The sequence below is a fragment of the Cynocephalus volans genome, chromosome 2, assembly GCF_027409185.1.
Source record: "Cynocephalus volans isolate mCynVol1 chromosome 2, mCynVol1.pri, whole genome shotgun sequence".
Lineage (NCBI taxonomy): Eukaryota > Metazoa > Chordata > Mammalia > Dermoptera > Cynocephalidae > Cynocephalus > Cynocephalus volans.
The window spans coordinates 132,630,594-132,762,643 of NC_084461.1; the positions used below are offsets into that span (position 1 = coordinate 132,630,594).

Sequence of the window (132,050 nt, forward strand, 5' to 3'; positions counted from 1 at the left end):
TAGAAATTCGAGTTTAAATAAATAAATAATGGAAAGTCAATATTTTATTGCAGGGGGCTGGCCGGTTAGCTCGGTTGGTTAAAGCACAGTGTTGTAACACCAGCGTCAAGGGTTCGTATCCCTGTACCAGCCAACTGCCAAAAAAAATCTTTTCTTATTGCAAAGATAATGTTTCATTTTAAGTGACCATTGCCCACAGCTCTTAGCCCATGTCCCCTAAAGAACAGATCTGTAATACTGGGGCTTGTGTTCTCCCTGAAACATCAATAACAGATCACTACCTAAATATTTGTAACAAGAATGACTTGTGCTCCTTCACCCTAGGTATAAGAGTCACATTTCTTTCCTTTCTCCAAATCAAATTTTAGAAGCTTTAAGCCCCCACCACACAGCTCTGGCAGGACATTCAATCCCGATAATTATCATGCCTGATGCCCCACCCTGGGGTTATGTGAAGGCCTGTTGGTCTAACTTAGTCCAGCTTCATAAAGGCCCTCTGGCCTTTAATCCACTCTGCTACTGCAAATACGTCCCTCATCCAAGCTGGTATGGTCCCTGAATGGCCAGCAGTTCTGCTCTTAGGTGGGGCTCAGGGGCCCTTGCTATGGCTAGGACCTCCTAACACCAGGCTCCAGCCTCTCTTTGGCACCAACAGCCATCCATGCAAGGAGACCCTCCCATCTCTCCAGGGCAGGGAGAGGCCCAAGTCCTTTTCACTTCAAGGATCCTGCAAAACCAAGTCTCAATCTTGGGAAAGGCTCTCAAAAATCTTGTTTTTTTCTAGACGACATGGCCCTCCATTCTCTACCCCTCTGGAACAATTCAGCCCAATTTCTCTCCAAAGCCAAAAGCAGAAATGGTTGCTTTCTTGAGCCTGAGAATGGTTGCCTTTTGTCCTGTCACACGGTGCCTTACCTCCCTGAGAGGCAGCCAAGCCCTCTCTAGGGACTGGGGGAGAGGTGACAGGAAATATAACTATAATCATTCAAAACACGATTTGTAATATTAAAAGAATAGAAACAACATAAATGTCCATCAATGCTTAAATAAATGACAATACATCCAAACAATGAAATACTATGCAGCTGCTGTAGCCAAAGACTGCCACCATATTTCCCATCCCATATATCCTTCTTACAATGTGACTGACACTTCTCCATTGGAACTTGAGGTCTATTCCCCTTCCATTGAAACCAGGCAGGCTTTTATGACTTTCAACCAACAGACTGCAGTAGAAGTGAGGCTGTGTGATATTTGAGCCTAGATCAAAAAAGGCTATACAGTGTCCCTTTTACTGCTGGGGCACTGGCGCATAAAACCTTCAGCTGCTAGATAGTTAAGCATAGACTGCCCTGTAATTTCAATGGTGTGAGGAAGCCCAAACTAACCCACACAGAAAAACACAAGGAGAGGCCCTGTGACTATAAGAAAATGTGAAAGAACTGTCCAGATCACCTTCAGCTGCTTCAGTCCCCATTCTGTCCCAACCATGCCCACTATGTAGAGTTACACTATAGCTCTATGAGAGACCCCAAGCCAGAAACACCCAGGCAAGCCCTTACCCAATTCCTGACACACAGAAACTGTGAGAAAAAAAGAAATGATTATTGTTGTTTTAAGCCACTAAGTTCTGGAGTGATTTACTCAGCAATAAGCAGCCAGAAATCCTGTGTCTATGCATTGATATGGAACAATTTTCAAGGCATAATATTATTTTTTAAAGTACAGAATAGTGTACATGTCCCTTTTGTTTAAAAATGTTTATATATACACATATGTATATAGTTGTATATGCATAGAATAGTGGTTTGCAACCCTAGGTGTGCTTAGAATCTCCTGGGGGGCTTTTAAAAAATATCAATGCCTAAGCTCATTATACACCAATTAAATTATAATATTTGGGAATAGCACATGAACAGTATCATCTTTTAAAAATTTCCCCAAGAGGGCCGGCCCGTGGCTCACTCGGTAGAGTGCGGTGCTGATAACACCAAGGCCCCGGGTTCGGATCCCATATATGGATGGCCGGTTCGCTCATTGGCTGAGCGTGGTGCTGACAACAAGTCAAGGGTTAAGATCCCCTTACCGGTCATCTTTTAAAAAAAAAATAAAAAAATAAAAAAATAAAAATAAAAATTTCCCCAAGAGATTCTAATGTGCAGCCAGAATTGAGAATTGCTCGTATTGAATAAACCTGGAAACCACCATGGAAAGGAGTGCTGTGTTTGCCTCTAGAAATATACACTGGGGTAAGATGGATAGGGTGCGAGGGAGATTTACTTTTCACTGTAAACTCTTTGACTCTTTGAATTTGTTTACTTTACTTTATTGTAAATGTTATCTATTTCCAAGAACAATCAAGTTAACTAAAAAAAAAAAAAAAAAAGCAAAACACCTATACCAGCAAAAACAAATCCCAAACAGCAAATCAAACAATGGTCCATTCAATAGAGGGAGTTAGTTCAAGGTACAGTGGGGCCTCAGAGGAAGTGACTTGTCCCACTTGAGAAGAGTGGGTGGTCAGGAAGTGCTGAGGAGGAGAATCCTGAAGTGGTCCCTAACCTGAAATGACTTTGCTGGCTGCAATGCCCTCAGTGAATACATCATTAATTACTCTTTGGAAAAGCTGTTTGGAACAGAGTAATGGCTATAATATGTGGCCCTCAGGTTGCCGGCCACCCCTATGAACCGTGGGACCAACAGAAGGGAAAATGCCCAGCTCAGACAGGAGGGGTAAATAAATAGATTTTGGTGCTGACTGTCTGGGCTGCTGACCTGCTGTAAAAGAAGAAAAGCAAATTATTAGTGAGCTCTCCATAGCTGGCATTTGGGTATTGTTTCCCCATTTAGATTCCAGCTGCAAAGCACTGGAGCATCAATGAAGGTAAGGTAAGGGACAGCCCAAAGTCAAGCTCCATCGGAACCTCGGGTATCTGCGTGTGTGTGGGGGGGGGCACTACAACATTAAAACAGCAGCCTAGGATGCTGAACTGGGAGGGAGAGGCACCAGTGGGTGACTTAAAGCTTCTTTTCTCTAACACCTTCCTGGCACTGGGGCATAGCCACATATTCTTCGGTTTTGACATTGGACAGCTTCCTGTTCGAAATCCACCTCTGTCCCAGCTCAAAATGCACTATTGCTGGCTGCATGACCTTGGTGAGTAACAGTATTCTGATCCTCAGTTTCTTCATCTGTAATGCAGAATAATATGCACTAAATAAAAGAAAGAAAATGATAGCCATTATTAAACTCGATGGTCTTTACTGGTGTCTATCACATGCAAGGATGGGGGTGGATTCTTACATTTGAATAGCAGAGTGTAGTGGTTAAGAGAGTGGGATTTACAGTCAAATGTGGGTTAAAACCATGCTACTGTGGAACCTTGGGCAAGGCACCTACCATCTGAGTCTCATTTCCTCGCCTATAAAAGGAGAATCATAATATAGCACCATCTCTAAAACTGTTGTGAAGATAAAAATCAAATAAAGAATGTGAAAAGGTCTATGTAGGCATACGATAAACATCCAGAAATTGGCAACTGTTGCTATTCTGCTTGTTGTGCCGTCTTCTTTACCGTCATTGTCTTACTTGACCCTCTCCAGGGCTCTGGGTGCCAAGTCATTAACTACCCTTTGAAAGGTGAGAACACTGAATGCCCACTGATGTGATTTGTCCTCCGCCGTAAGGGGCAGCATCGGGAGTAGAATCCAGGTGTTTTGATTCCTGATACGGCTTTGGGACTTTTGGAAACTCTGAATCTGGTGGGTGATAGAAACTTGGACCATCTCAAGATAAGAAAGGGAGTTCCTTAAATGACTGTGAAGAGGTTCGTTGGAAAGGGAAGAAAAGGAACTTAACCGTGCTTCCTTCACAGGTCTCCTTCACCCCCTTCTAGCGGGCCCACGAAAGCTACAAACAAGGTGAAGAATGTTCAAATTCTTTCCTATCCAGTATCAGATGGTCTCTAGTTCGGGACAGATAATTAAATCAAGACGACATAATAGGATGTGACTGGCTGGCTCCTTACGTATGGTAGTCAGGGACGGCCTGGCCGAGGAGAGGCTGAGACCTAAGAGACTAGAAGAACACAGGCGGCTGGAACCAGAGCGAGGGCCCAGAGCACTACGCAGGGCCTCCAGGGCACAGGGAGGGTTTGATTTTACCTGTAAATTTTATGGAAGCCACAGAAGTGTTTTACACAAGGATTGGAGTTACATTTTATATTTACTTTAACATTTTTATTTACATTTTAAAAAGAGACTGGTGGTAACTGGGATCTTTGGTGGAGAATGAGCTCCGTATGCTGGGACGAGGGCCTCTAACATTCTAGCAGAACGTTTCCCATTCAGGGCCTCAAGTTCCCCTTCTACACACGCGGGTGGGAGGAAACGGGGTCCTCAGGGTTCACGCATAAAGATAATGCCGCTCGCAGAGCCCTTCGCAGCTCCAGGAAGGGCGCTTCCGCATCTGTCGGACACTTCACCCGCTACATTCGCTGTGAAGGACAGGAACCCATAACCCTCCAGCTGCGCCAGCGACTCAACTTCATTGCCTGAGGGGGCGGGGGAGTAACCTCCCTAAGAATCCAGAGCGCTTGGGCCCTTCTGCCCTGAGCAGCCAATCGCGAGGAGAAGATTGGCCAGGGGGCGGTACCCTCTCAGGTCCGGGCCGAGTCATTGGCTGGCGGCCGCGTCGCTCTCCCTCAGAGCCACGTGAGTGCCACGGCCGCGGGCATTCGCGCGGTTTGCCTTCCGCACCTCTTGCCGGTGAGTCCTCGCCGCACCCCCTGGATCCCGGCCGGCCGCGCCCCGCCTCCTCCGGGGGCCGGGCGATGGGCGGGGAAGGAGACAGGCCGATATACCTCTGCCGGTGCCACCGTGTCCCCTCAGTCCGGCCACGGCGGAAGACGCGCAGAGGCGCATCGTCACGTTGAGCTGCCGGGACCCGAGAGGTGAGAAGAGGGGAGAAGACGGGGGAGAGAGAAAGAGGTGCTGTATGCCCCGCGCTCATCTTGGCCTGGGTCTCAGGCGTGGTAGGGGGAAGCCCAGACCAACGATTGCCGTGGGAGGTGGGCCTGCGTCAGGGTTATTCCTTGGGTGGGCGGGTGTCGGGGCAGGGCAAGTGGCACCCCACCCCGTCGTGATCTGGGCCGCGCTACACCCCACGCATCTTGCGGGGTGCCCTCGCACCTCTCAGATATGGAACTACTGTCGAGCCGCTTCGAATCCAGATATCTGGAATATGGACCAAGGAGATATGAGCCACCACAACCTTGGACAGGTGGGGAAACTGAGGCTTGGTGAGGCGCGAGGACTCGATTATCTGGGTTATTAAAATCACACACCTGAGGACTGGCCCGTGGCTCACTTGGGAGAGCGTGGTGCTTACAACACCAAGTCAGGGGTTAGGATCCCCTTACCGGTCATCTTTTATGTAGAAAAAAAAAAGAAGAAGAAAATCACACACCTGGTAAAGTACAAAATCAGGACCTGTACTTCTTTCAGACTTATGCACTAAGTTGGAATTCTTTCATTGGATGGATGGAGACACTGAGAAGACACAGAAAGGGCTAGGGCCTCACCTAAAATTACACAGCATTTGCAGATCTAGGACTTGTATCCATCTCTCTCAAACTCATAGAATATCAGACTGGGCCCCTTCCTTGTACAGATTGGGGACCACAGGTAGGAAGAAGCATTCAGAATTTAAACTCCTTTCTAACACCCATTTTGATACCTTTTTTCCCCTCCTTGTCCCATGGCTCTTTATGTGAAATCTAGAACTAACATGATATTCAACATTGGGTTAAGCAGAAATTCTTATTTTTAAACATTGAATCAATAAGAAATGGAGGGCCAAAGCTGTTGGAAAGAAATTAGTTCTTTTTTTTTTTCCCCCCCTTTCAGGGATCTCAAGGCAGGAGATGGCAAAGGACATAGACTGATAGCTATCATTTATTGAGTAAATGTTATATGCCAGGCCCTGTGGCTAGGTACTTAACTTGTGTTAACCTTACAACAACCCTGCAAGTTAGGTGATTTTACAGGGCAGAATGGAGGCTGAGTAAAATGTTTTCACCGAGTACCATACAGCTGCTGAACAGTGTAGCTGGGATCTGAATAAAGATCTGTCTGACTTCTGGAACACACCCAGTGATTCTCCAAATGTGGCCCTAAGCTCACTGGCTCAACATCACTCAGGATGCAGAGTCTTGGATATCTCATTCTTGGATTTGCAAAAGCGGGCCTAAGAATCTGCATTTTAACAGCTCTCTGTGTTCGAAAATCATTGTACTGTAATATGCTGCCCCCTAGGGGAAGATCTAGAGATGAACATAATCAGTGCTTCAGAGATCTCCAGACTGGATTTACTAGGGGTAATTTTTGAGACTAGACATCACACTTTTAGTGAGCATAACCCCCCAGACAGATGCTTGCCAAAGTGTAATTTCTTGACACCAGCTTGGCTGTGATATGTGGGGAAGAGGAGAGGGAGTTGGTGAGTTAGATAAGAATGGGGAGAGTAACTCCTTTTTCCTTACCACATAGCTGCTAAACTATTGTTATCCATTCATTCAGCAAATACTTAAGCACTTATTAGGTGCCGGTTATGGTTCAAGGCACTGGAGATGCAGCTTTAAATAAAACAGGGCAAGTCACTACCCTCATGGGAAAGACATACAACTAACAAAAAAGTAAATGTATAGTATGGGATGGTAAGAAGGGCCATGGAGGAAAATAAAGCTAAGCAAAGGGGATAAGAGTGCAAGACAGGATGGGCCCAGGAGGAAGAGATGAGGATGGCAGTGGTGTTATTTTATATATTGTATCTAGGAAGGAAATGGTTGGTAAGGTGTCGTTTGAGAACAAAACCTAAAAGAAGGGAGGGAGCAATCCATGAATATAGCTGGGGAGTAGCATTCTAGTTAGAGGGGCCAGCAAAAGTATGGAGGAGGGAAAAATTTGCTTGGCTTGTTTGACTCTTTTCTGGGATACTAATTATTCTAACCAAAATGTAGCTACCAGGGTAAATTTTATTTTGCTCCTAATAGAAAAAGAAAAAGAAAACTTACCAATGCATGTGTATAATATGAAATAAAAAAAATTTCAGCCTTGAACCTCTTACAAAACCTGCTTCGAGCAGTTTATTACCTTCACTTATTAAAATTACTAATAGGTTAGCTCAGTTGGTTAGAGTGCAACCTTCTTTTTTTTTTTCTGACCAGTAAGGGGATCACAGCCCTCGGCATGGTGTTGTCTGCACCACGCTCAACCAGTGAGCGCACTGGCCACCCCTATATAGGATCGGAACCCGCAGCCTCAGCGCTACCAGCGCTGCATAGAGTGCAGCCTTCTAACACCAAGGTCACGGGTTTGGATCCCCATACAGACCAGCTGCCAAAAATAAATAAATAAATAAATAAAACAAGATTACTAATAGACTCAGAAATGAGTTGAATACTTGGTCACAGATTAGCACTCTGAACTAGCTCCTAAGACTTCTTAGCAAGGAAGCAAATTTGGGGGCATTGTGGTATCATAGAAAGAGAGATAAACTTGGAAATTGAAAGATGAGGTTTGAGAATTTGGTCCTGCCAGTTGAACAAGTGGCTAAACCTTGATTTTTCTCATGGAGAATAAGAATTCATGAATTTCTCCTGGAGAATAATTCATACTCTGTTCAGATTTATTGCAAAGTCAAATTGGTGATGTATACAAATATGAAATCTTTTTGAAAACTGTGAATTACTGTGCAAGGAACTATTTAATTATTTGATTGTGGTTTTACATTATTATTTTGTACTATATTATTTTGTCTTAGATTGGGCTTAATACTAGAAACAATATGCCATAGTGCTTGTACTACTGATGTAATCCTCATGGTGATTCTTTTTGCATTACAGATATAAGTGAACATTGTTAATTGTTTGTGATAACTGGAAAATTAGGAAGGAAGTTTTTTTGTCTTTATTATATTTACTTGAAACTTCACATGTTTGTTCATTTCAGTAAACATACATATATACCAAGTGTGAGGCATTGTGTTAGGTGTTGGGTTATGTAGAAATTAGGATGACTTGGTGCCTGCTTGCAAATGTGCTGTAGCTTGAGAGACATGTTAACTTAAGTGCTAAATAATTATATGTAATGTGTTGGAGAAGCATAGCTTAAGTCCTCCGTATCTTATAGCATTTGAGATGGGCCTTATAGAATGAGAAAGAGGACCAGTATAGATGGAGATAGAAGGAAAAGTCATACCAGACTGAAGGCACAACATGAGCAAAGGCCCAGAGAAGCAAAGGCTGCTTAACATTTTCACGGACTGGTGATTGGAACACTGGTGCATGGAAACAAAAGAGGCAATTTCAGTTTCTAGGGAGAAGACTATACTAATGTTTTTAGCCTACGTTTCATGGGAGTTGGGGAGCAGATTTTTGAGGAGTATATCCTAGTGGTTGACATCATGTTGTTAATGAATGCTTCTTCTGAAAGAAGAGGCAGATAGTATAGTATTTAAAAAATGTAGGTAGGTTCAGTGAAGTGTATAAGGCTGAATATGCCTGCAACTTTCAAACAGTTCAGAAAAACAGACAAACCTGTATGTATGGAGAGAAGAGTGCAGAAGTGTAGGTGTAACAAAATGTTAACAATTGATGAATTGTTAAATTGTTAAATAGGTGAATCATGAGTGTACAGGTGTTCCATGTACCGATCTTTGAACTTTTCTGAAGATTTAAGGGAGTGTAGGTGTGAATCAGACAGGCTTGTGGTCAAGTCTTGGTTCTGCTGCTTACAGGCAGCATGACTGCTGGAAAACTTTTTCCAGACTACACAGTTAACACCTATTCCAGCCTAGATTAACTGAGATTTTTCCGTATTATAAGAGAGAAGACTCATTTTGGTAGACAACTTGTTCACATTAATATCGGGTTAATGTTAAGACTTCACGTTTCCACAAACTTTTTTTTTTAATTTTATTTTTTGGTACTGGCACATATAAGGATCCAAACCCTTGACCTTGGGGTTATAACATAGTGCTCTAACCAGCTGAGCTAACCGGCCAGACCTTCCACAAAGTTTAGATCTCTAGGCTATTTTGGGGTTGGGTTGACTCTAGTTTGCTTGTAATTATCTGATGGTATATACACATAGAGAGACTGGAATAGACCGCCTATTAGAGGAAAAAGGTTAGGAATCAAGATACTTGGGTTCTATCTAGCTCCAGCTGTGCCTTAAATTAGCAAATGATTTCACTATTCTGAACCTTCATTCCTTACCTAAAAGATATGGGGGTTGTCTAGCTCTAAAGATTATGGATCTCTGTCTAGCTCTAAAGTCCTTCAATCCAGGGAAACTCATTGTGTGAACTTTTTCAGTGAGAAATAGGCCCATGGTAGGGATAGAGATCTGTGGCTGCCTGGAATCGAGGGCTTCTGACAGACAGGTTGGTTTTTCTGTTGACCCTTACTGCATGTGGTTTTAGATTGTCTTATATATTAGAAGAAGTTACTTAAAAACATGCACACAAACATGCATACCACACAATTTTCACAATAGGATGTCAAGTTCAGTTTTAAATGGCTTAGCTTTCTAGGGCTGGCCGGTTAGTCCAGTTGGTTAGAGCATGGTGTTGATAACACCAAAGTCCGGTGTTTGAGCCCTATATAAATAGTCTAGCTTTCTTAGGAAAACCCCAGTATCTGACTGAAATATAAACTGTAATTGAGGGGGTGGAGAGGAATGGGCAAAGGGGCATGAAAATCAAGTACAATGTATTTTGAGAAATAAAATAAAATTAAATTAAATTTTAAAAAACCCAAAAAACAAAAAAAGAAAATGATTATGTAATAGGATGTAGTCAAGCTAGTCTTTTTACTTTCAGACAAAAATCAGATTTTTTTTATACCATTATTGTGGTGCAATTGACATACAATAAACTGTACATATTTAAAGTGTAGGATATATATATATATATATATATATATATATATATATATATTACCGTCACCACACGCAAGATACCAAACTTATCCATCACTCCCAAAAGTTTCCACATGCTCCTTTGTAATCCTCCCCTTCCATCCATCCCTATCCCCTATCCCGAAACAACCACTGATCTGCTTTCTGTCACTATGGATTAGTTTGCATTTTCCAGAGTTTTTTATAAGTGGAATTATACTGTATATACTCTTTTTTTCTGGTGTGGCTTTCAGTCAGCAAAATTATTTTGAGCTGATCAATACTGTTCTATCAATAGTTTCTTTCTATTGCTAAATAGTATTCCATGTGTGAATATACCATCTGGGTTGTTTCCAGTTTGGGGCTGTTACAAATAAAGCTCATTTCTCTTTTGATGTTGTCTTTGACACCTGCATTATTTAGAAGTGTGTTATTTGCTTTTCAAATATCATATTTGGGGATTTTAAAGATATTTTTCTTTTTCTTTTTTGGCTGCTGGCCAGTAAAGGGATCTGAACCCTTGACCTTGTAGATATTTTTCTGTTATTGATTTATAATTTAATTCCATTGACGTTAGAGAACATACTTGTATGAATTATATTCTTTTAACTTTATGGAGAATTTATGGTTTACCATGGTAAATGTTCCATATGCACTTGAGGAAAATGTGTTTTTTCTCTTGTTGGGTGAAATGTTGTATATAAGCCTGTTAGGTTCAGTTGATTATAATGTTGTTCAGGTCTTCTAAATTCTTACTGATTTTCTGTCTTCTATCATTATTGAGAGAAGGCCATTGAATTTTCTGATCTGATGATAGTTATGGATACCTTTATTTCTCCTTACAGTTCTATCAGTTTTTGTTTCATGTTTTTTGGAGCTCTGTTATTAGGTTCACAGACAATGATGATTGTTATTGTTAAGTTTTCTTGATGAATTGACTCCATTATCATTATGAAATTACTTTCTTTATTACTGGTAATATTCTTTCCCTCGAAGTCTTTCGTCTAATGTTATAGCCACTCCAGCTTTCTTTGGAAAGCATGCTATATCTTTTCTCATCCTTTTACTTTTAACCTGGTCTTTATACAGTTGATCCTTGAACAACTGGGTTTGAACTACATGGGTCCACTTATACAGAGATTTTTTTTCAACAAATATATTGGAAAACAAATGAACACATGATGTAACTAACCAAACAGTTACAGTAGGCTATTAGTAGTTAAATACTTAAGTACTTAAGTTACGCATTCATGACATAACCAAAAGTTTTTCCACTGTATTTACTGAAAAAAAATTGCGTATAAGTGGACCAGCACAGTTCTAACCTGTGTTGTTCAAGGGTCAGTTGTACTTTGATTTCTCCCATCTTGGTGTGTGCGTGTTAAAATATATGTAACATAAGAATGGCAATTTTAACTTTTTTGTTGTTGTCATTGGCAGCTGGCTGGTTTGGGGATCCAAATCCTTGACCTGGGTGTTACCAACACCACACTCTAACCAAGTGAGCTACCCAGCCAGCCTTATTTTAACGATTTTTTTAAGTTTACAATTCGGTGGCATTGTCTATTCACAATGTCATGTATCACAACTGTCATGTAACCATCATAACTATGTATTTCCAAAACTTGAAATAGAAATTCTGTAACCAATAACTCTCCATTCCCCCCAGCACCTGGTAATCTCTAATCTATTTTCTGTCTCTATGAATTTGACTATTCTAGATATTTCATGTAAGTGGAATAATACAATATTTGTCCTTTTGTGTATTTTTTCACTTATTTTCTTTCACTTAATAATGGTTTCAAGGTTCATCTGTGTTATAGTTGAAGAGTATTAGAACTTCATTCCTCTTTAATGGTCAAATAATATTCCATTGTATGCCTCTACCCCATTTTGTTGATCTCTTTATCTGTCTTTTAAAGATACAAAAGTCAAATTTTTCTCAAACAAAAGTCAAAATTAATTCTTTGTGAAGATTTCTTTTGTTAAAATAACTTTTTAAAATAAAAACCAGTCCATCCATCAAAAGTTATTTTTTAGGTGCCTACTGTATGCCCCGTTTTTTGCTAAGTATTATAAGAGTACACAAAAAGTATAAAACATCTCCTTGAATAATTTTAGCCTAGTTGGGAAGATCAAGCATATATTCAGCAAACATTTATTGAACAACTAAATAATGGAAATTCAGAGAAGAATGAGATACAATTTATGTTCTGATGGTTTATACAGTCTTCTCCCCACCCCATTTATTTTTCCAATTTTGACTTCTTTCCCGTACTGAACACCCCTGTATCTAATTGCCTACTGAGTATACAATTCGGACATTTTACAGAAATCTTAAATCTAAGAAACCTAAAGTCAAACTTTTTGCTGCCTCTTATCTTTCCATTTCCTCTTCCGTACTCCCATATACCATCCTTCTTTCTGTGTGGTCCACCTCAGAATTCGTCTTAGATTTGTCCATGTCCTTTAAGCACCACCTCTTATCTAAGTGTGCCACTGAAATGTAAAGCCTCCTCCATCCCGGCCCGGCCTTGGAATTTAGGCCTCTGTTAACTATAGATTACAGGATGCACTCTAGGCTTCTTGGTATTACATAAGAAACTGATCTTTCACTCGTCTTATCTCCAGTAACTTGGCATTCTCGTGAATTTTTCCTGGGTCTTATATTATACTGTGACCTTTCACTTGCCTGAGTATTCTTTTCCTTCTTATTAACATTGCAATTTCTTATTTTATATTGGTCTGCAGCATATTCTCCACTCTAAGAATATGTTAAATCTCTGTTATGGTACCTAGAATGTTATAATTTATCTGTTTACTCTGTCTTAATCTACTGGTTGTGGGTAGAAATTGTGTTCTTGTTCATTTTAGCAAGAATTTACTATCTACTAAGTGCTAAGCATTCTTTTTGATCATAGTAGTCAGAAGCTTCTGGTTTTATTTAGCACTGAATTTGTAGTATACATATTTAGATAGAGCAAAGCATGATTATGGAACTTTCTAGATTCAGACTTGTGGCCAAATTAATTTTACTTCTAGGACTGTTTCTGAGTGAATACCTAAGTTTCTGAGAACTAGAGATGGCCCGGGCCATGATTGTAGAGAAAGGGAGAGTTGGAGATACCTTTGTGGATATCACTGCTGGATCATTTTGAGTAGCAGATAGATGAAATTGGAATGTGTAAGGTAACTGAATTCTAAGGTGTTTAGAAGTATCTGAAATTGGAGAAGCTAATTATAAGGTGGTAGGAATAGTGTTATCTTTTTAAAAAGAGCTATTCTTGGAGTTCTAAAATATGGATTTTATTACCTGGTTCAGTCATTTATAATCTAAATAAATTGCTAAATTGGGTAAGATCTTTCACTTTTAACCTATGTCTTTATACTTAAAGTGGGTCAAAGCATTTAGTTGGGTCTTATTAATTTTATCCAATCTGACAGTCTCCATCTTTTAATTGGCATGTTTAGACCATGTATATTGAAGATGATTATTTATATGTTTGGATTAAACTCTACCATCTTGCTGGCAGTTTTCAATTTGTTCCATCTGGTTTTGGTCTTTTTTCCTCTTCTGCTTTCTTTTGGGTTGATAATTTTTTATGATTCTGTTTTATCTCCACTATTGACTTATTTATACCCTTAAAAATATATAGAGGTTACCCTTGGATTTACAGTGTATGTTTTTAACTAATCAGAGCCTATCTACAAATAATATTATACTGCTTCACACCTACTGTAAGACTTTACAATTCCTAATTTCCCCCTCCCATTCTTTGTGCTATTGTTGTCATACATTTATTTTGCATATGCTATAAACAAAATGCATTACAATTTTTTGGCTTAGACAGTTATCTTTTAGAACAATTAAAGATTTTTTTATGGGGCTTCTGGTCAAGATAGGGGAATAGATGGTCCCCAGCATCACTCTCGCCCACAAATCAACCAATTTACAACTATGAAAAAGCAACAACAGCCAATCTGGGGCCACTAGAGCTCAGGGGAAGAGGAGGAGAGACCTACAGAGTTCATCAAGATGGGGGAAGCCATGATGAGAGAAAGAAAAAACTGCTCAGAGTGTTTTGGGCTATGGCTGCTTTAAGGTGGGAGCTGCTGAGCACATGGAGCAGGAGCTGGCAGAAGCCGCAGCTGTGCCCTTTGGATGGAGTTGCTTGGAGGTGGCAGTGGAGAGAGGGGGCCTTGGTGGTCCTCACAACAGCAAGACCACTGATAGGGTTGCCATGGACCCACACAGGAGCGCAGAGCCACAACAACTGAAAAAGGGGAGCCATTCAGAGGCCAGTGAGCCATCTCAAGGGACCGATGCAGGGCCCATCCCATGGGAAGTGTTTGGAGCATGGGCAGTGGGGGAGATGGGCCCACCGAGGGAACAGTGGGATACAGCAAGGATAGCCGATCTGCCCCCCAATCAGCACAGGACCACTCAGAGGAGATTGGTCAGGAATATAGAATTGCACAGGGTGCAGTTTGATGAAAAGACTCAGGCCCAGATCAGAGTTTCTACACAACGCAGGTGCACTGGGTCTCTTGAGAGCCGGAAGTACCTATAAGGTCAACCATTAAAGCTTAGCTGCACAAAAAGCCTTCCCTAGGGAAGCAGCAGCAAAGCAGCAATTTAGTTCAACCACTTAGCTCAAGTACTAGTTCCCATAGGAAGCTCCCTCATTTTAGAAGTAAGCAAAGGATAAAAAATTAGTCCTGGCCCAGGCACACCAACAGTGCCTCGGGGCCCACCAAGGGACCTGAGGTATGGAGCCAGGGGACCGGACCCCCCCCCACAACCAGGCACACTGCCAGCACCTCAGGGCCTGCCCAGGGAACCGAGGCATGGAGGCGAGGTCTGGGTCCCCCCGAACAACCATGCACACTGCCAGCACCAAGGAGCATGCCAAAAACATCACCTCCATGTGGGTGACCCACCACAGCTACCACAATAACCATGGCTGCAGCAAAAGTGGCTAGACACCACAACCACTGTGCAGATGGTCCGCCAGCCACTGGAATGCATTGACACAAGGAGAGTCACCAGCAGAGACCAAAGAAAAGAAGAGGATGTCTCTCTCCACAAAGCCCATTGCAGAGTGACAGAAGAAGCATTTGCTCTAAGATAATATTGGGGACCTGACCACACCTCTCAGCATTGGACAGATCATCTAGGCAGCAAATCAACAGAGTAACCATTACTCTTTCAGAGGGAGAGAAGAAATCTAGGGTTATCAGAGGGGGGAGGGAGAGAGGGATGGGGAGAGATTGAACAAGAGGCATAAAGAATAAGTACAATTTGTAACAATATACATACTAGTAATATTGATTTGATCAACATATGTTAACATTGAACCCCCATATGTGTAATCAATTATGATTCAATAAAAATTAAAAGAAAAAAAGATTCTTTTATAATTGAAAAAATGAACTTTATTTTATCTTTATTCGTTCCATTTCCTGTACTTTATTTCTTTATGGTGTAGACCTGAGTTTCTGTCTGGGATATATTATTTTTGCTTAAAGAACCTCCCTGTAACTTTAAATACATATAGTGGTGGTCTGCTGGCAATAAATTCTCTCAGTGTTTATCTGAGAAACATTTTATTTCTCTTTCATTTTTTAAATGATTTTACCTGGGTAAAGAATTCTGGGCTGAAAGTTATATTACTGTGATAAAGATATCACTCCATCATCCATAGTTTCCAAAAGAAGTTGACTGTAATTCTTACCTTTGTTCCTATATAAGTAATGTGTTTTTTCTTTGACTGTCTTCAGAATTTTCTTTGTCTTTTGTTTTCAGTAGCTTGAATGTGATATGAATAGATGTGGGGGGTTTTTTTTGTTTTTATTATTATTATTGGTCTTTGCTGAGATTCTTGGATCTGTAGTTCAATGTTTGTCATTAATTTTGGAAAATTCTTGGCCATTATATCTTCAAATATTTCTTCTGCTCATTCTCTGTCACTTCTTTTGGGATTCTAATTATGCATATGTTATATAGTTTGATGTGTCTCACAGCTCTTGGATGTTCTATTATCTTGTTATTTGGGGTGTTTTTATTTGTTTCTTTTATTATTTAAATTCTGTTTTTGTGTTTTAGTTTAGTTAATTTCTGTTGATCTATCTTTGAGTTAATTGATTCTTTGGCTCTGTCAAGTCTACTGATGATCCTATCAAAGGCATTCTTCATCTCTGCTGTTGCTTTGTGTTGCTTTGCCCCCCACGATTTGTCACCTCACTTCCCCTGGGTGACAGAGAGGCGAAGGATTACTCAAAGTCCATCTCTTCTGAGCAGTGAGAGGCCCCGAAGTGGTTAATCACCTGGAACCCTCAAGGGATAGGCATTCCTTCCTTGGGAAATTAATGCCAAATTGGGGTTCCCTTCCTGCATTTATTTTCCAGACCAGGAAGTTACAGGTAGAGAACAAAGGTGGGGTTATAGTTTAAAAATATAGGCTGGTAACTTTCAGTGAAACAAGCCAGATGACATTCCAGTAAGGCAATTAAGTGGTCCTATCAACAACAGTTTGATCTTAGCAAACATTCCTTCCTATAGCAATTTCTCAGTATCTTTACATAACAATCAGTAACTAATCTGTCTTTGAGCCAGCAACCTGCTGTGCCACAATCCTTATCTTGCAACAGAGCTTATAGCCTGAGGGAAATTAACTGTCCTTGCAAGGTCAATATTTGAGACTGCAAGGCTTTGGAAAACCAGGCCCTGTAAGGTACGTATGCTTTTTAGTATATTCCACACTCTGCTATTGTGTTTGTCACTTCTAGCATTTCTACTTTATTCTTTCCAATAGTTTTCATCTTTCTGTCATAATTTCTAGTATTGGTTTTTAATTTTTCCTTCCAAGATAGCAGCCATAAAGGGCAAGATTTGGATTTGTTTTTTCTTATGCCTCTTTTGTATATCTTAGGTTGGGAAGAGCCTTTTGATCCAGAAATTACCAAGAGCTGCTCCAGTATGGGACATAAGTGCACTCAAGCTAGCTAAAGAAAACAGAAAGTGAGAAGAGAGTTACAGACCAGTTGCACTGAGAAACGAAGAGCTGCTGAGTGCATCCACCAATCTGATTGACTTGCTCAGGGTCAGTGGTCATCTTAATCTATTCTTTTTTCCTTATCTACTTCACAAAACCATCAAAATCTATAATTTTACTCATGTTCAGACTAAATAAAATGAATGTGGGTTACTTTTATGTATCTTGTGTTCTTGAATATTAGGTTTGTGGTGCCTTGGTAATATTAGGTTTATGGAACCTCTCAAGGGACCATTTTTCTGTCATTTCCAATACAGGAAACTTCCTGAGTCCGTCATCTTATATATTTTGTCTCTGTCTGGCCACAGTCACAAACTTGTTTATACATTTGTTCTTTCATTCAAACATTTTACTGTCTCAGAGTTACTACATTACATTTAATGATGATTACACAGATGAACAAGATATCCTTTCCTCCAGGAGCTGGAGAGACTCCTACTTAATGAATACAGGAGTGTGGTTCTTACTATAATGGAGGTGCAAAATGCTGTAGGACACAGAGGGTGTAGATGTATTTGGGCTAGGAGACATTGGTTAGTGCTTTGTAGAAAGGTAGCATTTTAACTGGGTTTTAAAAATAATTAGTCTTGACAGGTAGAGAGGTGGATGGCCATTCTAAGCTAAGCAAATAGCTTATGCAAAGGCACTAATTTGTGAAGTATTTGGCAAACAATTTACACTCTACTCCTTTGAGAGCCTGGTTCTTTTTCCTCTTCTTTTCCTCCATTATAAGACTTACTTTCTTATTTTCCTTTCTCTCTTTTTGGTAATTTTTACCTCCTTTGTTTTCCTGTAGTTCCTAGTGGTAGGTCTTATGGTACTAGTTCTGTAGTTTAGGACCCACAGATGTAGGATCACCTGTATACCCTGAATTCCACATAACTCATGAATGACAAGTAGGACCGTTAGTATATGTGAGCCCTGAGAATTGCTCTATGAGTTAACACTGGTATTTTCTCTGATGTAGGAAGCTGAACCATCTATCTCCAGAAATGTCTTTGAAAAGTAAAGAGCAACATGATGTTTCACACAGGGACTCAGCTGAAGGAAATGACAGTTCCCAGTCTGGGATCCATTTGGAGCAGCAAAAGGAATCCAGTACTAACTGCAAGCAATTTGATGCCAACGCTCAGTGCAGACCTTATCCTAGGATTCATATGGAGCCTCAAGAGAAATCAAATACTAACTTCAAGCAGTTTGTTATCAAAAAGCTACGGAAGAATTGCCAGTGCGGCCCAACCAAAGCCAAAAATATGATTTTTGGTTTCCTTCCTGTTTTGCAGTGGCTCCCAAAATATGATCTAAAGAAAAACATTTTAGGAGATATGATGTCTGGTTTGATTGTGGGCATCTTATTGGTGCCCCAGTCCATTGCTTATTCCCTCTTGGCTGGCCAAGAACCTATCTACGGTCTGTACACATCTTTTTTTGCCAGCATCATTTATTTCCTATTGGGTACCTCCCGTCACATCTCTGTGGGCATTTTTGGAGTACTGTGCCTTATGATTGGTGAGGTAGTTGACAGAGAACTGCACAAAGCTGGCTATGACACTGCCCGTATTGCTCCTGCTTTAGGAATGGTTTCAAATGGGAGCACGTTATTAAACCAGACAACAGACAGGATATGTGACAAAAGTTGCTATGCAATTATGGTTGGCAGCACTGTAACCTTTATGGCTGGAGTTTATCAGGTAAGAAACAGTGAAACAATTGGTTGTTTCTAGCAAAAGTAATCACTACACATGAAATCTTAGATCTGTAAAGGATCTTAGAGGTCTCAGTAAGTAAAGCTATCATGTATTGAGTACTCAGGTTATATGAAGGGTAGAGCCAAAATTCAAACCCTGGTCTGACTCCATGGTAAGAGAAGGCTGGTTCTCTTTCCTAACCTTAGGCTGCCTCTTAACCCATGAATTTCAGCCAGCCAGATTTTAATTATTTGGATGTAAAAATTTAGACCAGAAAGGTCCTTCAAACCACCTAAAACAAATCCTTAATTTTACATGTCAGGAAACATTGGGTATGCTTGAGATTATGTGTGGTTGTTTATTGGCACAGTCAGCATTAGCAGTCAGGCAAGAGGTTAACAGAATGGGGGTTGGGAGAGGAGAGTGCAGGAGTTTCTCAGATTATAGATGCCCCCTACTTTCCTTTAGAGTCACTGCTCTAGTACGTGACTCTTACTAAAGATAGTAGTTCTCTTGGATTGTTGGGGAGGGAGGGAAAAAGTCGAGGACCACAATTTCACATTATTAGCCAGGTGAAGGGATTAGAAATGAAATTTTTGGGTCTCCCATAGAATCTACTAGTCTGATATTATCATCATGCCCCTGCCTTTTGGCATCTAGGAATGAGTGCGAGAATTAAACCTATAGCAGATGTTCGGAACCAACAAGGGAAGGGAAAGAGTAGCTCACTGTATTTGGTGCTTGGATGAGGAGAGGAGAGAGAGGGAAGGTGATGTGCAGATGAGTGTGCTCCTCAGAGTCCACTTTTGCTTTTTAGTTAGGATGCCTCACCAAGAAGGAGGAAGATGTAATAGAATTCTGGGGAATTTTCGGGAAGAGGAAAAAATAAAGAAATAAAAAAGTTGTATCTTTGAAGATGTAGAATTATGAGTATTATTAATATTGGAGGCAGCATGGCATAAGCACATATACACTGGATGAGAACAATTTCTCAATACGAGGTTAGATTAAAGAGAGTTCTACAATAATTTTTAAAATGTGATTCTATTTTGATGTGAATCTGTTTTTTGTTTTATTAGTTAAAAACTTCACCATTACAGTAGTGATATGTAATTTAAATACATGGTTTCTTAATTAGAAGAATTTTCCCAGTTTGAGTTTTTATGTTTTCTGTGGACCCTTGAATTTTTTTCTTTTTGAAAGAGGTCTGAACCTTATTAAAGTTTTATTGTATGAGAAGGCAAAAGTCCTGAGTTTCTGTCTCAGCTGGGCTAATGAATAACAGTGTAACCTTGGGCAAGTTGCTTAGCCCTCTAAGCATTAGTTTCCTCTCTTTGTAAAATGAGAAGATTGATGTATGATTATGTTTATTCTAGTTCTGACATTCTGTGATGCTCTGGTGGTATGTCTCCATGCAAGAAATGCCATGGTAGTGCAAAATTTAAAAGCCCTTTTCCATTTATATTTAACACTTGTATATCTTTCCTTCCAGGTAGCAATGGGCTTCTTTCAAGTGGGCTTTGTTTCTGTCTACCTCTCAGATGCCTTGCTGAGTGGATTTGTCACTGGTGCCTCCTTCACTATTCTTACATCTCAGGTGAAGTATCTTCTTGGGCTCAGCCTTCCTCGGAGTAATGGCGTGGGCTCACTCATCACTACCTGGATACATATCTTCAGAAACATCCATAAGACCAATCTCTGTGATCTCATCACCAGCCTTTTGTGCCTTTTGGTTCTTTTGCCAACCAAAGAACTCAATGAGCACTTCAAGTCCAAGCTTAAGGCACCCATTCCTACCGAACTCATTGTCGTTGTGGCAGCCACATTAGCCTCTCATTTTGGAAAACTAAATGAGAATTATAATTCCAGTATTGCTGGACATATTCCCACTGGGTTTATGCCACCCACAGCACCAGAATGGAACCTAATTACTAGTGTGGCTGTAGATGCAATAGCTATTTCTATCATTGGTTTTGCTATCACTGTATCACTTTCTGAAATGTTTGCCAAGAAACACGGCTACACAGTCAAAGCGAATCAGGAAATGTACGCCATTGGCTTTTGCAATATCATACCTTCCTTTTTCCATTGCTTTACTACTAGTGCAGCTCTTGCAAAGACATTGGTCAAAGAATCAACAGGCTGCCAAACTCAGCTTTCTGGTGTGGTGACAGCCCTTGTTCTTTTGTTGGTCCTCCTTGTAATAGCTCCTTTATTCTATTCCCTTCAGAAATGTGTTCTTGGTGTGATCACAATTGTAAATCTCCGGGGAGCCCTTCGTAAATTTAGGGATCTGCCCAAGATGTGGAGGGTTAGCAGAATGGATACAGTTATCTGGTTTGTAACTATGCTGTCCTCTGCACTGATAAGTACTGAAATAGGCCTGCTTGTTGGGGTTTGTTTTTCCATGTTTTGTGTCATCCTCCGCACTCAGAAGCCAAAGATTTCATTGCTTGGCTTGGTGGAAGAATCTGAAATCTTTGAATCCATGTCTGCTTATAAGAATCTTCAGACTAAGCCAGGCATCAAGATTTTTCGCTTTGCAGCCCCTCTCTACTACATAAACAAAGAATGCTTTAAATCTGCTTTATACAAAAAAACTGTCAACCCAATCTTAGTAAAGGCAGCTCAGAAGAAGGCAGCAAAGAGAAAGATCAAAGAGGAAACCGTGACTCTCAGTGGAACTCAGGATGAAGTTTCATTGCAACTCTCCCATGATCCCTTCGAGCTGCATACTATAGTCATTGACTGCAGTGCAATACAATTTTTAGATACAGCAGGGATCCATACACTGAAAGAAGTTCGCAGAGATTATGAAACCATTGGTATCCAGGTTCTGCTGGCTCAGTGCAATGCCTCTGTAAGGGATTCCCTGGCTAGAGGAGAATATTGCAAAGAGGAAGAAGAAAACCTTCTCTTCTATAGTGTGTATGAAGCCATGGCTTTTGCAGTAGAATCTCAATATCAGAAAGGAATATGTGTTCCCAATGGTTTGAGTCTTTCCAGTAATTGACTGAGAAAGTATGTGCTAGAAAGAATGTCTAGCCAATAGATTAAAATCTCAGGTGTGCAATATTTTCCAGTTCCACACTGGAAGATGTTGCCCACTTGAAATTTTAACCTATTGGGCTAAACATTACAGCCCATCCCCTACCCCCCATCCTCCAGAAACCATAGATATGGAGATCTGGGGAGAGAGTGGGGGGGTAGGGAGGAACTTGAGCAACCATGGATTTTGGTATCCATGGGAGATCCTAGAACTGATTACGAGGATTGACTGTATCCTTCCTTTGAAGCTAATGGCCTTTGTATATACTGAAATGCAGCAGAGCTAATAGTTGTGCAGAATCAAAAAGAAAATATTGTGGTTTCAAGCTTTCAAATATCTGGTTTCAAGCTAGTAGAAGTGAAGTATTCTTGGAATGCAATCAATATCTATTAAATTGAACCTTAAAATAGCCCCAAAATGTAACTACCATCCTGTTTTAGAGGCTATACATACTCTTCCTTCTGCAGGAGGTAAAAGGTTGAAGTTGGGATTTGCATTAGAAGTGTTTGAGCTTTCTTTTACATGGCTCTGTAGAGAGGGGAGGGAAAGGAGGCGGGGGAAAGAATGTTACACTTGCTCTTGTACCAGCAGGTCAGAGGCTTCTGGAGCACGAGGTCATAACAGGACAAGTTGTTCTTGTGCTTCTTTATTCCCAGTCTTTGCTCCCCATAGGGCAGTAGGATCTCTGGCTTTTAGTAGGACAGCACCATTCCTCTTTCTTCTCTTTTTTTCTTTTTTGGTGGCTGGCCAGTATGGGGATCCAAACCTGTGCCCTTGGTGTTATAAGGCTATGCTCTGCCTGTGTCCTTGGTGTTATAAGGCTATGCTCTAACCAACCTTTTCCTTTTTTTAAGGCAGGGAACTATGGGCATAGTCTCATCAGGAGTCTGATGGGTGGGTAGGTTTGTGACATCCTGACAGCCAGCCTGACATTATACAGAACACCTTTTGTAATACATTTGATGTTTTCAGTCATGCCTTTTTGTTTGGTAAGCAATGAGCTCTTCTAAATCAGAAAAAACAGTGGGAGTCTTCTCTGTCTTTTCTGTGATCTCTATCTGTCCTTATTTCTGTGAATTTCTCTACCATTAAGCTCTATGTTAGCTTTCAGTTATACTAGTGTATTTCTCATAGAATCTGTCCTAAACTCGTATTTCTGATGATCAGTGACAATCTTGCCAGATGAAAGGCAGAATGCTGACTCAGCAATTCCAACAGCATTTTTTTTTTTTTAAATATTTTATTTTATTTTGTCGATATACAATGTGGTTGATTATTGTGGCCATTTACAGAAACCTCCCTCCCTTCTCCCTCTCCCCCCGCCAACAGCATTTTAAATGAGCTTGAGGCAAACTGTCAAGGATAAGTTAGAAAAGAGAATGATTGACAGTTCCCTTAAGAATTGGTTTACTTGGGGCCAGCCTGTGGCTCACTCGGGAGAGTGTGGTGCTGGTAACACCAAGGCCCCGGGTTCGGATCCCATATAGGGATGGCCGGTTAGCTTACTGGGTGAGCGTGGTGCTGACAACACCAAGTCAAGGGTTAAGATCCCCTTACCAGTCATCTTTAAAAAAAAAAAGAATTGGTTTACTTGGCAGTGAATTGTTTTTTCCTTCCCGTGGCATTTTAGTAAGGGTCTGCTGGGGATTGACAGTCTTTCTCAAATAGAAGCTGCTGCTCATTTTTTACTCTGCAAGAAAAATTTATTGTAACCAGTGGAAAAGAATGCACAGAAGTGATAGAGTGCCTCCAAAAAGACATCAGTAATTAATTTATTTGTAGATGTTTTAGTGAAAACAAAGCTGATACTTACTGCCATGTATCATATTGATGTACAATAAATATTGATGACAATGGCAGCTTTTAACTCTTCAGATCACCTAAAACTGTTAATGAGAGGATTTAGAAGGATCACAAAACTTAAGTTCTATAGGTGTATTATTTGTGGTAGCTAGCCATAGCATAGGTTGTGAGTTGAGGAATAGTTTCTTTTGAACAGCAAGAATGTCCAACATTGAAAGCTTATAGTTCTGTATCTGGACCCTGACAAGCGAGAAAAAAAAACAGGTTTTCCAAAGTTAAGAATAGGGGACTAATTTAAGTGAGACTGAAACATAGCCAAAAACAAACACAAGAAAAGAAACATAGTCAAGTCTTTAAAAACAAACAAAATAATAAGTGTAAAAGTACAAAATTGTTTTCTTTAATCTGCTTCTACATTCTAAACAATTAAAAATATATATGAGAAGCAAACCTGTATATAGGGCATCTATTGGAGTGAGATGCTTTTAAAATATGTGTGTGTGTATATATATGTGTGTGTGTGTGTGTATACTTAGCTTTGTTGTTGGCTCCATAAACTACCAGTGTTGCTTTTCTATTAGAGGAGCTCTCCCATTTGTTTACATGGAAAATACCTTTCTATTATCACAACAAAGCAATTTCTTAGTAGAAAATCTGGATTTCTGTCTCTTAGGTCATTGCCATTATGATTAAATTAACAATGTCCTGAATTTTGACATCCTTTCAGAACTTAGGTCTAGAATTTCAGAAATGTTAACTGCTGCTAATATTTGTTTGTTTTTAGGTGATGTTTGTCCTTTCTGTCCAGCCTTAAGAATAATAATAGCAAAATCACAGTATTTTGGTCAGTTGTTAGTTTTTAATCCCTCTTGCCCTTCCCCCAAGACAGGTTTTAACTGAGACTGTTACAGATGTCTAATACTCTGTGACAGTAAGGAGTACATGTTGAAGACAACTCTACAGTTCAGCCAACACAGCAGCACAGCAAAATAATTTCAGTTCAGTCAAAGAATTTAGAAAATCCCTTAGTAAAATGGAGTAACAGGATTTGACCATTCTGGAGCTTTACCTGTGCAATTAGCAAATTTTTGAATTATGTTCTGGTTTGTACCTGTCCCACCCACGCAAAGAGATGCTTTTAGTAACCATTTGTTTTTTTTGTAGAAAACAAAAATGCGGGCCTGTATGGGCATCTGAATCCTTGATGTTGGTGTTATCAAAAACTGTGCTCTAACCAACTGAGCTAACGCCAGTCTTTAGTAGCCATTTGTGAAAACATTTAAGAGTTCATTAGAGTTTATGTTTTACTGTCTCTCCTGGGGTTGAGATCTGTCTATGCTTACATGTTGTTAAAATTTTTTGGTTGTTGATATTTATAGGAATCAAACTTGGAACCAAAGCCTAATTTTACCAACAAAAAAGCTAATGTTTTCATTGCTTTCTTGCCCAAAGGCTTGGACTTAGTTCATTAGGTGATATTTTAAACACTATATTGACACAAAAATATCTTGCCTACTCTAAACTTTAGAGTCTAAATGAGACATTTTCTCATTGCTTATTGAAAAATACACAAAATTCTGAATATCTTAAAATGGTTATAATTTAATTGAAATATAGTGTGTACACTCTTGATGGTTAAAACTTACAACCTTACTTACTTATTTTTAAATTTGTTACAACTAGAGGAATGGAATGTGCCACTGTACTAGTAGACTAAGGAAAACATTTTAGAGGACTAAAGGAAATGGACCATTGAAAAGACTATATGTGACCAACTGAATAAGATTCAATCCCTTGTTAGCCCCACATAATAGTAGGGAGATCAGGATTAGGAGCTACACTTCTGTTTAAGAGCAAGGTCAGAACTGGGTTGTTCATAGAAGGAGAGGGTCACACATTCACCAAGGCTGAAAGAGCTGAGGAGCACATGGTAGCCCAACTTAAAGCAAAAGCCTGGGTTGACCTACTCTGCAGCACTTCGTCTTCCATCTGAAATGAGTGACTGTAGAACTTACCTGTGCCTCTGATGGTAATAAAACTGACAGGTATCTAGTTGATTTTTTTTTTTTTAAATAGGACAAAAGTTTTCAAGGTAACATTTATATAATCTGACTTAGCTTTTAAACAATAGTAGATATTGAACTCAAAATTTGTTCTTAAATTCACAGTATTGTAAATGGTGAACTTTAAAAAGGTATCAGGTGTTAGATGAGTTAACTGGAGTATACTAATGCTAATGACTACATTTTAACAAGAACAGTAATTTTCTGCAGAGATATTGTTTTAGTAATTTGTCATTAAGGAACACATTGTCCCGGTCAGCCTTGATCTTAATTAAAAAGTGAGAAAAGGGCTGCAGTGCATTTCTTGGGAACTTAAGTTGCATCTTGAAGTTATAAAGATAAACTTAAGCTCTGTGGTCCTTATTAATGTTCTTAATGAATTGTTTTCCTCCGTGTATTGTTATATATGAGACATAGCTTCTCTTTGCATCAATGTAGAGATTACCTCATATACTTCTGAGGACCTGACTAGGAGTCTAGGACTCTGGACCAGGTTCTGAGACTATGGTACTAAATCCAGTAGATAGGCTAGGTGGTAACTCTGCCAGGTAACACACTGGGGTGCTTAGGGAGGTGCTCTGCAGAGAGTGTGGAGCTGAGCCTTGACTCAGATATGAGCAGGAGGCAGTGATATCCCTGGTATAGGATTTAGAATTTGCTTAATTTTTCTGTTCTTTAGTGTTTCTTTTTTTCCCCCTCTAATGGTTTATTTATCTATTCTAGTGATGCCTTATTTGAAACTGGATCTAAACTACAAAAGGAATGAAATTGGATCTAGAACGCTATTAGTCTGTGAACTAATTTGTCTTTTTTTTTTTGTATAAAGATTTTAGATAATCATGAATGGAATCATTAATTTAGGTGCTAATTATAAGACGTAAAATTATAATGGGACAGGACAAAATAATATACCAGCTGGTTTGTTATTGTAGCCTATGTATTAAAACGCTATTGAAATACTATACATAAAAGGTAAATTTTTAAGATTTAAAAATAAAAATTTCTTAGTAACTTATAGGAATGGAGAATTTAGATGTGGGAGTGGGGGAGATTTATTATTATAAGGTAATTTGTATCCTGATAAAGACTTTTTTTAAAAAGTGTTTTGCAACTGAAATCTTACCTTTTTTTTGTCAGCTGGCAAGTACACAATTGAAATTCTAAAGTGAACATGTTAAATGGTTAGAACATAAAATAAGCATTATACTAAATAGTGGATTCTTTGGTGTGTATTTTATTTTTTATCTTAGTTGTGTAAAATAGAAGAATATATTGAACTCAAACAAGAATGAAGGACCCTAAATGCCTTTATTGGAGACACCGTATTAGTCTACAGATAAGCAGCTTATGCCAGAAAGGTTTTTTAACTGAAGTTTTAATAAACTTACTTTGGGGAGGTTCTCTTCCCCTTCCCCAAGCTCCATCCCTGAAATAATAAGATACTTGGAATCAAACAGCTCTTGCCTTTTCAATGCAAATCAGTTGGAGAATTACTGTGAGTTCTGATACTGCCATGGTTTCTGTTTCTCAGAAATGAGTACTTGTGAATATACCAATCTACCAATAACAGAATATACCAATATAACACGTGACCTTTTTTTGGTCTCCTTTGCAACTTTGTACAGAGCTCAAGACAATATCAGGGTGACAGGTGAATGAATTTAAATTCTCAGTCTTGTCTATTCACCAAAACAGTATACTGCCTTTTTTTTCTTTAATTATTCAAGACTGATGACTTTTAGAAACATTTTATACTATATATTTTTAAATTAAAGCTAGTGCCTTCATGTTATTCCTTGTAAATCATTGCTTTAACCCTCTTATGGGACAAAGATGAGTTACTGATGGATTGCAGTCTGTTGGAGAGGAGGGAGAGTTGGTTAGAAGGAAGGGTATGTTTGTGCTGTTTATTTTATAAGTTCCTATACGTGTGTTGAGATCTAGAGGTGTCATTTCTTTTGTCTGCTAATAAATTGTTATTCTAATAAAATATTGTTCTGTGTCTAAATTATTTAAGGTGCGGGGGGTGGGGGGGTTTTGACTAAGAAACACCTTGAGGCACCCATGAGTTTTAAAATGCCATCTCTTTACATTTGGAGAGTGATTCAGTCATTAATTTTTCCCAGTTATAACAAAAGGATCTGTTCTCATCAAAAGACATAAAAAGAACCTTTTTCTTTTTGTGTTGTGGTCTTGATGAATTAATTAACCCTTTGGGGACTCAGTTTTTCCATCAGTGAAGAGGGGAGAACTAGATTGCTTGAGAAACCTTCCAGTTCTCACATTGCATTACTCCTATTCTGTACCATGTTAGAATCAGAAAATCCAAATCTGGCTCATATTCTACTACTGTCCTTACTCTGAATTTGTGCAAGTGACCTTTAAGCAACATTTTCCCATCAGTAAATTGAGGCTAACACCTTATGATGACTAAGTGAGAGAAATGGGAGTGGAATTCCTAACTAAAACACAACACTTCATAAAGAATAATCAGCACCACCACCCTCTCCCTGTACCTGCCACAAAGCCTCTCCTGGAACGTCTTCCCCTTTATGCCTCTCTCAACTTTGGAAGAAGTAAGAGTGTGGGCACAGGGTGCAAGATAGTTTTTAGTCCTCCTTTTACAGTGACCCTGGGCATTCTGCCCCCAACCTCATCCCCCCGCCCCCGGCCGCCCACAACAGTGAAGTTGGACTGAATAGTCTTAGGACCCTTTCAATCTTACCATTCTTTGCACCCACCCTGTCTACACACAGCACCTGAGATCCAGAGCCCTGTGAAGTGCACTCACAGTCATTCTCTAGCATCGCTTTCAGCCACGTTGGCTCTACTTCCCCATTTGTCCTTTCACTGTTTGTGACCTTGGCCTCCTCTCTTCATTTAGCACCACCACTTAAGTTCCTTATTTTCAGATACAGTTGAAACTGATGAAAGTATGACTCTTCTTGGGGAAATAACCACATGTGTAGATATACACACAGAGTTGTAAAACTGTTGGTTCATGGACTCCTGTATCATGAACACCCTGCATTATAAGCTCTCTCCAGATAACTACATCCACATCTATGGCTTCAATTGCCTTATTAGGGTATACTAGTGGCAGCCAAAAGTTTTCTAGCCTGACCTCTCTAGAACACCAACTGAACTATCTGTCTATATATAAATACCTAAGAGCTGCTGTTATTGGACAGCTCTGCCTGGAAGCCCAGAGACATCTCACATGTGACATGCCCCCTCAGACAAACTCGTCTTCCCTTCCCCTGTTAATCTTGATCATGGTGTGATCCAAAAACGCAAGCCAGAAGCCTGGGGATTTCCAGATCTTGCTCTTCAACTCCCATATCAAATCCACGCACCTCTGTCTCTCAAATCCAAAACCTCTTTCCTGCCCTCAATGTTAATTATTTCTCTTCAGGACTATGCCATAGCCTAACTGGTTTATCTGCTTCTCTACAATCTAGCCTCCACACTACATATCAATTATTTTACTAAAAAAATTTGACCCTACTTGTTAGTGGTTCTCCAGTGTTTTCAGGATAACTTCAAAATTAGTGGTCTAGTGGTTAGGTCAGTTAGTTAGAGCACAGACTTGTAACATCAAGGTCAAGGGTTCAGATCACCGTACTGGTCAGCTGCCAAAAAACAACCCCCCCCCCCAAAAAAAAAATTAATGGTCCATTCTACAAGACTTTAAAAACTCTGCCCTTGCTTACGACTCTAGCATCTTGTCCTGCCACACATCCTTTGCTTGACATACCAGTCACTGGCCTGTGTTCCCAAATGGGCCATTTTTTTTTTTTCTTTTCTACTTTTTTTTTTTTTTTTTTTTTTTTTTTTTTTAATTTTATTTTGTCGATATACATTGTAGCTGATTAATGCTCCCCATCACCAAAACCTCCCTCCCCAAATGGGCCATTTAAAAAAATACTCCAGGCCTTTATATATGCTGTTGTTCTGCCAGGGGTTGCCTCCCATCCCCATCTGCCTGACTCCCTATTCCTCCTACCAAATACTTATCAAATGTCCTTTGCTCTTGGCAACATTTCCTACTGAATTCCTCTTCTCTCATTCAGGGGCTTCTTTAGGCTCCACACCTCTGTACTCCTATGTATTTTCTGCATAGTCTCTAAAATGGCATTTACCACTCATTTCTTGCCCCCCCCCCCCATTTACCACTCACTTCCCGCCCCTCCCACCATCTATTTCCTCTACTGAGCTTCTTGAGGGTAGGGCCATGTACTTTATCTTTAGAGCTTCTATAGCCAGTGGTGGGTGTAAGGTCCAATAAATTATTAGTGCAAACAGGGATATGTTTGTTCGATAATTATTTTTCTAACACTGGCTTATTTCCAGAGCATATCTATCTGTCCAAGGTCTATAGGTTGGAAAAACTCTCTAGTGAAGAGACAGCTTGTAATGGGGTGGATTAGGTAGTCTCAGGCAGTTATTTCTAGATTAGTTTGAACAAGCCCTACGTCTTATGTGTCTTCCCTCTTTCCTTCCCTCTCAATCTCTACTACATCAGAGAAATTATAAGTGGTTGCACCTGTTTCTTCAGTAGCCGTCTCCCTTATGTAGCTCACCTGTGCCCTTTGGTGCCCGGGATATGCTACCATATACTACTTTAAAGATAATTTTGGCCTCAGATAGTACAAACAGCTGCTTAATAGGTCTGCAACCTTGGAATTAAATTATCTGAGCCTATATGTGTTTTTGCAATATGATTTGCTAGAAAGATTAAATGATTACAAGTGAAAGAGTATTTGACATATAATAGGCAATCAGTAAATCTTAGCTTGCTTCCTTTTGAATGAAAGAGTCCATCTTAGTAAGAGGGCAAAGAAAACTCCTTGGATTATCATCTGTTGATCAGGCTAGTGACTCTGGAACACTCCCAAGATCTGTTAATGGAAGAAAAGGTTGGTAAGGCAGGCTCCCGACTCTAGATGGTACTGGTTAAATTCCAAATAGGGATGGAGAGTAATGACAATAGCACTTATAAAATACTTTGTGCCAGGTATGCAATTTTATCCTCATGACACCACAATTGAGGTAGATGCCTAGTCCCAGCATGCCAGCCTCTGGAGAGGATTATTGGGACAGAAGTGGGGTTGCCACTCAAGTGGGTTGGAGTGACCAGAGAGGCAGGGAGAAGCCCAGAGGGCTTGATCAGGAGAGAAGACCAAAAAGGGATATATCAACCTCTTTTAGTTTAAAAAACAAAGTACCAAATGAAAAACCCTAATTTTCAATAGAATCAAAGGTTTAGTTAGTGTAAAATAGACTGCAAAAACTTTCTCTTTTGGATATGATTTCCATCTCTCAGGATATAAATCATGACATGTTAAATGAATCAAGAATGTTATGATTTCTTTTTCTTTTTTTTTTTAAAGAAAGTTTAAGCACATGCTTATTGAACACCCACTATGTGCAAAGCATTTAGACAAAGCCTTTCATACTAAAGTCCTGGGTGTATAAATGGAGGCAAAAAAAAAAAAAAAAAAAAAAAAAATCCTGCAATGACTTTTCAGTGGAAGGACACAGATTTAACTCTCTATATTAGAATTTTTCATTATCAAAGAACTGATTATAACCCAGATTGGAATTATGTTTGAGGCAATGATACTCACAGAAAAAAATTTGCAAACCTTTTTAAATGGAGTACAACCTTACCTTTAAGCCATATTCTAGTAGAATCAATGCTTGATAACAGCTTTAAAAATAAGGTGTCTTTAACATGTGACACATGTATGTATAAATTTATACAGAAATGTTTATTGATGTGCCTACGATGTGCCCAGCACAGTGCCAGTTACCATTAAGGTTAAAAGAGCTTACAACTAGTCCCTGCGCTCATGAAGCTTACAGTCTGAAGAGCCACAAAACATTGAGAAAACATTTAAGTGTTTAACTGAGTGGCCCAGACAAGAAGTGCTGAAGAGATGAGGGAAAGAAGGGTGAAGTAGATGCTGGAGTCTTCAAGAAAGCCTGGAGGAAAGAGTACTCCAGTTAGTTCTTGAGGAAAGTATAGGGCAAGATATTCAGGCAAAGGCACACAAAGGGAAATGGGTATGGAGTGAAACAAGGCAATGACCTATGCAGGGAGCATCATTCACATTGAATTGTACTGAGCAACCAAGCTGGAAATGCAGGTGGTAGTTTACTGTAAAGGGCACTAAAACTCAGCTGAATATTCTTTTATTTTTGTGGGCCTTTGAGAGCCACAACAGAATCAGAAACTGTGCCAGTTATCCTGACACAAGTGGATGATGAGAGCAATTATGGAGCTGATGATGAGCTATAGCCACAGGACTTAACCAAAAACTTTGTTTTCCTCTCCTAGGTGTTAAGAATTTAAAATATATACAGTATTTTTAATTCAAATTATATTGTCATACTAGTTTGTTAAAAGGAAAAATATCCAAAATAAGCTTTTAAAAAATTTGTTTAAACATCTGCTGTTTTTCAGTGATTGTTGTTTACTATGGAAGCAATACTTTCTGTGATTAACCTGCTTTATGTATATGTTTAATTAAGAAACTAAAGAAAGAAAAATAACTGAATTGCTATGGTTTTCTGAAATATCCACAAAATTAACCTGATGGGGTGGGTGTACTACACCACAGCATTAACAGGTATTGTGTGTGCCTTCTAAAAATAAAACAGGGGCCAGCCCATGGCTCACTCGGGAGAGTCTGGTGCTGATAATACCAAGGCCATGGGTTCGGATCCCATATAGGGATGGCCGGTTAGGTCACTAGGTGAACATGGTGCTAACAACACCAAGTCAAGGGTTAAGATCCCCTTACCAGTCATCTTTAAAAAAAAAAATAATAATAATAATAAATAAAAATAAAACAGACATTTATCTGACTTATTAGGAATAGATACCAGGGTTATAAAGGATATTAAAAATGCCTTATCGGGGAAAACTTTAATATAAATCTAATTATAAATTTATACAGTTTTAACTAACCTAAAATCAACTCTAGCAGATTTCTCTGAAAAACAAAAATAAAGGTAAAAAGGTGATTTATGAAGTCATTTTAGTGGAGGGCAAATACAGTGTGCCCTCATCTTGATATGGTGCAGGCCAGATTATCCACAGGTACTGAGAGGAGCAGTGGAAATAAACCAAATCAGGATACGATCCAGATACTCTCATGTATGTTGGCTCTCCAACGAACTTTCCTCTCACCTTGTCTAGAAAGTGAGAGGCACGTTGGGCTGTATGTTCTCTCCCAAGATGCTGAATTAGAGGATTCTGTTATTACACATTCCCTCCCAGATAGTATTCATGTCTCCTCTTTAATGCACTTTTATTTCCCTGTACTTCAGCTCCCTATCAATGATATGCCTATTAAAACATCTTGTAGTGCTTCAGGCAAATCAACAGAAAGGAGTTAATAGTCCTGGAGTAAGAACAGTAGATTTTTTTTTTTCTTTTAAAGAAATAGTTGGTGATGAGTATTCAGATGGCCAGTAGAAGAAGGAAGTGCTAGAATCCAGCTAGACCAGTGGTTCTCAAAAGCATGGACCCTGGTCCGTGTCAGCATCAGCAGGGAACTTGTTAGATATGCAAATTCTTGGGTCCCACCTGTGACCTACTGAATCAGGAGCTCTGGGGGTGGAGACCAGCAGTCTTGGATTTTAACAAGCCGTCCAACTGACTCTGATGTGAGCTAAAATTTGGAAACAACTGAGCTAGACTTACTGGGAAGAAGTTGGCTCCCTGCCCATAGTGTATCTGATTTTCTTGTGGTTAATCCAGTAGTTTCCAAATTTGTCTGCACACTGGAATCACCTGGGGAGCTTAAAAACTACTAATGCCTATGACCCATCACCAGAGATTGTGACTTAATTGGTCTCGGATGTGGCCTGGGCTTAGGACTTTTTAAAAGATCCTCAAGTGATCCTAATGTGCAGACAAGTTTGGGAACCATTGGATTATCAAAATAGAACATGCGTATTAGTCAAATTCCACTTCCAAATTCCATTTAAGGAAGTTTCCAAATTACTTCAGAGTACTGGGATGTTGTCATAATAATACTGGTTTACTTAAATTAGTTCAATTTCTTATCTAAAGAAATCTTTATTATTGTAAATTACATTTGCTTTTTTTTTTCCTTCATGTGTGTATTTGGTTGTAATAAACTATATTTTCTAAAGTAAAAGAGCCAGTTAATTCCTACATTATTTTGTTTGGAGAACATCTGTAATTTTGGAATCAACAAGAGTTTGTGTCAATTTTTTCATTAAATATTCATCTATGCCATTTAACTGTCCAAAAATGACATCAGGAACACCTACACAAGTGGAAAGAAACTGTCTAAGTTTCTGTACACTTGAGATTGCCTCTATGATGGTGATTTTTGGCTGCTCTGGTAAAGATACCTGTCCTTCATCTTCACTTCCAGCTTCAACAGTATTTTCCCCAGCCACCATGCCCTGCATAATCTCTGTGTCCATCAGCTCCTGGGAGATGATGAGATCATCATCTGCAGTGACAAAGTCCTGGAAATTTACTTCATTTGGGATGCAGGTGGCAATAGCCACTGAGTGCCACAACTTTTCAATGGCAATGTCTGGTTCACTGGCTGCTGCTTCTGTGCCAGAATCTGTAAATTCCACAGGGATGATGCCTGCCTTCTGCCAACATTTCACCACTGTGGACTGCTTGACTGACCACCATGCTGCAGCAATCATGTCAATGGCCTGCTTAATGTCCACCTTTTCTTGATCCTCACTGCTGTTGAGCTTCAGGAGGATCTGTTTTAGAAGGTGACTCCTATACAGCACTTTCATGGTGTGAATTATGCCAAGATTCAGTGGCTGCAGGACAGCAGTACAGTTTGAAGGTAGATACCCAACCTGAATCCTTTCCAAGCGTGGGAGCATGTTGTGAGCAGAGCAGTTGTCAATGAGCAGGAGTATCCGGCGTTCTGCCTGCTTCATCCTGGCATCCACTTGCATCAGCCACTCATTAAACAGATCCCTTGTCATCCATGCCCACTGATTGGCTCGGTAATCACAAGGGAGAGAATGGACATTCTTGAGACAGCGTGGGCTAGCCGACCTACCGACAATCAATGGTCTCATTTTTTCAGTCCCTGAAGCATTGCAACAAAAGAGTGCTGTCAACCGCTGCTTTGCTTTCTTGCCTCCTCTACAATGGTCCCCTTTAGCAGCAAGTGTGTGCTGGGGAAGCAACTTGAAAAATACTCCTGTCTCATCAGCATTAAAGATATCATCTGGGCTGTAGTCAGCAATCAGTTTTATAATTTCCCCTGCATGCCACTCATTAACTTTATCTATTCCTAGACCATTCATTAACCTGTCACTATCCTCTCTACAGACTGCTTTCAAAGCAATTCCGTGACGATCTCTAAATCTGTTCAGCCAGCCCACACTTGCTTGAAAATTGTCATAGCCAAGCATGTTGGCCAGGTTTAGTGCCTTTTTCCGAATGACAGAACCAGTCACGAGAATGTTTTTGGCATGGATTTCTTGAAACCAAGCAAAAACAGCCTTATCAATGTCGTCATAGAGAGCATTCCTCATTCTCTTCCGCTGGGGTCCCACTGATGCCTCCCGCACTTTTTCTTCAAATTTGGCACGATCCTTTAAGAATGTAGACAAAGTAGAAGGAGTGATACCAAATTCTTTTGCCACATCACCTTTCCTCTTGCCTGAATCTACAGCTTCCACAACTTTCATTTTCTCCTCCAGGGAGAACTGCCGACGTTTCTTGTTCCCCTTGTTTGCCATTTCCGGGGAATGAGGGTTGGGCCACAACTAACAGGGCTGTGTCCGTTCCTCCCGCAGCTTGTTTTGCCACAAGTGTGGAAAACTGAGAAGACAAAATGGAGTACCTATCAGGGAACAAAGATAATGGAGTCCCCCTAAAAGATGGGTTCTGATTTTTAAAAATCCTATTAGAAAATGATATTATAAGGCCAAAGTCCAGAGAAGATAGGATTCAGGCTACTGAGTTTTTGTTAGAGACTACTTATAAAGATTGACAGGAAGGTGGAAAAAGAAGTGGTCTTATAGATAATCTAGTTAAATTTTCAGAGCCTATGTAAAAATAGGAATAACAATGTCAGTTCTGCCTACTATGAGAATAGATTGAAATAATAGGTGGTGAAAGAGCTTTGCAAATAACAATGCACTTATAAATCCAAGGAGTTATTATCCAGTTTGTTTTATGGATATAGAAACTGAGGCCCAGGAAAGGGGCCTATCGAGGTTAGATTTCTTGACTCAGATTAGTGCTATTTCTGCCACTCCATGGTCCTGCTTGAAACTCCACTAACATGAGATCTTCAAAGCTCTATCACCATGTGACTTGGAAAGATTTTCACCATGGGAAGATGTTTCTGGTAGCCATACATTCATTTAATGAATATTTACAGGTACCAATCAGTAAGGATACAGCAATGAACAAGAGTCAAGGTCCCTACCTTTATGAACTATAAAATGTGGTGCTGGAGGTAAACAATAACTAAAAAGATAAATAAAATAATTATGGAGTGTGATATGTGCTATGATGATAATACTTTGAAAGGGAATAAAACGGGAAATCTATTTACAAAGGGTGGTCAGGGGTGGTCTCACTGAGAAGATGGCATTTAAGATGAGATCTCCACAAAGAGCAACGGGAAAGGGCAGTCCAGCAAGAGCATAGCATCAGCAAAATCTAAAAAGCAGGAAAGAGCTTGAGGTATTCAGAGAACTGAAAGATCTGCATGACTCCAAGTGTATGAAAAGGTGGAGAGTCACACCATTTCAAAGATGCTGTGGTAAAGAGTTGGTATTTTGAGTGCAACAGATATCCACTGAAAGTTTTCACACAAGTGTCATGATCTGTTCCGCATTTTAAAATGACCACTCTGGCTGTTTAGTGGAAAATGAATGAAAGAGGCAAAGAAACCAATTAGGATATCAGGATGCTGTTGCTGATACTTCGGGTAGAGATGACAGCAGAAGTGAGGGGCAGGTAATAGTATGGTTCCTCTCTGGGCCTGTTCTCCCATTTTAAAATGGACTCAACCAGGGAGGGCATATCAGAATCTGATATCCAGACCCAACCTAGGACCTACTGAATAAGAATCTCCATGAGGAAATATATATTTTTGAAAAGCCCTCTTAGTGATTCTGATTGCAAACCACAAGACCAGAGATGATCCCTAAGGTTCTTCCAGATTGAAGTATTGGTCCCTATGGGCCGGCCCGTGGCTCACTCGGTAGAGTGTGGTGCTGATAACACCAAGGCCACGGGTTCGGATCCTATATAGGGATGGCCGGTTTGCTCACTGGCTGAGCATGGTGCTGACAACACCAAGCCAAGGTTGAGATCCCCTTACCGGTCATCTTTAAAAAAAAAAAAAAAAAAAAAAAAAAGTATTGGTCCCTAGATGGGTGCTCCAAACTCAAATGCCTTTAGGGGCCAGAATGGTGGCATAAGTGAGTGAAACAGAGATAAAGTATTTGGAGAGTGTTGTGGTCTGTGTGCTCTGTCTAGAGTTATTAAGATTTTAAAACAAACAACCATCCCCTGATCTACCCCACCACTGGTCAAACAAAACACAATCCAGCAGTAGCGGTTTTGGTAAATGCCTGCTTAGGCATTTTATCTTGAGAGTCCTCAAAGGACAAGAGAAATTACTATGACCTTATGCTGTGATTGCCCCTTCCCAAGGGCAGATTTTTTGCCACCATTTCCACACATCTACATATCTATTCATGGTATCTTCTGTGTGTCAAGCACTGTGCTTGATGTCAGCCATACAGAGATGAATGGAACATAGTGCCCACCATTGAGCAGCTTACCAGGGAAGCAGGGAAGACAAAAACTAGAGTGTGAAATATTATAACAGAGGTTACAGAGCACATACTTCAGGAAGGCAGAAGTGGAGATAATCAACGTGGGTGGGGCATGAAGTGGCACTGCACTTCAAAGAAGAAACAATTTTAATGTTGCACCTTAAAGAATAAATAAATAGGAATTCATGTGATGTAGGGAAATATGTGTAAAGACAATGAAGTATTATAGAAAATAAAATGTCATGATCAGGAAAAAGTAAGTCTTTGGAGAAGAAAGCAAGGATCAAATCGCAGAAAGGCCTAGTTAGGATTCTAGTTTGATCCCGGGGCAATAGGAGGTCTTTGGACGTTTTGTTTTGTTTTGTGTTGTTCAAGCACCACTGATTGTATGTGGAGGTTTTTTGTTTTTGTTTTTGGAACGACATGATCAGATTTGCATTTTAGAAAGTGTAGTTGCAGGGTAGAGAACCTAATAGGTAAAGTCCATTCTCTTAAGGGGAGAACCTAAATCTGAGGATAAAGCAGGCTAGCCTACTAGGCCATATACAGTTTATATGTTAATTTGGGTGCAATAGGAAACTACTGAAGGATTTTGAGCAAGGAGAGAGAGATGACTGCTGTGTGAAGAATAGAATGGAAGGGTGTCAGAGAAAAAGCAGGAGTCCAGATGAGAGATGATGATGGCTTGGATTAGACTAGTAACAGAAGAGATAGTAAGAAGTATTCCGTTTGGGGCCATATCTTTGCAGGTCTCGCTGATGGACGGGATGTGAAGTGAAGGAGTCAAGGATAACTCCCACATTGCTGGGTTGAGCAATGAGCAATCCAGTGGATGGTGATGCCATTCACTAAGATGGGAACCAATTATTGAGGATCTACTGGGTAAAAATAATTTGTTAAACACTTTACATGCTTAACAGCTCACTTGTGGCAGCGCTGGGATTCAAACCCAAGGAGGCTCATGACAAAGCTAGTACTGTTAACACTACAGAGTGCTATATAGCTTGTTCTGGGAATTACCAATATTGAGAGGAGACATGGAAAGAGAATGAAGCAATAGGCAAACCAAACAAAATCTTGGTCAAGCTAAGAAGTTTGGATTTTATTCTAAGTGAAGGAGAAGACACTGGAAGGTTTTAGGCCGGGAGTGACCTGATCAGACTTTCAGTGCAAAAAGACCAATTTGGCTGCTGTGTAGAGAATAGGTTGTAGAGGAACAAAAGTGGATGTGGGAAGAACAACCGCCATCAGTCCGGGCAGATGATGGTGGCTAGGATGTTGATGACAGTGGTAGATGGAGAGTGGTCAGACTGAAAATACATTTGCAAGATAGGGAGGGTCGTGCAGGAACTTGTACAAATGTGGAACAATCTGTGACACCGGCAGGAAAAGACAATCCAATTCCTATCTAATTCCCGGAGCCTCTCCACACAGTCATTCAGCTCGGCTTGAATCACTACAGGAACTTACTTTTCTATCCGTGGGACAGTGGGAGAGACGGATTGAGGGCAGATCACTGGAGTGCGGCACTCGGAAGTATAAACTCTATCCTGAATGAGCGGGGACAGACTGAGGAGGGCTGGGGACAGGCCTTGAACGCCGTGCTGAGAAGGTGGCGCCCGACAGGGCTCTGGGGATTGAAGCGGGGCCTCGACCCCTCAAACTCGGCACAGCTCCGCCCCTGTTACCTGAACTCCCCGCAGCAGTGCCTGGGGGCTGAACGGCCGGGGGTGGGGGGCGGTCCCACAGCCGGCAGCCACAGTTTCCTCCTCTGCCCGGGACCTCTGGCCGGAAGCAGTCCGTCCGCTTTAGCAGCCCCTCTCCAAGCCTCTACCCAGTTTCTAGTGGCCCGCCTCCCTTGCAAGGGCTGGACTATTGCGCTTGCGCGAGGGGTAGCATGCAGTCACGCGCTGCCGGCCGCTTCCGGTGCGCCGCGTGGGCCGCCGGGACGGGTCTCCCTGGCGATCCGTGGTGTGCTGCTGCCGCTACCGCCAAACCCGTGCCACGGCGACGCCTGCGTCCCTGCTGTCTTCCTCAGGCTCCCCGGGGCTTGACCCCCGGGGCCCTCGTCAGGAGTCGGTGAGGAGCCTGCGGAGTGGACCAGTGCCCCTACGCCCGCCCTCGCGAACCCATTTCAGGACTCCGAGGAGGGGGTACGAGAGAGACTGTCGCGACTCCGCGCCGAGTGTCGCCGGGCGGGGCCGCGGGGCCGGGGCTCCTCCAGCCCCCGGGATGCGCGCACGAGCCTTCGCCTCCACTTCCTTGTTGCTACTGTCACAACTGGAGCCGCCTGTCTCCGACAGCGGGGAGCGCGAGTGCGCCGGCCAGCCCCCTCGTAGAGCCCCCTGGCCGGGAGCCTCCGGGAATGTGAGCCGCCTGGCGTGCACGCTCCTCCGGGTAAGTCCAGCCCTGGAGGGCCGTGTCGCGTCGCCGACCCGCTGGGCGACCTCTAGCTGGGTGCTGCGGCTCTCTGAGCCTCTGTTGCCTCTTCCACAAAGTAGGACCAGTGAGCCTTAGTGTCCTCCTCCTACAGCCTTTGGGACATCTGACACCTAGAGAGGAAAAGGAACTAGCCCAGAGTCAAATAGCTGAGCCGTCACAGGCCATCTCATGAAATTCCGAGGAGGTTCTGACGGGACGGTCAGAGTGTCTTGCATGTTTCAGGTACTTCCCGTAACTCTGTTTTACAGATGAGAAAACTGAGGCTTAGAGAAGGTAAGTAGATCGCTTAAAGTCATCGGGCTCTCTGCTGGTGCTTTTAAACAGTGTAACCTAAACTAGAATCCAGATCTTCTGTCTTCCAGAATCCTTGGTTTTAACCTTTGTATTATCTTGCCTTTCTTTGCTTTGCTGTACTGAGGCATAGGATCTGAAAACAAACTTGGACCCAGGCTTAGAACAGGGTAGTAAACAAACAAACAAAAAACAAGGGGAGTCTCTTCCTGCTTCCACCCCAAGGTGGTTTTAATGATTTTGTTTCCTAACTTGTTTTTGTCTGGATGCTAAAACTTTATGTGCCATTCTTTACGGATGCTCTCCTGCAGTTACTGCTCTTCACAAGGCTTTCAAGGGCCAAGAAGTCAATTATTAAGGGCAAAAAAGCACAGTCCCCACATAGCCTTATTTGAACTCTGGCTTCCCTTTCCCTTTACTGGCCTATTGCATACCCAGCCAAGTTGTGGACTATGTTCTTTCCCTGGGTTGCACTGTGACAGTTAGAATACAGGTTTGGGGGGTTTTTCTTTGTTAGTCTTTATTTTTATTTTTATTTTTTTTAATGGGAAGAGGAATTATTTAGAGATGACAGTGAGCTAGAAAGAACCTTAGGAATAATGTGTTCTTAATCTAAGGGTGTATCTTTTTTTTTTTTTTGTCTTTTTGTGACCGGTAAGGGGATGGCAACCCTTGGCTTGGTGTCGCCCGCACCACGCTCAGCAAGTGAGCGCACCGGCCATTCCTATATAGGATCCGAACCCGCGGCGGGAGCGCCACTGCGCTCCCGAGTGCGCCACTACGCTCCCGAGTGCGCCACGGGGCCGGCCGTAAGGGTATATCTTTAAAATTATAGGTGAAATACTGTGTCAGCATTTTTTAGGGAGGGCTTTTAGCTTTGACAACATTGTCAGAAGGATTATTGCCTCCCAAAATGTTAGGAGCCACTAAATTCATTCTCTTCTCATAGTAGAAACAGCTGAAATTTAGGGTATGGCATAGACTTGTCTGAGCTCACATGGTTAGAGTTTAAACTTCGATCCACGTCTCCTGACTCGAAATGCAGTGCTTTTTTCTCATGATACTTTATCATTTGTGGAGTGAGGGCTAAATGAGATGTGAGTGGGCTTTGTATTACACACATTGATCCAGTATTGACTACCACAACTTCCTCTTCCCAGAACCCTAAATTTTCTTCTGACAGATTTTCAGGAGCAACTATGTTATTTCCCTCTCATAAAATACAAGTGGTTTCTGGGAACCTGTCTCCCTCCAAGGATTGAGGCTTTTGGTAAAACTTCAATTTAGAAGTTGGCTACAAATAATCTAACTTTTCTTGAACAAGTCAGTTTTTTATGCCCGCCTTTTCCTAGACATAAAAGCTGTTAGATTCTCTGTGTGTTTTTTTTTTAGGCCAGTGCCAGAGAGCTAATGTTGGTCTGTCAGATTACTGTTCAGACCTGTGTTGTCCAGTACTGTAGCCACTAGTTATATGTAGCTGTTTAATTACATTTGAACAAAACAAAATTTATTCAGTTCCTTAGTCACAATAGCCATATTTCAGGTGCTCAATAGCCATATGTAGCTATTGTAGTGGCTACTATATTGGACAGCACAGATAAAGAATATTTGCATCATCTCAGTTTATTGAGCAGTGCTGGTTTAGAGTTGCCAGTAAAGATGAGTAACAGTGTAACATGATAAAAGAAGGGCCAGAGAGTTGGATTTTGAATTTTAAAAAACTCATCTCTGAAGTCCACCATCTCAGCCACAGATAGTCATCTTTAAAAATGAACCCTTTCATTTGTGTAGCACTTCACTGTTCTAAAATAGTTATGTCTGTTATATCTTTTATCACTGTAAATCTGTGGTAAGGTGGGTAAGACATCTTTTTTATGCATGAGAGAGAGCTGAACCTGAAGCAGCTAAAGGACCTACCTCAAATCATACAAGCTGGCAGTGTGATGGAATCTCTCAGATACAGACACTTGCTGTGTGTTTGAATGAATGACTGAATGAAGCTATTTGCTTAAGGTGATGAAGGAGGGAGGGGCCAGAACTTGTGATTTATGGCCAAGTATTCTTTTTACCTCTTTTCATATAGAATTCTTGTAACGTGGAACTAATAAATCTTTTGAGTTGGAAGATAACTATGAGTATTCTGTGAGTGAATATAAGTGAAAAGGCTGTCTAAGCCAGTGGTCCCAAATTTGCCTGGTGAAAGGAATCACCTGGGGCACTTGTTAAGGATACAGATTTCCATATGGTTCAGAGATTCTGATTCAGAAGGGCTGAAGTGGAGCCCTGGGATCTGTATGTTTAACAAGTACCCCAGGTGAGTTTGGGAAATGGCTAAACCTTAAGGCCCTAGCAGAGGTAAGGGATTATTTGATGAGGAGGCTGCTTCCCCTTTTAGGCAGATTCTTGAAACTTTGTGTTTGACTTTCCTCTCTTCTAGCCATGGATGCATCATATGATGGTACTGAGGTAACTGTCGTGATGGAGGAAATTGAGGAAGCCTACTGTTATACCTCCTCTGGGCCACCCAAGAAGAAGAAAAAGTATAAAATACATGGAGAAAAGGCCAAGAAACCCAGGTTAGCCAACACGTTTCCGTTGCGGCTGGTGTTTATAACAGAATTTGCTCTTTGAGAAAGACTTTAAGATTCATTGAGAAAGAGTATCAATTGTTGAAGTCTTGGAATAGGCAGTGGGATTGGGGGTGAGAAATAGAGAGTGGGAAGTGGCTGGATTTATGCCAGCATTTGCCATTCCTAGCCAAACTTTGCTTATTTTTACAGGTTGTTGCAAGATATTGTATCATACAGATGGTAAAAACTACGTACAAAGAGCTACATTATTTATTATTACCATTGTTGTTACTTAAATATTTAAAGCAAGGCATTCATAAAATTATGGAATTATAAATAGTACTGATGATATCTATGGAGATATTGTAGCTCTAATCTCCCTCGTAATTCCACATTTCTTGCTGAGGCTACCAACATTGGGTCACTTTGATCATTCTACTTGCTTTCCTCTCTCAGCCTTGGGGAGGTGCTATTGACCCATTAGATGACCAAAGGCTGTGTAGAGGAGTAGAGAGTGTGAGTGATGACCAGACTGGGTAATCAGTCCCCTGAGTAATCCTTCCCTGAGAGTGGGATGACGGGACAAATGTGTCTTTCTTTGCTTATACTGGGTTTTAAAGCCAATCATTCCTGCAGAAAAAGTGGTCTGTGGAAAAGTAAAGCAGGTGAGCCTTTGCTTCCAGGTTTCTGAAGGGAGAACAGCCACTTGCTGTCTTTACCATTCGTTTTGCCCTCTTCCCGTACACCATCTGGAGGTGTTATTTAAATATGTCTCTGCTTGACTTTAGTCTCTTTTTAGATAAATGCTTTGAAATGAGAAGCTGGGTTTTGTATCAACCTCTTGACTGCCTTAACCCTAACATGGTAGTACTTACTGGTTGAATAAGGGAAAGCCTGAAGAAGTCATTGCTTCCTCAGGTCTGCCTACCTTTTGTACTATTACGACATCTACCTGAAAGTGCAGCAGGAGCTCCCCCACCTCCCTCAATCTGAGATCAATAAGAAGATTAGTGAGAGTTGGAGGCTTCTCAGCGTGGCCGAGAGGAGTTACTACTTGGAGAAAGCGAAACTAGAGAAAGAAGGTTTAGATCCTGTAAGTAATTTTTTTTTTTTTTCAACTAATTTCTCCATTGATTCAATGGTGAAGGCCTTGGGAGACCAACCTTCTGTTCTGTTGTTTTCTTTCCTTTTGGGGGGAAAATTCTTATAATTTTATCTTTCTTGAGTCTGGTGTTGTCTGTTCCTGTTTTGATGGTTGCTCTGCACTCTCTTGTTTTCTTTGGTTGCAGCAATACAGGGAGCTAACATTTTCTGAGTTCACTGCAGTGAGCCTTAGGTTCCTTTTCTGAATTTTAGCATAACTTGGAGCCCCTTATCCTCATGGGTAGTTGGAAGTATTTTTCTTTAATATATGAGGATACTTCAAAAAGTTCATGGAAAAAATATGATTAAAAGATAATATGAATCTTTCCATGAACTTTTTGAAGTACCCTCATAGTAGCTTATATAGGCATTTATCTTACATCATGTGTTTTCATACTACAGATGGAATGTAATGAAATTAATTTGTGTTGTATAGCTGCTGACAGCTGACAGTTATAACATAATCAGGAATTAGGCTTGCTGTGTTTAGAGGTAGATACAGTTGCTTTGTGTAATACAAACTCTTTTGGTTTCCACTGGTGGTTGTGAACTATGCTAGAAGAAAAATGCAAGGTTAAAGCCAAAGATAATGGGGGAGACCGAGGCTTTGAATACTTGGATTAAAGAACTAGCAAGGAAGCATTTAGGTTTATGTCTGTCAGCCATGTTATTTCTGTTTCACAATAACAATATGAACTGACAACTATTTAAACTGCTTTCTTTAAAAACTGAAATTCTTGTAGGAAAAATAACCTTGCTATTAAGCTGAAACCTTTTAACCTTTACTGTTTTCTTCAATTGAAACAATTGTCTCTAACTTCTTTTTTGTTAATGTAGAGCAAAGCTTCCTCAGGAACTCAGCAACCATGTTACAGCAGAACAGTCTGTATTTTCCCTTATTGCCATTCTGTCATTTAGATTATTTTGTCCTTACTGACTTAGCATTTCTCTTCCTGGGAGAGCCTTGTGTTACCTACAGGCCTGTAGTCTTGGAGATGCTGCTTTCCACTCCCTCCTCTAGATAGTTTGTTTATAAACACTGACCCTGGGAAATAATCCCTTTGGGGTAGAGGAGGCAGAGTTTAAGAAAAGTACACCTATTCCCTTTGGTTTCCCCATAATAAAGTCAGCAATCTTCTTGTCCATGGTAAAGACATTTTTACCTAATCATGGAATGATTTGGTTTTTAAAACTAGGCACTAATGTAGGTTCTTATCAAAACTATAGAAAAATTTAAATAAATTGTTTGCAATGATTCTTCCTTATCCATGTGCTTATCACCATATCTGCCACTACTATGAAGAACATGAATAGATTAGCTCTGATACTAACTAGCGGGTGACTTAGGAAAAATTATTTAACTTTTGAGTCTTGGTTTTCTCATCTATAAAATGGGAACAGTATCTACTCATAATGTTTAAAATAGATAATGTAAATTACCTGAGTTCTTGGCATGTACTGACTTGGTTAATAAATAATATCTAGTGACCATATAATAAAAGTTGGCATTTATTGAGCATCTGGAATGTACCAAGACTGGGTGAAGCTTTATGTGCTGTGTTTGACCTCTCCCAGATTGCCTGATGTGAAGGTGAGACCCTCCTGCCTGTGTACCTTGGGAGCCTGTCGGAGCCCTTGACAGCCATTCAGTTCTCCTGCCAAGTGCGGGGTCCATAGTTCCAGTGTTATTCCTTCCAGTCTGTAAAATGAATGTCATCCAGGCCATCCTGATTTCTCTGTGCTTGGATTTAAGTCCACACTATCCTATATATTTGCTGCCATTTAGTCTTGTTCTCCTAACCTATCTGCTTCAAAGGGTTATTTGAGAATGTCATTTCCCCATTACATTAAAGGTTCCATAAAGGATTCAGTCTGAGTGCTTTTATGTTTTATCTGAGTGTTTCTTTTAACTTTCATCTTTGAGTGCCTCCTTTGTGCCTTAAGTAGTTTCATCAACTTCTGGCTTTTGATTTATTTAAGGATCCTTTTGTAATTGACTTTAGTGTTCCTTCTAAAAGATGCTTCTGAAATTATTTATTTGCTCCCTCTAATTTCAGTTCTTACTTAATCCATCCACTTTGAATTTTTCTGTTTTCCTTATTGGGTGACTTTTAATTTAAATTGAAAAAATAAAACAAAAATGCCTTTTTCTTGGTGCCTATTAGCCATGCAGGGTTGTGCTTCTAGTACCTGGTCTTTTGACTCCTTAGAAGACTTGGCCTGGAGTCCCAGCTTTACTACTTACTAATTTTGTGTTTTGGAAAAGTTTACCCTCCCTGAGCTTCAGTGTCAGTTTCCTCATTTGTTAAATGGGAATAACAATAGTACCTAACTTAACAGTGTTGTTTTTAAGGTAAAATTAGATAATAAGTTTGAAAGCATTTTCAAAACCATTATCAGTGCTAAGTCAGTGTTAATATTCATATTCTTTTTTTTGCCCCTTACTATACTCAGGACCTTATCAGATAACCCCTGCTATATATATACTTTCAGGAAACCTTCTCAGTTTTGTGTTATATACATCCACTTCTCTGCAAGTCTGAGAGAAGCCAGTGTGGTCAGAATCCTTACTTGCTGCCTTGAGATTTAACTTGGTCTGTTGACTTGTATTTTACGCTTTTTGGATTTTTATTGAGCATTTTACATTCTGCTGTTTAAATCTTATGCTGTTTTGAAATCCTAAAGTACCACATCTCGAAAGGAACTCACAAGTACATGGCAGAGTCAGCTCATTTTACACATGGGGGTAGCAGAGGTCCACAGAGGGGAAAGGATTTGCTCAAGACTATGTGGACCTGGGGTTCCAGCTCACAGTTTCAGTTGCCAAGATCAGTGCCCTTTCCAGAGTTCAATCTATATTATGTTTCCTGTGTGACTGAGTGAGTAAGCTGCATAGGCTAAAGTGTGAATCAAATGAAGATGATGTTGCTGTAGACAGAGGCTGACCCTATCTGAGTCAAGTCAAGAGAGTAGAGTCTTTCTGGTCCCTTTGCAAAAAAAAAAAAAAAAAAAAGCTAATAAATATATATCCATGTTGTCTTAATCCATTTATTTCTGCTTATCTCCCCTTTTCTGTCTTCCTCATCCTCAGAACTCTAAGCTCTCTGCACTGACTGCTGTGGTTCCAGACATCCCAGGTTTCCGCAAGATCCTCCCCCGCTCAGATTACATCATCATCCCCAAGAGCAGCCTGCAAGAGGACCAGAGCTGCCCTCAGCTAGAGTTGTGTGTGGCTCAGAACCAGATGTCCCCTAAAGGACCTCCTCTTGTGTCCAACACTGCCCCGGAGACAGTACCCTGCCATGCAGGCATGGCAGAGCAGTGCCTGGCTGTGGAGGCCCTGGCTGAAGAGGTGGGAACCCTTGCCCAGCCAGGTGCTGTACAGGAGATCGCCACCTCAGAGATCCTCAGCCAGGATGTGCTCCTAGAGGAGGCTTCCTTGGAGGTAGGGGAGAGCCACCAACCTTACCAGACAAGCCTGGTAATTGAAGAGACCTTAGTGAATGGCTCATCAGATGTCCCTGCTGGAAGCCTGGCTGTGCCCCACTCCCAGGTTGGAGAGAGTGTGTCTGTGGTTACAGTCATGAGGGTAAGTGGCTTTGATACTTATGTCTTTTGCTTTGTCTGGAGTTACTAAAAAGGCAGCTGGCACCATGCATTGTGATTCTGGAGCAGTGGTAATTAAGAGTGCTGGTGTGGCACTTCTAGTGGGACTGCAGTTCTCTTGAATGTGTCTTGCCCCTGGGCTTGCTCCAAAGTTCTTTTCAGTTTCTCAAGCCCCTTACCAACTCCTCTTTGCCCAGATCAGCCAGAATTTTCTTCACATTAAGGTACATTAGCAGGAGAGCTGGAAATGGTTATTTGAGCTATCCGTGAGTCAAGGCCAGGATCTGTTAGGCTATTAGTATCAGTCAGGGTTTTATGTTCCTTGATGACTGTTTCAACAAACAAATTGGCATCTTAAACTCTATACAAAAATTTTCAAAAAGTCTTCCTTGGCACAGGTAAAAGATGTTCTCTTCAAAGCCAGGTTTACAGGACTAGTAGCTAAGAAAGAAGAGACAAATCTGTATTCAGTAGCCAAAATGTCATGTTCAGTTGAGGGGAAAGCAGCAGTTTCAGTGATCCCACAAGCTGGAAGTTGGGGAACTGCCACCATGCCCCAGTGTGCAACCTCGCCTGTGTTGCCCTAGATAGAATAGCATCCCCAGAGAGATGGGAGTCCTTCTGCTTGAGCTAAGAAGACCAGCATACTGTAGCCCCTATGGCCTGGGCAGAAGAGAGCAGGTACACGTTTAAGGAGTCTATCCCAGACTTAAATCCTTATTTGTTGCCTCAGTGCTGTTTATGATAATGAAGCATGCCGCTGGCCTGCTTAAGGCAGAAGAACATTTCACAGGATCAGAAGAATTTGACTCTCTCACAAACTGCTTATATGATGTTGGAGTCCTAAATCTCTTAGAACCTCAGTTTTCCATCTGTAAAAAAAAAAAAAAAAAAAATGAGGATAGCATATTTCCCCTGGTAATAGTTTTCTCTTTTTTCTTAAACTTTTTACTTTGAGATAATCATAGATTCATTTCTTTTGATATACATGTTGGATAAGCTCTTGTCTGTGGTTATTGGACTTGATCTAGTCTTGCAGTGTTTTGGGTGGCCCTGGGTGTTCTTCACTCTGTTTCAATGAAACTGTTCTTCTCTCCACTGCCCACAGGATTCCAGTGAGAGTAGCTCCTCTACACCAGCCACACAGTTCATCATGTTGCCTCTGCCTGCCTACTCAGTTGTAGAGAATCCCACCTCCATCAAACTGGTCAGTATGTGGAGAGGTGATGGCAATTAGAGCACCAAAAGAATTCTCTTTCATACCCATAACAGTCAGCCTCCAAAAAAAAAAAAAAAAAAAAACTCTTCCAAGTAGTTTTCTAAAAGTCTTAGAACCTTAGGACACCAGGACTGGCAAAAATCTCAGGGATTATGTGGTCCATGTGTTCTTATCTGGGGGTTCTGTAGGTAGAGCTCCACAGGATCCATGAACTCCCCTCAGGTTATATATAGACTTTTCTCCTGGAGAGCATTTTGCTGGGATATGTTCTGTTGCTTTTATGAAATTTTCAGAAGCATACATAGTTTAGAAAAATTGAGGAGCCACTGATTTAATTCAATCCTGCTATTGTACAGGTTAGGAAAAGGCCCAGAGAAAGGACTTGATCAAGGCTACTAGGTTACAAAACAACACAGAACCAGGATTCTGGTTTCTTGATTCTCATTTGATGTTCTTTGCATCACACACTGTAGCTTCTGGGCTGAGATTTGTTCCTAAATATTTTATACTTTTTATGCTATTATAAATGGTATTTTAAACCTTTCAATACCTGATTGTTCACTGCTTGTACATTGTAATACAATTGATTTTTTTGTATTGAGCTTGTATCCTGTAACTTTGCTAAACTCACTTATTTGTAGATTTTTTGTAGATTCTACTGGATTTTCTACATAGATAATCATGTTGTCTGTGAGTTAAGACAGTTTCATATCTTCCTTTCTGATTTGGATTCCTTATTTCTTTTTCTTGCCTTATTACATTTTCTAGGACCTTCAGTACAATGCTGAATAGAAGTGGTAAGAGCAGACATCTTTGTCTTGCTCCTCATCTTAGGGGGAAAGGAGTTAGTCTCTCACCATTAAGTATGATGTTAGCTGTAGGTTTCTCGTAGATGCCCTTTATCAAGCTTAGGAAGTTCTCTGTTCCTAATTTTCTGGGAATTTTTGTCAGAAATAGATGTTGAATTTTGTCAGGTGCTTTTTCCATGTCTATTGAAATGATCCTCTGGGTTTTCTTTTCTAGTTAGTGTGGTGAATTTCATTGTTTTTCAAATGTTAAAACAACCCTGCATTCCTGGTATAAACCCCACTTGGCAGTGTTGTATTATCTCTCTTATGTATTATTGGATTTGGTTTGTTAAAATTTTGTTCAGAATTTTTACATCTATGCTCATGAAGGATATTGTTCTCTAATTTTTTTGTACAGTCTTTGCTTTTCATATCAGGATAATGTTGCCTCATAAAATAAGTTTGGAAGTACTTTTTCCTCTTCAGTTTTCTGGAAGAGTTTATGTAGTATTAGCATTATTTCTTCCTTAAATGTTTGGTAGAATTACCAGTGAAGTCCTGAAGTTTTCTTTGTGGGGAGGTTTTTAACTGTAAGTACAATGAAAAAGATAAATATAGGAGTATTTTATTCAGGTGATCTATTTTTGAATGAACTTTTAGTATTTTGTCTTTCAAAGAATTATCTTCATTTAGGTTGTCAAACTTATTGACATAAAATTGTTCATAACATTTCCCTATTACTATTTTTCCAAAAAATTTCTGTAAAATATGCATATTTTAAGTGCATAATTCAGTGGCATTAAGTACATTCACAGTGTTGTGCAGTCATTACCAATATCCATTTCTAGAATTTTTTCATAATCCCAAACAGAAACTCTGTACTTGCTAAACAGTAACTCATTCCTTCTTACCCCCAGCCACTGGTAACTTCTGTTCTGCCTTTTGCCTCTATGAATTTGCATGTTCTAGGTACCTCAGATAAGTGGAGTTGTACAAATATTGCCCTTTTGTATGTGACTTTCACTTAACATAATGTTTTCAAAGTTTATCTATCTGGTAGTATGTATTAAAATTTTATGGCTGACTCATGCCATTGTGTGTGTATACCACATTTTATTTATCCATTCATCTGTTGATGGACATTTGGGTTGTTTCCACCTTTTGGCTGTTGTGAATAATGCTGCTATGAACTTTGGTGTACAAGTATTAAGAGTCCCAGCTTTCAGTTTGGGGGGGGGGGGGGGGGTATATAGCTGGGAGTGGAATTGCTGGATCACGTGGTAATTCTGTATTTAAATTTTTGAAGAACTCTTATACTTTTAATATCTGTAGAATCTGTAGTTGAGAATCTGTAGTGATTTCACTTCTCTCATTCCTGATACTGGTAATTTGGGTAGTCTCTTTTTTTCCTGATATGCCTGGGTAGAGGTTAATCAATTTTATTGATCTTCTCAAAGAACCAGCTTTTAGATTTATTGTTTTCTTTATTGTTCTTTGTTTTATTTTAACATTTATTTGTACATATTTGTGGCGTACAGTGTATTGTTTCAATATTTATTGTTTTTGTTTTCTGTTTCACTGATTTCTACCCTGTTATTTATCATTTACTTTTCTTTTTCTAGTTTCTTAAGGTAGAAGCAGACGTCATTGATTTGAGGTCTTCTTTCTTTTCTTTTCTTTTCTTTTTTTTTTTTGGTCCTCTTTTGTGACCGCGCTCAGCCAGTGAGCACACCGGCCATCCCTATATAGGATCCGAACCCGCGGCGGGAGCGCCGCACTCTCCCGAGTGAGCCACGGGGTCGGCCCTTCTTTCTTTTCTAATATAAGTACTTAGTGCTATAAATTTCCCTCTAAGCACTGCTTTAGTGGCATCCCACAAATTCTGATATGGTATGTTTTCATTTTCATTCCATTCAAAATACTTTCTAATTTATTTTTTTGACCCATTTTTAATTTTTTTGGTGGCCGAGAGAAAAGGGTATCTGAACTCTTGACCTTAGTGTTATCAACACTGCACTCTAACCAACTGAGCTTACCAGCCAGCCCCCGTGAATTCTTTAGAAGTGTATTATTTATTTCCAAATATTTGGGGATTTTCCAGATATCTTTCTGTTATGGAAGTATAATTTAATTCCATTATGGCTAGAATTTTATGGTTTGTAACACCTGAATCATTTTATTTTATTTTATTTTATTTTTTTTAAAAGGGATTCTTTTTAATCACTTTTTAATACAACATTTTTGTTACTGACAGAAACAAGTTATACTTTTTTCCACTATAATTCGCTCTGATGAAAGAAATAATTCTCTTTCAACTCTAACGAACACTACATTTTCAAGACTAAAGAAATTATCAGTAGGCATTCTTTCTTCTTGACCTAAGTTATTTGTCTCTAAAATATGTCAAGTAAGCTTTCAAAGATTCAGGGAGGGGCAGCTTCATGATTTTTTCTCTCAGTAAGTTTTGAGGTGGCTCCTCTGTCTTCATGGCTTCACTGTGGTCTTTCTCTTCCTCTTCTTTGTTATCTTCTTCCATTTTTTCGTCCTCCTCTCTGTCTAGAGGCTGAGGAATGAGCTGATTACCCACAAATACGTAAGTGTTAATTCTCTGTTTAACTCTCTTTCTTTTTCTTCTGGGTGGAGCCCTTTGAGGAATCCCCTTGGCCTGCATCTCATCATTTATGAAATTTCTAAGTGTGCGTCGAATGTAGATACGAGCCAAGTCCTGTAGATTCCTGACAGCACAGGGGGGGAGTCCCACAGAATCTGGTTTGCCATTATCATTCTTACTTGGTTGTACAAGTGGAGCAAATGAAACAGCAAGGATATTTTTACTTTCCCAAGTATTTTGTCCAGTTCGCATAATCTGTGTTAACTGATCCTCTATAGGCATGACTAGTATGCCTCCAACTTTTAGTAATATTTTCATGTAGTTTTCATGGTCTTTCTGGACTCCAGCTCCACAATAAATTCGATCATACTGATGACTGTCAGATGCTATCTGGAGGCAATTACCAACCACAAATGCAGGTTCACAAAACTCAAATTTATCAAAGCTATCACTATTTTTGATGAAGCTCTCCAGTTTTTCCTTGGCATATTCCACCACATCTGAATGAAGCTCAATCCCATGATTTATTCCAAAAGGACCTGTGGCGCGGCGGTCGGTCGGTAGGTCGGTCCGGCCCGCCGCAGCGATGAGCAGGGCCAGGGGCTAAAACTCCGCAGGCTCCGCAGCAGCCGGCCGCCGCCACCACCACCACCACCACAACGCCGCCGCCTCCTGGGGGTGGGGCGGGGACCACCTGAATCATTTTAAATTTATCAAGACTTGTCTTATGGTCTGTGTTGATAAATGTTCTGTGGGTACTTGAAGAGAATGTGTATTCTGCTGTTGGGTGGAGTGTTCTGTAGATGTCAAATTAGGTCAAGTTGACTGATAATGTTGTTCTACTCTTTTATATCCTTAACTGATTTTCTATTAATTATTGAGAGAAGGCATCCAACTATAATTGTAGATTTGTCTATTTCTTCTTACAGTTCTGTTAGTTTTTGTGTCATGTATGTTTACTTGCTTACTAAGTACATAAACATTTATGATTGTTATGTACACTAGATAAATTGACCCTTTCATTGTTATGAAATGACCTTCTTTATCTGTAGTAATATTCTTTGCTCTGAAATTTACTTTGATGTCTGGACTTTTTTTTTTTATTACTGTTATTAGCAAGGTATATCTTTTTCCATCCTTTTACTTTTAACCAATTTATATCTTTGCAATTAAAGTGTATGTTTTGTTTTTTAGGCAGCATATACTTTGGATATAAAACCAAGACCCATCTGAGAATCTTTGTCTTTTAACAAACACTCTTTTTTTTTTTTGGTTGCTGGCTGGTACGGGGATCCGAACCCTTGACTATGGTGCTACTCTGACTGACTGAGCTAACTGTTCAGCCCTCTTGAGTGTTTTTTATTAATCTATTGTCTCTATTGGCTTATTAGCTATTGACTTTGTTTTGGTTATTTTAGTAGCTTCTTTAGAATTAATAGTATTTTTAACTTTTCACAGTCTGTCTTATCTTCATAAAACCCTACTATGGATAAGTAGTGTATTCTTGGATAAGAAAGTTGCAGTATCTTAAAAAAGGTACAGCCACTGCAAATTAATTCGTGGAGAAACTGCTTATTTCTCCTGAGCCTTTGTTCTCCTGGAAATTACTGTTCTTTCATGCTCTAGTAAGTGTTAGCAAAGCTCTTCTAGAAAAGTGTTTTATGAATAATACTTGGGACTGAAACGTCAGCCTTGAACACTAACATTTTTTTCTAAAATCATTTCTATAGGCTTCTATTTAGTATTTCCAAGTTCATGGTAACTTACTTATAGAACTAACCTATCTTAAATTTTACTCTGCTTTCTGGGGGTGTTCAGAACGAAGAATCTATATTGGGCCACAGTCTGTGAAAAAAATCAGAAATGTTTTATATTCCAATAATAATAATCCCTCACAAGCCTGCTGAATCTTTTATGATTTACTAAGTGATGTGTTTCCTCACCGCTTGCCTCATTTGCTTCTCAGGACATACCTGTGGAATAGGAAGAGCAGGTGATTTTTACAAGGGGGAAAACCTAGGGCCTGAGTGTTAAGGGAACAAAGTTGGAACCCAAAAGCCTGGTCTCTTTTCTTAGTTCCACACCACTTCGCATTCATCCTTGACTTGACTTGATACCATAATTATAATCTCCTTTTCCTTAGGCTTCCTGGCAGAGGCAGCTAGTGGCAGTTTGGTATTTCCCCAAGGGAGGGTTTTGCTTTTAGGCCAGACTAGGGAAGCTGGGATTAATAGCTGAGTAAACATTCATAAGTAACAGAAAAAATATGACAGGGAAATGTTTTCTTGCAATAATCTAGAGATAATGCATGACCGATGAATGAGTAGGTTCTATTTGTATCTGAAATGTAATAACCTATTACAATATATTCTGCTGGAAAAGAGATCAGTGGAGATGGTGACAGCCAGTGGCTGAATGTATTCATTTGCAAATACCTAAATTTTGTTGAGCGTTAAAGGACCAGGTTTCTACTCCTGGATTTCCTTCTAATTTTTTTCAGTGCCCATGGGTCTGTTTTTTTATCTGTGAATCCTAGGTCCTAGGTTCTCTGAGTTTTAACTACAAAGAATGAAGATGAAGCAGTTCTTCGAAGTATTCAGAGCTAGAGTGTACAGCTGGACACATAGAAGGAATCTTGGACCAAGAATCTTAGAGATCTGGGTTCTAGGCCTAGCTTTGCCCTTCAGTCACTATGTGATTTGAGGCAAAGCATTTAACCACTCTGAACCTAAGTAGTAGTAATACCTATTTAATAGCATTGCTGAGAGTATTAAATGAGCTATTAGTAAAGTGTTTAGCCCTGTGGTACCTCACTTAATAACAACTATACTTTCTTCATTCTTCTGTACCTAACTGTAACCTTAGGATTTCCCCATTTAAACTCAGTTTCTCCCTTTCTAAAAAGTGAACTCATTGTACGTTAGAACCTTTCCAACTCTGACCTTTTATGATACCATGAATTGGCTATCCTTATACAAGTTGGTGTCTTCCTGGTTTTGTTGTGGTTATAATGGTCATCAGAGTCTGAGGAGGTTGGATTGTAATATTGATTCTGCATGCTCTTTCTTTACAGACCACTACATACACCCGCCGGGGCCATGGGACATGCACCAGCCCAGGCTGCTCCTTTACATATGTCACCAGGCACAAACCACCTAAGTGCCCTGCCTGTGGTAACTTCCTAGGAGGAAAGTGGATCCCAAAGGTAAGATCCATTGGCCGTTGCTGCTTCGGAAGCCCCACAAAGTAGGCTTTTGTTGCCCTTAGGAACAGGTGACTTTTAAAAAGTTAATACTCGTTTTTATTTTCTGTAAATTATTTTTGTTATAGTTTATTTGAAAAAGAAAAAAAGAAAAAAATAGAATAAAATGTTATTCACTGTCTTATACTGTCCAAAGAATAGCATTTTGGTGTATTTTCTTTCAATTTTTTTCTGTGGATAAGTTCTGTATCTTGTTTGTTTGTTTTTCCATGTAACTTATCATGCCATTAAGTATTCTTCAAAAAGATTATCTTTAATTGCTTTGTAATTTCCCATGAACAAATACACCATATTAATTTACTCATTTCCTATTAGGGCTGAATTTTAACAATCCAATCTCTACTCTGACTACTTAATTATTATTCAGAGGAATAGTTTATATCTTTTTACTTCTTAAGTCAAAATCCTTTGTCTTCTACAGTTTCTGTTAAAAGTGGAAGCCTTAACCTGATAATCAAGGCCTTCCATAGTCTAACTCTAACTGTACACCTCTCTCTCTCCCTCTCCCCTTCCCTCCCTCCATCCCTCCTTTCCCACTTCCCTCCCCCCTCTCTCTTTTTTCCCCTCTCTTCCCCTCCTCGTCTCCCCTTTGCCCCCCTTCCTCTCCTTCCCCTTTCCTGTAGCCAAGCTGATTGGTTATTCTGTGTCTGGTATGAATGCATAACCGTGGTTCGTGGCTCACTGTAAATGTTAGTTCTTCCATGAAACATCCCTAGGTTTCCTTATGGAAGATTGAATGACTTTCCCTATATACGAGGGCACTTCAAAAAGTTCGTGGAAGGATTTGTATTACCTTTCAATTCTGTTTTTCCACAAACTTTTTCAAGTACCCTCGTTTATGCTTTTAACACTTTTATTTAGCAGTCATCACCATTTAACAGTGTTTCTGTTTATGTCACATTGTGAGCTCCTTAATGACCTTTGCATCTCCCATGGCCTTTGCTCATAGAAGATGCTCAATAAATAAATGAGCATCACAGGTATACCCCTGTGAAGTTCAGTTCAACACATATTGCCACCCGTTGTATGCTTGGTACTCACTAGATAAAACATACATACTTGCCACATTTTTTATATGAGACTATCAATTTTTAGGGCCAAAATGAGTGGAGTAGGGAGTAAATTTTCAATTAGTTCAGAGACGAGAGACATTTATAATGACTGGAGTAGACAAGGGTTTATAAAAGAGATGGACTTAAAATATCAATAGAATTTGGGTAGGTAGAAAAGGAAAGAGGGCATTGTTTTTGTGATAATTGCTTAGGCTAGGATTGTGATTGTCGTGTGTTAATTTCAGCATGGTCCAAATTTATTTGTATAGAGAAAACTTGTATAGCAGCATACCTTAAAATTCCTCTGGGGGAATTTCCACAGAATATCCCTTTGAGAAATACTGGGGTGGTGACTTTTGCCCTCTGAATGAGTGTTGGAGTTCAGGGTAGCACTGATTCTGGGAGGCAGAATAGATTAATAATTAAGAATACAATTCCAGAGTCAGCTTCCTTAGTTCAAGCCCCTGCTTCCCAAGTTTTTAGTTACGTATACTTGGGCAAATCATTTTGTATCTATTCCTTGATTTAGGTTTCATCTGTAGATGGAAGTTGATAATAGTACCTACCTGAAGAGGGGTTAAATGAAACTACTCATGTAGATGGCACAGTTCCTGGTATATATTAAATCCTTAGTAAATGTTCCCTGCTATCATCATGATTGACAGCAATACAATATAATTATTATCTCTACTGTTGCTATTAATGTTACCACTTCTAGGATTAGATAAGACCTAGTGCTAGTGTCTCTCAGGAGGTTTTGTTGAGTTTCTTGTGCCCACCTTCTCTGATGGGCCTCTATGAAGCCATTAATTTATTCCCACTCCAGTTATTCTCCAAAAATGCATTTCCCCAGCTGTGACAGGGAGATTGAGTTGGATAGTCAGAATCCTCCTTAACCCCTCTTCACCAATGCAGAGCAGGTCTGTCAGATGACCTATTTCCTGTGCTTGTGCCTGTAAAGTTGTAAGTGATCATTGTGGGCTTGCCTCTCTTTCAGGCTCCATTTTTACTTTGGCTTCCTTTTTTATTTCGTGTGTATGTGTGTTTTCCTTTGATGGAAATAACTTTTGAGCTATGGTTTTCTTAGTAAGGTCAAGCTTATGTCATGAAAACAGTTTTTTTCTTAGCTAGTTGCCTCCCTCATCTTGACTTGATAAGTCAGAATTTTTTCCAAAGTGTTTTTGCAAGAATTACCTTGTAAAGAGTAGATACTATGATTTTTAAATCTCATAGGAACAGAATGAGAATGAGAAGGAAAGAAGGTAACATTTTAATATCAATGCACTTAGAATTTGAGATAAAAGTGACTGATTATCAGCTAGTTCAACTCTTTAAGTTTCCAGCTGAGGAAAAATGGATTCAAGAGAAGTGACTTGCTAAGTTCACACAGCTGATTATGCCAGTGCCTTTTCCATTACAGCCCACTTCTTAGGCACTGCTATGCTGTTTAGCTGCAGAATCTAAGATTTCTTGAGTTCTGGATTTTTGAGGCAGCAAGTATAATTTGTTTCTAAAAGCTCCAAATTCCATGCCAGTCAGGAAATGACTCATCTTTTCTTGTATTGTTCTAGAGTTCATACAGGCTAGACTTAGCCCAAGAAACGTGTGACATAATTCCCAGTGAGTTGGATGGAACAAAAGATAGTATATAAGGCTATTTAGCTAAAGGCTTCATTCCTATGGGTTTTCTGATGGCAGTAAGTGAGGTCTCTCTGAGGGAGCAGCTGGTTGTACAAAGTGTCTTCAAGAAGTCCATGAAAAGATTCATATTATACCCTCATATTTACCTTCCATCTTGAAAGAAAGTAACATCTTAAAAGGGTAGGCCAAGTATAGGAAATGTGAGATCACCAGGTGGAGTTTTTTGCTCAGATTTCTTAAATTATACAATTTTACTGCAAATAATTTTTGTCTAAAATAGCCTACTTAGTAGGCAGCGTTTTGCTCAAAGATCTCATCTCAAGAGATAAGTGTAGTCTCCTGTTTTTCTGTTGATTTTTCTCTTACCAGTGGTAAGTAAGCTCTGTGCAGTTTACTTGGAAGTTTTCTCCATGTTTACTTGCCCTTGTGGACTGTTGCGTGGTAGAATGTGAGAATGCTTTACTGGAGAGTTCTTGAAGGTAGTCTTTTACTGGTTCTTAACCAGGGGAAATTCACTGCCCAGACGGCTTTGGAAATGTGAGGGATTTTTGGTAGTCAGTGACTGGGAAATAATACTAAAACTTAATGTCATTAGCCATGGATGCTAAACTTCCTGCAATGTGTAGGGAGGTTCTGCACAGTTAAGAATTGGGCCACCCAAAATGTTGTCTTGCTCCTGTTGACAAACACTGAGAGCTCAACCCTCTTGTTATTTCATAATGAGGAAGCAGATGAAACTTCCCTTAGATCAAATAACTAAGTAGGTGTGGAGCAGACTCTAGATAGAACCCAGCTTTTATTAAGTCTCCTAGTTTACAGTGCTTTTCACAGTATGAGGGTACTATAAACAGTTCATGGAAAGATTTGTATTTTCTTTTAATTCTATTTTTCCATGAGCTGTTCGAAGTACCCTGTGTACATGGAAGGAATAAAACCTTTCTGAAACCTATCCCAGAGACAACCACCATTCTAAAAAAAAAAAAAATGTTTAAGTATGTGTGTGTATGAATGCATATGTATATATAAATAATACTGTTATTTCTGCAGCAGTACTGATTGGATGAAAGCTAAGACACCAAGGACTTTTTAAAAGTCTGAGATGGCAGCTGCTGTTTTTACTGTTTGAGTATTTTCTAGCACATGATTAATATACTGAGTTAATTTGACCCAATGCAAAGTATATGACATATGTGTAAGTCATTCTTAAGTCTTGCCTGAAAGAATCTGGGACAAAGGATTAGGTTTTCACCAAGTGACTTGTAAATTTTGAGTCTATTCACATGAGATTGTGACCACATTGGGATTAACTAAAGTTCATAAAAGGACCACCAAGGTAAACAGTTTAGGATTTTTATGCCCAACGTGTCAGTATGTCAACCTCTTTCTAGGTGCAGAGAAGTAGGTTTTGAACAGTCAAAAGTCAAACCCAAAATGCCATCAGTTTGTTTGATGAGGGATATCAGTAAGAGGGATATCAATGAGAGATTTGCTGGGAAAACAGCTTTATCCTCACTGAGATGTTTAGTAATTTAGTGAAAAGAACCTGGAGTCAGAAGACTTAGATTTAGGCATGTTTTGTGCTTGATTCCTTAAGTTAGCTTCTTCCTGTCTGTCGGCCTCAGTTTCAATATTTGTTGTCCATACATTATTATTAAGAGGATCACAGTGAGAATATTTGTTAATGTTGTTGTTAACTGTAAAATGTCTTATGCATACAAGGTATTCTTATTTTTTCTAGGAAAAGCCAGCCAAAGTCAAAGTGGAATTGGCTTCTGGTGTCTCCTCCAAAAGCTCTGTGGTTAAAAGAAGTCAGCAGCTTGTCAACACCGAGCAAAATTCCCCTAAGGAAAATGCCTCCAGACTGAGTCTGGAGAACTCGGAAGCTGTGAGCCAGCTCCTGAGTGTAGCTCCTCCAAGAGAAGTGGGTGAGGAGAATGAGTGGGACGAAGTGATCGTCTCTGATACCCATGTTGTGATCAAGGAAGCTACTGAGAATTGTGGTGCAACACCCACTAAGAGGCCGGTCATCAAGTGTGGTGTGCCACCTCAGGTCACTCTGGGGACAACAGAGAACGACAGTCCTGGACCAGACATAGCACCCCTAGCTGGAGGAACCAGCACCTCTAGTCTACTCCCTTCTCCTAAAAAACCTACAGGGTAAATCAATGTGTTTGTATATTATAGGACTGTATTTAGAATAGCAGCTTTGGAAATGTCCCATGTTTGTTTTATCCCATGTCATTTACAGCATTCCTGAGAGAGGCAGCAGAGCCCAGTTCCTGTTTTAGGGATACAGAAACTGAGGCCTAGAGACGTGTCATGATTTGCCTTTTCCCTACACTTTGCTATCCATGCCCTGCTGTCATTTTCCTTGTACATCTTCTCATCAGTCTCCTCAAAGCATGTCTGAGAGTCTTGCTGGTACAGGCAGTGGGCAGTATTATAAACTATGAGTTACCAATCTTGGATGCTGGATTCGGAAAGAGAAGCTTAGTAAGGTATCCTATGGAAAGAGTCCTGGCCTAGTGGTCAGAGAACTCAGTTCTGGTTGTGACTGTCCCTGACTTCCATTTGACTTTGGACATAATCATTTCATGCCTCTTGACTTCAGTTCTCTCCTCTGAAAAATCTTAAGTTGGGTATTAAAAAAAAAAAAATCTTAGCCTCATAGGCTGACTGTACAGCCGGAAAAAAAATGTGTGTAAAGCATGAAATCCGATGCCTTGTAAATAGGAAGAAGTCAATAAGTTTGGGCTGTCTTTTCCTCTCCTTTTCTTCTTTAAAGGTTTAACTGGATTCTACATGTAGCCCTTCCCAGAGGCAATGTATTCTTGTAACTGAAGGCCCTTATTTATATCAGTGATTCTTAACTGGGAACAGACATTTTGGCAATGTTTACAGACATTTTCGTTGTCACGACTTGGGTGGAGGGGGTGGTGGTATGCTACTAGCATCTAGAGAGTAGATATCTAGAAGAATTTAGAGGGATGCTATATGTCCTACAATGCACAGAGTAACCTCCCACAACAAAGAATTTCTGGTCCAAAATGTTAATAGTACCAAGGTTTAGAAGTTCTAGTTTATATTATTATGATTTTTAAAATTTTTATTGTTGAATAGGAAATATATTTTGAGACATGGTTCAATTCAAACGTGGTTCAAATTCAAAAGGTCCATGAAAATATATTTTAAAAATTTCCCCTCTGTCCCATCCTTTAGTCATTCATTTCCATTTCCCAGAGATAGTCAATATTCCCAACCTTCTGTGTTTCTAGAGATAATTTTAAGAAAAAATATAGAAGCAAATTTGTATATAGTATGTGTATATATATGTATTTTTTCACACTTTTTTTACACAAACAGTATAACATGCATACTTTTTCATCTTTTTAAAAAAAATTTACCGACATATTGTGGATATGGTTTTATATCCTTAAAGAATGAAGCTATGCACTTTAGCCTTTTGTTGGGGATACTTGAAGTACTGTTTGGAGGTTGCACTTTGGTTTTCTTCCTCTTGGTGCAGAATTTCTAGGCAGTCTCCCTTCTTGTTTTTTTCAGTGTTGACCTGCTCACCACTGGGCCCAGAGTCCCAGAGCTTAAAGGTAGAGCACGGGGCAAGCCTTCCTTACTGGCTGCAGCAAGACCCATGAGAGCAATTCTGCCAGCCCCAGCTAATGTGGGGAGAGGCAGCAGCATGGGACTGCCCAGGGCCAGGCAGGCCTTTCCCCTCAGTGGTAAGGACTGGGACAGGCTTGGGAGGAGGGGCTGTCTTAATTGGAAGGTGGCAGGAGTGGGGATTGAGAATAGAGATGAAAGACTTGGGGAGACTTTGAATGCACTTAAGTCACCAGCTCAGCTCCTGGTTCTCTCAGATAAGACTTCCTCTATGAGGACCTGTGGCCTGAAGCCAAGCACGCTGAAGCAGCTGGGTCAGCCCATCCAACAGCCGTCTAGCACCAGTGAGGTGAAGGTAAGACCCGTTCTCCAGAGGGGGAGCTGTTTGGGGTCTGGCTGCATCCATTTAGTGTACCAAAGCCATAGGCAAAAGGTAGACCCCAGTTCTTACACTGGTTGAACCCTGGAAGAATGTTAACATGAATGATTATTTTTTAAGTAATTTCTTAGAAATAATTCATCAAAAATGTTGCAAAAATAAAAATAATACAAAGATCACCCATGTACTCTTTACCCAGCGTCACCTATTGTTAATGTATTAGCCCATTTTGCTTTATTCTTTCTGCTTATGTGTGTCCCCCTCCCCCTTGTGTGTGTGTAAATTACACAAAATTTAAGGCTAAGTTACGTGTCATTTTACTTCTTAATGCTGCTTTGCGTATTTCTTAAGAATAGGGATATTCTTTCTACTGAAACATTGATACACTACTTTAATCTCCCATTTGTATTTTAATTTTGTCAGTTTTATGCACTTATGTTTATATATAGTGTAACATTATATATGTTTCCCCCTCCAGTGTAGGACCATTCTAGGATAAGATGTTGCATTTAGTTGTCCTGTCTCCTTAGCCTTCTTTTAAAAATGAATGCATAGTTGTCATAGAAAATTTAAATAAAGGAAAAAGAAAATAAGTCTTTTGTTATCCTGTCACCCAGACTAATTATTATTGATAACCTGGCATGTGCTCTTTCAGCTTCCAAGTCTTTTCCTGAATTTGTGTGTTTATTTTTAATATGATTTTTTGAAAACAAAAACATGGCTCTTATTCCCTGTACTAGTCTGTGGCCTGTATTTATTCAATTTAATGATAATAGCTATTAAGGATTTCCCAGTTGTTAAAATTCTATGTATTCAAGCACATTTATTCTTAGATTTTAAGATTTGGGATTTTTTTTGGCCATATATGGCTATAATAGTTATTATCAAAGTTCCCTAAGTCCAACTTTTTTTGACGATGACCCTCAGTAACAAACACAATTTTACATCACAGCCCAGTAAACACTCACATTAAAAATTTAATGAAGGGCTGGTCAGTTAGCTTAGTTGGTTAGAGTGTGGTGCTGATAACACCAAGGTCCTGGGTTTGATTCCTATACCAGCCAACTACCAAACAAACAAAACTGTATAGTGAAGCATTGCCCTTAATATGTAGTCACTTTGGTGTTTCCCATTTCTGTTTGTAAAATGCTGGTTCCAACCCATTAAATTAATTTCATGACCACTCAGCTGATTGTGGCCTGTAGTTTGGAAAGTGTCACGGACCAAGTTAGCATAGGAGAGTCAGTCTGCCATCTCCCTTGCCATGTGTGTGCTGTTTGTTGGGTAACTTTCTTTGACAGTTGTAAACTTGCCCTGACAAGAATATTAACCAGCTTTTACTCTGAGAACTATTCTGTTTGCCACCCAGATGTGATGGCAGCTCTGGGTGTATATGTGTGATCTTGCAGAATAGAAGGAAGTCATCTAATCAGCTTCGGTAGCTCTGTTGATTTCTAGCCCTGAAATTCCATTCATGTGCACTCTGCCACTTGGGTAAATCCCCAGTGTTCTCTGTATATAGTTCCCTTCTGATCAGCAACATTGGGTTTTTGTTAAAAGCCACAAGCTCTTTTGCTAGTCTTAAACCAGTTACCAGATACATGAAATGTTCCAAAAATCAACTTAAATTCTCTATTATAGAATAATTTTAATTTAGAATGCTTTTTTTTTAGTTATATAAGTAATACGTGCATTCTTTTTAGGACATTTGAAAACTTTATAGATAGTGATAAAGATGAGAAACCACCATGATCATCATCTTACCTTGAAACATTTTAATGAATAGTCTGTCAGACTCTCTTCTATGCCAATATTATTCAACCGTATATTTTTGTGTATAGCTATTATATGCTTTTATCACTTGATAGTAGTTGTAAATTTGATTCATGATGTTTCTGATACGTGGTGTTAGAAGCTGCAGAGAAGAGTGTGGCGACCCCCGGATGTGAACATGACACTCAGCCTTTGGTGAGCTGGTGATTACCAACTGGCAGTACAGTGGGCTTATTTGGAGCTTAGCTCTACAAATTCCTCAGGAAACTATTTCTTCAAGTTGTTTCAGGACACAGGGCCTCAGAAGTGTGGCTGAGGTTCAAAAACACTAACAACTTGCTCTGATCCACAGCTACCAAGTGGCCCACCCAGTAGGATGTCTCAGGTGAAAGTTGTAGAGGTCAAGCCCGACATGTTTCCTCCATATAAATACAGCTGCACTGTCACACTGGTAAGTGTGCAGCCAGGTGGTGGGTTGACATGGAGGTTGTTTTGATTTTGTGGTAGAGGGTGATGGTAGCTGGGAGTGAGAACAGGGTGAGGTATAGATCATCGATGCTGAAAATCCCATCACTAATACAAATGATAACTACTCAGTCAATCTGCTAGGTGGGTTTTTTGTTTTTTGCTTTTTTTCCCCAGGTGAAATAAAGCATAGGCCAGCTGAGATCAGGAATATTTTTATTAAGTATAGTTGGAGATGAGAATCCATTCTAGATTTAGCATTCAGCAGTCTTTGAACCTTTTAGCCTAGAAAGTGTGTTCCAAAGATGTTTAGGCAATGTTGCATTTTTCCTCCCTAAAACAGAGTCAGATGTAACACTAATATCTTAAAGGGTTTGAGAAATGCTTTAGTAAAGTGACTTATATTGCTTAGCCTAGCATTTCCCAAAAGGATTTTCCCTCCGCACTCCCCTTTTATTTTTAACTTAACACATATTAACATCCCAATAAACAAACGTGTGACTCTTAATTATCCTTTTGCAGAGTAAACAGCATGGATCAGTGGAATAAACACTAGACAGTTGAAAGACCTAGTCCAAAAGTGGTTCTGACTCTGCTGCTAGTATGCCATGTGATTCTGGGCAAGGTTCTTTCCTTCTCTGGTCCTCAGTTTCACCGTCTACAAAATGCAGCATTGGTTTAGATGGCTTTGGGACTTCTGTCACTCTTAATATTCTCTAATTCTGTTGATCCTTACTGTGTATCAACCAGCCAGACAGATACCTTTCGGCAGTTTCTCTGGCTGATTTGAGTAAGATGAATAGATTTTGAGAGAGCAGCTAGATTTTTAAAAATTCTCTTCTGATAATGGCAGACAGGTTCAGAAAGGATCATTCATTCATTCAAAACATATTTATCGAGCACCTATTCTGTGCCATGTTCTGTGCTGGGGAGTCAGTAATGAACAACAAAATATAGGATGGTGGGTTAATGCCTAGCCTAAGGAGAATGTGTCTCATGGTGGAGATATGCTTACGTTTCTTTTTCTAGTGACCTAATTACTACCTTCCCTCCATACCCTCACTCCCCACTGCCTTTGGCTACAGGAGACCACTAGGTTTACCATCTAGTGGGGCCTGCATAGGATTCTCTCGCTGGCTGATTAGACAGTTACTTGTCATAGGAGACAAGATGCTAGAGCTTTGAGCTTAAATAGTCCAGAAGTTAAAATTTGTCTTTAGGCAGGGCTTGAAATATTTAGTTCTCTACAATCTTTAGCACTCCTTATCTGAACAGGTCTGCTTTACTCTACCAACTGCCTGGACCCTGAAGACATTTGAATTTCTAACGTGTGAGAGTCAGCTCACTTGTTTCACAGATAGGGAAGGACTGGAGTTGCCAAAATTACACAGCCTGTATTAAAATTGAACTGTGTTAAAATTACTGTATTAAGTTGAACCGTATTAAAATTAACTGAAGAAAAGGGATCTTGCTTCAGGGCTTTTTAGAAGTTAGGCTAAATCTGGTTTGCAATTGCTGCTCTCTTGTCTGATTTACTGACAGCTGGTCATTCTGGTTCTGGGCTCTGCCCCAGGTTTAACTTAACTTTTGTAGAATTAAAGGTTGTCTTACTTTTTTAGGATTTGGGCCTGGCTACGTCAAGAGGCCGGGGAAAGTGCAAGAATCCTTCTTGTAGCTATGTCTACACCAACCGGCATAAACCTCGGATTTGTCCCAGCTGTGGTTTTAACCTTGCCAAAGACCGGACTGAGAAAACCACAAAGACTGTTGTGAGTTCCTTCCCCAAACACATGCCCCAACCTTGAGTTGGTCTCTGTTAGCAAACCTGTTTTAGTAGAAATAAAAGGATTTTTAAATACATGACAGTATACTGTTAGAGCATCAGAACTGAAACTAAATTGTATGTTTTGAACCTCAGGTGCCTTTTTCCCTCTGGACCTCCTTGTCCTCATGGCCAGGGAGAGGGGGTTGACAAGGTACCTTGATCTCTGAGAGACAAGTTCTTTCACCAAAGGGAATAGCAGCACAGGCTTTAAGTAGGATTTGGAAGAAGAGGTGGATGAAAGGATTGTATCCTCTTAGCTCAGAGGCCTGGTGAAGGACCTGTAAGTTGATTTATTCTTTTGGTAAGTAGTTGGAGAATGCCAGCCCCAAGACTTTGTAGATTAGATCACCACTTCTCTCTCAGGTTCCTTGTAAAGCTTTTGACTAATCACAAAGCTTTACTTCTAGCAGTTCTGGCAAACCTGATCTCTGAAGTTGGGCCAAACTACCTGGATAGTAAAATACATTCCATTTGGCTCTTTAGGGCCCTTTTTATTACAACCAGGAAAAATGGGCATTTTCAGAGGTCCTCAGAATTTCCTCACGTGAGTTTTTTAAAGTGAACAGGAAGTGATAGGACTTGCAGCAGCAAATGGTATGACTAGAGTGAGAGTAAGAGAAGAAATGTCACTGACCTGCCTTGGGGGGAGAGGGGATCACGTAGAATAGGTCATGAGGCTTGGCCACTCTAGGTCTATAACTATTGTTTTCCACAAAATAAAACACTGGTCAGAGACCTAGGGGCCTTTGTGTGTATTGCCCTTTGGAGCCCTCTAGTGGCTATTTCTATGCAGTTTGTCTTCAGCTGCTGTAATTAAGACTGCGACATCTCTGGGCTGAAATGGTCTTCTGTCTTTTCCATCCTCCATCTCTGACTCAGAGCCAAAGGATAGTATTCCTGCCAGATGGTCTTCCAGCTCATGGTTCAACTTAGTAATGACTGGGAACACAGCCTCCCGGGACAGCTCATTCTAGTGTCAGTCAGCCCTTCTGCAGTCATTCATTCGTTCATTCTTTCAGCTAGCATATATTGAATGCCTACTCTAGGGAAGCTTTCAGAGATGAGTAGGACACAGCCCCTTTCCTTGAGGAGCTTACAGTCTAGTGGAGGAGAACCCAGACTATTACAAATGGTGAGACAAAAGTCATAGGTATGCAGTGTTAATAAAAGCTTCTTCTTGTTATTAAACAATTAACTTCTACAAAATAAAATATAATATGTCCAGCAAATATGAATCCATATCTTTTGTGTGCCCCAAGCCTCATACTGGTATTAGGAATCAGTAAATAAGCAGAGATCCTGTCCTACTGACAAGAGGGGACAGTGGTTTAGCAACTATGAGCTGGTGAATTCTGCAGTAAAGAGATGCACTCAGGAAGCACAGAGGAGGGATGATTCATGGTGCATTGGCAAAAAGGATCAGGGAGAAGCCTCCATTGAAAAGATACCCACCTAATAAGGACCTGTTTTTAATGAGTATTTCAGAACCTTGTTCCTGGAAACCTCTGACTGGTGTATAAAATCACCTTGTACCCGGAAGTCACAAAGAATTAAAGATAAATACTCTAAGCAGTACAGGTACTTCTTGATATATCAGAACTACCATTCATAGAGTCTTCATTGCATCACAGGCAGTGTGCTAAGTGCTTTACTTGCAGTATCTTATTTAATCTGTACAATAGCTCTAGGAAATTGCCAGTATTTTTATTCCGCATTTTACAGATGAGGAAGTTGAGGCTCAAAAAGATTAAGTAAATTGACTTGGGCCCCACGTGTATAGCTGTTATGTGGCATATCCAGAACTGAAACCTAGGTCTGTTATCCTCCAAACTTCATACCTGAGGAATGGGAGATAGCTATTGAATCCACTGCCAAGAGGTATGTATAATCCTCTCGTTTTACTGATAGAGAAATGGAGCCCCAGAGACAGAAAGTACTAGCCTTTAGTCACACAGTGAGTTATTAGCTGAGATGATCAGGAACCTAGGTTTCCCACCTCTCAGTCATGGGCCCATCCCTCAGCTAGACACAGGCTTTAATTATTTTAGTCTGAGTCTGGCTCTTTCTGCCCCGGGTGCTTGGTGATCAATGCACTGTCTTCCCAGGAGACAAGCTTACCACTCCCAGATGTGCTGAGTGCCACAGAGCCCCTGAGCGTGGCCCAGAAGGAGATCCAACGCCAGTCCACGCTGCAGCTGCTGCGCAAAGTCCTGCAGATTCCTGAGAATGAGTCAGAGCTGGCTGATGTCTTCACCTTGATTCATGAACTCAACAGCTCTCGACTTATCCTTTCCAACGTGAGTGAGGAGACAGTCACCATCGAGCAAACCTCTTGGTCGAATTATTATGAGTCTCCATCCACACAGTGCCTTCTCTGTAGCAGTTCATTATTCAAAGGGGGAAAAAAGTAAGCACCCCTCCACTCTGCTCCTAGCTGCCCCATCCCACTTGGCTAATATTGCCCCTTTCTTCAGATAGCATTAAAGCTATAACCTGTGAAGATGTTATTCTCTGCTTTTTTAAAGCTTCCTTTACCTTTCCAATTGCTAAAAGTAATAATGATAATAATAATTTTCATGTCTGTTGAAAGTGGCTGAAAGTTATTATCAACAGTTTAGGATTTAGTTTGCATCTGGACTGGCCAGCGTAAAGTTTGGGTATGGGAGTTCAATGGGATTGGTTAAATTATGTAATAAATTGAGAGTTACATTAATTATAGGGGCGATTTCACTGACTAGATTCCAAAAAAGTGGAAATGCCCATCTAGAAAACCTTAGAACCCAAGCTCCAGCACCTTCATTTGCCTATTGCATTGAAAGTCTTGAGAATTTTGCCATTGATCACTGAGCCCTGGAACTGCATAAAGAGGATGATTTCTCTTCTGTTTTTCGTTGTTGATGTTTTTTGGTATTAGCTCCCCCGCTGGACCCCAGGAGTGCTGGCTGCTGACAGCCAGCCGGCTGCAGGTGGTGACCGCCCAGGTGAAGATGTGTCTGAACCCCCATTGTCTGGCCCTACACAGCTTCATGGACATCTACACAGGTGGGTGCCAACCTTTTCTTCCCCCAGAGCAGGCTTGAAAACCACCTTTGTGGGTCAGATCTCTGGTCCTTTGAGCACTGGACCTTCTCTCAGATGGAGCTTGTGAGGAAGGAGGGGATCTTCCTCCTTAATGTCTCAGCCCCAGAGATGACATTTACCTCTCAAGTGTTAGGACCAGGATCTTTGAAATAAAGTTAATTTAAAAATAACATCTTAATTGTGGAAAAGCTGGAAAATGCAGACAAGTAAAAAGAAGAAACTAAAAATTAGTAGTAATCGTACTGCCATAATAAGATAAACACTTAACAATGTACTCTTTAATCTTCCAGATGTATTTATTCATCTGCAGAACATAAGAAATTATGGGAAGATTTATAGGTTTATAGTTTTTCTTTGAACAGAAGTAGGGTTGTGCCAGATGTTGTTTTGGAACATGTTTTTTTAATGTAGCGGTATATCATGGGCATTTTCCTATGCCAGCAAGTAGAGAAATACATGACCTTTTTTTTTTTTTTTTTTTTTTCGTGACCGGCAGTCAGCCAGTGAGTGCACCGGTCATTCCTATATAGGATCCGAACCCGCGGCGGGAGCGTTGCCGCGCTCCCAGCGCAGCACTCTACCGAGTGCGCCACGGGCTCGGCCCCTACATGACCATTTTTAAAGGGATGTGTGGTACTGCACTTTATAGTCTTCTTTATAATTAAACCTTTATGTGCATTCTTCTTTCCTTTGGACACTCAAAGTAGAATTGCTACATATTTACCCTTTCCCTCCCTATTATTCATCCACATCAAGCATTGAGTGAACACTTCATATGTACCAACTATTGTGAGAGTTTGATTGAATCCTCTTTGTATGTATAATTGAGTGCCAAAGATTAAAGAGTATTTGCTATTTATGCTCTTTGTCTTCAGAACCTTAAGGTGCCTGATTTTGAATTCATGTTTTTAATAAGGCTTGTATTGCCAGATTGAGTTAGTACTATTTTGTGCTCTTACCTGCAGTTAATGAGAGTGCCCACTTCCCTACCCTATAATCTATCTAGGCCAGTACTCAGGATTATATATTTTTAAATTAAAATTTGTAAGTTTACAGGCAGTAAAATTTACTTTGTTGTACACTTCTGAGTTCTGAAAGATGCACTAAGTTGTGTAACTGCTACTACAATCCATATATAGAACAGTTCCATCACTCCAAAGCATTCTCTTGTACTGTTTCTTTGTAGTCAGACCTAACTCTCACTCCTAACCTTTGGCAACTGTTTATCTCTTCTTCATCCCTATGGTTTTCTCTTTTTCAGAATGTCCTGTAAATGCAATAGTAGTATGTATCCTTTTGAGTCTGGATTCTTTCAGTAAGCATAATTCTTTGAGATTCATCCATGTTGTATGTATGAATGTTTTGTTCCTTTTTATTGTTGAGTTGCTTTCCATCATGTGGATATGCCACAGTTTGTTTTTCTGTTCACCTGTTGAAAGATGTTTGGGTTACTACACAGTTTTTGGCAATTATAAATAGAGCTGCCACAAACATTCACATGCATGCTTTTGTGTGAGCATAAGTTTATATTGGGTAAATACCTAGGAGTCAGATTGCTGGGTCACATGGTAGATGTATGTTTGTTTAATTTTATAAGAAGCTGCCAAACCATTTACCACAGTGGCTGTGCCATATTGCATTCCCTCCAATGATGTGAGCAGTTGGTATTGCCTGTTTTGTTGTTGTTTTTTAGCCATTCTAATAGGTTTGTGTAGTGGTGTGTCATTGTGGTTTTAATTTTTATCTACCTAGTGACCAGTGATGTATGTCCATAGTCGTCTTTGGTAAAATATCTGTTTATGTCCTTGATCCATTGAACTACGTTGTTTGTTTCCTTGCTGTTGAGTTTTGAGAGTTCATATATTCTGAGTACAGGTCTTTCTAAAAGTTCTGTAATTTTATGGTTCACATTTAGATCTGTGATCCATTTTGAATTAATTTTTGTGTTAAGTATGAGGTTCAGATTGAATTCATTTTTTTGCATGTGGATGTCCGGTTGTATTACCAACATTTGTTGAAAATACAGTCCTTTCTCCATTGAATTGCCTTTGTTCCTTTGTTGAAAATCAGTTGACCATGTATATGTGAGTCTATTTCTGGACTCTCTTCTGTTCCATTGATTTATGTATCTCTTCTTCCCTCCCTCCCTCCCTCCCTTCCTTTCTTCCTTCCTTCCTTCCTTTCCATCCGTCTGTCCGTCCATCCTTTCTTTCTTGAATCATAATTGATTATACATATTTTTGGGATTCAGTGTTGACATATGTTGATCAAATCAATATTACTAGTATGTATATTGTTACAAATTGTACTTATTCTTTATGCCCCTTGTTCAGTCTCCCCCTATCCCCCTCTCCTTCTCCCCTCCCACCACTGATAACCCTGGATTTCTTCTCTCCCTCTGAAAGAATAATGGTTACTCTGTTGATTTGCTGCCTAAATGGTCTGTCCAATGCTGAAAGGTGTGATCAGGTCCCCCAATATTATCATAGAGCAGATGCTTCTTCTGTCACTCTGGAATGGGCTTTGTGGAGAGAGACATCCTCTTCTTTTTTTTGGTCTCTGTTGGTGACTCTCCTATCAGTGTACTCCAGTGGTTGGTGGACCATCTGCGTGGTGGCTGTGATGTCCAGCCACTTTCGTGGCAGCCGTGGTTACTGTGGTGCCTGTGGTGGGCCACCCACATGGAGGTGATGTTTTTGGCATGCTCCTTGGCACTGGCAGTGTGCCTGATTGTGGGCAGGGCGGGGGGGGGGTGTCCAGTCCCTGGCTCCAATCCCCGGGCCTCCAGGCAGGACCCTGAGGTGCTGGCAGTACGCCTGGGCTGGAACTAATTTTTTGCCCTTTGCTTACTTCTAAAACCGGGAAACTTCCTGTGGGAACTAGTACTTGACCTGTATTGTTGAGCTAAATTGCTGCTTTACTACTGTTTCCCTAGGGAAGGCTTTTTGTGCAGCTTAGGGTTTAATGGTTGACCTTATAGGTACTTCCGGCTCTCCAGAGACCCAGTGCACCTGGGTTGTGTAGAAACTCTGATCTGTGCCTGAGTTTTTTCATCAAACTGCAATCCTGCATTCCCAACCAGTCTCCTCTGAGTGGTCCTGCACTAATTGGGGAGTGGATCATCTGTCCTTCCTGTGTCCCAGTGGGCCTGTCTGCCCCACCGCCCATGCTCCAAACACTTTCCATGGGGTGGGCCCTGCATTGGTCCCTTGTGATGACTCACTGGCCTCTGAATGGCTCCCCTTTTTCAGCTGTTCTGGTTCCTTGCTCCTGTGTGGGTCCCCAGGAACCCTATTTGTGGTCTTGCTGTCCTGGGGGCCATGGAGGCCCTCTTCTCCACTGCTGCCTACAAGCAACTCCATCTGAAGGGCACAGCTGTGGCTTCTGCCGGCTCCTGCTCCATGAACTCAGCAGCTCCAGCTTTAAAGCGGCCACAGCCTAAAACACTCTGAATAGTTTTGTCTTTCTCTCATCGTGGTTTCTCCCTCCTTCATGAACTCCATAGGTCTTTCCTCCTCTTCTCCTGAGCTCCAGCAGCCCCGGCTTGGCTGTTGTTACATTTTTATAGTTATAAATTGGTTGATTTGTGGGAGAGAGTGACACTGGAGACTGTCTATTCTTTGACTGCCATCTTGACCAGAACTCATGTATCTATTCTTTTGCCAATACACCACACTGTCTTGATTATTGTAGCTTTATAATCAGATAGCATGAGCTTTCCAACCTTGTTCTTCCAAATTGTTTTGGCTATTTTAGTTCTTTTGTGTTTCGTGTAAATTTTAGAGTCAGTTTGTCAATATCTACAAAATCCTGCTAGAATTTTAGTTGTGATTGTGTTGAATCTAGAGATCAATTTGGAGAAATCTGACATGCTTAAAAATATTGAGTCTTACTCATCAACATGGCATTTCTCTCCATTTTACTAGGGTTTTTAAAAAATTATTATTTCATCAGCTTTTGTTATTTTCAGTATATAGGTGCAGCACATATTAGATTTATATCTAAGTATTTTAAGTTTTTCAGTGCTAAATGACATGGTTTAATGCTATTATAGGAATAAACCGAGTTTTGTCTTTTGACTTTGTATCCAGTAATACTTGCTAAATTTACTTATTAGCTCTAGAAGCTTTCTGTAGATTATTATAGTTTTTAAAAGTTTTTCAATTTGATAGATAAAAACTGGTATATCATTTACCAATTTGTTGTATTTCTTTGATTACTGGGAAGAATGTACAGTATATCCTTTGTATGAATGATCCTTTGTGAGTTTTTTCCTCTATCATGAATTTCTTTTGTGAACATTTCCATTCTTCTTTTGGGCTTTTTCGTTAGCAGAGTTTTTTCCCAGTTTATAATTTGTCTTTTAAATTTGTATGTGGTGATTTTTGAAATACCAATGTTTTCTCACTTTTAGTTTTTGTTTCAATTTTTATGTAACCAGAGCTTTGATCTTCTCCCTATGGTTTCAGCCTTTAGTAGCATGCTTATAGAGGCCTTACCCACTCCTCTATATCCTTCTTTATTGGGAGCACATATTCCAAACTTTGTGTTTGTACAAATTTGTACATTGTATTTTGTGCAAATGTAAAACTGTCCTTTTTTCAATCTGTCTTAAATTGACTGCATTTAAATTCCTCTGCTTCTTTTATTCCAGGATTTGGTGTAGGGGGGTTTTATAGCCTTTGTTACATGCCCTGCATATCCCTGGGCTAACAGATGCTCTAGGCCTTTCCCCATGGTGTAGGTGTGTGAGGTGTAGAGGAAGAGTGACACCTTTGGTCCTGAGGACTGAGCCAGGTGGTAGAGAAATGTTTCTTTTTTTATTGGAAAAAAATATTCTACTATTCCTATTTTATTACTCACTTTTTTCATTTAGCAATATATTGTGGGCAACTTTGTGTCAGAATAGTTAGGTCTGCTTTATTGTTTTTAATGATGCCTAGTTTTCTGTTTTATGAATGCACATAATTTAACTGTTCTCCTGTTAATGGGCATTGAATCTCTTTGTTGCTTCTTTTTAACCTGCAGGTCTCTTTAACGTGGGGAACAAGCTGCTAGTAAGCCTGGACCTGCTTTTTGCCATTCGAAACCAGATCAAACTGGGAGAGGACCCCAGAGTGTCCGTCAACATTGTTCTGAAGTCAGTGCAGGAGCAGACAGGTAAAGATTCTTTTCCTCCTTTTCCCAAGGTTAGTTCTAAGCTCCCTGGAATTTTTAGGGATAGGCTTTGGTTGAAAGAATCATTTTGGAGAAGAGTCTGCTATTTTGAAAAGGAGAAATTCTTGACTTCTAATGCACTTTTCTTTTTGAATTTTACAAATGCCAAACTAACATAGGAAAGCATGAGTCTTTCCATGTTTCCAGGGCCCCTCAGTAAGGGATTACAGCTTACTTTTAGAAGCACATCCTTTGGTAGTAGGTAGACTTGTCCTCACTGCATGTTAGACCCATTCTGAATATACAGCTAATGGATGTCTGCTACAAGTCCTAAGGCTCATGCTGAGACCTGAAGGTAGGGACCATCCTCATTATTATCTAGAAGTTTTTTTGTTTGTGTGTTTGCTGCTGGCCGGTATGGGGATCCGAACCCTTGACCTTGGTTGTTAACACCACGCTCTGACCAACTGAGCTAATTGGCCAGCCCTAGAAATTCTTTTTCCCCTTGCTCTCCTTAATTCTGTTTGTGCTTTTCCCATTCCATTCCTACAGGCTTCAATCCCCTTGTACCTTGCCTGCCGTTAGGACAGATGGAGTAGAGCAAAGGTGCTAGAGCCACACAGGCCTGTGGTTTAGTCTTAGCTCCACCACTTAGTGGCAATGTGATTTTGAGGATTATTCTCTGTGTCTCTGGTTCTTCAGTTATAAAATGAGGACAATAACAGCTGCGGCTAATAAATAATTAAATTCATTTGAGAATTAAATGAGATAATGTATTGGAAGCTCTTAGCACAGCATCTGGTACCTCGTAAGTGCTTAGTATAAGGCAGCTATCACTCTGACTGGCGTTGCCCTCTAGGTTGCCACCTGAGCACTTGAAGGACAGGCGTAGTTTATACTCTTGGGTGTTTTTAGGGGATAATCAGTTTTGCAGAAATGCTGCTCTTGCTGCCCACTGGCTCATCCCTAGTGGCTTCAGGGTCCTTTTCTGTGATCTTCTCAGTGCTCTTGCTCTCCTTCCAGAGAAGATTCTGACCTCGGAGGAGCTGAGCCAGCTGCAGGAACTGCTGTGCAATGGCTATTGGGCTTTTGAATGCCTCACTGTCCGAGACTACAATGATATGATCTGTGGCATCTGTGGCGTGGCTCCCAAAGTGGAAATGGCTCAGAGGAGTGAAGAGAACGTGCTAGCACTGAAGAGCGTGGAGGTAGGTATCTCTTAGCCACCGTTGGTGACCTTCAGAACTCTCTTCTCATTTTGGCAGCCACTTTCCTGCATGATGTCCCAAGGAGTAGATAGCTGTAGTCCTTTCTAGGGAAAGCAAGTAGTGCAGAGTGTCATCTAAGGAAAGCCAGATGGAAACCGAGGCACTTGTTTATTACTTCTTCAACAAATGTATCGAGCATAAGCCAGATGTACTTTTTATCAGCACCGCACTCTCCCGAGTGAGCTACGGGCCGGCCCCAGATGTACTTTTTAGACACTTGGGAGATAGCAGTAAAAAAACCAAAGTTTCCATTCTCATGGAACTCACATTCTGGTTTGGGAGAGGCAGATAGGAAATAGTACATGTCAGGTAATAATGAGTGCTATGAAGCACAGTAAGGCAGGGTAAGGAGAAGAGGGAGTGTGGTAGAAAAGGGCATTCCTGTTTCATTGAGGGTAGTTGGGGAAGGCCCCTCTAATAGAGTGGCATTTGAGTAGAGATCTGAAACCCATGTAGCTTTGGAGAGGAACGTTCTAGACAGAGGGAGCAGCAAGAACAGGGTCTGACCGGGCTTGCCAGGGATGGGTGAGAAGCAGCAAGGAGGCCAGTGTGGCTGCAGTGTGAGAGTGACGGGGTGGCAGACTGCAGGGAGGGATGGAGGCTGCAGGAGGCTGGACCCTGCCTCAGGTCACGTGGGCCATCTTAAGGACTTACATGGAGTGAAATGGAGAGCTGCTGAAGGGGTTGAAGGAAAAGAGTGATCTGAGCTGACTTAGGCTTTGAATTATACAATTTTCTCACCCCGATAACACCAAATTTAGATGGCTTCATAGATTAATTGTAACAAATGATCAAGAAATATGATTCCAATCATAGGAAATAGCAAAAGCAGGTATATTTCCCCAATCCATCATAAAAGGTCATATAGCCTTGAAAACAAAATCAGACTTTAATATAAGAGAAGAAACTGGGGCTGATTGTACTCATGAATATAGATGCCAAAGTCCTGAATAAAACGAGATCTAACAATGAATAAAGTAGTGCATGATGACCAAGTTTATCACAGGAAAGCAAGGTTGTTTCACGATTAGAAGATATGTTAATATAATTCACTACTTAACAGACTAAAGGAGAAAACCCATGCAATTATTTCATCAGATGTAAAAAAAAAAAGACCTTTCAATATGATTCAACTCCCATATATGATAAAATCCTTAACAAACTGAGAATAGTAGGGAATCTTCCTTAACCTTTTACGGGATTTTAGAAAAAATCCCATATATTGCTCTTTCCCGTGATCATCCAAGAGATCTGGTCTGTACTCCTTAGGCATGGAGTGCCCCTTGTTTTTTGGGGGGTTTTTTGTTTTCTTTTGGGGGGGAGGGGCAGGAGGGTGTGCGGCTGGCTGGTATAGGGATCTGAACCTGTGACCTTGGTATTAGAAGATTGTGCTCTAACCAACTGAGCTAACCAGCCAGCCCCAATGGAGTGCCCCTTGAGTATGCTAGTAGTTGCAATGGGGTCCAGAGTTCCTATCTCTGAACTCTATCATAGTGAACAAGAGGACTGGGACATGGATCTCACATGTTTACTGCTGGGGCAGGTGCAGGACCTCTGGAGACCAGCTTTGGTGTATTTTGGCATGGCCAGCTAAGCGTATTAGGGATTGAATGCATATTTCTTTTTCTTCACAATTAAAAAACAAACCAAAAACCACATATACTGATTGAATACTGATTTCTGTTTGAAGGATGGTGTGTATAACAAGACATATAAAAACAAGAATGATACCTCCTGGAGCATTTTAAGTGTTCTTTGTGGACAGAATGAACTGTATTAAAATGTTTCCTTATGTGAACCATTGCTTTTGCATGTCATCTCCCTGAGAGACTACTTCCACACTCAGATCTACTTGCCTAATGGTAATATTAATAATAATGCAGCTGAGATTTATTGGACATTTTATTACATATGCCAAGTTCTTACTCTGTGCTGAGTGCTTTACTGAAAGACTTAATTTTCACCACAACCCTCTGAGGCTTTTATAGATACAGGAACTGAAGCATAGAGGGGCTTGCCCAAGCCCACCCAGCCAGGCACGGGTGGGGCTGAAATTTGACCTTTCTTGGTCTGATTGGCTGACCATAGAGTCTGCGCTCCTGAGTACTGCCATGCTCACCAGTACCTCCTGGGACTCCTAGCTCTGGTTTTTCTAATCACATCTGGCTACAGCAAGTTTTTGGTTTCCAGAATAGACAGAGGCCCACCTCCCTGCAAGAGGTCACATTTAGTTCTAACTGGCATGTGCCCTGTCCCAATAAAGGCTCCTCCATCACAGAATGGAGTAACATTCCCTTCACTCTGTTTGCACATCTTTTCATATCTGTGGTACTAGGTACCTCTTAGAGACCAGGATTTTCTTCATTTTCCACTTCTTTTGTGCATGTAGAGTGGTGTAGTGTAGTGGGAGGGGTTATTCTGAAGTCTGTAATAAAACAGGAAGTTAACGGAATAAAACTTAAATATACAGTTTTCCATGAGGATGCTGGTTGTCCCCTTCCCTCAGGGACTATAGAGAAGGGTCCTCTGGACTAATGACGGTAACCACATCAATTTGTATACCGAGTTGGCGTTTCCTGTCCCCTTGGTCCTTGTGGAAAGAATGGGCTCAGTTGTTCCTATTCCTCGAGCCAGGTATGAAATTGTGGTGGGAGAAGTATGCCATTTACTCATAGCATGTGCTAAGTACCCTGTGAGGTGGAGAACAGAGGGAATAAGGTGAGGGAGATGCTTTTGTATAGTGCAGTAGACTTTAGTGGGCATATGATCTACAGTGGTTCTCAAACTTTTCAGTGTAGAGGTCTTGCTGGGTTCCACCCACAGGGTTCCTGATTCAGTAGGTCTGGAGTGGGGGCCAAGAATTTTCATTTTTAACAAGTTTTCAGGTGATGTTCATGCTGCTGGTCCAGGGACCACTCTCTAGGGAAACTTTTTAAAATGATAAATGAGGGATTTAGTTCATTCAGGTTGAGATGTGGCCCAGGTATTTGCATTTCTAATAAGTAACCCCTGTGGCTCTCTCTGATTGAGGTAGTAGGATCATGGTGACACTCTGAGGACCATCTAAGAGGGCGTACAAGAAGAAAAATTGAGTAGCACAAGTGCTAGATGCCTACACTAGATAAGTAAATGCTGCATGGGGTAGAGGAGATAGCTGTGTGCTGATAAGTCTGGGAGGACCTTCTGGAGAAGGTGAGGGATCCAAAGGGCCTTGGGAGATGGGTGGAATTTCACTAAATAGAATTCTGATTATTCTTGCCAGCCAGTTATAGGGAGTAAGGGCTGGGCTTTGTAACTAGACCTATGTTCGCATTCTTGTTCTGTCCCATACTCTAGTAGTCTCACCTCAGACATCCGCCAGACTTATTTATTAGCAGTTAATTAGAAAGTGTCCGGCATGTAAAAGGTACTCAAGTGGTAGCTCTTTGCTCCTCGCAACAAAGGGAAAATGGCACGAAAAAAAAGGTATAGGAGCAGAAGGGTCTTGGACTATGTAGAGCTTGTAGAGTACTGTGTTGTGAGAGATGTGGCCAAAGACAGTTGGATACTAGGTTAAATTCAGAAGCACTCCAGTGGTACGTGGCTGTTATACTTCTTCCCTTCGCTGAGCCTTGGTTTCCCCGTGTGTATAATGAAGGGGTAAAGACTGTTGTGTTGCTAATATTCTGTGGCTCCTACAGTTTGACCTTTTTATCCTGACCTTTTAGTTCACCTGGCCTCAATTCTTGGGCTCTAGTGAGGTAAACGTGGAGGACTTCTGGGCCACAATGGAGACAGAGGTGATTGAGCAGGTGGCGTTCCCTGCCAGCATCCCTATCACCAAGTTTGATGCCTCTGTTATTGCCCCCTTCTTCCCACCACTCATGAGAGGAGCTGTGGTCGTCAACACCGAGAAAGACAAAAACCTGGATGTGCAGCCAGTACCTGGTAAGGCTACCTGCTGGCTGACAGGGGTCAGGGAAAGGCTCAGTCAAGAGTCTGGGACATTGTTCATGGTAAGAAAGCACAGCAATAGATAGAGGACCAGGCCCACCTTGAGGACTCCTTCTAGAAATATAATGACAGCCTGAGACCAAATTCCTGAGAGGTTAAAGTCATGGTGCAGCATTCTGAAGAGCTGCCAGCCATATTGTATAGGACGGACATGCAGCTCACTGTCAGCCTTCTGGGAAGCACTACACCGAGTGGTGGAAGTCCTGCAAAAATGCCGATGATAAAGCTCCAACCCCAAAGATGTTTACTGAAAAAATGTAGGGGAAGCCAAGGAATATACCTTCAAAACAGGTATTTCAGATGGTTGTGCAGGCAGTTTGTGGATTATACATTGTGAAGCCCTGGACTAGCTATTAAGAGCCTAGGTTTCTGACAACTTGGGTTTGATTCCCAGCTATGCCACTTAGTAGCTGTGTGACTTCTGGCAAATCCTTTCACTGCCCTGAGCTTCTGTTGTTTCATCTACAAAGGGGGTATGATAGTGTTACCCACCTAGGTTGTCATGAAGATTAAATGAGCTAATATAGTTAGAGTGATAGCGTGCTTTTTTTTTTAACTGCAACTTGAAGAAATACATTTTGCCTCATGACCAGGATGATAGACATATGTGTATGTGTATATATCTATAACTGAAACAAAACTTTCACAAAACAGTACTTTTCATTACCAAATGCAATACATTGTACTTTCTACTTCATTTTTAAAATTCTGTATATGACCCACTAAATTGATTTCATAAGTACTTAATATGTTGTGACCCACTGGTTCTCAAACAGTGCTTCCTAACATTAGATATTAAGGTCCCACCTCATATTTGTTGCTTCAAGCACAGGAATTGTTTTTTTTAAGGCCCCCCCACGTAGTTCTCTTGATTAGCCAGGTTCAGGAGCATAGTGTAGAGAGAGCATTTTTAAGATGAGAGCTGCTGCTCCTCTTGTTGCTGCTGCTGTTGTTGCTGCAGTTGTGGTAAGCACTTGAGATCTTGGTTCTGAAAAACCTTAGAAGACTTGGGATTAAAAGCTGACCCATTTAAGGGTTCTTTGCAGGGGCTATCTGCAGGTCATCTTACTTAGATGTGCCAGTGCAGAAAGCCAGTCTGAGAGACTTTAAATATCTGCGGAAGTCATGGACCTACCTGCCTTGAGTCTCACCTCTCCCAGCACCCCAGGAAGTGTGCATTGCAGAGCTGGCTTCCCCTGCTTGCTGTTCCGTTGGCCTAGCCCCCTTGTTCTTATCCTCACACATAAGGGACTACCCATGACCTCTGTCAGCTGGTGCTAGTAGCCTCCCATCAGCACTGTCATTCCTTGCAGGCAATGGCAGTGCCTTGGTGAGGCTGCTCCAGGAAGGCACCTGCAAGCTTGCGGAGATTGGCTCTTACAGTGAGGAGGAGCTGCAGCACCTGCTGAGGCAATGTGGCATCCCCTTTGGGCCAGAGGACTCCAAGGTGAGTGTTGGGGACAGTGGTGCATATCAAGGCTTTGGGAGCAGGCTGGTTGGTCTGCTTTTCTGGGTAGGAATATGAACCCCTGTGACTCGGCACCCATGTTGGACAGAGGATGCTGGTGGTCAAGGAGGCCTGGGAGGTAGCAGCAGCCAGACTGTGACATGCATGTGAGGCCTGGACTCTGGGGTTAGTGATCCTGCTCTCCTGCTTACTGTGTGTGACATTGTATAAGCTGCCCTTACAGTCTGAGCTTCATTTTCCTCATTTGTAAAATGAGAATAACTAAAATACCAACCTCACGAGGTTGTTGTAAGGAATGTACTTTACACAGTGTCTGGTTATCACTTATCCAAGCTCTTAGAGAATGGCTGCTATTACATACATTGGGTGTGTACAGTAGTCCCACCACTTATCCACGGGGGATATGTTCCAACATCCCAGTGGATGCCTGAAACCACAGATATTATACTATGTATTTTCCTATACACACATATAACTATGACAAAGTTTAACTTATAAACTAGGCACAGTAAGAAATTAACAGTAATGACTAATAATAAAATAGAACAATTATACAGTATGCAGTACTATAATAAAAGTATGTGAGTGTGGTCTTTCTCTCTCTCTTGGAATATTGTATTGTACTCAACTTACTATTGGGATGTGAGGTGATAAAATGCTCCGTGATGAGATGAAGTGTGGTAAATGACAGGCGTTGTGATATAGTGTAGGCTGCTGTTGATGTACTGTCAGAGGATCATACGCTTTGGTGGTCCTGGGTCATTGAACCATGCCAATGTCAGTGGTTGGATGTCAGGAGTAGACAATGTTGGCAACTCATGGCGGGGTGGGTTAGGGGATGATTCATGTCCTAGGCAGGACAGAACAGATGGTGCAAGATTTCATCATTTTACTCAGAACAGCATACAATTTAAAACTTATGAATTGTTTATATCTGGAATTTTCTATTTAATATTTTCTGACCATGGGTAACTGAAACCATGGATAGAGGGAACTACTGTATGTGTACATGTGTTTTATCCATATACTGTTTGATGTTTCTGTGCCATTGGAAATGTTACACTTCAAGTTCAGATTCAAATGTTAGCTCCTCGTTGAAGGTTTCTCTGTCCTATAAGAAGTAGAAGGACCTGGGTCTCAGAGTCTGGCAGCTTGATCAGTCTGGCTGGCCTTGTAACCTGATCCTTTTGGGGCCTCCAGTTGCCCTCCTGTACCTGGAGGAGGTTGGGCTGGTAAGGCTTCAAGGCCCACTCGGGCTCTGACTGTTGATTCTTTTGCTTTCGATCTTGAAGTGAGCATTTGATGCCGAGCACCAGGCCTGGTCTCTTAGCATTCACCCCTGTGTTTTTATCTTTTGTTGTTCTTTGGCAGCTGGCTGGTATGGGGATCTGAACCCTTGACCTTGGTATTATAAGGCTGTGCTCTCACCCTGTGTTTTTAATCTTGTCCTTCCACTCCAGAACCAGCTCTGCTTCTCCTTATTGGCCCTCTATGAATCTGTACAGAATGGAACCAGAGCTAGACAGCCCCCTCCTCATCTCACAGGGGGTAAAATCTACAAGGTGTGCCCCCATCAGGTAAGAGGATAACAAGAGGGAGTTTGGGATGAATTTGCTAATGTTAAACTACCCATACAGAGAATCTGATTGATCGAGTTCATCCTTTGGGGGCTGGGACTTAGGTTGCTGGGCAGCCTGTGGAGTAGCTGCCCATGGGTCAGGTACCACCCTGTGGGCTAGGGAGGGAGCCTGGGTTATTCATCTGTGAGCATTTATTAAGCACCTTACCACGTGTTGGGCCCTGCATCAGCTGTTGAGGATACAGGGGTGAGCAGCAAAGATGTCATTCCTCCCTAGTTGACCTCATATTTTAATGGGGAAATAAAGTCACCACAGCTTGTGGTGGTAGCTCTGAAGGAACCAGATAAGGGCCTGAGATATAAAGTAACAGGGAGGGAGCTGCTGTCTGTGAGGAAGCCAGAGGAGGCTGAGACCTGAAAGACATGCAGGAGCCTCAGTGATGAACCAGGGAAGAAGTGTTCCAGTGGATGGACCACCAAGGCCTGAGTGGGGAAGCATAGTGAGCCAAGAGGAGGGAGGGTGGAGGAGGCCAAGTCGTGTGGAGCTTTAAAGGCCAGGGTAACAGTTGGATTTTATTCTGAGAGTGACAAGGGACCTTTGGTTTTGAATAGGGGTGGTGACATGGTCTGATTTTGGTTTAGGAAGATCACTCCATACGTCTTTGGAAGGCACTGACAGGGTGAGCACTAGGATAGTTCTAGGACAGATTGTATACTAGATGACAGAATAGACCCAGGAATATACAGGGACAGAAAATCCACTTATCAAGTATTGAATAGTGGAGAGATGGCTTAGTATAGCCTTCAGTTTACTGAGGTGCGTGTGTCAGCATGGTGACCTGCCTGAGTCAGCGGGCTATAAGAAGAATCAGGTTATCAACTGCTTTGACAAAAGCTTTCTGAGGAAGATGCTTGATGCCTCTGTCCTGGGCAGATCAAAGCCTGCTCAGAAAACTGTGTTCGTATGACTGGGGCTTATCTCATGAGAAGCAGTTGACAACACAGGGGCATGAGAGCTGTAGGTCTTGAGCCTATGATGAGGGAGAGGTATCACTTAGAGGCGACAGCCAGGTGGGGTGTGAAGGCAGAGTTCTCCAGTGTACCCACAGCTGTCCAGTAATGGAATGGTGCTTAGAGGACCCTGTCAGTAAAGGTGTTTACTAGACTAATCAGGGTCTCCTATCTGGGCAGCACGTTGGGGTCTGGTGGGGAGCTTGCTCAGAATACAGATCTTTATCAAAATACTTACAATACTTAGACTCCATCTGAGAGAGACTAATTCTTTAGGTTTGGGTTGGGGCCCAGAAATCTCCATTTTTAACCAGCTCTTAGTTGGGACTGGTAACCACTAGACATGCCTGGTAGGGTGATGTGAAGGGAGTGGAGTCTAGAGATGTCCTGAGGTGCCTCTCAGCCTGAGTTGAGGACAGGATACTTCCATCTTTTAGGAGGGCAAGGATGAGCTGGTCACTTCATTTAGGGACAGAAATAGGAGGGGAGCAGAAGGTCATTGGCTCTGGCAGGATGGAAACCAATTACTCATCTTCCTGGGAAGGAGTGAGTGAGGGCTGTGCTCAGTCTGCCAGCAGGCTGGCTTCTTGCTTAGCTTCCTAACCCTGCGCCGTGCCCTCCATCTCCTCTGCAGGTGGTGTGCGGCTCCAAGTATCTTGTGCGGGGTGAGAGTGCCCGTGACCATGTGGATCTGCTTGCCTCTTCCCGCCATTGGCCGCCTGTCTACATGGTAGATATGGCCACACCAGTGGCCCTGTGTGCTGACCTCTGCTACCCAGAGCTGACCAGCCAGATGTGGGGGAGGAACCAGGGCTGTTTCTCTAGCCCCATGGAGCCACCTGTGGTGAGTTACTTCCTGAGGAACTAGAGTAAATCCCTCAGCCACCATGTCTCATCCTCCTGGAGCCACCTCTAGCATCCTTCTTCTCTATCAATATTTTGTCTTGATGCTGTGAAGCCACAAATTTTGATTGACCAACCCTTATGTATGAGGCCACAGCATGTCACAGTGTGCCTGGGGTATCCCAAACACATGTATCTTATGTTAAAAGAGGTTGCCTTCCAGATAAGCCTAGAAGATTGCCACCTTTGAGGGTCATTTTGCATACTGACATTTTAAAAGCCTGACCTGCCCTGAAGTACAATGTTTAATCCATTGTGTCTTAGATTTGACCATGAATATTCTGCACAGCATGCCTTTTGTGACATAGGGGCACAGTGGTTTAGAAAACACTGGTCTTACCCAACCCTCTTTTATCAAAAGGGGAAACTAAGATCCATAGGGGGACATGGACTTGTCTAGGGTGTCACATAGCCAATTAGTGACAAAGCCCTTGCTTCTGTGTCTTGGTACATTGTACTGGGCAGTAGTTCTTACCAGAGGCACATACTCTCCAAGGCTAGCCTTTGGCTTTTTCTGGAAGAGGCATTAGGACTGATATTAGGAGGAAGGGAAGAGCAAGAAGGGAGGTGGGTGCCCCTGCCAGGATGCATAATGGGAGGGGAAGGCCTCCAGCTGTGACTTGGAGACATCATTGTCATCACTTCCTGGTTCTGTTCGTGCCGGGACTCTAGAAAGGTGTCATAGCCTCAGTCAGAGCCAGTTCCCCCTGCTCCCATCAGCCTGAATTGACTGGTGCAATAATAATAACAACTCAAGTAACCTATTATCTACTATGGGACGTGACCACAGTTACTGCCATCCAAGGAGGACTTGGCCCAGGAAATACAGCACATGGTGATGCTAGGATTGAAACTGGGCTGGCTGGCCCCATAGCCTTTGCACTCATCCACCACTCAGGTTCTACCTCAGTCATTCCCTCTTGTCAAAATGGCTTCTCATCTCCTCTAGAGCGTGTCCTGCCCGGAGCTTTTGGACCAGCATTATACCGTGGACATGACAGAGGCTGAACACTCTGTCCAGCACCCAGTCACCAAGACTGCCACACGGCACATTGTCCATGCAGGCACACAGCCCAGTCCCGGTGACCCCAGCGCTGGGCACCGCTCCTTGGCACTGTGCCCTGAGTTGGCACCCTACACAACCATCCTGGCCTCCATTATGGACAGCAAACCAAACAGCATCCGCCAGCGGCCCATTGCCTTTGACAATGCTACCCACTATTACCTCTACAACCGCCTCATGGACTTCCTCACCAGCCGCGAGATTGTCAACCGGCAGATCCATGACATTGTGCAGAGCTGCCAGCCTGGCGAGGTGGTCATCCGTGACACCCTCTACCGCCTTGGGGTTGCTCAGATCAAGACAGAGACAGAGGAAGAGGGTGAGGAAGAGGAGGTGGCCACATAATCCAGGTGGCGGAATAATCCAGGCTGTTGTACGGGGACTACACCATCTCTCTGAAGCCATAGTAAGGCCCTTGCCCAAGGCAGATCTGTCCAGGGAACCTGTGGAAGTGGTCACCTTTTGGAAGGGCCTCTAACTGCTGGGACTGACCAAAGAGCTTCCATTTTCTGAGCACAGTGAGGCCCAGGGTCCTCAGTTCTCAACCCTCTTGGAGTCAGGAGAGGTGCCAGGAAAGCCCTTACTGGCCCTGAGGGAGCACTTGGGGGGGACTAGTATCATTAACATAGGGAGGGAGCATGAGGGAAAGGCCAGGAGCTGGTGGCTTCCCTGGGGCCTGCTGCAGGTTAGGATGGAGGTCCTGGGTGGGCTAAGACAGAAGTCCCAGCACTGGGCTGGGAGGCTGCTGAAGTCTCTTCCCATCCCAGGGAAGCACTGGTTCCAGCCCAACAGCCACATGAGTTCCTTAACCTGTCACTTTTGACTAGGGGCGTTGGCAGCCTCATTTGCCCTAGGGGTCTCTTTGGGCTCTTGATTCTCCCAAAAGGAGGGATGCATTTTCCTCTTCCTCTTCCTGCACCCTCATCTGAAGGAAGCTGAGGAGGGAGGAACAGTCAGCCACAGCTCTCTTCTAGTAGTGTCCTCTCTGCCCTGGGATTTGAGGAAGAGAATCCCCTTCCTCCTTCCCCTGGCCACTGCTGCTGCACTCTGCATCCTCTCCAGGCCCCCAGAGCCTCACCACAGAGGGGATGTGGCCTGTTTTCATGACATAACCTGGCAGCAGTAGGAAAAACTCCCTTCTGTGAAGGGGAAGCAGACTGGGCCGTAAGGAAACAGCAGGACTGGCTCAAGTGCCCAAGGTTTGCTTAGGGCGCGGGAATTGGCCGTGTGTTATTTAATTTATTGAGAGGAGTGGAGTAGGTGGCTTTTTTCCCCTCCTTCTTCCCCCAACAAGAATAAACTTTATTAAATTATCTGGTTTTGGTGAAGCAAGAGTCAATTCCGTGCTCATTATGTGGGGCACAGTGTGCTCAAGCTCCAGAGGTGCTTATCACTTTACATGAAGGGGGAATCGAAGGAGGTCATAGGGAATTTGTGGCGCCAAGAACCAGAGGCCAGCTGCGTTAATGCTGTTAGTTTAATGCTGACAGAAACTCCCGCAGCGTGACTGTTAGTTGTGATGAGTCAGCTTGGGGCAATGTGCGCTTCTTGTTTGGTGTGGCCAGCTGCACACCAAGATCCCCTGCCTTCCAGCCAATATGATGGGACTGGATAGAATACCCCTAACTTTTAGCTGCCACTGGCTCATTATAGCAGTACCAGATCCAGGGTGGGGTGAAGAAGGCTTTACGGCAGAAACTAGGAGGCCCTTTTAGATTCTTACTGAGGCTCCTGCTCTGAGGGGCTTGAGCTGAGTGCAGTCTGTGAGCAGCTGTCCACACTCAGTTAGCGGGTGATCCCACCACTCTGCTAGGCTGTCTAGCCCCAAGGAGCCTTGTTTTCTCAATATCAGGGCAGCTCCTGGGGCCATCATAGGTACAAAATCAGTCCATTTCCATTGAGACACAACAGGATGAGGGAAGGTTTTGGACATGGGAACAAGATTAAGAGAGTAAGCTGCGGTTTACTAGTTGGCATAGTGAACATGAGGCCAACACCATGAGAGCAGTTGGAGGGAAAGGGTGGGGGCTTAGCCCCCAGCCCCTGACTGGCAGTGATGGCCCAGGCTGTGGGAATGGGGTCCTCTCTGACCTCCCCTGGACCCTCACATTCCCAAATTTCAGAGCTGAGCCGAGCTGTTCAGTGAAATGACCCAGGGCAGAGTTTGTATATTCTCCCCATGTCACCCCTTCATGGAGGAGTTGAAGCTCCCTGTTTCGTCACTGCCTCAGCAGAACTGGTAGTTGTTGGGCTGCAACAAGGGCTGGGCGATATCCCCTTGCTCACAGCAGGCCAGGTGCTCACTAGAGCTGTCCTCCTCTGGCTCACTGCTGCTGCCACCGCCACCACTGCTACTGCTGCTTACCAGATTGGCATAGTCCTGAGGGCAGGAGAGACCAGGGACAGTCAGTACCAGATTCATGAGGCCTAGCCCCGCCTGTTTTCGCTAGCCACCCACCTGAGCCTAGCTCCACTCACCTGCTCTCTCCTGTCCACGTGGGCCTGCTCCTGAAGGAGGGAGCAGATCTGTTGGAAGGTGGGTCTGCTGGTAGGCTCCAGGGCCCAGCAGGCCTGCATGATGCTGTATCTGGAGACAGGACAGACGTTGCGTATGTGTAGCTCCCTAGGGTCTGGGACTGTTACCCACCCCCCAAGAGGCCTACCCAGCAGAGACATCCCCATACCTAGTGAAAAGTGAGTTTAGCATAAAATCTGTGCTAAAGTCCTTGGCACATGTTATCTCATTTAATCCTCACAGTACTTTCATCACCCCCACATCGACAGATGAAGCCATTTGGCATCCATGGGGTCACCATAGTAACAGTCTGAGTTAAAAGTCTGTCATCTAAGTTTAGGACCAGCATCAGTTGAGAGCCCTCTGTGAGAACATCTCATACCACCTGGGAAACCAGTGGAAACCCTGAACTCAATAAAAGGGGCTTGTTTTAGAGTCCACTGTGGGAGAGATGAAGCCTGACCCTGGAACATTTTGGACAGGGAAAGACCAGGGCCACATGCCTTTCCATTCCCTTTCAGCCAAAGCCTGGGGTGTGCTCTTCACTCCCTGGGATGCCTTCACTTACATGATCTTTGGGGCAAACGCAGGCTGGGCCATTTGGTATCCATCCTTCACCAGTTTATAGAACTTGCTATTCACCAGGATGCCAGGGTAGGGGTTCAGCCCTGCAAAGGCCAAGATCATGTAAGAGGCCGTGCTCATTGCTTGCCTTCCTCTTCCTCTTGCCCCATACCCACACATCTCAGTGAGGCTGAGCGTAAAGAGTCCAACCTGGACTGTGACACTAGAACAGCAGCTACTCTTAATCCAGTGCTTATGGTGTGCCAGGCACCGTGCCTTCAGCCAGGCTGTATCACACCATACAAAGAATTCCAGCACAGGCTTTGGAATCAGACCAGAGCTTCCATTGTGTATCAGTAAAGTTGGGACAAAAAGAGGTTGTTATGAGATTGTTAGAGCAGTGCATTTAAGGTGGTGCCAATAACACCAATTGACCTTACACACACTATATTTAAGGACTGAGCACACACACACACACACACACACACACAATATATTTAAGGACTGAGCACACACACACACACACACAATATATTTAAGGACTGAGCACAAATCCCTGTGCCCAGTCCTCAGGAAATGGGAGCTAGTAGACAACTCGAGCCAGGAGCTGCAGTGCCAGGTTTTGAGAGCCCTAGTCCATCCCTTCACTCCCACCAGCCAAAGAGCAGTCAGCCCCAGGCTGAGTCTGGACTGGGCCCAGCAGCTCACCAAGGGAGAAGATCTCCCAGAGGAGGATGCCGTAGGACCAGACGTCGCTCTGAACCGTGTAGATGCAGTCAAAGATGCTCTCTGGGGCCATCCACTTCACAGGCAGGCGGGCCTGGCATGATAGTCCCCAGTCACTTTGGGACCTGGCCCTCCCACCCCTCCCCAATCCAGCTCAACCCCTCCTAGCACTCACGTTGCCTTTAACGATGTAGTTGGAGTCATTCATGATGTCCCTAGCCAGCCCAAAGTCCCCAATCTTGGCCACATGCCCACTGGTCAACAGTACGTTTCGGGCTGCCACATCCCGGTGGATGCACTGAGGGAGAGCACTGCAGGTTAGTCTCAGGCCCTCCCCTTACTGAACCCAAGGTGAGGAGCAGCATGGGCCCTAGAAGGATTTGGGGTCCCCATCAAGGGAGAGGACATCAGTATTGGTCCTTTACCTGTCATACCTTCTACCACAGTGTGAAAAAATGTAATGTAATCAGACAATCTAATGTTTAGAAACCACCATCCCCTGAGCTGCGGGGGCCCTTCTAGCCCTTTGCCCTGAGCAGCAGGAGCTGACTTAGAGCCAGGTGGTCTGCTCTGTCCCCAGAAGCAACGAGCCCTCTGGCCCACACCAGTAGAGGTAATAGTAGCAACTGCTGCCTTCAAGGTCTAACTGTGCCAGGCCCTCCCCTAAGCATTTGCACACATCGTAACTATTTTATTCACAATTCTGTGATTAAGCCCATTTTTATAGGTGTAGAAGCCAAGGCCCAGAGAATTTAAATAGTTGTTCAAAATCACATAGCAAGTGGCAGAGCCAGCAATCAAACCATTGACTCTCAAGTCTGTGTTCCAAGGATGATGGTAAGAGCTTGCATTTCCTGGGCACTTATTCCTGGGCTGAGTATATTTTATACAATGTCTGATATCCTCACAACTCTATGAGGAAGGTTTTAGTGTCATCCCCATGAGACTGTGTGCTTCATTAGGGGAGACAGCTGTTGTCTTGTTCATACAATTGAGTTAAAATGAATGAATAAAGCCGGTTTTGGGAACTGGTACCCTTCCCAGCCTCCTGCAAACCAGGGAAACAGGCACCACCCAGACTGGGAACTCCACCCCTTCTGAAGGAACTCGCTCGCCCTGGGCACAGCTTTCTCCCACTCACTCCTGAAGCCCTTTGAGGCCACTGCCCACATGCTCTCTTGCTCTCTTGTCTGCTCACACATTCCCCTTTTCTCCCCCTCCCCATCACTCGTCCAGCCTCACAGAGGTTCAGCCTCCCCCCATCAGTGACCTGGGTGGCTACAGGCTGGGACCCAGTTCTGACTCACATTCTTGGAAGCAAGGAAGGCCATGCCCTGGGCCACTTGGCTGGAGAAATGGAGCAGGTCCCGGAGCTCCAATGGCCGTCCATCCTCCTTGTCCAGGTCTGGGGTGGGAAGAGGCATCAGGCAGCCCCGCCACACCCCTGCCCCTCCCAGGTCTCAACCTCCAGCAGCCTTTCTCCTCTCCCCTGACCTTGGTACCTCCTCACCTTGCTCAGAGGAGTCGTTTGAAGAAGTGGAAACAGGCCTCATCTCCACATAGGTGTCCATACCCTGGCTGGAGAAGCCACTGTCCCTGTATAGGAGGGTTGGGGAAGTGGGTATGGTAAGTCTTCATTACTGCACTGCCCAGATCAGGCCTTGGCCTCCAGCCACTCCATGAACTCTCCTAGCCAATCACCAGGGAAGGGAAGAGACCTCAAGATCAACTTGAGCATCCCTTTCTGATAAGGAACCCCCTGCCACATTTCATCTGAGTGATCATTGATCTCTGCTTGGCCATCCCCACTGAGGGAGCTTACAACCCCTTCTATCTTTGGGCAGCTCCACCTGTTAGAACCTTCTTTGTTGATTCTAATGCCAGTCTACCCTTGGGATTTTCCTCCTGTTCCTTGCTCTACCCTAAAGGGCCACAGAGGAGTAGGTACCCTCTTCCCCATAACAGCCCTGCTGGAATTTGGGCATATTCTAGGGCCCCTTCTTTGAAGCCTCTCTTCTCTAAACTGTGGCTTTCACCCTGGCTGGCTTCTCATTAATATCACCTGGAGAGCTTTTAACACTCACCATGCCCAGACCATCAGACTTCAGAAACTCTAGGGACAAAACAGTCATTCAGTTTTAAATCTCTCCAGGCAATTCCAATGTACAGCCTGGGTTGAGGCCCACTGGTCTAGAGTAGAGCTTCTTAAACTGTAATTCTTCTGCAGATGAATCACCTGCAGATTCCAACTCAGCAGGTCTGAATGGGTGGGCCTGAGATGGCACACTTCTAACAGCCCCCAGCTGTGAGCCCACGCATTGGGCAGCAAGTGAGTTTGAGAAGCACTGCTCTAGACTGAATTCTAACATTCCATCCAGATATGATTTCTGAACCTCTCACCTTCCTGTCCCCTCTGCACTAAAGTTATGCATCTTGACAATGTTCCCAGAGAGAACCTGGTGTTTTCTGTATAATCTAACCATGGCAAAGCCATCTCTTCCCTTGCTCTAGAAACGATACTTGTATTAACATAGCCTGGGGATCCCATTGACAGGATTGGTTCACATGCCATTTGCCCTTGCAGTTTACCCATTCTGGGAATACTTTCCTTCTTGGCATATTTGAAGACGGAAGCTAGTACTTTTCTTTGGTACTCTTTTGATTTGGTCTGGCCTAAGGTTCCAGCCTGCAGAGGCCCTGTGTGTACCATCCTCTCAGAGGGGTGTCAGAATCAGAAGAGGAAGCAGACCTGCAGGCCCCCATTTCTGAGGACACTGGATGAAGAGAGATGGATTCCTTCCACTTTGCCTCCCCAGGCTTGGCAGCTGACAGTATTTAGGATAAGAGCACAATGCACACTCTTCTCATTCAGATCCTGTCCTGGCCCCCAGCAGCCTGGCTCTGAGGCCCCACAAATCCCTAAGGAAAAGACCTCCAGGACAGCAGTGTGGTTTTGGTGAGTACTAACCCGAAGTCAAGAGAGCAGAATTCTAGCTCCACCTCTGCCTCTGATTCGTGTGACATGAAACTCTCCACTTCCTTTCTTTGGTTCCCCATGTGGCTCTCTGTCCATCTGCCTCTGGGTTGCTTCCAGGAATCACAGCATAATAGAACAACAGAGCCGGAAAGACCCTGAGAGGTTCAACACTCTGATGGCTTGCCTGGGGAAACTGAGGCCCAAGTGGACCAAGGCCCTGGCCACAGTCATGCTGCTTTGCCTCCTCTCACCCAACAACTAACAGGCTCTGTCTCCACTTCTCCGTGGCCATGTGGAAACTCTTAAATGGAATGGGTGTTCTGCTGCAACCCCTAAGAACACATGCTGTGGGAGAAATGGGCAATTATCCCCCAGATCTGCCCGTCTCTGGCTAGGGCTTCAGGCACAGATCTTGGTTGGTCTTTTACGTACATTAAGATGATGATTTAATTAACACATGTCTCCACCAGACTATGAGCTTCTCATCTTTGCCCTCCACACTCCCGGAACATAGTAGGTGCTCAAATGTTTGTTGAATGATGGGAATAAATAGCAGAAAAGCAGAGTTGCCTGTAAAACCTGGGGTAGCTACTGTCATGGCACAGATGGGAATGGGAGGGCCACACAGCCACCCGACCATGAGCTGGCTTTGAAGGCAGAACTGGGAAGGCCCACCTCCCATCCTGGCTTCCTTCCTATTCTTTTCCAGGTATACCTGCGGACATATTTCTTCTCCAGGTTGATGTTCTTGTATCCAGTGCCCCCCTCGGGGTCCTGGCCCGGACTCAGGCTGGATCCCAGCATGGCCTCAGCCTTCCTTCGCAGAAAGTTGAGCAGGTCACCATAGCAGCAGTACTCAGTGATGACTAGGACAGGGCCTAGAGCAGCCGAGAGTGTGGGGTGAGGGAGGGGTGAGTGCACCCCTAACTCTGCTCCCCTGCATGAACAGAGCACGGGCTGAGGGCAGTGAGGCTCTCTGGACTGGTACTTGACACACCCAAGTCTAATCCTGCCTCTGTGGACAAGTTTCTCTGTGCCTCTCAACCCCATCTATCTAAAGCAGAAGAACTTCAAAAAAATTTTTAGCCAAAGAATTCTTTCTTCAAAGGAAATCTGTGGCAGTTCAATATTGGTCAAATTTGCTATAGGTAAGAGGATAGGGGTGGACTTGGAGTCCCAACAATTTAGGGCACTTCTGTAGACCCCGGGGGCAGTGTCCAAACATCTTTGGGTGGGGGCTTCTTAAAAGGTAGATTTGGGAGCTTCACTCCAAACCCACAGAATCAGACTCCTGGAAGCCAGGCCCAAGAATCTGCACTTTTATCTCCTTCTCTGGATGCTCTAATGCTCACCAATGTCAGAACCACTGACTAGAGAGAGCTCCACAGAACTATCTGCTTCATCTGTAAGTAGCTCCTGACAGTCCAGGAATCTGGCCTATGCATTTAAGGGATGCTGAGACAGGGCTCCCACTGGCACTTGTAGCAGATGAAAAGGGGAAGATGGAGTGAGATGGCCCTGGGCCCTCAGACCCCAAGACCTTGGGCCCCCATGCCCTCCAGGGCCCCTCACCTCCATGGGTGCAGGCTCCCAGAAGGTTGACTATGTTCTCATGTTGGCCCAGGTGACTCATGATCTTCAGTTCTGACATGAGGGCCTCCTTCTCATCAGCGTGAGCCGTGGCTGGGAAATGGGGCCCCAGGTCCCACAGGTGAGGAGAGGGCAGTATGTAGAGAACCACACAGATGGGGGCCAAATGCAAAGACCAGGGGAGCCAGCAGGGGAGCCCAGAGACCCGGAGCCATCAGAGGCCAAAAGAAGGAGAAGAAGATTCAGACACACAGGTGGGAGTCAGGGAGAGAGAAAGAGAGGAGGGGTGGCCTGTCACTAAGCTGGCCTCAGAGTGACAGGAAGCCAAGCTGTGATGAGGTCATGGCCCTAGGTGGCCTCTGTGCACCCTAGCCTCCCTGGCGCCCAGTCAGAATCTCTAGTCAAAGGTTGACTTAGACCTCCTCAGACCGAGGAGTCAGAGGGAGCCTGGAGCTCACACAAAAAGCCAAGTCCTCATCCACAATCCCAGGCTCTGTCCCCCAGGCTCCAACAGACTGAAAATGTGGGTGACGCCTCTTGCCCATACCCAACATACCCTGTTCCCAACCCTTCCCCACCTCCCCAGCCCTTCCCCTCGCTCACACTTCAGCATTTTCACAGCCACCTTCAGGACAGCGTCTTCCTTGCCCAGACCAAAGGCTGTGGCCTCTACCACCTTCCCAAAGGCACCGGCTCCAAGGGTCTTACCTGCCACAAACACAGGCTCCTTAGGTCCCTGGCCACCAAAGGGCCTCTCTCTAAGGGCCCACAGGCTCCCAACAGCCCCACTGGTTCCATGATGGGAGGGCGTGGGGTGCTGAGACCCCATCTCACCAAACTGCAGGTTGGTGCGGGGGAACTCCCACTTCTCATTGTAGGGCAGCTGGGTGGGGTCGATGAAGGTGTAACTGTTGCCCTCATAGCTCTCGATGATCTTCCAGCGTACCTGGTACTTGGGCTTCTGCAGGAGGGGAGGAAGGGAGCATGTGGCAGCCAGGTCTGGAAGGCAGATCTTAGGTCTCATCTCCAACCCTGAGAGCAAGGATGTGCGCGGTCCACAGGCGCTCAGTGGGAAAAGACGGGGAGGCCCAGTATGTGCTGAGAGGGGTTATGTCAGCCGGTCCCTGCTTGACTCTGCCTAACTGGGTAAACTTCTCTTCTCCAAGCCTCAGTTCCCCTATATGTGTATTGAAGGACTTGGACAGGATAACTTCTATAACTTGGTAATTCTTGAGCCAGGAGGGAGGGTGGAACTTGAGATCTAACCACTGGCCATTCATTCATTCATCCACCCACTCATCCTCCCATCCAATTTTTTTTTTTTTTTTTTTTTTTTTGGTGGCTAGCCGATAAGGGGATCAGAACCCTTCACTTTGGTGTTATCAGCACCAGGCTCTAAGCAAGTAAATATTTTTTGTTCGTTTTAATTGTAGTAAAACATATATAACATAAAATTTACCATCTCAACCATTTTAAAGTATACAGTTCAGCAGTATTACAGTATTAAGTACATTCACATTATTGTGCAACCAATTTCCAGAACTCTTTCCATCTTGCAAAACTGAAACTCTATACCCGTTAGAGAACAATCCCCATGCCCTCTCTACCCAGCCACTGGCAACCACTATTCTTTCTGTTTCTATGAATTTTACTGCTCTAGGTATTCCATATAAGTGGAATTATACAATATTTGTATTTTATGACTGTCTTATTTCACTTAGCATAAATGTTTTCAAGGTTCATTCATGTTGTAGCATGTGTCAGAATTCCCTTCCTTTTTAAGGGTGAATAATAGTCTCATCCAAATATTTTACTGAGCACCTATTGGTGTCAGACACTGTTGATTGAGCACTGAACAAGACAAAGTCCCTGCCCCCTTAAAATTTGCATTCTAGTGGCTAACAGAGGCATTAAACTCAAAACATATATGTGGGAAATTTTCAAATAGTGCTGTGAAGAAAATAAAGCAGAGTAATGGGATAGAGAGTGATGGGTGTCATGTGAGATAAGTCAGGGAATGTCCTTGAGGATCTAGCCATGTGACCATCAGAAGAATTTTCCAGGCACAGTACCCAAGAGTGCTGGAGCATTTGAGGGAGGTCAGGGGGAGGTTCCATAGGCAGTGCTATCTTGAGGATTCTTTCTAACTACAGTGAGAAGCCCTGTGAGTTTGAGGCAGGTGAGTAGCCAACTTTATATTGTGAGACAGAGAGAGACTGATCCTCCCCATTAGATTGAGAGCTTATGGACAGCCAGGACCTTTGAAAAGACCTGACTTCCTTGTCAGGCTTTCCGTGCTATACCATCCAGCCAACCAGGGCAGAACTGGAGTCTGGGTAAAAGGAGCAGCTGCCTCCTTTTTTCCTGCCCAGAGGGCAGCTGCACAGGGGGCATCATGCCAAGAGTTACCCATGAGAATTGCTGATGGAATACCAAGTTTAGGGGCAAAGTGGAAGCTGGGCTGGGGTGGTGGAGGACACTGAGGCCTTGGGTCAGCAGTCCAACTCTTTCCGGTCAGGCCTTGGGGATGAGGACCAGCTCAGCTATGATTAGCAGCCGGGCTCCTTCCCTGGGCACCCCAGCTAGGGGAGCTAAAGGGTAATGTGAACAGGTGTTGAAGAGGAGGGTGGCCTATGGCCACAAGCCTTGCCAGGTCAAGAGAAAAGATTCCAGACAGCCATAGGGAAGGACTTCCAGATGGCAGCTGGGGAGAAAAGACTGCAGTTAGACATAAGGAAGATCTTTCGGGCTCGGATTCAGGAGGGCAGACTACAGATGCCCTTAAGAACATCCTTGTTATGGTGTGGGAGGAGAGTCTGAACCGGGATGTAGGAAGGAACTTCCTGAGTCTCTGAGGATTCGAATCCTGCATGTGGGTGCCTTCCCAACCCAACAGACAGCGACAGCAAGGAGGGGATTCTTTGACTTCTCCTGGCCACTTCCATCTCCAGAAACCTCTGTGGCCAGGGCTGTTTTTCTCCTCACCACTTCTCCTTCCACTTTCCTTCTGCAGCTGGGCTGAGTCAGCCCCCTCCCCACCCACAACAGGGCAGGGGATGTTGTTGAAAGGGAGGGGGATCAAAGTAGGAAGAGGTTATTTAGCTGGAATCTCTGACCATGGAGGAGGACCGAGCTATCTCCTGCCTGCCTCAGGAATATCAGCTCTGCTCATGCACCTCCCAGGGTACCTGTGCCATTCCTGGAACAGGGCCATGCATGGCCCCAGGGTTTCTACCCAGAGGGAGAAGTATTCATGCAAGGTCAGATATCCTAGTAACAGTACTGGCAGTTGTAATGATGGCAGCAAGTACTTATTGAGCATGTCCTGGGAGCAGGGCACTGGGTAGATACTCAATGGCGTCATCTCATTTATCCCTGGCATCAAGGCTAAGCCCTCTGCTCACCCTGACTTGCCTGTGGGAGATCCAAAGGGTAATAGAGACCTCACAGCCCTGGCTGCCCTCCATCCAGGCCTGCTGGTTCTCGGCAGACAGATGTTCCCCATCACGAGAGGGTGGAAACCTGAGCAATTCCCACTGGAAACTTTGGGGGACCCTCCTGTCCATCCTCAGAGCTCATGGCAGCCCCCAAATCCTGGTCTTTCAGCAGCCTCCCCAGCCTGCCCTCCCCCGCCTCCTCCTCACAGCCCGCTGACGCCTGCCTTTTTCTCTTCCCCTTTGGCCCCCTGTGGTCTCTCTGGGGGACAGAAAGGGGGTGACTCAGCCCTGAGGCAAAAACAACCCTCCCTACAGACAGGGCTGCCCCCTTCCTCAGGTCTGGGCAGTGAGGACAGGACAGGCAAAGTCCCCAGTAAAGGGGACTCGCTCACTCAGAATCTCATGGGGTAAGGCAGAGAGGACTGGATTCTGAGGCAGGAGAATGACCAGCTTGATCCTCGGAGTCTTGTCCCATGGTTGGACACCTCAACTTGGGGGAGATAAAGGGTGCGTGAATGGGTGTTGGGGAAGAGGGTAGCCTGAGGCTTCAAGTCATCTTCTCTTGGCTTTGGGTGGGATAAGGGGGCAGCTGAATTTCTTGGATGGGAAATGAGGAAGTGACTGAGAGTACATCTTCCAAAAATGGTTCCATGGAGAAAAGATAAGGTGTCTCTAAACCACAGCCATGGGGGCGCTGGTCAGCCCGAGGCAGAAAGGATTGCAGGAGAAACTGGGCCCTTCTCTGGAATCCCTTAGGGCTATCCTGGCTGAGGAGCAGCTCTGTGGGGCCCTGGGAGGCAGTTGTCAGTTCCATATAAGGAAGAACTTTGCAAAAGTCAGAGTTGCTCAGAGAAGGAACGTGTGGCCATGAGAGTGAGTAAGGCCCTGTCCCTGGAGGTGGGTGACAACCACTTCAGATATGTAGTCAAGGAGATGCCCAACCTCAGACACCCCTCCAATCCCAAGATGCAGGAGCTAACTTTAGTTCCCCAGTCCACTTCCCCCTGGGACGAGGGTGTGCAGTGTCCATCACTGAGCACTGCCTGCACCAGCACCCTGCTTCATCCTCCACATGCACTATGCCACAGAAGCCTCATGGCAACTTGGGGTGGCCACCACTGTTAACCCCATCTTATGGATGGGGAAAGAGAGGCTTAGAGACATCAACTTTCCCATCATCCAAAGCCAGAGACTGGCAGAGACAGGATTTGGACCCAGATTCACTGAACTCTCAGCCCCTGACTCTTACACTAAAATATCAATAGGCTCGTGGAATGTCAGAGGAGGAAGGGTTGCTAAAGGTCAGCCAGTCCCGTTGTACATGAGGGAAAACTGAGGCCCAAAGAGGATAGTGAGTAACCAAGGTCACATGGCAAAACAGTGTCAGAGCTAAGCCTAGGTTCCTGGGGTCTTGACTTGGGGCCTGTTTTCTTGGGGTCGGCACTTGGAGCTGCCTTCTCATGCTGGGTGCTGGCATGAGCAAAGAGATTCCCCAGCGCCCCTACCCCACCCCACATCCCACCCCCTTGCCAACTCCGAGTCCTCTTCTTACAAAACCCCTAAGGTGGGTGTGGGGAAGAAAAGGCAGCAAAGGGGGCACACGGTGGGTTATTCACCCCTTAATCACGTCACTCCCTACAGGATGGAGTCCAACCACCAGCCCTACCCTCCTCTGCCTCCTTTTCCAAGCACCAACATTTCGGGAACTCACCTTGTCTTCCCCTCATCTGCACTTTGCACACACTGCCCTCCCAGCACCGCCCCCCCCCCACGATACCCTTTCCCTGAGTCTCGTCCCCCCTGCTGCATGCCCCATCCTCCAAGGCCCGTCCCACCAATGCCAAGGCACCTCCTCCAAGCAATCTCCCTTCCTCCACATCTGAACTCCCACAGTCCTCTGGCCTGACCCTCTCAGCATCTGATCACAGTGGACATGGTCTTTTGTGCTGGGAGGCAGCTACGCCAGGTAGTGGGGGCCCTATGCTCAGGTGTGTGAGGCACCTGGGATCCAGTATCAATCTCACCCCTCAGCCTGTTGAGTGGGTCCTTTTTTAAAACAATTTTTCTTTTTCTTTTTTGGACAGGTTCTTTAACCTTGCTGAGCCTCAGTTTCCTCACGGGTAAAATGCCCACTATTACACTCCCTTCCTCCAGGTCGTTGTGAGAGTAAAATAAGATGATTTGATGTTTCACTTAATAACTAAAAACATCAGGCTGGCCAATTAGCTCGGTTGGTTGGAGCATAGCCTTATAACACCAAGGTCTTGGGTTCAGATCCCCGTACTAGCCAGTGCCAACAAAAATAAAAAATTTACAAAAATTTTAAAAAATAATAAAAATGAAAACATAGCTTTGGAGTTAGTCCCCTCAAGGTTAAAAAACAGACTGTGCCCTTGACCAGCTGTAGACCAGGGCACCTGTCTCCACCTCTCAGAACCTCAGCTCCCAGCTCTGTAAAATGGGGTTAGTAATACTCTCTGCATACCATGGTTGCTGAGGACATTCAATGAGATGACATAGGTAACACGCTTCATAAAAACTCCCCTAAAACCACTACCACTTAAGCAGTCAAAGTGACAGGCAGCACACTAAATGTGTGACGTGCAATAAATGGCAGCTCTGATTTATACTGATATTAGTGAAGAGGATGTTGATGATCACAGGTCTCTCTTCTCTAGACCACATGCTACCTGAGTGTGAGACACAGGCCTGGCCCCAGGGATGTCCTCTGTGTGTGCCTATCTCATCTGCTGCATGGTGGGTGCCTTGGAGCCCCCAGGCCAGGACAGGATGCTCTCCCAGAATCCCGTTCTTCTCCAGAGCACCTTTTGTGCAGTCATCGGCACCCTTGCTTTCATGGCTATTTGATTAGCAATCATCTCTTACGCTAGAGAGTAAACCCTACTAGAGCAGAGCTCCAGAGGCCACCCAGTACCTTGCTCATGTTGACAGACAGTAGGCACCCACTAAAGAGCTGTTAGCTGAATGACTGACAGATTGAATGAGTGAGTAGGAACCGAAGGGTGGACCATGCAGCCTGGTGACACCATCCCTGAATCTGCCTCACTCAGGCACCTTCTGCCCCGCTCAGGCTCCTAATCTGGCTCTGAATCTGACTCACCTGCTTGTACTTGTACAAAAGCAACAGGAGAAGCAGCAGCAGCAAGGCCATGACGGACATGCAAGCAACCACCACCGGTGTGAACAGGGACTCGTCAGGGAGCTGAGTGTAGCTTCCTTGAAGGGGCAGGACAGAGGAGTGAGCAGGCAGAGGAGGCCTCTGAGCCCCTCCCCCCACTTGGATCAGGCCAGCACACTGACTGGAACACAGTGGGAGCTCAATAAATGCTTGTTGACTGAATGAAGCATTGCCTCCCCCAGATACAGACAGGGAGGACAGCCTCTCTGTCACTACTCATGCCCAGCCCCTGTCCAGAATCACAGCCTCCTGTGGCTGAGGGTGGGACAACCCCTCAGGTCATGCCATCCCACCCCCTGCCAGTGCAAGATGCTCCTCTGTAGGAGTGCCCAGGCCTAGTGCCCAGCCGTTGTTTGTGTCCACACCCCCAGTGACAGGGGTCTTACTACCTCCACCTCTGGGACGCTCAGTCAGAAAGGCCTTCTAGAGGCTACACTGAGATCTGCCCATCCCCCTGTGTTTCCCCTGCAGTGTCCCCAGGTGCCCTTAGGAACCATGCAGCCCTTCAAAGGGTCTGAAACCCAGGCTCATGGCCCCTGGGTCTTCTCTTCCCCAGATTTATAACCCTAGTTCTGTCAATGTGTTTCGAAGGACATAATTTCCATCCCCTTGCCCAGATCTGGAGTTTAGGTTTGAAGTCAAATCTAACTCTGCCCCGGAGGAGGTGTGTGACCTCAAACTTGTGACTTCTCCCAAAGCCTCAGCTTTATCATCCCCTAAATGGGAAGGAAATAGTACTTATCTCCTGGAGTTGTGAGAGTTAATTAAGATAATGCCTATAATGAGCTTAGCACAATGCCTGGCACAGTGGAAGCATTCAATAAGATGTTGGCTTTATTATAACATACAACCACCAAGGCTGAGAGCAGCCACAGGCAGCTGTGTCTGGAGCTGGGCCCTGGTAGCAGTTGCTCCAAGACCAGCAGCTGGGGTACATGAGTGACCACCTCTGAACCAGGCTGAGGCCAGGGGCCCACTCTATCCTCTCTGGGCCCAGAGGGCCTCGCCAGGGTCTGGTGCACAGTGAGTGCTGAACCTGGTGGTTGAAGACCTGAGGGTGTTGTGGGCCTCAGAGAATCAGAGAACCCACATGGAGCCTTTGTGCAAAGCAGAGAAAGGCACCCCTCCCTCTGTAGATGCAGCCTGCACTAGTGCACAGGGCCAGTCCTCTTGCACAGTGGCCCTGAATAGATAGCACTGTGTCTCGAGGCAGGAGGGGAGTTGGGGAGAGATGGTGAAGGTTGTCACGGCTGGGGGTGGACTGTGTTTCCTTATTCATTGCCTGTCTCCCTCACCACACTCTAAGCTCCACGAAGGCATGGGTCCTCTGCACCAGGCAGGTGCCCAGTACACAGTGTGCATACCAAATACATACTTGTGAACTAATGCATGAGTTAAAGAGCAGAGATAAGAGCAGAGGGGCCAGATTAGGTGTGCTTGCTTCAGGCTGCTTTCTCTCTGGACCTCATATCTGCTTCCCCTCTGCTCTTCTTCCCCATCAGCTTCAGTCCCGCAGGGTTCTAGACTTCCCCACCTCACTGCCTCAGGACACCTGTTGGTCAGGAGATGCCTGGAGTCGAACCAGAGAGGTGGAAGACTATACTGCTGGGATCTGCTCCAAATACAACCTCTGGCCCTAGCTCCTGGGTCAGGGGGTAAGGGGGGGAATTTTCCAGGCCCCCTTCCTGTCCTGGCCTGGCGGGGAAGGGGTGAGGCTCACCTACAGAGGTGGGCTTGATGGAGTGGGAGCTGTTCCCCACGCTGTTGTGGGCCCTGCACTCGTAGGTGGTGTTCTGCTGTAAGGTCCCAATGGTCAGCAGGCTCTGGACCGTCACCTTGTGGAAGGGCTCCTGGCTCAGGACCTCGAGGTGAGAGTCCTCCCAGACCTGCAGCACTTGGGCCTCATCACATCTGGAAAGAGCAGAATGTGGCTCAGAGTTTTGGTGTCCCCAGCACCGGCATGCCCCTCGCACTCATGGGGTGCCCAGCCCCTGCCCCAGTCCCTCAGGCTGGGTGAGGGAGGTAAGCAGAGCCCACCTACCTATCAGTGTGGCCCCTGCACTGCAGCCATGTCACGTTGGGCCGGGGGTACCCAGTGGCATCACATAAGAGGGCAACAGAGCCATTGATGAGGGTCCACGTGACGCTTACCTCTGGAGGGTCTGAGGAGGAAAGGAGGAGCAGAGGAAGGAGGGATCGGCCCCAGAGGCCCTGAGTCCCCTCTCCTGACCACCCAGCACTGAGCCTGCTCTCCCGCAATCTCTCCTAGTATACCCCCACCCCCATCAAGCCCATGTCCCAGGGCAGCCCTGGGCACCCTGCCCCAACCCCTGCCCCGTCACTCACATCGAAGGGTGAGCTCAAAGGTCAGAGCACTCCAGCCTCTGGTGTTTCTGGCCAGGAAGGAGTAGTGGCCAGCCTCAGAGGGCTTCAGGCGAGGCAGGGAGAGGGTAGAGGTATACCTGCAGAAGAAGTGCAGATGGTCTTGGTGAGCTCCTGCCTGGGATGGCCCCTGCAAGGACAGCAGGCTCAGACAACAACCTTAATGGAATTAGTTTTATTTTTGGTCAACTGTCCAGGGCACAAAGGCCTTGGCTGTGCCAGGTTCCCAAGTGGGGTGCCACTGAGACAGGAGAAAACTGCCAACCCTATTTCCTTAATTGGTTTTCTTCTCTGAAAGTGTTTTTTTTCCTGAGGTTTAGTGGAGGTGATGTCTGTAAGGTACTGAGAGGCACATCACAGGCTCCCTACTTTCACCACTGTCACTGGACTAAGCTTTTACAAGAGCAGCAATCCCTGCTGTAAATCCCTAAAGCACCAACCCTGCCAAGAGGGACTGTGAGAAGGACAAGAGGCAGGATGTAGGGCCCCAGGTTCTAAGCTGTGTTGCTACAGAGACCGGGGGTCAAGTCCAGGTGTGGCCATTTCCTGGCTGTGTGACCTTAGAAGAGTACTTGACCTCTCTGATCCTCTTCTTCCTTTGCTGTAAGGGCGATACTGATGGTTATTAATTCACAGCCTTGGCCTGAGGATTAAAGAGATATGTATTTAGGGTGCTTGACCCAGAACCTGACAATGTAGGCACTCAATTTAATGGTGGCCTTTATTACAGAAAAGGCCTGGAAGCAAATGCTAACAACAAAAGTTATCCTTGGCTGTTTCCAGGTAATCTTTCATTATATTGTTTTCTTAATCTCTATTTTATAATTTGTCCATAATTAACATGTATTATTTAAGTAATGAATAAATGTTTAAGAAATAAATAATACCAAATTACTAGTTCTTGCTCGGAAAATGTCTGCAACCACTAGGAGACTAAAATCCATGGTATTCAAAAGGCAGTCTCATTCTGCCTGACCTCAGGCATACGGAACTCCTTTATACATGTGAGGTTTTTTTTTTTCTTTTTTTAAAATATGGAACATTTCATGAATTTGTGTGTCATCCTTGCACAGGGGCCATTCTAATTTTCTCTGTATTGTTCCAATTTTAGTGCATGTGCTGCTGAAGTGAGCATCACATGACAATTTTGAGATAACTAACATCTACCCGTTCAACTGAAAAGAATTTAACTTTTTGGTTGACTCACATGGGCCATTATAAATACATTCATCACACAAGCTAAAATTCAGTGGCTGTTTGGTACCCAGGCTTCTCTGCCCTGTGTTGAATGGCCCCAGACTGCTGTGTTTCAGGGGATCTCATGGTTCCTTCCTACAATGTCTCCGTTGCTTGTTGATCCCTGAAACCTATCCATGGACTCACTGTCAGGGGTCTACAGATTGAAGATTCAGAACTTCTGCTTGAGATGCGGAGAAGATAGAAACCCTGGTCAGAAAAGACCAAAAGGGAACTGAGAGGAGGAAGATGAAGACAAGAGAAGAACTTACTGCTCTGCCCACCAACAAGCAAGATTGCAAGTCAATGAGGTTGGGGCCTCAGGAACTAGAATGGGAACCCAGAGAGTTTGGGAGTTGGAAGATGTCTAAGGGATTAACTAACCCAGGGATGGCAAACAGGAACCAACTCTCATGAGCCAACAATGCTGGAAATAGTGCCTGGAGCCTGCGCTGAGGACTCTGAGGGTCTATCTAGGCTCTTCAGGGAAGATGGCAGGAAAGTGGATTACGGGCAACTAAGCAAGCTGCTGCCACTGTCTCGAGGCTCCACTGGGGTCCTGAGGCATGGAGTCGGGGGAAGCCAGACCCAGCTGCAACCAGGTAAAGAGCACACCAAAAACACCATTTCTGCATGGGTAGCCCACCATAGCCACCATAATAGCCATGGCGGCCACAAAAGCAGCTAGTTTCTGTAGCAGCAGTCACAGCCACCATGCAGATGGCACACCAGACTCTCAACTGCATTGACACAAGAAGAGGTATCAGCAGGGACCAGAAAAAAAGAGGTCCTCTTTCTCCACAAAGTACACTCCAGAGTAATAGAGGAAGCATCAGCTTTACAATAATAGGGGAGGACTTGATTACACCTGTCTCAGTACTGGACAGATCATCTAGGCAACAAACCCACAGAGGAACAGTTAATCTATCAGATAGAGAGGACAAATCTACAGTTCTTAGGGGGGAAGGGGAAGGGTGAAGAGGAGAGGGGGAGAGGGAAGGGGAGCATGAGTATGATTTGTAATAACGAATATGCTAATAAAAAATAAACTTGAAAAAAAAACTTCTAGCAAAGTGCCGAGCTCATAATAGATATCCATCAAAACAGCTTTTGAATGTATAGATAAATGAACAAATTTGGATTTATTTCCAAAAAATAAAAAAGTGGATTAGGGATGTCTGTTATGAGTGTGGGGGGGAAGCATGGCGTGCACACCACATATTTCCTGTCCTTGATCACACCACACTCTCTCACTCTAGTAGAACAGGGTAAGAAACAATTATTTTAATACCTGGTATCAGTATTCCTCTTAGGGAGGAAACTTTCTTGTTTAGAAACTACCTGGTTAGGCCACTTTGAATGGGAAAGTAGGACTCTGAGAACATAGTCCATAAGGAGACAGGAAAAAGAAATTTCTAAAATGTGTCTGTAGATTACACAGGATTCTGGGAATAGAGAGATGAGAGAAGAGAGAGCATGGAGTCAAATTGCAATGTATGAGATGAGTTTTGGGCTAATAAGGAGTTCTCAGGAGGGTTACCCACAGGCCTTTAAAGAACCTTGATGTAGCTGTGATTGTGCGATGTTAATTCCCTCTACTCCCATACCTGTGTATGTGGCAGACACCTTGTGCAGTCATCATTAGGAGTGTGTCTATGAGTGGAAATCATGGGGGTGGGGTTGTTTTCTACATTTGAATTGGCCATGAAAGAGGAGAATGAATGAGACTGAGAGTTCTTGAAGGACCATGAGAATGCACACCCCTAAGAAATGGTAGGGCACTACCATTCTTCAGGAGGGCACTAGATTTCCCAAAAACATGGGACAGAGGGGTAAGACAATTTGATCCAATCTCAAACACAGATGACTGACATTGGGGTTCCATGTAGTCAGGGAAAATGAGACCCAGAAAGGGGAAGAGTCATGCAGGAAGATAGAGACTTGACCCAAGTATCCTGATTACTGGCTGTGAGGCTATGCAGACCAGAGTTGACAGGTGGTACCTGTATGTTTCTTTGATGGTGACAAAATCAAGGATGGGCTGGTGGTCAGAGAAGGGTCCCAGGTAGGTCCAGTTAAAAGCTTGCAGGCCTGGGTAGGCCTCCACCTTGACTTTGAGGTTGAGCTTCTCACCCACGGTCACCTCCTGGAGGAGGTTCTGCTCAGAGGTCAAGTTCAAATAGGCACTCTCTGGAAAGCAGAACACATGGAGATTTGGCATTAGTGAGAAGATGTCCTGGTTTATTTGTTCGTTTGATCATCCACCTATTGACCCAGTCCCTGGCACCTCCTATATTCCAGGCACACAGTCCCCAGCCCCACCCCAACTTGCCCTCTGGCTCTCTCTTCTCACCATCCACCTCAGAAGTCCAGGGTTCAACCTCTATCCTCACAGACTCTCTGGGAGAACCAGGGCAAATTCCTGCCCCACTTTGTGCCTCTAGTTCCTAATTTGTATAATGAAGAAATTGAACACATCTGCAATTTTCTAACTTTTTGAAAAATTTTCAGTGGTAAAAAAAAAAAAGGTCTGGTTTTTTTTCACATGCCCTCATCTGTTTCTCTTCTTCTGGTAACAGTTCAGTCAATGTGGTTTCCACATGTAACACCATGCTAGTCAATAAGGATAATCTGTCCCCTCTGGATCAGTGATGGTTTAGATTAGGCACATAAGCCCATGAGTTCATATACTCAATTACATGATTTTTGTTGAAACTCTGAGAAAAGAGAAGTCCTCATTTCATTGGGGTTGCCAACCTTGGTGCTGCTAGGGGCCCCACAAGGGGAAATCCTTCCTCATGGCTAAGCCCCAAAGAAAAAAGTAGAGCTGAGAGTTGGGGAAAAATAGATTCTTGCTCACATCATTTGAACACCTGGACCAACTGTTCCTGAAGCTGATATCCGTGGGCTTTTTAACTATAAGGACAAAAAAATCTTACTTTGGTGAAGCCAGTTTGAGTTGGTTTCTGTTACTTAAACTTGAAAGAGTCCTGACTAGTTTCTTCTAGTAAGATCTTGCACGAATTAAAATTAAGCTGCTCTAGTTGAATGTCAGGCAAAGGAGCTGTGGCGAGAACCCCCACTCACTCAGCCTCTCCACACCTCTACGGGAGTCCCTGAGATGCCTTCTTAAAAAAACCCAGGGCTCTGCAAAAAGCCCTGCACTAGATGAAACTCTGAGGGCTCCTCTCCTTACTCAATTCTATGAAATCTAAAATTCATTCTTCCCCCCTGTCATGTGCCTGCTCAAAGGCCCCCGGTGGCTCCCCATTGCTTCCACGACTCTTGACATTCAAGGCTCTCAGTCAAAACAGGTCTCACTACACTCATCCAGCCATCTCCCCTCTTCCTATACAAACGCTCGATGCTCCACTTATCGGGGTCTCCTAATGTCCCTGAACACACCAGAGTCACTCCACCTTGGAGGTTTTGCTAAAGCCATTTCCTCCACCGGGAACCCCATCCTCTTCTTCTCCTCTATTCAGAGCCTCCTCATCCTTCGGGACTCACCCCCGTCAGGGAGTCTCCACTCACTACTCCAGGCCATAGCAAGCTTCCATTCCTCTTGACTCCTGTGGCCCTTCCAGACTGCATACTCATTAGGCACCACATCCACACTGCCTCATGCATCTGCTTCTCCTTTTGGGTGGCTCACTGTCTTTTATCTCCAACTGGTCTGTGCACTTTTAGGGGCAAAGATTTGGTCATCACTGCCGCCTTCCTCCTCCTCCTGCTCCTCCTTCTCCTCCTGCTCCTCCTTCTCCTCCTGCTCCTCCTTCTTCTCTCTTAGCCACTCATCCACTCATCCATCCATCCATCCAAACTCCAACCACTTCCCACTACCTCCACCATTACCGCTCTAGTCAAGCCACTAGAGGTGATGACCTCTAGCGTGGACCACTGCTGTAACTCCTAATTTGTCCCCCTGTATCTACCCTTGTCTCCATACAGAGAGTCCTCAACAAAGCACTGAAATCCCTGTTAAATCTTGTTCCATTCAAGTCTGATCATGTCACTCTTCTGCTCAAACCCTCCAATGACTCCCCATCTCTGTCAAGAGGAAAAGCCCAAGTCCTTACATTGGCCTGCAAGCCCTATCGCACTTCCCATTTGCCTCTCTGTCTTCATCTTGCACTGCTCTGCCTCTCGCTCTCTCCACCCCAGCAACGCTGGCCAACTCATTCTTTGAACGCAGCAAGGAACAGTTCTGCCTTAAGAGCATTGCTGTTCACCCTGCCTGCAGCTCTCTTCTCCATAATGTGTGTGTGGCTTCCACCTTCCCCAACTTCGAATCTTCGCTCAAATGTCACCTTCCCAGTGAGATCTTCCTTGATGACCACCCTATTTTAAACTGCAAATGCTATACAACTTATTTGCTTTTTTTATCATTTATTTTGTCTTCTCCCAGCTAGAACACAAGCTTCATGAGTGCAGGGGGTGTTGTATCGATTCATTTGTGGCTGTATCCTCAGCACCTAGAAGAGTCTCTGGCCAAAAATGTAAATGAACACAAACATTTATTGAGTGACTATTCTATGTGAGCACTAGAAACCAGACAGGATTAGAAGCCATGACTGGGGACAATTCTCTGTGCTTTTGCTCCTCTTCCCTTTACCTGCAAAGCTCCCAGCACAGACGGGTCTTGCAGCAGAGCTCATGTCCTACTGCAAGTCTAGTGTACTTCCTGCGCTCTGAGACCAGTGGATTCCATGCCTCCCCTCCGCTCCTCCTTCTTTCTCCTGTGACCTTTAACACATGAGGCATGGCCGGACAGAAATGACTCAGAGCCTGCCACCACCCAGAGGAACTCCCACTTTGCTTTGGGATTCCCAGTCCAGTGACTGTCACGCCCCCCACCCAATCACCCTGGCCACAGACTTGAGGGTCATCTTTAGCTCCTCTCTCTTCTTCATTCCTTCATCTCAGCAGCCAGCAATTCTTGCTGGTTATCCCTCCTAAATCGTTCTACATAACAGACTCTTGCACAAGCCCTACTGTGGTCCAGCACCCTCCACCGGCCATCTCCAGCCTGTTCTCCAGCCTCCAGTCTCCCATCTGATTTACACAGCGTCAAACTGAGCCTTCTCAGATAACATCTCCTAACGCACACGTAGGTAGTGTTTACTCTGTGCCAGACCCTGTTCTAAGTACTTCATGGATATATGAAGGCAGTTATTGTAAATATCCCTATTTTGAAGATAGGGAAACTGAGGCATGGAGAGGGTAAGCAACCTGTTAGTCATTGGCAGAGCCAGGTTGGAACGTTGCCAAGGAGTGTGTGCTTCTGACCACTACTTAATGCCCACTCTGTGCAATCTGATCCCATCACACTCTTCTTTCAAATCTTCAGTGACCATCCAATGGTATAAAATGCAAACTACTCACTCACTCTAAGGTTCCTTTACCATCTGGCTTCCAATCCTCCCCCCCGGGACCATTTTTCACGCCACTCACTCCACATCCCTGCCATTGTCAAGTTCTTTAGTGCCTCAAATACTCTGTGCTCTTTGCCTTCAGGCCTTGCATATGCTGTTCCCTCTGCCAGAGTGCTGTTCCCTTTCCTCTCCCATCCTTCTGCCCAACTAACCCACCTTCATTCTTCCTCTCCCAGCTTAGAGCACTCTTCCTCTGAGCCTGGATTGGGGGAGTCCTTGGTGCTACCACGACACCCCTAGCTTCCCCAGCATCACACTGGGTGACCACTGTCTGTTCATGTGTCCATGTGACATGAGGGCCCCAGGCATGAAGGAACAGGTGAATGAGTGAACACACAAAGTGCAGTAGGGAGCTACTGGACACCAATCCCCAAACAGGAAAAATGGTGCTAAAGCAAAATGCAGCAATGCATTGTAGGAGCTCCAAGGCGGGAGAGGGGGTCCTGGGAGAGGATCTGGGAAGGCTCCCAGAGACATGGCTCCCCAGCCGGGCCCAGGATAAACGGAGGAGGTATTCGTAACAGCGTCTCCTTCCTTGCCATCAGCTTCCTCCTTCTCAAACCCCTCCTGCGCGCCCTCCCCTGGGGTCCCTCCTACCACTCCCCACCACCCTGATGCTCACCTACCACCCGGAAGACCATGGAGGTGGAGTGGGCGCCCCGGGCATTGGTGGCCACACAGGAGTAGTTGCCGGCATCTTGGAAGCCTACATGATCGAGGTCGAGGGTCAGGACTTTTTGGTAGCGGTTATCACAGAAGTCGGATTGCTGAGGGATTGTGAGCTGCAGCCAGAAGGAACGAAGATGGTACACCAAGGTTGTTTAGGCATTAGAAAGATCTGGGTTCAGATCCTCAGCTTTTAAGGATTCCTATCAGCCTGCCCTTGGGTAAGGAACTGAGCTCTGAACCTCAGTTTCTTCATCTGTAAAATGGGACTAATACTGGCCCCCTGCCCTAAGGTTGTAGTGAAGAGTAAATGAGATATGCTTGCAAGACGTGCTTGCAGGCTTAGGGCTGTGCCTGGCACACTGTAGGCACAGTGGGAGGGGAGGGAATACTCCCTCCCTCTCTCCCCAAATCTTCCTGAAATAGTCCATATATCCCCGGGCTTTAAAGGTGGCCTAGGAACCCCTTGCTAAATCAGAAGTGAGCTCACATCTGGCTCTTATCTGCAGTCTGGGGCAAAGTTCATGGGTCAATGGAGGAGAGTACAGCCTCCCCCACCACCCCCATTAGATTCAGCAGCATGGGCCTGAGTCCTGGTTCTGCATCAGCTACTGACTGGCAGGAAGATCTTGGGTGAGTCCACTCCCCTCTCTGGGCCTGGGCTGTGTTGTTAGCCCAGGGAGCCAGTTCAGAGTGGGGCCAGGGACTCCACCTGTGGGACCAGGTGTGCTGGGGGGATGGGCAGACTTCACCTTGCTGTCCCCCCTTGGGACTGACCTTGGTGTCTCCACGTTGAAGGAAGACATTAAAGTTGACATCAACATTGCTGGCTGAGCACACAATCCGGGCAGATTCCCCTCGAATCCGTACCAGCTCTGCAGGCTCCAGTGTCAAGTCTGGGGGCCCTGGGAGGACTGAGGCCAGGGAAAGACCCCTGAGCACCTAGGCCAAAGGTGTCCTTCTGCCCCCTGCTGTGGGCCAGGCTACAGGCCAGTGTCCCCACCATTCTCCCATCCCAAATCCTGGGAGGCAAACTTGAGGTCTCAATATCCCCCACAGCAAGTCCTAGCTCCTAAACAGACCTCAGAAAGTCCACTTTCTCCATCACCACCACCCCTCCCAGTGCCACCACCATTCTCTGCTCTAGACTCCTGCAGCAGCCACCTCAAAGGCCCTGCCTCCCCCGGACCCCCTACAACCAAGACTCCTCACAGCAGCCCAAGCGACCTTTTAAAAATATAAATGGAATCATGCCACTGTCCTGTGTAAACATTTGGTGGTTTCCCATCACTCTCAGAATGAAAGCCAAAGTCTTCCCCACACCCCCGTCCTGCTGCTGACACCCTCACTCCTGCTGCCCTTGGTCATGGCACTGCCACCACACTGTCCTTCTTTCCCGCTGGCAGGCCATCACGCTCACCTTTCCCTCCTGGGATGCTTTCTCCCCCACGCTTTGAATGGGTGGCTGCTCTCATCTTTCAGATCTTTAGCTCAAAAATTCCTCCGAGAGGCCTTCCGTGACCAGCTTAGCTGAATTAGCCTCACCACCGCCCTCCCTCCCCCAGCTTCCTCCAGCTTGGTTTCTTGTCCATCACAATTTATATTTACTTTCTTCCTATTCTGTCTTTCCAGTAGAATGTCAAATCCATGAGGGCAATACCCCTGAAGCTAGCACAGTGCCTGACACATAGCAGGCATTGAATTAATATTTGTACCTGTTACTGTCATTGAAAGAGGATCTAATCTAGTTTCCCAAGGCCCAGAGACATTAAAGGACTCACTCAAGGTCACCAAGGGGGCCATGGCAGAATTAGGGCAGGACTCTCAGCTCTTAGCCAGCCTAGGGCCCTGCAGGATGAAGTGCCAGGAAAGAGTCCTGATGGCTTCCTCTGCCCACATAGCTGGGATCCTTGAACCTCCTGGGCCTCAGATCCCAGGGGTATCCCAGACACTCCACTCTGACCCTGGCCTCGTTATGGGGACTGACCCCTGTCTCAAGCCCAGGTCCTGAGTCTGGGGCCCTCCTTGCTTCCACCAGTCCTCCCAGAAGCCAGAATCCCATCCGCCATCCCAGTGGAGTGGGACTACCCCCATCCCCCCACCCACAGCGAGCGCTGTCCCAGGAGCCCACCACCACCTCCTGTCTCTTGGCTCACCACCCCTCCCTCACTGCCCAGGACCCAGGACCCAGGCTGGCACCAAGGGAGAAGTCCACGTCTGAGGGGTGGGGGAGCTTCAGCCCTCCTTGCATTCCAGAACATTCAGAGCCGTTCTCACCTCACCACTCTGTACTTGTGTTTCTTCTGCTGAAGCAGATCTTTGCACAGCCGCCTCCTGCTTTACATCATTGACATTTCAGCTCAAAGTCTCCCCTCAACCCCCCACTCTTTGTTCAGTTACCTTGTTTGATGTTTTTTGTGCATATCTAATGATCTGAGATCATCTTGCCCATTGAGTCACTCACTTGCATGTGGCCTGTCTCCCTGCCCCCAGCACACCTAGCCCATCTTACCCCATAGATGATTGTGGAATGAATGGAAGAAAGAAGTGAAAGGAGGGGGACATCCTGTTACCTCCCATCAGTCCAGATCCCCAGCCACCACCTGCATGACTGCCAGCTCTCCATCCCTGCCTTCCACATACCTTTTTGCACTTTGAGCCGGATGCTGATGGATGTCACCATCCTGCCACCCACCAGGGCGCTGCATTGGTAGTCCCCGCTCTCAATGAACTGGGCCTTGTGTATGGTGAAGCCACGCAAGGGCGAGAAGGAGTAGTTGGTTTGGCGCCTGACAGGCCGTCTGCGCTCGCGCACCAGCGAGACACCCGCCTCCAGTGCTGGGTCGGTGAGCAGGCAGGGCAGCAGTGCATCCTGACCCTCGAATACCGTCACCTCCTTTGCTAGCACATTCCAGGGCCGGACAGGGTCTGGGGTGGAGGGGGACGCAGCGTTACAACAGACCTCCCTTTGCTGGGCCAAGAGGTACCCAGACTTTGGTGACAGGGAAGCTTAGAGAGGCTGAACACTTGCCCGGGATCACACCATACCAGGGCCGTTCAGCTGATGCTCCAGGAAGGGGGCTCTGAGTCAATACACCTGGGCTCCAGTCCAGTCCCACTACTTGATGCTGTGTGACCTTGGGTAAATGGCTCAACCCCTCTGAGCCTCAGAAAATGGGCATAATCATAGAACCTACCTCATAGGGTTATTGTGAGGACTACACTAAATTAGAAGCGCTGCCACAGGTACTTGTTCATGGTCAGCACTCAATAAATGTGGAAATGGTTTACGGTGATTGTTAATATTAGGTCCACCTCTCTCTCTCCTGTCCATTATAGTGGGGCCTGCTGGGCCAGGCCTCTAGGAAGGGGGCTCAGAATCCTCACCTTTGACATAGAGGTGGATGGTGGCACTTGCCCCCTTGGGGTCTCCAGGCTCAGTGCAGCGATAAGTTCCCGTGTTTTGGAAGGTGGCGTTGTTCATGGTCAGGATGCTGCTGGTGGCATCAGAGTCCAGGGTCCAGTTGGGGGAGGTGGGACCATCCCATTCCATACTGCCATTGCCCACACATCTCAGGGTCACCGTTGCACCCGGCTCCACAACCAGCTCAGGGCTGCTGGGCTCTAACACCGGGACCCCTTGACCTAGTGGGGTGTTGGGGGGATGGCAGACAGAAATGAGGCCTGGGGTGTGCCCCCCAGGCCGTCCCCTGATTCTGAGATGGGTGATACCCTGGCAGGGCTGGTGCTTGCTTAAGGTCACCTTGAACAAGCTCCTACCCCTGTGATCATTTGCTCAGCTCCCAAACCCAAACCTGTTCAGGCATGAATTGATATCTCTGATGTCCAGGACACCCCTCCTCAGAGAAAGGGAGCTAGGAGCTTTCTTGGCCTCCCACCCAGGCCTCCGTCCCACTGAGGTCCCTCCAGCCTCCTGCCTCAGTCTTCCTGGCTGTGATTGTGTCATTCCTCTCCCCGGAAGTGGACTCCTTCAACCCTGTGTACAAAGTGGGCTGTATCCCTACCACCAAGTCCAGGGCCTGGTTCAAAGCAGAGCTCAAACAAGCAAATGAAGAAACAAATGAACAGAATGTTCATGGCCAAGTCCTCTTACTTAACTCATACCGGGAAGAAGAAAAGGGATGTGGGATCTTAGCCCAGCAGAATGAGAGACATTCCAAGTCTCCTGTTGGGCACATTCCCACCACTGAACACCTGGTCTGCAGTACAGTGGGATGTCTCAGAGGCTCTGTGCCTCAGTCTCCCCACCTGTAAAACGGGGACAATAATTGTACCCATCATCAGCATGTTAGGTGGTTTAAATGCATGGAAAGACTTTGACACATTATCTGTCACCACCAAATAAATATTCAATAAAGGCTAGCCATTATGTCTATTATCTGGTCTACCCGCAGCTGCCCACCCTACACCCCAGCATGCTGTGTTTACTGGGGAGCCAATCTCTTTTAAGGAAAATTTTCTTGAAGGAGAAAAGAGAACTTGAAACCCCTATCAGGCCTTCCAGGAAGTAGGCCCGTTGCCTCTGCAGTGTCAGCATTTTTCCACAGCCTAAAATAGGGGAGAAGGAGGGAAGTGAGAACTGATTCAAGGCTTGGAGGGGCTGCCAGGCGCCCACCGGACTGCATGGGCGGAAACACATTGCGGGCGTGCAGCTCAGCCCCCAGTTTCAGCTTAGCCTTTGGACCTTCTACCAGGCATGTTCTCAGTTCTGCTTCTCGGCCCTCCTGGCCACTGCCCACCTCCAGGTGGCGAGAGACCCCAAGAGAGGGAGTACCATCTGCTGGGCTGAGCAGCCTGGCTCTGCCCCTGACCACTGGCCGACCCTGGCGAGCCCAACCCCTCCGTTCTATCCTTCTCTATGCCTGGTGACGTGGGCACAGCCCCTGGCCAGCCCCGAGGGCTTTGGGTGAATTTAGGGCTTCCCTTCTGTTCTCTACAAACGCCCCGTAAATGTGTATTCCCCCTACTCCCACCCACACCATTGAGCCCAGAATTGGAAAGGTTTTTTCTCTCAAATGATTTCAGGATGTTTTAATTTTTGTTTTGATTTTGTACCCACAAGGAATGTCTAGGGCTGGTGGGTTAGCTCAGTTGGTTAGAACGTGATGCTGGTAACACCAAGGTCCAGGATTCGATCCCTGTACTGGCCAGACACCAAAAACAAGAAAAGGTTTAGCCTCTTTCCCTGAGCTTCTCATCAGCAGAAAGGATTGCGTGAACTGTGAATAATGCCAAGCCTGACCCCTGGGGTTGTAGCCTTCCTATGTAGCATGACCACCAGGAAGAAGGACAAGTGTCATTTCTAGCAAGCTTTTGGCAAATCTCAACAGAGCTGCTGCTGCTCTATCACTGCTGCAGCCATGCAGAGACCCTAGGCTGGGTTTTTATTGCAAGAAACAGCTTGAGGTATGGGCTTACACCAACTGGGGTTTGGAACTTGATGCTCCCCTTACCAGCTGGATGGGTTGCTTCACCTCTCTGAGCCTCAGGCTATGCTTCTGCTCGTGGGAATAATCCCAGTTCCAGCCCGGAGAGAGAGGTCTGCTGATTCCATGAGATGACCTGCAGCCACACGCTCTGTCACTGCTCCTGCCCTGGGCTACTGCTTCAATTGCTACACTCCTAGTGTCCTTTCTGGGTCTGATACTCTGATATCTATAAAGATTTTAACCTTGAAAAGTCATGGGCTGTGACTGTAACATCCCCCAGTCTTGCATTCTGTTATTCTGCGCTGTGTTCCTTTTTTGCACCTGCCTCGTCCCACAGGAGGCTTCTGCTTTCCCCTCCCCCAGCCAGTCCCTCTAGCCCCTGCTGTGGCCTTCTGGAAATGTGGTCAGGGAGAGGCATCTGTCCCATTTTGTCTTATCCTGTTGTCCCAGATATTCATGCAGGACAAGGCTGACACTCTCAACTTCCGTTGCCAACTTCCCCCTGCTGGCTTGGCTAGTTTGGGGGTGGGGGGGAAGCCTGCTCAGCCGATCCTCCCCAGGGTGGGGAGTATGGGCTGAATGACTGACCAAGGTCCCCTCTGCACATGTCCATTCTTCACCTTTCTCATCTAGCTCCCAAATTCTCCCCAGACCCTAAACCTTCCCACCCCCTCCCACTTGCCTGACAGACCTCCATCATCTGCTGCTAGGATGTGCCCCTATCCCCGGTCCTCTCCCCCAGCACACATTCTGGGATACAGCTCCTCCTCAGCCCAGGATCTCAATGCAGTGATGGGGAGAAGTGAGCCTCCCCCTGTTTCTGGGTGCCCTGACATCATTCCGAGCCCCTCAAGGAGCCCCCCATTCACTCACCCCTGGTCCGTTGGGCTGAAAACTTAGGTTTCCAGCTCCCTGTCCCCATCTCTTCCTTTCCCTGGGGCTGGACACTGGACAATCCCATCCCCCCCCCATGCACGCACGCACGCACGCACCTGCACCTGTGCGCACACACACAAACACACACACACACACACACACACACACACACAGTGTCTCACAAGCAGGTTCCAGGCATGAGGATGGGACAAGTCAGTAAGATCAAACCCACGGAACTTTCTGGGGTGAAGGGAGCAGTCTCTTTTCCTAACAGGGATGGTGGGCACACAGGCGTGTGCATTTGTCAAGTCTCACTGAACTGTTTAGGAATCTGTGCTTCCTACTGTGTGTAAATTATGCATCAGTAAAGAACACTCATGCCCAGTGGGATCGACTGGGCCAAAAAAAGGCCTTTAGCAGGTCATCTCCTCACCAGGGATCAGATGTGCCAACTCCCCAGGTCCTCCTGTGGGAGGCCAGAGTGAGGCTGTCCTCACCAATCCCCATCCTCCGCCAAGGCCCCTCCAAATCATCAGGCAAGAAAATATAAACCATGTTGGGCCATCAAGCCAAGCACACCAGCCCTTCACCTCTAATCAGACATCCTCCTAGATGGAGATTTGGCAGCAACTGCTACGGCCTGGGGACCTCCTGACATCCGGCAGCCTGTGTCTATGAGGGCTCTGGCTGTACCTCTAGCCCTGTACCTCTCTTTCCCCAAACTCCCCTCTCTTGAGCCCTGGTCCAGGGAGGTTCAACTTCTTGTCTCTCCCTCCCTTCTTGACCTCCTACCCAAGCCTCCCAAGGAAGGACTACTGCCCCTTCAAGCCTCTCTCAGTCAGGTCCTGCCTAGAATTATCGAATCACATCAGGGGCTGTCCACGGCCTCCCCACTCAGTGCAGGTCTGGATCAGCAGCATGGGTATCTCCTAGGGGCTTCTTAGAAATGCAGAATCACAGATTGCACCTGAGACCTACTGAGTCAGAATCTGTACTGTAACAAGATCTGCAGGTAATTTGTATGCACATTAAAGTTTGAAAAGCATTGATCTAGTCTAGTCCATCACTGCCCCCAGCACCTGTCATTGAATAGATGTGAGCGCTGATGCCCTAAGAGTATCAGGGACTTGTTCAGGACATACAGTGAGTCAATGGCTGAGCTGGAACAGATCCACAGCCCTGGCCAGCTAGTTCCACCCCATGCACACCCTCCTTTTCCTCCATTACCTCTCTCTAAAGCAGATACCCACAAACCTGCAGTCCAGTGCTGGGGAGACGGTAGCACAGAGTAGGGACTCTCAAAGTCCTTTCACAGGGGCCCTCTTCATCACACTCTCACCAGAGCCCCCAGTTCTGCTCTTACCAAGCCAAGCTGTGGCCACCAGCAGGACCAGCAGAGCCCCTGGGCCCATGGCCTCAGTGGGGAAGCGGCAGGCTGATGCAGGGCTGGAGGGTGGGTAGGGACGGAGCAACCAGCTGCAAGCTCCTCAGGGATCAGGACCGCGGGGCACACGTTCCTCTCCACAGCACTGGCTGTCTGTCTTGTTTTCCTCTTCCTCCTCCTCCTCTTCCTTGGGCTGATCCTCTTCTTCCCCTTTTAGCTAGGCAAGGCAACCACAGAGTTTGGAAATCTTGGGTCTTTAGAAGAAAACAAAGCCATGACCCCCCAAGGGGAGGGGTTGGAGTCTGGGGCAGGGCCAGCCTGAGCCTGGGGGAAGCTGGCTAATATGGGGTCCTTCTGAAGCCACTACCAAGGGGCCTTGGGGGAAGAGACATGCCCAAGAGTAGGCAGCCAGTCAGTAGCACAAATGGGGGTCTCCATAGTGACCAAGTGGCTCTGACTGAACCAAAAGAGAAGTTAGGGTGTGTGATATTGTGAAACATATATTTGGTCTTCACTCTCACTTCCTGCCATGCAAGTCCTAAAATCCTTGGAATTTCCGAAGTAATAAATGTCTTTCCATATGCTAAGAGTTGATTGATTGCTGGCAGCCCCTAGGTAGCTTCAGGATGGGGGCCGGTCTCAGGAAAGATCAAGACAATATCAGAGGGTTGGGACTTTCAGTCCCATACTTAACCTCCAGAGAGGGTAGAGGGGCTGAAAGTTAAGTTAATCACCAATAGCCAGTGATTTAATCAATCATGCCTACTTAATTAAGGTTCCATAAAACCCCAAAAGGACAAGGTTTGGAGATCTTCCAGATAGCTGAATAGGAGGAGGTTCCTGGAGAGGGGCGCACCCGGAGAGGGAATGGAAGCTCCACACCCCCTCCCACATGCCTTGCCTCTTTATCTGTGTCCTTTGTAATATCCTTTACAATAAACCAGTTAATATAAGTAAAGTGTTTCCCTGAGTTCTGTGAGCCGCCCTAGCAAATTAATCAAACTCAAAGAAGGGATTGTTGGAACAACCCAATTCGTGGCTGGTCGACAGAAGCACAGGTAAAATGACCTGGGGCTTGCGATTAGCATCAGAAGTTGGTGGGGTGGGGGAGGGCAGTTTTGTGGGACTAAGCCCTCCACCTGTGAGACCTGATGCTATCTGCAGGTAGATAGTATCAGAATTGAATTAAATTAGAGGAGACCTACTGGTGTCTGCTGCAGAATCTGGAGAATTAGTTGGTTGCTTGGTGTGTGGGGAAATACCCCCAAACACCTGGTGTCATAAGAATTTTGTGTTGTGAGAGTACAGGAGAAACTGAGTTTGTTTTCTCCATATACACAGGTTGGTCTGGAGAGCCTGATTATAATGGCAAGAAGCTTCCATTTACAGAACCCTCACCTGCCAAGACCTTTACATTCACTGTTTCCTTTGGTTCCTGCAAAGCTCTATGTGGTAGGCACCGTTATATTCATTTTGCAGATGGGAAAACTGAAGTTCAAAGAGATCAAACACCTTGAACTTGCTCATGATCACACAGCTACCAAATGGTGGAAGTGGGGTTTGGATCCAAGCAGTCTGCTTATAGAACTGACTTTCATGGATTAATTAATTAATTAATTATTACAAAGAGTATAATTGTTCTGTCATAATTCTTATGAAAAACTGCTTTCTTTTGCCCTCTCCTTTCCTGGAGGCAATTGCTTTTTACCTTTTTTAGTTGATTCTCTTAGTATTTTCCTTCTTATCTCTAAATAACATGGTTGTAAAGTTACTTCTTGAAACTGAAAAGTCCCAATATACCATTGATTCAGGAAAATAATCATTCTTCCCATGTACTCAGGCATATGTGTGCATGCATGCGTGTGTGTGTGTGTGTTTATGTTTTTCCTTTCTTTTCCAGGAAAGTGTTTTGAGCCTTTAGTAATCATAAATACCAACCAAAACTAACTCAAGAAGAAACAGAAAATCTGAATAGATTTAACAAGAGATTTAACTAGTAATCAAAAACCTCCCAACAGAGAAAAGCTCAGGACCAGATGGCTTCACTAGTGAATTCTACCAAACATTTAAAGAAGAATTAAAACCAATCCTTCTCAGACTCTTACAAAAAATAGAAGATGAGGGGGCACTTCCCAACCCATACTATGAGGCCAGCATTATCCTGATACCAAAGCTAGACAAAAGTATTGCAAGAAAAGAAAACTACAGACCAATGTAGATGCATGAATATGGACACAAAAATCCTTAACAAAATACTAGCAAACCAAGTCCAACAGCATATTAAAAGGATTATGACCAAGTGGGATTTATCCCAGAAATGCAAAGGTGGTTTAACACATGAAAACCAGTGTAATATATCACATTAATAGAATGAAAAAAAATTCCACATGATCATAGCAAAGACAAAAAAAAAAAAAAGAAACCCCAACAAACTAGGAATAAAAGGGAACCTGCTCAACGTGATTAAGTGCACATATGAAAAAGCACAGCTAACTCAATGGTAAAAGACCAAAAGCTTTCGCCTTTAGATCAGAAGCAAGACAAAAAATGCCTGCTTTCACCACTTCTCAACATTGTACTAGAAGTTCCATCCAGAGCAACCAGGAAGAGAAAGAAATAAAAGACATCCAAATTAAAAAGGAAGTAAAACAATCTATTCACAGATCTCATGATCCTATATAGAGAAAAATCCTACAGGATCCACAAAATACAACTAGAGCTGATGAATGGATTCAGCAAAGCTGTAGGATACAAGATCAACACACAAAACTCAGTCGTATTTCTACACGCTAGCAATAATACAATAAGGAAATTAAGAAAACGATCTTATTTGCGATAGCATCAAAAAGAATGAATACTTGGTGATAAATTTAACAAAGAAGGTAAAAGACTTAGACCCTAAAAACCACAGAACGCTGCTGAACGAAATTAAGACCTTAATAAATGAGAAGACATTTCATTTTTATCAGTTGGAAGATTTAATATTGTTATGAAGGTATTTCAAAAAGTTCATGGAAAAATAGAATTAAAAGATAATACAAATTTTTCCATGAACTTTTTAAAGTTCCCTCATAAAATGGCAATACTCACCAAAGTGATCTATGGATTCAATGCAATCCCTATGAAAACCCCAACATCCTTTTTTTGCAGAAATACAAAAGCAAATTGTCAAATTCATATGAAATTTCAAGGAACACTGAATAGCCAAAACAATCTCAAAAAAGAAGAACAAAGTTGATGGAATCACACTTCCCAATACTACAAAGCTACAGAAATCAAAACAGTGTGGTATTTGCATAAGGATAGATATATAGGTCAGTGGAATAAAATTAAGTCAAGAAATAAAACTTCACATCTATGGTCAATTGATGGTTAACAAGATGGAGAAGACCATTTAATGGGGAGAGAACAGTTATTTTCAACAAATAAGAACTGGATGTCCACATGCAGAAGAATAAAGCTGGACCTTCACTTTACACCATATACAAAAATTAACTCAAAATTAATCAAAGACCTAATTATTAAAGCTAAAACTATAAAACTCTTAGAAGAAAACATAGGCGTAATGTTCATGACCTTAGACTTGGAAATGATATCTTAAATATGTCACCAAAAGTATAAACAACCAAAGAAAAAACAGATAAATTATACTCCATTGAAGTTAAACATTTTTGTGCATCAAAGGACACTGTCAAGAGACTGAAAAGACAACACACAGAATGGAAGGAAATATTTGCAAATCATATATCTGATATGTATCCAGGATATATTATATATATATATATATATATATATATATATATATATATATATGAGTTGTAGCATCTCCTACAACTCAACAAGAAAAAGACACACAATTCAATTTAAAAATGGGCAGAAAAATTGGATTAATATTTCTCCAGAGCAATTGATATTTCTCCAGAGAGTAACAAGGAGCCAACAAGCACATAAAAAGATAATCAATACCATTAGACATTAGGAAAGTGCAAATCAAATCCACTATGAGATACCACTTCATATCCACTAGGTTGGCCATAATAAAAAAATTAAAAAATAATAAGTGTTAGTGAGGATGTGGAGAAATTGGAACCCTTGTACATTGCTGGTGAAAATGTAAAATGGTACAGCTGCTATGGTAATCAGTTTGACAGTTTCCCAAAAAGTTAAACATGGAATTATCATATGACCCAGCAATTCCACTCTGAGGTATGATCAAAAGAGTTGAAAACAGGGACACAAAAAATACTTGCACAGGAATGTTCAGTGTAGCACTATTCACACAAGCCAAAAGGTGAAAACAGTTAATGAACGGGTAAACAAAACGTGGTCTATCCTTTCAATGTTGTGTGAGGAGGGGATTAAAGTACAATACCTGCCAAATTGAGAAGGAACTTTAAGACCAGAGAAGGAAGCAGGCATATCCATTCAGTAATGAGGTATATATTAATCGGGCTGACTTACATACAAAAAAATCTGCACAAAGCAAAGAATTGGATGTCTACAGCAGATCAGAGCTCTAGCTTTCTGAGTTTAGACAATATTTATATAGCAAAAGCCCCCATTGCTAAAAGTAACTTCAAGGAAACATCTTAAGAAAAATAAGTTGATAGCATTATTTACCAGGTGTCTTGTGATACATGAGGCAGGTGTTTTTTGATGTTAGTGCTCAGACCACTGATGCCATCCACTGTAATAAATAACTAATTCCCTGAAATATATATTCCCTTTACATTAGCACTAAGGTTAAGGTGTAACTGCTCAGTGAAACAAAGTAATGAGGTTAAGCAGGAGTCAACATGGAAAGTGGGGTACAAAATGGTGTTGGTTTCGTTTGCCCACTAACACATGGAATAGTATTCAGCCACAAAAAAAGGAATGAAGTACTGATAGCTGCTACAATGACAATGAACCTTGACAGCATTGTATTAAGTGAAAGAAGCCAGACACAAAACGTTATATATCATATGACTCCGTTTATATGAAACATCCAGAATAGGTAAATTTGTAGAAGCAGACAGCAGACTAGTTGCCAGGGACTTCAGGGAGGGGAAATGGGAAGTGACTGTTTAATGGGTTTCTTTGCGGATGAAGGAAATGTCTTGGAACTAGCTAGAAGTGATGGTCACACAACAATATGAGTGCACTAAATGAGATGTAATAAAAGTACACTTCAAAATGATTAATGTTTAATTTTATGTTATGTGAATTTCTCCTTAAAATAAAAATCAATAAAGACTTTCTTAGACAAACACAAACTGAGGGAATTCATTGCCAGCAGACCAGCAATACAAAATAAATAAATAAATAAATAAATAAATAAAAGTTAAGGGAAGTTCTTCAGGCAAAAGGAGTATGATACCAGCCAGAAACTTGGTTATACTCATGCATAAAAAATGAAGAGTGCTGGTGTCATAACACCAGGGTCAAGGGTTTGGATTCCTATACCAGCCAGCCACCAAAAGTAAACAAATTAAATAAATAAATAAATAAATAAATAGAATAAAGAGAGCTGGAAATAGAATAAAGTTAAATATGAAATATATGTTTATCTTTAAATTGCTGGAAAAGATAACTGTCTAAAACAGACACTGGAATATTTTTTCTTTAAAGGACTGGAGAGTAAATATTTCAGGTTTGTGGCCATACTCTTTTGTTGCAACTACTTAACTCTGTCACTGCAGTACAAAAGCAGCCTTAGACAACACATAAACTATTGTGTTGCTGTGTTCCAGTTACACCTTATTTACAAAAACAGGAGACAGGCTACGTTTGGCCCACATGCTATAGTTAGCCAACCCTTAATTGAAAGCAAAAATAGTAGCAATGTATTGCATATTTATAGCATATATAAAAGTAAAATATATGATAACAATACTACAAAAGATGGGAGAAAAGGATGTGCAGTATACTGTTGTAAGGTCCTCGTACTTTATTTAAAGCAACAAATGTTATAAGTAGACTTTGATTAATTGAAGATACATGTTATAAAACCTAGGATAACCACTAAAACTTTTTAAAAGAGGTGTAAGTTATAAGCCAATAATGGAGATAAAATAGTCATAAAACATACTCAATTAATCCAAAGGAAGACAGACAAAAAGTTAAAAAGAAAGGCCAGATGGAACAAATAGAAAACATTCAACAAGATGACAGATTCAAATTTAACTGTATCAGTTATCATCTCAAATGTAAGCAGTCTAACTATATCAATTAAAAGACATATTGTCGGATTGGATAAAAAAATTAAAACCCAACTATTTTCTATCTACAAGAAACTCACTTTAAATATAAAGATATAGACAGGATAAAAGTAAAAGAATGGAAAATAGTATTCCATGTAAGCAGTAATCAGAAGAAAGCTGTAGTAACTGTATTAATATCAAAGTGGACTTCAGAATAAGGAATATTTCTAGGGATAATCAGGGACATTATATAATGGTAAAGAGATCAATTATACAAGAAGACATAACAATCCTAAATGTATATGCACCTTAGAACAGAGCTTCAAACTACATGAAGCAAAACTGATAGAACTGAAAGAGATATACAAATCTCTTGTAATACTCCTCTCTCAGTAATAGATAGTATAAGTAGAAAATCAGTAAGGATGTAGAGAACCTGAACAAAACCATAAACCAACTTGACCTAATTGATATTTATCCACCTAACAATAGCTTAATACACATTCTTGTCAAGTGGACATAAAACATTCACCAACAGAGACCATATTCTGGTGCATAAAATAAACTTTAAAAGTTTAAATAATTAAATTATACAAAGTATTTCTTGCACCACAACAGAATTAAACTTGAAATCATTAACAGAAAGATAATCTGAGAAATCTAAAATATTTGGAAATTGAACAACATACTGAGTCAAAGAGAAAATCACAAGGGAAATTAGAAAATATTTTAAATTGAATAAAAAAAAAATCAGTGATCCAAGCTTCCACCTCAAGAAACCGGAAAAAGAACAAATTAAACTCAAAGTAACATAAGATAAGAGATAAGAGCAGAAATCAATGAAAGCCAGAACAAAAGAATTAGAGAAAATCAATAAAAACAAAAGCTGTTTCATTGGGGAAAAAATCAATAAAATTTACTAAGGAAAAAAAAAAAAAAAACAAGAAAGACACAAATTACCTGAAATGAAAGAATGAACATTTATACCAAACCTAAGAATGGGGGGCAAGATCAGGTGCTCGGGGAGCATTTCTTCCACAAAAAAGGACCAGAATGACTAACAGCTAAATACTGACAGGAACATTGGTGGGAGAGTGTGGGACGCAGCAGTGTACTGGTGAGATCACTGAGGAGCATGAGAACCCAGGATGGTGACAAAGAGAGGAGAGAGAAACACAGAGTCTCAGCTGCCACATCTCCAACACCAGAATCAGGCACAGGAAGAATTTTCCCTTGCAGTGGAAAAGGCAGGCAGAGGACACACACCAACCCCCATCCTCACCACAGAGGCCCGCAGATCCTTTGGCAGGACAAACCTGCAGCCAAGTGTGGGGAGCTATCTAGAAAACACAGGCAGCATTGCTTTAGAACACTAACACAAACTGTGCACTCCCCATCCCCCACCCTTGTGACTCAATTCAATGCAAGAAGGTGCTATCTTGAAGCCAGAGCTATTGCTGGAGCACGCCTTGCCCTGGGGTGCTTCCCCAGCCTTAAGACTCTGCCCTCTTCCCAGAACATTCATGTAAGAGGCTACAACACCCTGATCCCAGTGGCTTGAAGCCTGGGTTCACAGAGGCTGTGACTCTAGCTCTACAGTCTGGGAAGCCAATCCTAGTCCTGCTGAATGGTGCACCCCCACATCCCTGGCCTCAATCCTGTCCCCCCTCCTTCTTCCATTCCATTTCCTTCCCCTTTCCACTCTCCTCCTCCCTCCCAACTGCTCTGCAACAACATCATAGAATGTAAAAAAATAATATCAATAACATTTAAAGAACGACAATAAAATAAAGTAAAAATAAATAAATGTGACAGAGAAAAATAAATAAATAAATAGTGGAAAAAAAAAATGCTCCCGACACTGGAGCACCCAGATATATAAAGCAAGTATTATCAGATCTAAGGGGAGAGAAAGACACCAACACAATAATAGTTGGGGACTTTAACACTCCACTCTCAGCACTGGATAAATCATTGAGGCAGAAAATCAACAAAGAGGAGGACTGGCTGGTTAGCTCAGTTGGTTAGAGCATGGTGTTATAACACCAAGGTTGAGAGTTTGGACCCCTGTACTGGCTAGCTGCCAAAAAAAAGAAAAGCAAACCAACAAGGAAACATCAGGTTTAAATGGCACCATAGACCCATGGACTTAACGGACATATACAGAGCATTCCATCCAACAGGTGCAGAATACACATTCTCTAGGATTAACTATATGTTAGAGCACAAAATAAGTCTCAACAAGTTCAAAAAATTGAAATTATATCAAATATTTTTTTCTGACCATAATGGAATAAAACTAGATATCAATAACAAGTGGAACTTGGGAAACTATACAAATACATGGAAATTAAACAGCAGACTCTTGAATGAACAATGGGTCAAAGAAGACATTAAGAAGTAAATTTTAAAAATTTTTGAAACTGATGAACAGAGAAACACAACATACCCAAACCTATGGAATATAGCTAAGGCAGTATTAAGAGGAAAGTTCATAGCAATAAATACCTACAGCCGAAACAATAGAAAGATTTCAGATAAATGGCTTAAGAATACACCTCAAAGAACTAGAAAAGCAAGAACAAACTAATCCCAAAATAAGTAGAAGAAAAGAATAAAAATCAGAGCAGAAATAAATGAAATTAAGACTAAAAATACAACACAAAAAATCCATCAAAAAGTTATTTGAGGGCCAGCCTGTGGCTCACTCGGGAGGGTGTGGTTCTGATAACACCAAGGCCACGGGTTCGGATCCCATATAGGGATGGCCGGTTGCTCACTGGGTGAGCATGGTGCTGACAACACCAAGTCAAGGGTTAAGATCCCCTTACTGGTCATCTTTAAAAAAAAAAAAAAAAAAATTTATTTGAAACAAAAACAATGAACTATTAGCCAGACTAACCAAGAAAAAAAAAGAAAAGACCCAAATAAGTAAAATCAGAAATGCAAATAGAGTTGATATAAGAGGTGCTTAGTTTGGGTTTCAGGACACGTCTCTGCGTTTCCAGCCACTCTGGAGGTCTCAGACCCTAGCCTCTAGGCTCTCCCCTACAGGAAAGCTAGTGTTGGAAATCAGATCTATTTTCAGCCCAACACAGGGAAAATGAGACCATAAGGGGCTGACTTATGCAAACCCAGTAGCTGGGCATGCTCAATAGAGAGCACAGAATATTCTTGAATATGCCTGTTGCATGTGATAGGATCTGCCCAATGAACATGCTCTAGGAAGAGATCAACTGAGCATGTACAAGACTAAATGTTATATAACCGGGAGCCACCCCCTTAATTGAATATTCATTAGATAAACTATAAAAGTCGAATGCATGCCAAAGGTGGGGTTGTTGCTCACTTTCCTGGAGGCCACCTGCACATGGCTGGCTGAGGTATATATACTTTACTTTGTATCAAACTTACTTTCAGCAAGGGGCTGCTAACTATCTTGAGGCAGCCTGCATGCTGTACTGAATTTGAAGTATGTTTTTCTTGTTTTTGTCTTAGACTTGATGTCTGTACTGAACTTACTTTGGTGTTAATCTTGGTGTGGGCTGTGCTCAGCCTCTGGAGCTATGCTGCACTCTCTCTGTGGAACATGTATTTCTTATCTGTTATGTTAAACTTGTTCACACTTTCTACTGTGACTCTGCCCTAGAATTCTTTCCTGTGATGGAGTCAAGAACTTGGTAAGAGGACTGGGTGGGTTGAGGCTGACGATCAGAGTCATCACAACAGATAGCTTCAAAATATGAAGAATTATCAGAGACTGTTATGAACAACTATATGCCAATAATTATGAAAACCTAGAGGAAATGGATTAATTCTTGGGCACATATGTCCTGCCAAGACTGAACCAAGAAAAAATAGAAAATTTGAAAAGATCAGTGACAAGTAAAAAGATCGAATCAGTAATAAAAAGGTCTCCTAACAAAGAAAAGCTCAGGACCAAATGACTTTACTGCTGAATTCTACCGAATATTTAAAGAAGAACTAATATCAATATTTTTAAAACTATTTCAGAAAATTAAAGTAAATGATATTCCCCCAAACTCATACTATGAGATCAGCATTACCCTGATACCAAAAGCAGGCAAAAACACAACAACAACAACCAAAAAGAAAACTACAGGCCAATATCCTTAATGAACATAGATGCAAAAATCCTCGATAAAATAATAGAACACTGAATCCAACAGCGCATCAAAAAGACTATATACCATGATCAAGTGGGATTCATCCCAGGGAGGCAAGGATGGTTCAACATATGTAAATCAGTAAACATAATGCATCATACCAACAGAATGAAAGAAAAAAACTGTATGATCATCTCGATAGACACAGAAAAAGAATTGTATGATGCCAGCACTAACCTGATATTATAACCACACAGCCTTTACAGGAAAATAAAACCACATACCCTTATGAACACACACACAAAAATTCTGAAGAAAATCTTTGCAAGTCAAATCAAAGAGTGTATAACAAAGATAATAATCAGGTCCAAGTGGTATTTATTACAGGAATTAAAGGTTGGTTCAACATTCAAAAATCAAGCAATATAATTTACTACATCGATGATGTATTAGTCCATTTCTGCTGCTTATAACAAAATACTTAGAACTGGGTAATTTATAAGAAAATGAAATTTATTTACAATTTCAGAGGCTGGGAAGTCCAAAGTCTAGGGAACACATCTGGTGAAGGCCTCGGTGGTGACAATGATACAGGGGTCTCAGATGACAGAATGGCAGGGCAGAGAGAGAGCTAACCTTCTCAGTTGGCTCCTTCTAAAGTCATCAGAACCATGCGCATGACCACCATTAATCTATCAACCTATTATTCAGTGAATGGATCAATCCATCCATTAGGCATAGTCGTCACAATCCAATCACCTCTTCAAGTCCCCACCTTTCAATTATCTTAATAAGATTTCCCACCTTCCCAACAGTCATGTGGGGATCAAGCTTCTAATACATAAAACTTGAGGGACACAATTCAATCCTTAATCGGTTGCAAATATATTCACCTCTTCTGTGGTTTGTCTTTTCCCTCCTTGTGATGTCTGAAGGAGATTGCATTAATGGCTCCAATTCTTCACTCCTTCCAGTACTCAAGCACTTTGCCATGTGACTTGGCAGTTCCTCTCAGAACAAACAGTGGAGTCTATTTCTCCATCCCTTGAATCTGGGCTTGGCCATCTCAGTTGTTTTAGCCAAAAGAATGAGATGGAACAGAGGCTGTGCCAGTTCTGTCTAAGCCTCAAGAGGCATTGCCTGTTTCTCCTTGCCTTCTGATGCTCTTAATCTCACTATCAGAAAAAACACACCTGAAGGGCCAGCCCATGGCTCACTTGGGAGAGTGTGGTGCTGATAACACCAAGGCCATGGGATCGGATCCCTATATAGGGATGGCCGGTTGGCTCACTTGGGAGAACTTGGTGCTGACAGCACCAAGTCAAGGGTTAAGATCCCCTTACCGGTCATCTTTAAAAAAGAAAAAGAAAAACACACCCGAGCAGATATGCTAAGGTGCCCCTGCCATGCCCAGCTTTGAGCAGAGTCCCCACCTGCCCCATAGATGCATGAGTGAACTCTCCCAATCCAATCCAATCAGATTATCTGAATACTGTAGACAATTGAGAAATAAAATGCTTATTGCTGTGTGCCACTGTGTTTTTGGGGGGGTTGTTTGCTACACAACAAAAGCTAACTGATGTAGTGAGCTGGGGCAAATGCTAGGCCCTGGGAAGGTTGGATTTTGCCAGGCAGAGGCAGGGAAAAAAGCAAAAGGCATCTGGAAAAAAATGAACAAAAAAGGCAATCAACAGGCCCACTAGCAGTGGTATCAGTAATCTCCTCCCACTCCCTGTTTGCCTAACCCCCTCCTTTTTCTTATTTTTAATTTTTTTGTCTTTTGTTGTTTTTTTTGTTTGTTTATTTTTTCATTTTTTTTTTAACACCAGGCTTACTGTAAGATATTCACCCGTAAAGAAGGATATAGTCTCCCAAAATGGAAGTCCCCACAAACCTCCTCTCAATCACAGCCCCTTTCCCAGTAACAACCACTTGTAAGAGTTGTGTGTCTACCCTTCTCAATATTTGCCTGCACATGTGCATGCTCTCCATCCATCCATCTGTCTGTCCCTTGTAGTTTTAAAAACCAGTACCATATGCTATTTCTTGCACTGGGGCTTAGGTTTTATCACTTCACACATCTTAGAAATCTTTCCACATCAGTATATAGAGATCTACCTTGTTTTTAAATTGCTGCGTTGTGTTTCATGATAGGAATGCACCGTAATTTATCTCTCCATTCCTCTATCAATTGGACCCTTTAATTCCTTCTGGTTTTTCTCTGTTGTAAACAATGCTGCAGCGAGCATCTTTGCACATGAACGTGCACATGAGTGACCATTTGGACAGGAGCCATTCATAGTATAGGGATTGCCAGGTGAAAGGGTAGGTACATTAAAATACAGAGATATTATTAAATTTGCTCCAAAAAAGGCTGTGTGGATGTGCACTCCCACCAGCAGTGTGTGGGAAACCCAGCATCACTATATTCTTTCTAACACAGGATATTATTGATCTTTAAAATTTTTCACAGGGCTGGCCAGTTAGCTCAGTTGGTTAGAGTACAGTGTTATAGCGCCAACATCAAGGGTTCAAGTCTCCTTACCAGCCAGCTGCATCCCTCCCCCGCCACCCCCAAAAAACCTTTTTTTCCCAATCTAATAGAAAAAATGTTAATTCATCAAGCTTTAATATGCATTTCCTGGAGCAGTGGTGAAATGACCTTTTTTTTTTTATGTGTATATTTGTATTTCTTCTACAAATGTCTTTTGTCAATTTTCTATTTGTTTTTTGTCCTTTATTGATCTGGGGAGACTATTTATAATCCAAATTATGGTTTTTTAATACTATTATTATATATGTTGAAAATATTTGCCATTTCTATTTTAATGTTCTTTTGGTGTCTTTATTCACACAGAAGTTTTTACTCTGTATGTAATCAAATCTGTTCTGTCGTGTTTTCATTTCTGACTTCTCGGTCTCACGTCTTGCTTAGGAAGGTTGAGCTGTTTATTGTTTACGAAGCACTTTCATTTCCATTTTCTCATACAGGCCTGGGTCACAGGGACTCAGTGAAGTGCATATTATCTCCAGTGTATAGATAAGAAAAAGGAAGGTCTGGAAGGTTTAGTGACTTATGTCAGGTCACTCAGCTACTTTGAGGAAGACTGAGAACCAGAATCAGAATTTTCAGGATCTCAGGCCCAGGTAGCAGTCGTCATGCCCTGCTCCCTGGGTTATCTGGCCAGTACCATTCCCTACACACCCTCGAAGAATTCCTGACAGGTCACCTTCACATCTTCCATTGCTGGAAAACTGTTAGTCCATGCTTCCCTACCAGGCGCCAAATCTGCTTCCCTGTGGCACCTGCCTATTGCTCCTGGTGTTACACTCTGGACACCTGGGTGTCTCTGCTCCCTGTTCCTCAACAGGCCTCCAGCGATGTGGAGGCAGCCCCTGTGGTCCCCAGAGGCACCACTTGTCCATGGCGAGCACTCCAGTCCCTTAGCAGTCCTCCTGGAACATGGTCTCCAAGCACATATGATTACCTAAATCTTCAACAATATTAACTTCTTAAAGTCCAACACATTCGGAGGCAAGCCCCTTAGTGCGGTGACACAGGCACAATGAGATGCCAGAGGGAAACAGGATAAAGGGTCTTCAAGGGCTTTCAGGCAATGGCATTAGAGCTGGGTCTTGAAAAGAGAAGCAG

The 132,050-nt window shown here is 43.3% G+C and overlaps 5 protein-coding genes and 1 non-coding gene across 9 annotated transcripts; 2 read left to right on the forward strand and 4 right to left on the reverse strand.

Moving 5' to 3' along the window:
• Window positions 1-4,898: 4,898 nt before the first annotated feature.
• SLC26A2 (solute carrier family 26 member 2) lies at window positions 4,899-22,158 on the forward strand. Its single transcript, XM_063087400.1, has 4 exons — window positions 4,899-4,952; window positions 16,893-17,063; window positions 17,983-18,706; window positions 20,196-22,158. Exons 3-4 carry the CDS (start codon window positions 18,008-18,010, stop codon window positions 21,714-21,716), a joined length of 2,220 nt encoding a protein of 739 aa, XP_062943470.1. The 5' UTR covers window positions 4,899-4,952; window positions 16,893-17,063; window positions 17,983-18,007; the 3' UTR covers window positions 21,717-22,158.
• An 11,642-nt stretch (window positions 22,159-33,800) lies between these two features.
• TIGD6 (tigger transposable element derived 6) lies at window positions 33,801-39,207 on the reverse strand. Of its 2 annotated transcripts, none has more exons than XM_063085150.1 (2): window positions 39,133-39,207; window positions 33,801-35,468 (listed from the first exon to the last, which is right to left on the reverse strand). In XM_063085150.1, exon 2 carries the CDS (start codon window positions 35,384-35,386, stop codon window positions 33,812-33,814), a length of 1,575 nt encoding a protein of 524 aa, XP_062941220.1. In that variant the 5' UTR covers window positions 35,387-35,468; window positions 39,133-39,207; the 3' UTR covers window positions 33,801-33,811. The 2 variants fall into 2 exon arrangements, with proteins under 2 accessions (XP_062941220.1, XP_062941222.1); XM_063085152.1 differs by having other exon boundaries at window positions 33,801-35,239; window positions 38,915-39,207.
• Window positions 39,208-39,389: 182 nt separating this feature from the next.
• Window positions 39,390-86,965, forward strand: HMGXB3 (HMG-box containing 3). 3 transcript variants are annotated; one of them, XM_063085137.1, is made up of 20 exons: window positions 39,390-39,841; window positions 42,615-42,753; window positions 43,666-43,840; window positions 46,982-47,479; window positions 48,605-48,703; window positions 55,188-55,319; window positions 59,808-60,226; window positions 61,631-61,806; window positions 61,945-62,042; window positions 64,192-64,290; window positions 65,924-66,073; window positions 68,235-68,536; window positions 69,044-69,171; window positions 74,239-74,370; window positions 75,391-75,575; window positions 79,343-79,562; window positions 80,942-81,075; window positions 82,557-82,673; window positions 84,321-84,530; window positions 85,539-86,965. In XM_063085137.1, exons 2-20 carry the CDS (start codon window positions 42,617-42,619, stop codon window positions 85,995-85,997), a joined length of 3,870 nt encoding a protein of 1,289 aa, XP_062941207.1. In that variant the 5' UTR covers window positions 39,390-39,841; window positions 42,615-42,616; the 3' UTR covers window positions 85,998-86,965. The 3 variants fall into 3 exon arrangements, with proteins under 3 accessions (XP_062941207.1, XP_062941208.1, XP_062941209.1); XM_063085138.1 differs by lacking the exon at window positions 39,390-39,841 and adding an exon at window positions 40,053-40,108; XM_063085139.1 differs by lacking the exon at window positions 39,390-39,841 and adding an exon at window positions 40,982-40,992.
• LOC134369485 (protein-L-isoaspartate O-methyltransferase domain-containing protein 1-like) lies at window positions 51,864-54,069 on the reverse strand. The gene is made up of 2 exons (XM_063085963.1): window positions 54,058-54,069; window positions 51,864-52,717 (listed from the first exon to the last, which is right to left on the reverse strand). Exons 1-2 carry the CDS (start codon window positions 54,067-54,069, stop codon window positions 51,887-51,889), a joined length of 843 nt encoding a protein of 280 aa, XP_062942033.1. The 3' UTR covers window positions 51,864-51,886.
• A 603-nt stretch (window positions 86,966-87,568) lies between the features above and the next one.
• CSF1R (colony stimulating factor 1 receptor) lies at window positions 87,569-118,120 on the reverse strand. Its single transcript, XM_063085141.1, has 21 exons — window positions 118,069-118,120; window positions 113,767-114,024; window positions 113,023-113,307; window positions 111,157-111,293; window positions 110,336-110,495; window positions 106,282-106,468; window positions 103,007-103,122; window positions 102,702-102,822; window positions 102,381-102,571; window positions 100,583-100,698; window positions 94,859-94,985; window positions 94,628-94,732; window positions 94,007-94,117; window positions 93,150-93,312; window positions 90,968-91,053; window positions 90,765-90,862; window positions 89,633-89,755; window positions 89,440-89,551; window positions 88,736-88,835; window positions 88,131-88,239; window positions 87,569-88,032 (listed from the first exon to the last, which is right to left on the reverse strand). The coding sequence occupies exons 1-21, from the start codon at window positions 118,115-118,117 to the stop codon at window positions 87,880-87,882; spliced, it is 2,907 nt and encodes a 968-aa protein (XP_062941211.1). The 5' UTR covers window positions 118,118-118,120; the 3' UTR covers window positions 87,569-87,879.
• LOC134371299 (U6 spliceosomal RNA) lies at window positions 104,071-104,177 on the reverse strand. The gene has a single exon (XR_010022740.1). It is a non-coding gene; the product is annotated as a U6 spliceosomal RNA (small nuclear RNA).
• Window positions 118,121-132,050: the final 13,930 nt, after the last annotated feature.

Excerpts from the sequence above, each read along its gene's own strand:
- SLC26A2 (XM_063087400.1), top strand. The coding sequence starts at position 18,008 with ATGTCTTTGAAAAGTAAAGAGCAACATGATGTTTCACACAGGGACTCA. Across the intron at positions 18,707-20,195 it reads TTATGGCTGGAGTTTATCAG|GTAGCAATGGGCTTCTTTCA; the intron begins GTAAGAAACAGT and ends CTTTCCTTCCAG.
- HMGXB3 (XM_063085137.1), top strand. The coding sequence starts at position 42,617 with ATGGATGCATCATATGATGGTACTGAGGTAACTGTCGTGATGGAGGAA. Across the intron at positions 68,537-69,043 it reads TTATTCAAAGGGGGAAAAAA|CTCCCCCGCTGGACCCCAGG; the intron begins GTAAGCACCCCT and ends TTTTGGTATTAG. Across the intron at positions 79,563-80,941 it reads GGATGTGCAGCCAGTACCTG|GCAATGGCAGTGCCTTGGTG; the intron begins GTAAGGCTACCT and ends CATTCCTTGCAG.
- TIGD6 (XM_063085150.1), bottom strand. The coding sequence starts at position 35,386 with ATGGCAAACAAGGGGAACAAGAAACGTCGGCAGTTCTCCCTGGAGGAG.
- CSF1R (XM_063085141.1), bottom strand. The coding sequence starts at position 118,117 with ATGGGCCCAGGGGCTCTGCTGGTCCTGCTGGTGGCCACAGCTTGGCTT. Across the intron at positions 103,123-106,281 it reads ACCATCAAAGAAACATACAG|GTATACCTCTACCCTCTCCC; the intron begins GTACCACCTGTC and ends CTTCTTCTGCAG. Across the intron at positions 90,863-90,967 it reads AAACGACTCCTCTGAGCAAG|ACCTGGACAAGGAGGATGGA; the intron begins GTGAGGAGGTAC and ends TTCCCACCCCAG.